At 38.9% G+C, this 144179-nt stretch overlaps 1 protein-coding gene across 1 annotated transcript; it reads left to right on the top strand.

The window, feature by feature from the left end:
* Positions 1 to 37848: 37848 nt before the first annotated feature.
* TDRD3 (tudor domain containing 3) lies at positions 37849 to 142778 on the top strand (the record flags this gene model as incomplete). The annotated part of the gene is made up of 14 exons (XM_080613211.1): positions 37849 to 37889; positions 86806 to 86890; positions 89617 to 89682; positions 97823 to 97983; positions 100109 to 100250; positions 105271 to 105342; positions 105893 to 106042; positions 106771 to 106911; positions 109202 to 109358; positions 109712 to 109837; positions 120022 to 120860; positions 122863 to 122988; positions 137601 to 137737; positions 142644 to 142778. 13 exons carry the CDS (start codon positions 37849 to 37851, stop codon positions 137718 to 137720), a joined length of 2226 nt encoding a protein of 741 aa, XP_080469337.1. The 3' UTR covers positions 137721 to 137737; positions 142644 to 142778.
* Positions 142779 to 144179: the final 1401 nt, after the last annotated feature.

Below are 144179 nucleotides of genomic sequence, written 5' to 3'. Positions count from 1 at the left end.
AAATTCTATATTCACATAGATGCAGCCTAAGCTTCCTCCTGGACTAAATAAAAGGCATCTGAAAAACAGAAGCGTTAAATCACTAAGCAGTAAATACTGCTTAGCTATGGTGATGGCAGCGCAGGGCAAGAACAAACCTCTAGAGTCATCTTCATGTCAAGCTGTATGAGAGCTCCTGAGTAGAAGCTTAGAATTTTAGGAGTGATGAAGGCTGTAAGTCAATAGAACAGATTCACCAATGGTAGCAAGGCACTAAAATGTCAGCCATAGTAAAGAAACAACCCCAGTGGAAATATAAATACTATGACTTGAGATCCACAACAATCTAAGCATAATTATACCCAAAGTACATTTCCCATCTTACTGATGACTGTAACGCCTGGCAGTGCAAGTGTATCCTGTCTAGAACTGCAAATATCTCTTCAAACTCAGCACTTCCTGTATTTTCCAATGTCGAGCTTGAGCAAAACCGAGGTGGAATGGCAGTGGAAGAGGCAGCTGCCTGAGCATAGAACCATAGACTGGTTAGAACTGGATGGCACCTTAAAGATTTCAACCCCCCCTGCAGCATCTTGCAGTATCTGCTAAGGATGATAGACAGTTACTTCTAAGGATGATATGTATCTACTTTTCATTCATGTGGGTCACTCTGGCAAAGATGGAAGGTTGTGGGGAAAAGGTGGAAGGCTGTGGGGGAACTCTGTGAACTAGCCTGTCTTGACAGCAGCTGAGGGCTGTGAGATAGAGATAGCAGGATGGTCTTTTTCTCAGCATACTGTAAATGGAGAGAACTTTGTCTAAAGCCAAGTGTTGCAAATTGCTCCATTGTTTTAAACCTTTCAGTAATAGTAAAATCAGCCATGAGGAATGGGGTTTGAACCATCTTATGCTATCATCCTGGCTTGGTTTCACCCTGAAAACCTGCTGCTTTCTTTGCAGAGCTTTTCTTACACATGCTAGGGGTATACTCTGATATTAGTTTGTTTCTATCTTCATGTCATTATCTGCTTTCAGTTTTTGTATCTTTGCTTTCTTTTACCTTGAATTAATTGTATAGATTTTCTGTTCTCCCTCCTCACCTGAAATTTTATGCTGCTTATGTATCTTTTATATTTATCTCTCAATATCTTTTTCAATTCTGTGTTTATTTGCTATGCTCTTTTTCTCCTTCTAGTGTACATATTGTTGGATAATATTCGTCACCCTTGGATATACAGTAATTGCTTTCTGAACAGTTCCTATTTCCTCTGTGTCCTTTCCTCCTCCCACTCCTCCCATGAGACGCTTAACCCACTGCTCCAGCACTTCCACATTCTTCTGTGTTCAAAGTCCTTGGGAGTTTTTTGTTTCTCTTGCAGGTACAGTCTGCAGTAAAGAATCCAACTGGATTGTGGTCATTAAGGACTCCTCTACCTCTGCTTCCTAACAGCTGCACTGTTGAAAGTCAGAACTTTTGTCTTCCTTGCCACCTTTTAATACATTGAAGATACAGTACGTGACTGTTGCTTGATTTATTTCTCTCATTGTGTCCCTGTTCCTGTGTGTTTGGGTAGCTGAGATCTCCTCTTACTAGTTTTGACATTTTGCTGTATCTCATAATCTCCTTGTTCTTTCTGATCCTATCTTTTCCGGTTTATATTCAGTCTATACTGCCACCTCGCTCCACAAAATTGTCTCAAATTTTGAGCCATGATGTTCCTTTACATCCAAAAAACTTTTGTCTTGTTAGAGTTTGGTCCTGTCAGAAAGGAAGAGTTTTGAACTAAGCCATTACAGCCTAAGCTGTGTCTGCTTAGCAGAATGCCTTCCTCCACCTGCGGCTCCCGCCCGCAGCATTCTCAGCACGCTGGCCCCAGATCAAGCAATTAAGTACACGCTTCAGTTCAATCATGTGAGGAGCACCGTTAACTCAACAGGACTACTTACACGCTTAAAAGTTGGCACAGGATTAACCGCTTTGCTAAATCAAAATATCGGAGCTGTGATTTTAATGCAGCTTGATTAATGAAGACTATACTTCCCCGTGACATGAAAGGTGTGCAGTAACTCATTCTGGTAGACAGTCGAGTGTGAAGACAGAGAATTCAATCCCACATCTAGGTCTTAATAGCTCGTGTGTCTGTGTGCATTTGCATACACACATCCAATTGCAGGGAGGACAGCACCATATTTGAGAATATCAAGCAGATAGTAAAAGCAAATGTAAAAAATCTGGGACTTATTCATTGCCTATAGATGCAATAAGAGATTCCCATTGACTTTAATAGCACAGTATGGGGACTGTCTAAGACAAATACTGCAACAGCGTTTATCAAACAGCTCCATACCATGGACACATTTCTTATTGCAGTTTAACTTTACCATGTCTTATGTACAAATTTTACAGAGAGCAGTAGGTTGAGTTAGCCTCCTTCTTCTGGATTGTGTTAATGCCTGAAAAAATATTGAATGAAGCATGTATAAATCATCTAATTTTCTTACCCTTTATCCTGGCTCATGATCAGAGTCTTTAAACGTTAGAGTGATAATCCTACTGAGCATTTAAGTAATTATGTGTCAACCCTTTCCATCATAGACGACTTAGCAAACAGTGGATTTGCCTATTGTATTTCAGTGCTAGGGTGAACATTGCCAAAATTAATATCCATATGAGACAAGGATATTTATTCTAATCTGGTCAAGTATTTTTCAATAATATTTTAAGGAAAATTAAATCACATCAGAAAACTGAATTCTCAGGGTGAAATTACATATCGTCATAGCCATGATATGTCACATTCATTTTGTTGCAAATGAATATATCAGCTTAGATTTATTTTAGCATGGCTTATGCTTCCCAAATTCAGGTTTTAAAGGTTCACTCTGACTAGCATTTCAGCAAAATGCATCTGGAGAGACAGTTGGATCTCATTTATAAGCATCTCTCACTTTCTGCCTTATGCTGTAATAAATGTTCCTGACTGTAAGATTTTAGATGAGATCCTGCTTATCCCCTTCTTTACCAGCAAATCTGAAAAAAAGACAATTTCTTTTTCACAGCCGTTACAGAAGGAGACTCACTTGACTCCATTTTTAAAGCAGACTACTTAATATTTTTGGAATTACTGCTTGAATTCCATCTGCAGGGTGGCATTTATTATAACAAGCAAATGAAGAGAACTGCTCACATCACAGCTTCTTTCTTTCACTGCCAAGAACTATTTGCCGTATCAAAGAAATTTGTCTCCAAAGTTTTCTTTTTTTAATATGTTCTATTTTTAATGGTTATCTTTGACAGGTGACTGTAAAAACTGGATTCCCAAAATGCATGTAAAGCTCTAGATCCAAAATACCCTTTTATAATCTTTGCAAACAGTCCTGGCTTGGGGAAAAATATTAAATCTTTGCCTTCAGATTAGATTGCTTAAAATATGTGCCATTCTTTTAAAAATGAAGTAATTTACGCCTCATGGCATAGTGAATAAGGAAATTGGGATGCAGACATTTGATGTTTGCCAGCTTTAGTTAAATTTGTAACAGAGGTAACCCACTCTAGTGGGTCTGTCTGGGATCGAGTTACCTTTCTTCATAGCAGCCCTTATGGCACTGTGCTTTGCATCTGTGGTTAAAACTGTGCTGATAACACACCAGTGTATTGGCTATTGCTGAGCGGTGCTCCCACAGAACCAAGCCTGACTCTTGTCTCTCACCTCTTTCCCATTCCCCCAAAGGCCAGTAGGTTTAGGGTGGGCAACAGGTTGGGAGGGGACACAGCTAGGACAGCTGACCCCAACAGACCAAACTGACCATAACAAAATGGAAAATAATGAAAGACCACTTTTTTCTGCAATGCTCATATAATCCCATGGAAACACATACAAGAGTTGTAATAAAATAAAATAATCTTTGAATGGAAGGTGGCAAAAGAGGCAGACAGAGATTCACAATGTCAGCTTTTTTATTTAGACACCAGTGCACAATATATATACTTTTCAACTTCCAATATTGCCACTACATGAAAATACTTATCGATAAAGTATGACATGATAGTAAAGTGAGAAAAGTGAGAGATTTTATGAATGACATCCAAAAATAAGTCTCCCAATGACCAAAAAGTGTTGATGCTTAGCATGTGATGCCATCACTGATAGATTGCACTTTTTAAATTAGAAGTCATATGCCAAGAGATATATAAATTAAACAATATATTTTCTAAAAGAAAACTGGGGGGGGGGGGGGCGATGACATGACACACACTATGACATGATGACAGGGTTAATTTTCACAGGCTGTCAGCAGAGTTTGAATTCTCCTCAGCCATCCTAGTGAGTATCCAAATTCCTGTTTGCCACATTCACCCCAGGAGGACTCTGCCTGAGCCAGTGAAGATCCAGTTTGCCATAAAAGAGGAAGGGATTTTGTCCAGCTCTGCCAAAGTGTTAGCTGAGAGGTAGCGTGCGGTGCCACTTGATGATGAATTGAAGGGTGACAGTTGCCAGCTGTCTAAGGAAAAGTCTGAGGTCTTGCCACACAACAAGCTTCCTCAGATACACAGACATACAATATAGCCATGTGAAGAGAGGACAATCAAGTTTCTTCATTCTTAGGTCAAAGCACTTTCCTTCTGCACATACATAAATAAGGAATCTCTCTCCTGCAGATGAGTACCGTAGTGGAAACACGTTTCACAGTATTTTGCCCTAACCAGATAAATCAGTAAAACAGACACCCCTGTCAGCTGAAATGTCTTCTTTATGCAAAATCAAATCTATTTCATGTTTCTGATCGTACTACAAAATTAATATAACTGCATGTCAGTGAGACTGAAAACATGAAATGACTCCCATCTAATAGAACCATAGTCACAGTTTTTAAGGAAGATTCAGCAGAAATAAATGTCATAAATGTAATGGTGGAGTCATAATAACCTCCAGCAGGTGGTCTAGAGAAGGAACTGCAGGGCATGGAGGAAGCTACTAAATTCCCATCCTTTCAAATGAGAAAAAAAACAGAAAGGAAATGGGGAAGAGGCATCTTGAAGGCAAGTATCTTTCTGTTGAAAAGTGCTGCCAGCATTTCTATTAAACTTGCTACCAGCAGCTGCAGTAAATGCAAGTGCTGGAGAGACCACGACGAATGGGGAGAAAGTTGTCTGTTACAGAAATACCTTACATTTAAGTGGAATTATTTGATGTTAAACAGAATTTAGTGTAAGAAAGCATAGAAGCAATTTCTGCTTAGATTAAAAATTACTGAGCAGATCATGGGAATACCCCTTGATAAGATCTTACAACATATTTCCCTAATTTTCCTTCTTGCAAGGGTATATGACCTGGCATCTGCTGGCAAAAAGACAAATGAGTGTAAGTGTAGGGTGTTCACGAGGCCATTAATAATTTTTAAAGAATTATTCAAATATGGCTTATTTGTTAAGAAAAGGTAGAAAGACTTTTGCCACCTCTTTGGCCTGGGATTTGCATGCAACCGAGATATTTAACCCCTGATAATTATGGGTGAGTATCCAGCCAGTGGGTACCTGGACAGAGAGAGAGGGGCACAGTAGCTGATTTTGTGCGGGTCTTGGTCAGATGGTTCAGGCACATCTTTGCAAAAGCACGACTGCACTGCTTTCAGGGTCAGCACTAGTAAGTCAAAAGCAGTTTTAGCTACTTCTCCACGGCCAACTGATCTATTAATGACTCCTACAAGCCTGAGCCTGCTCCTTACAGTGAACTGTGAGTCCTGGGGTGCATGTTTCAGAAGCAATTAACTGTCCCTCAGCTGAATCCACTGGGCTCATTTGCTCTGGCTCGGTCCCAGCACCCCACTGAGCACTGCAGAGCTGCACTCACAACTTCACATTATTCCTTGCAGGGCTGTGAATTCCGGGAGGTTTATTAACTTCCTCAGCAGCACTCTGGAAGCAGACAGAGCCAGCTCAGATCTGGGGCTGCGTGCCAGAAACTGTTGATCAGAGGGTGCTAGAGAGCACAGCAAGAAGACTAAATCTGTTCTCGGCTCCATCTCATGCTGAACGCTGGGTGACCCCTGTGGTGCTTCTTCAGTGTCTCTGCACTGTATTCCCTACAAAACATGCTCTGGGGGGATTGACATTAGTTTGGCTTTTTATATCCCAGATAATGGAGAATTTACCTGCAACATTTTCGGAGCTTACCTCACTGGCAGATGGAAGAGGGAATTTTCCCAAGAGTGGTTCCTGTGTGGCTTAGTGATGCCACAGTGATCTCAGCCCTAAAGTCTATCAACTGGGAAAGGACTGGATTATGTTAACTATATGTAGGACATGCAACCCAGTATTAAGGTTGAGATATTTAATCCGATATTTAAGAAGCCTAGCACTTTAATCAGACTGCATACAAGACATCACTTCCAGAGGTGATCAAAGGCACACATAACATGGATATGTAGCTTGTTAACTAAAACAGATAAAAGAAGTGTCACTCTCTCCTCTTGGATACTGTACCCTCTGCAAGAGGAGGTGAGAACTGGCTGACCTGGCTATGGCAGCTAGACAAATCTGCTGCTTTCTATTATCTGTTCACCTCCTTGTCGGTGAGAACAAGGTCCAGCATAGTCACTCTTCTCGTTGGCTCCTCTGTCACTTGGAGAAGGCATTTATCACCACTGCATTCTGGGAATCTCCTGGATTGCTCATGCCCTGCTGTGTTGTCCCTCCAACAGATATTGAGGTGGTTGAATCCCCCATGAGGACCAGGGCTTGTGAACATGAGGTGGCTCCTATCTGTCCATAGAGGGCCTTGTCCACTCAGCCTTCCTGGCCTGTAGCAGATCCCCGCTATAACCAGGCAGCTCCTCATGCATTCCCAGGCAGAGCTGCATGCCCTCCAGCTGGTTACTTGCAGAGGTGACACCCCTTCCTTGTCTCCCCTGCCTGTCCTTAATAAAGATGCACACAGGTGTCAAAAAATTTAAGCAAGCTCCTGTGTCAGCTATTCTTCTGCCAGTGCATGAAAGCACAAACAGTGGATTCATGCACTTCTGAAAATACACTTCTGATAATGCTTTCTGAAACCCTAACATCAGTTCCCAAATTGGTCTTTTATGCTAGTAAGTGCTGCCAAAGTTACAAAAGTGCTTTCTGGAGCAACTGTTGTGTGTAGAAACCTGTTGCAGTAAACACTCTTCTGTTTTATTTCTGTTGCCTAGTTTTCAAGTTGTTATGTGCAATAGAGAAGGTAATAAGAGCAGCAAAAGAATAGCTACTAGAAGAACTGTGACATATAAATAAAATGGAAAACAGCAGTGAAATTGTAGCTAAGAAAGCCTATTTGGTGTCTGTACTTCCTTGAGAATATCCAGTCTATGCATAACTGTGAAAGCAGTCATGACAGTTGAACCACTGTCAGAAAATCCCTATTGCTGTGGGAAAAAAAAGGAACAAAATAGTTGTATTAAACTGAGATACAACAACAATTTCTTTCACAATACAGGACTATAAAAAAACAGGTTTTTCTTCTCTCAGCCCCATAACTGGGCCTGACTCCTACTTGGATTAATTTGATAATCTAAATCAAACCACCATCTACTTCCTGATTTTATTCACAACAGTATTTTTAATTTGATTGTTGTAATATCTGAGATTTAGTTTAATAGGTTATGGTCTTTCAGTCTTAACTCCTCTGTTAAGTCTTTATATTTGGCATCTAAATTTCTTATAATGTGCAATAAGGAAAACTGTACAGACTAATTTGTTCTTTCAAACTGTACCTGTTTCAGCATGTCAAGAGTGAAAGTAATATCAGCTGTATTGTTTGTGTAGCAGTTATTTCTCATGCTTCTAAAGGAAAAGTTCAGAAAGAAAGGAACCGTCAGGAAGAAAACATCAGTCTGTTGAAGTTTCCAGTGAAAATGAAAAGATCATTAGACAAAAATAGTTAATAGCAATGGCTTTGGGGGAAATTCCCTCTCACGGAAAACAGCCAGTCTATTTGGGGCCGGTGAGATGACAGTACTTGATTTGCCATGGTGCAGAATGAAGATTGAATTCATCCCACAACCCTCATGTCTTAGTTTTGAAAACTTACTGCCCTTGTGGCTTCATTCTTCTGCTTCTGTGGAACCTGAAATATTGTTGTGAACAGTCAGCCTCTGATTGCTCTCCAGTAGTCAAGACTGTTAATGCCTTGTCCTACCCTCTTCCTCCTCCCCGTGATTCAGGAAGCAACATATACTGAACCTTTTCCTGAACAGCTGCTTTCCAGGCTACTGTGGTTTTATGCAAAGGAAGATTCTGACTAACCAGGTCTCAAAAGATGTACGAGAATCTGCTGGGTGTCAATGCTGTATGCAGTTAAGATATTTAAGCTGAGGTGCACTGAAAACAGAGAGGTAGAAAAGGACTTTTCCTCGTAGTTAGCATGAGTTTGTTATCATTAACTTAGGCAGTATTGATGACAGCTATTAACTGGCGGATAGCTCTGAGGAATGCACTTTTATTTATTGTTTGCAAAAGGTTACCTATGCACGATTCCTTGCAGCTAGTGCTAGTTGATCGTGGCTCTGCGCCTGCTGCTGCTGTCAGAAATTACATCTCATGTTCTGGATTATCAGCTGGGTTTTAGAGAATTGCCCCCAGGCTTTTCAGTGACTCTCCTTATTACTGACACAATTGAATCAGCTGTTAGCCAAGCTTTGCTAATATGGACCTATAATTGGTACCACAGTGCTGCTCACTGCTCAGTACTTACTGGCACCTCCTGCATTTCTGCTCTTGGTCATTTAGAGCCCTTGCATAAGTCATGGAAATGGTAGAAACATATTACTGAGCATAGCTGCCTTCAGCTCTCATGAGAAGGACTTCCCCTGAAGGTAACTTCAGTTTCCTTCAAATCTGCAGCATACAGTATTGGAGAGCATCAGACTTATTTAAAAATTGGATATTTGAGTGGGGTGAAGAAGGGTTTGAAAAGCCAAGGAGAGTAACTGAATGAAAGGAGAGGCAGGAGAAGGTTGTTTGAGAAACAGCCATAAGGAAACCTCTCTCCTTTTCTGAAGGTGTGTTTTGTAACCTGATTCTCTGAGTGAAGCTGAGGGGTTTTCTGCTTGTTTTCCCTCTCCTCTAGGCTAAAGGTCAATCATTTAATGATCTCTTCAGAAGCTTTGTCTGCCTTCACCTTCCTTTAAATCCAGACTATTGAAATGATTTGTCTGATAGTAGTTTCTTTGTATATAGAAATGACCAGGTCAGTTGCTATTATATACTGAAGAATTGTAATTAAAGTTAAACTGAAACAAAGGGAAAGCAGGAAGTTGAGTTGAGCTACATTAACCTGTCTCGTTAGCCCAGATCCAGAATGCAATCTTAAAAAGAAAAAAAAGCATTTGTCTGGCTGTAATGATATATGACTAATAGCAGAAATTTATTCCAGGTCTCATTCATTTTGGGTTATCCCTACTTGTAAGATAAGCAATTGAAAGGACCTTGATCAAGGAGTATATTTAAATTGTTCGCTGTTTAATGGAAGAGAGAACAGAGATCAAGAGATAAATTGTACCTAAGAGAAATGAAGCAGTTAAGGGAGTGCAATGATTAGTGAGATTTTTATCTCAGGAGAGCAGAGAAATCTAAACCTGCTCATTCAGATTACAGTCCACTTTACCTGTTCCACTTAGCTTCATTTAAAATTTGTATACAGGAGAAAATCTGCATTCATTTGGTGTGGGCCACATTTCCAGATGCAAACCCAAGGCTCTCTGTTGGGCAGCATGTTCACATCAGTCTTTAGCTGGAGACTTGGGAATGGCAGGGCTGATACATTCACAGAAGTAATAACCCCCTTGCAAGTGACAGCAGAAAAAAACCCTGAATACATACTACAGCCTTGCTGCTTATCCTGTCTTTAAGACTTATTCAAGATATTTTTCTGAACAAAGCCAGCTTGGAGGCAAAGTTAGTGAAAAGTTTTTCAATACATTTATATAGAAATATATATAAAGGTATAAGTTTATAGGCACACACACTTTCAATTTACATTTAAACACTTCTGTGATTACAAGAATAAATATGTCACATTCCTGCATTCTCCTCTTCCACCTCCTGACATTTCAACACAATTGGTTTTGTACATAACCTTTGCCACCTGCTAGAATTCACTCTGATAGCTGTAGTTGATTTTTTCCAATAAAGGCACTGTAGCAATTTAGAAGTAGTAGTAGAAGGTACAGCTGTAGAGTGGCTGTTGAAAAATGGGCCCCATTAGGAGTTCTACTTTTAGTACTCCAAATTTGAAATGAAGGTTTTTATCACAACGAAAAAAAAAGAGCCAACCAAACTCCCAATCTCTCAAACAGGCTCTGAGACCGGTGGTAAGTTCATTGTTAAATTTGAAGAAAATTAATGGAGTCAATGTGGCCTCACAGGCCAAACAGCGTGTTCCAAACAGTCTTACTTATTTGGGTATCTATAGCTTAAACATAAGTAAAAATTTGGGTTTCTAAGCCTTTGTTAATTGAACCAAATAATCAGCAGTAGCTAAGGTGCAGCTGGAACAGTGAAATGGGAGAAAAGATATTGTTTACTCTACTTCGAAACTGCAGTTTACTGACTCAGATTCCCAGGGTGAAGGAAAGGGAATATGTCATTAGATCCAAGTGTCATGGGTGACAGTATGTGACATATTCAGTTTACCTTATAGCCAAATGCTGTTGCCAAATCTATTCTCCAAACCCATCTCTTCTATGAGCTACATGGAGAAAGCTGAACTAAGGCAGTTACAGTAACACTATTCCACCTCAAGTCCGAATCCCGCCTAGATGCTTGATGTTGTGCTGTTGCATCATTGGTCGCCGAGACTGACCAGGAGTTGTCAGTCTTGTTCAGAATGTGTGGGTAAAGCCCTTTCCAAATCTTCGTTAGCGAAGACATGCCATCCTCATAGGAGAAGGAAAACTCCTATCTTCAAATCGGGGCTGACAGAGCTCGTCTAGCCTTGTAAGGTCTTCCATCTAAGAGAGGGACACTCCTACAAAACCTACGACCTGAGAACTTTGCTGTCACCATCCCAGCTATCTAGGCCATGGCAGATAAACCTCAGGTGTAAAGGGTGGGGCCAGTTCTGTGCACGCTGCGCCTCACCTAAAAAATCCATTGTGCAGGCTGGAAGGATTTACTCACACTTGCAAAGCCCTGTAGCGACAGGTGAGGGTCGAAACGGCAGGTGACAAGGTGCATTGGAAGCTGCAGGTCCAACCTCACCTGCGGGCGGTTCAGGACATTGGTCGCTAGACCTTGTTCCAGGAGATGACAGTCCTGTTCGGAATCTTCCTGAGTGCCTATGTGGCTTTTCTCCAAACAGATTTGCATATTCCACTTGCCCTTAGTCATTGTGCTTGTAGTAAGTGTGGGTAATGCCCCTCCCAAATATTCGTTTGTGAAGCCAAGCCATCATCATCATTCCACCTCAAAACCCCCTTGTGTTGAGTTAGGTCACTGCACTATTTTAGCATCTGGAGAGCAGCCCATGAGTGAATATCCTTCCTTACCATGCAAATAAATAGAAAGAAGAGTCTTGAAATACCACCACTTGCTTATTGCCTGGATCTGAGTTAGGATCTGTGTCAAGATGCATCTCACCCAAGGCTATTCATTTGACTCATCAGATATCCAGCTCACTCTAAATATGATTTAAAATTTCATTATCTCACCTTTTCTTTGTGTGGTAGAACATCCAAATCACCAACTTGTTAGTCAAGTTTCTTGTTTTCATTGATCCTCTGATAAAAAAAGCTATTTTTCTGCTATGCCCCACCCCAAATCTATGGTTTTCTGAAGGGTCACGAATATTACCCGATTTTCAATTAGTAGTCTATAAAAGTCTATAACAATATACCTTTAGGAGACATAGGCAAGAAAAAAGTTCTACCAGCTGAGCTGGCTAATCTAACTAAAAGTGCATAGTGGGGGAGTTCTCTGTTTTCTCTGTTGTTTATTATAAATTCCTGATTGGGACAGATTTACCCAATTATGTCTGAGCAAATGATCAATAAGTATGTTCCAATAAAAAGAGCAGAATATTCTCAGTCTTCCACCTGCATGTGCAGCTAGGTGGGCAGTTGGTACTTTTATCATGTGAGTGGTTGCCTTACAGGAACATCAAATGTTCAAATCTGCATTTTGACTTAACATGGCTTTGAGCCACTCACCTAGAGACAGAGCTCTGTATTCCCCTGAACAACTCTTGCATATATCTTTAATATCACCCCTCTCCAAAATATGCTTCCACTGTGTGTTATGTTTTATGAGTAAATCTTCCAGCCATGGGAATTTACAATTAAAATAACCTTCACATTGAGGACATTCCTGGTATTAGCTCTGTCCTTTATTATTCTGCTTCTGCTCATCCCCTTGGATGTGAAATTGAAATGGTTAGTTGTACATGGTAAAACAAGGAAACTCTATTTCCATTTTCAAAAGATGACGCTTTCCGGTGCATTGGCTGGGACTAAACTCGAGGGCGGTAAATTTTCAGTATGGTATGTAGGGAGTTAGCTACACGACTCATTAACGTTAATTCCCATCTGTAAATAATTTTGAAATACTTTAACTAGCAGGGGAGCTATTTCATCTTTTATACTTAGCTGATTGTAAAAATGTGTGCTGAAACCATCTGGCCTTAGTGTTTTGTTGGACTTCAGACTTTTAATAGCCAGTCTGATTTCCTTCACTGAATTGGGGTTTTCTAATCCCTAGCTCAATTCTCCTTCCAAACTAGATAATACCATGTTGCTATTTGCGTGTCAATCAATCCCGATCTTACCAATTGAGATGAATAACAGAGTTGCTATAAAAACTCAGGAAGGCTTTGGGCCTAATTCTCATTCATGCTGAAGTTGCTTTACACTACTCCAGTTGCTCATTTACTGGGTGTAAATGCAGTTTACTGCCTGGGCAATATAAAGCAACTGTAACATAAATGAGAAGCAGATCCCCTATGTTCAGAGCAGCTAACAACTTCAAATTGCCAAGTACTATTTTCCCACAGGAGCCAGTGTACTAGAGTTTCAGTGCATATAAAGAATGCAACAAGCCAATTAAAATGAAGATATTAAATGAGAAATTGAATGGTTATTTCTAAGGTCTGTTTAGAGCTGATTTTTCCTAACAATGGGGCTGATTAAGCCTGGCGGTTATGAACATGCCGGCTTCATCTAAAGTTCAACCCTGCGTGAAGGTTGGATATTTGCCACATTACATGGAAGGAACTCTCTATATTACTTGGAGAAGGAGAACTGTATTTCAGAGTGCACACAGGACTCCCTGACTTACCTGATGGCACTTTTTTCCCAGGAAATCACTGAGATTCAACAGTTATGAAGCAGTGCTGCACAACGGCATGTTTTGATAATGGGTGAGTGGGGGGATAATGGCAAAAGTAACATGAAACTGTAGTTACCACAAATGCCAAAGAAGACATTGATACCTAACGCCATTTCCCATTTCTGAAGTCACGTTTTTTATTGCCTAAAGACTTAAATAATAGTTTTCATTATAATGCCCCGTAGTGGCTGTGAAGACCTAACCTTGGTGTTCGGTACTAAGGAAAGCATTTCATAGCAAGTAGATTGTGGAATGGGCTATTCTAGTTTAGACAGAAGTCAGTCATCCCCATGTTTTTCTTACACCTCCATTATATCATCATGAATACCCACTTTGAAGTGAAGTCCACATTCCTCCCCCACTCCTCCTTCTCTTTTGGTCTGCTGAAGACACTTCAACAACCCACATGCTAATAAAGAATTGTTCTATTGTGGAAACCACAGACACAGGAAGACTGATTTGCTAATACATGAATCCTTGTATGCTGTAAGTAAATTGTCCTCTGTGCTCTGTTCACTACTTCAGGCCTATAAATCTTGTGCCTAGTCTTCTCTCACCGGCTCCTAGTCAGCTGATTTCAATCCTGCCTTCACCTTGCTGAAGAACATAGGTAGTGTAGTGTATATATCATCTTAAACAGAGATTAATAGCCTTCAGTGGTTGCTGAATAACAGCCTGGTTGTCTAACCTAGGGCTGCATTAAGTTATAGTCCAGATCCGCCATCTGCTATAGCAGCATTCTGAGACAGGGTGGTGCGTTTGCAGTATTCCTCAGGCTAACTAGCTCTTGAGGCTGGATTATGTAAAGAAAGTTTCCCTCCCAAGCAGTTTCCCTCCTGAAGGATCAGGAATGTTCCTTCTGCACAAAACCCAACCTATCAGCAAGCTTTGTGTCCACCTGAAAGTGACATTTGCACTGTCCTAAGGGAGACTTATGTTTACAATGACTTTGCTAATTTTTAAATGAAAGGTAAAAATAATCCTACTGCTCCTATGTAAGTACACAACAGGCTTTATGGGTGCTAATAAACAGAATCCTCTTCTTATTCTTTGGCATTGAACATTGTGATTTACACCAATGTAATTAAGAGCGGAACATTTTCCTTCTTCCTAATTCAGATAAATCACTGTAAGTAGTAAAATCTTTTTGAGATGTTGCTCCTGCTATCATAACTGTCTGTTTTGCTATGAGAAAAAATCTGTATCAATGTTTTAGAGCAGAGTTGATCATCATATATTTCTTAGGCACTTATGATTAGTTCTGCATATGTTACAACACTATAACATTATTTAATGTTGTGGTGAATGCAGGAATTACTAGTGCCATCTATTGTTGAAAAATGTTTCCCTGTAAACACTAATTTGCATATTCTGTGGTAAAGAAGCATTAAAAATTTAATATTTTACTGAGTTTTATTGCAAAATGAAATAGTTTATGTAATTGCGTGTTTGGAATATTTGCACTTTGCATTCTTTGAGATTTGTCTGTCTTCAGAAACAGTTCCCTGGGGGTTATTTTCATTACAATATTTCATCTGAAACAAAGCTGTATTTTAGTTTTGGACACTGAAAAAAAGCTTGTAGGCATTTACTGTAAAATATGAGAGAAACCACATTTTCACTTGCTGGACACAGCTAATTTTGGGTTGAAGTACCTTCAAAAGTGCACCACAACCCGAGCCTGGGTGTCATGCTCCAAGGCAGAGATTTGACTCAGAAGTCTCCATCACACTGACTGAGAAACTTACAGCCAGATTTAGACTGTTTCTTTTACATCTTCACTGTGCTTGAAAAGCAGAGGCCCAGCCTTTACTTACAGCAGAGAGCTGAGGTAGGCGAGATGTCTGTGCTTCTAATACAGGGAGGAAGTGAGTGGCTTCAAATAGACCTAAATGTGTTTCCTATCTTTCAGCACTGATGCAAAAGAAAACCTCTGATGGGCAAAGGTCATAAAGCAGAAATAAAGAGACACGGATTTTCTCAGTCTCAGCTTGCTTGGGAGCTGTTGCCTTGGGATTTGCAGTGGTAAATTTTTCCCTGAGGGAAAGGTAAGAGCTGTTTCCCTGCCACCAGAAGCAGCACAGAAGTATTGCTACAGCATATCCAGAACTCTGTGGTCTCCAGATGCCAAACCAGGTGACATTTGCCTTGGTGACATTTGAAACAATGAAGTCTCAGTATTATTTTTCTGTATTGTAACAGTACACTGTGGCTTCTGCATGGAAAAAGGGCAGTGATTGCCTACATCAACCAGTATATCTGAAGGACAATTACATAGAATCATAGAATAGTTAGGGTTCGAAAGGACCTTAAGATCATCTAGTTCCAACCCCTCTGCCATAGGCAGGGACACCTCACACTAAACCATGTCACCCAAGCCTTCTGTCCAACCCGACCTTGAACACTGCCAGGGATGGAGCATTCACAACTTCCTTGGGCAACCCATTCCAGTGCCTCACCACCCTTACAGTAAAGAACTTCTTCCTGCCAAATCTTTTTTAAATCAGGCTAAAACTCAGCTTCAGCACCCACAGCAATCCATTCCACCTTGGTCTAATCCTCTACGCAGTTAAATTTGTTAGTGGTGGGCCTGTCACTTCATGCTCCACTGCAATCCCCACATAGGCAGGCATTCCTTTGACTCAACCCAAATCCCCTAAATATACCCTGATTTTCAGACATGGTGAAGTCATGACTTATGCACCATTTTATAGATAGGAATACAAGGATCATGTGGAAGAACAGAGAAGCAAAGCCTAAATAAAGGTTTGTAGTTAAGGCAGTCACTCAAGAGGGAAGCGAACTCTGATTTCCAGACCAGGCTTCTCAAACATGTATGGTTTACATTAGACCATCTTTGATTAAAAATACTAGCAACCTTGAGAGCAAGGACCAAGGCTTCCCCCCCACCATATTCTAGCAGACTGCCCTGCACACTTCATACTCTATCTTTAGGAGCTTGGGTGGTTTGTGGTTTTCGTTTTTAACATGTTCATTTGTTAAGAAGGGAAACGTAACCTTTGAAGTTATTCTATTCCTTTATCTCTGACAGGATTAGTTTTAACGATTAAAAAATAATCATGTAAGAAGGAATAGCTGTATCATAGAAAAATCAAGATAACATTAAGTGAAAAATATTCTATTTCTGCATGGCAAAAATGGCTTCCTTATGACAAATCAGCTTTGCTGTTTTGCTTGGGGAAAATAAAAAAAAATTATAACATTTAAATACAGAACAATCTACTTTTCAGTTACAAACTGTATGTTTTGGCTTTAAATGAATGTGCAATAGCCCCTTACTACCCCACAAATACCTATATATTTTTTCCTTTACTTTGCAACACACAAACTATAACATTTTGGAAATCACACTTTGTTTTCTCTTACTGGTCTATAATAAGAAGAATAGCAAGACACAATTCTGTATAGGCATGGTTTGAGAAGTTACACAATTTGAGACTTTTCAGATTGTTTATTTTAACCCTGAAATTGATTTTGCAATCAGGTACATCTTTGCCATGATCTTGTTTACTTTGGAAAGATGTCCATGAAACCCTGTTTTCCTGAATATGGTGGAAAATAAGAAAAAGAAGACATAACTTTCACCGGATAACATTTAACTTCAAGTTCTCTGGTTTTGATTGCTCTCTGACTTATACAACCAATTCTCTTGCTGTTTTTGTGTTTTTCTTGTGATGGATACACATGCATACATAATAATTTCAACTCAAGTCATGTATTACCACTTAATCTTGGAACACTTTGAACGCAATTCCTACACGGAGCAGCTAAGGGCTTTGGGTTTGTCTAGCTCCTTGCTCTCTAAAGCTTCCTGAGGAAGGTAATTAGAGAAGGAGGTGCTGATCTCTTTTCCCTGCTATCCACTGACAGAGCACATGGGAATTGTTCAATGCCACATCAGAGGAGGAAGCATTTCTTTACCAAGAGGGCTGCCAAACACTGGAGCAGGCTTCCTAGAAAGATGGTTGATGCTCCAAGCCTATCAGTGCTCAAGAGGCATTTGTACAATAGCCGTAGTAGCATGCTTTAATGCTTGGTCAGCCTGAATTGTTCAGGCAGTTGGACTAGATGATCATTGTAGGTCTCTTCCAACTGAAATAGTCTATTCTAAGTTTCCATTGCTGTCTGCCATTAGTAAAACAATCAGAAATTTAACTGTTTCCTTGTTTGGCTTGAATGAAAACGTTGGCCTTGCAAACCACATCAGCTTTTGAAAATCTGTGACCTTATTTCAGGTAAAGACTAAACAGTTATAATCCATTCATCTTCCTGAATAATAGCTGAATTGTGAACAAAATATTTAATTTAAGCTTTTCAATTGAGGTATTTACCTCCTATGGTTTTATGGCACTTGGGGCAATGGAAAAGATAGAATCTTGAGTGTGTACAGATTAATAATAATATCATAGTTTTCATGCTGAGTTTCAGAAAGAAAAAACTATCGCAGGCAGAAATGAATTTTTAAACCTGAAATACAAAGACATGGGGAGTGCTCTAATTTAGAAATCAAACCCCTTTTTTTAAGGAACTTGGCTACAAGCGGTAACTTCATTTTTAGCATCATGTTGAACTTTTTAACTTTTTGGATTTGGTTCGTGTCAATAGACGAGCCACTACCATAAATACATACGAACTGCTTTTCAAAAAATCTTAGGAACAGCCGCAGGCAATTTCAAAAGTATAAACCCCAACTGTTTTAATAAACACATCTTGGCAGATTTTCAGGTGCCAGATTTGTTTAATGCTGTTCTGAGACTGGACAGAAGTTTGATGGAGCTGATCCTTCACTCAAGATAAAATTAAAATCTATTAAGCTGCTCTGTAGATCTGGTAGCTGAAATAATTAGGTGTCACTAGGCAAAACACAGGTCACATATAAGGTCAGTTAGGCACCTGAGTTTTTATGGCTCAGGTGTGTTCATAACGGCTACATGGGCATTCCACTTGACTGAACACCACATGTGTCTCAGATTCATTAGAAGCACTTCCAGATACTGTAAGTATTTTTGGAAGATTTAAAGATACTTAGGTTAGATGTTGTTGAAATGTCTAATACCACTTGCAGCATTCCTTGCATTATCTTATAGTGATATGGCTTGTATTGGCTCCAAAGTTTAAGCCATGTTACTTTAACATATTGATTCTTGAATCTAAGAGCCCTTTTTAAATTTATCACTGTCTGATGTCTTGAACTGTCAGAATGCCAGGTGGAGCCATGTATGTAATCATGCTCAATTGGAGGAAATAATGGCAGACAGCCTGAGCTGCAGGAAGCTACAGAAGACTGCCTTAGCTCTGCTTGGCAAGTGATGTGCCAGCAATATTTCAGAGACAAATGGACAGGATATTAATGTCATTGTGGTTACATATTCACATCTTGATAAATACTACCTTATGCATATATTTTATAAACTGAACAAAAACTGTTATTCAAAAGTGATTCAGAGTAATGGGATTAGTTTCCACCCCAGACCTGTAATGAAATATGAGAAATAAGGGAAACTACTGAGGATAACCTTTGAGAAATTGAAAAATCATAAGGCTTATAGATGTGTCTTTTGCTAGAGTCTTCAGTTTTACGCATAAAATGGCACTGAAATCTTTCATGGGACAATCCGAAGTTGCATGCACATATTTTTTATAATTGTGACTTTCTGAATGGATTATTTGACAGAGATAAAATTATGGATGATAAAGAGATGATACACTGGTGTGGTGGGTTAGCCATGGCTAACTGTGGAGACCCAGAAGGAAAGGCATTTCAGTCTGTGAGAAAAAGAAGTATGCTGGAAATTGCATAAGGAGATGATTATCAGCTGAAGGACTTGCATAAATGATTAAATAATTATTCATGGTCTTCAAAGATGGCCAGTCAGAGATTTGGAAGTGTACACTGTTCATTTAAAGATGTTTCTGCTAGATTAACACTGGCCACTTGTTCAGTGTGGGATGGCTGTGATTATGCTGTTGTCTATTGGCTTAAAACAAAATCAGTCTGGAAAATTATTTTAACCAGAAATGTGGTGGTGCATAAGTGCTGTAGAGTCAGAATCAGACTGAGGTTTGTTCTTCTGCCAGGAGAGATTTGTCTCTGCTGCTTGACCATTCATTTCTTTTCATAAGTGATGGTGCCTCACGAAATCCATGCAACAGCCCTTGTGGAATTATCAGTATTATCCTCCCTTTCCAGTATTTCAGAGTATGCAGCAACAACGTTGCCATCACTGAGGTACTGGCAACAGGTATCTGCTGTGGTTATATTCTATAGAACAGAAGATAAGATGATTTAAAATTTGTAAGCTATCTGTCAGGTTGCAGAACTTAATTTGCAAGACCAAGCTTCCGCAATATTGTGTTTATGTTGCAGTGTCATTTACTTTTTAATAGAGACATTCACAAAGCCCTAGTTCCATCTGTTATAAATAGTGAAGGCTGATAAACACTATGCAAACACAAGATGCAGCTTTCTGGCAAATTATGCTTAGTACAGCCCCCAACATAAAGCAAGATTTATAATACTTGCATCTCTTTTTTTTTTTTTCTTCCTTTTACTCTACAGTAATTACTTCAGAGCTTTGAGTTGATACATAAATAAAACTCAAAGTTTTACATTAAATTATTGTTTGAGAAGACAGGGACAAGTATATGCACACACACATGGATACATTTCACAGCTTCAGTGGTACTGCAGTTACAAATCTTGTTATGGCTGCAGAATCTTTGATTCAACTATTTGCACATACGTTTTTTTGTCAGACAGATACAGTGGAAAGGCAAGCCCACACACTATCATGCATTGTATGAACAAAACTCAGTTTTTGATTAAGAAAATGGAGGTGAACCAGACAAGTAGCAATAGACTCGCAAAGGGCTTTCAGATGAATAACCAAAGATGAAACCACTGCTGTTCCCTGCTCTCAGAAGAAAGAGAGGAATTGTGTAGCAGTAGGGTAAGTGAGTCAGTGAACAAGACTCAGAAGGTGTGGATGAGGTGTGGTAGCAAAAGAAGGTTCTTAGCAATGCTGTTTGGATGTGATCGCTTTATCATCTGCCAAGCCTGAAAAGCAAACTGCTCTACACAGTTAAAGAAAAACCTACTTGCAATCTGAAACACCTGAGACAGTCTGCAGAAACACCCAAAAAGACAAAGTTTAAGGAAGTTTATGTCTTTTGCTCAAGCCGGATGCTGGCAGGTGAATCACACTTCCACTCAAAAAGTGGAAGAAAGATTTTTTCGTTTGGTTTATTTTTGAAACCAATATATTTCAAAGGAATTATCTTGACAAACCTCACTGTAGTCACTGCTGATAATCTTTAAGGTTAGTAGATATTTCTTCCTCTGAAGAAAATACTTGTTTTTCCAGTTGAATTGCCTGACTGTGATTTAACCATACTCTTCCCAGGATATCGCTATAACACTTAAAACACCCTGGTTGTGTGAGCAGAACATATTATTATAGTCTCAACTTTTTGAAAGCTAAGCTAAAGCACTTGCTTTTGGAAAAAGAAGGTGTAAAATGAGTTTTGCACATCCATTTCCTCAAATATATTTGATCTTGGAGTAATTAGCAGAAGGAGGCATATTTAAGGCAAAAAGTATGACAGAAAACAATTGCTTCCCAGGCTGTCACCCCAGTGCAAGACACTTCTTCCATATCCACAGTCTTAGATGAGCAACCCGCAGTGCTCATACATGCCTGGTTTCATCTTCTGTTTTCCCCCATGTTTTTTGAGTATTGACTTCTGAAGTCTTCTCGTGTCAATACGGGGACATGACTTTGACATGAGCCTCAGATTGGAGAGGAAAATGAGGAGGAAGGTGTGTACACTTGCAACACACTGGCCAATGTAGCTGTAGTTTAATCCACTAACATGTTTATTTCTGATGTTTTGCTGCAACACAGTATGTTTGGTTTCTGCAATAAAAGTGCAGCATTTTAGGTATATCAAGTCAGAACATATAACCAAAAAGTTACCTTAACCTGAAATACAGCAAAGTGCCAAGTAAAAGAATTTTCATCAGAAAGACATAAACTTACAGAAAATGCAGGTCCTTTATCCCTGTGACCATTACTTCTTTATATTTTGGAATTTCAAATGTGCATTCTTTCCATTCTTTGTGACCTTTCTTGTAAGGACAGGCATTTTCTTATCTTTTTCTTCCCAGAGTCAAGTTAATTTAATTTACTGATCATATCAAAAGCATAATTCTTATGTACGTGCATTTCACTGGATTAGTTTAACTGGGTGTAAAAGAATGTTAAGATAATAGGATGATTCATTTGAACACAACAGGTACAAATTAGGTTGTTAACTGTATTATATACATTCCATTGCTTATCATGTCTGATAAGCAAGCTCAATAACATTTAGCTTTGGCACATCTTGTAGTTTTGTCAAGTACATAACTTTTTGTACCAATTTTTAGTTGCAACGAAAGCAAAAAAGGAGGCTCCAGACTGAGGAACTGGTTTTGCCTATGCTTTCTTTTCCTCTCATCCATCTGCCCTCCACTTGCTGTGGGGAGAAGCCAGTGTTTTATGCAGCAGCTACTACTACATTGCTGGAAATTACAGCATTGTCTTATATGAGGAATTGGTCTATTGTGAAGAACTGAAATTGATGCTAGCTTACCATAACAGCTTAGGGTGTAAAGTGAAGTAGTTTAGTTCATACAGGAGAAACAAAGAGGCCCAAGAGAAGTACAGTGAATAGATGAGAGGGCTATTCAGCTTTTGTCCCCAGAACAGCCTTTTGTTTGCACAAATCAGCGCCCTGAAAAAAATTCCTGTTCCTATCATGTAAGGTCTGCAGAGAAAGGTCTCCATTTCAAGCTTAAATTACAGCATCACTTCAGTTCCACCATTGAATAATAGCAGCAGAGCTAATTAATTAATCACAGAGTCGGCATCATTTAGGCTGAAAAGAACATCTCTCTGGAAGGAACCTGGTCTATCCACCATTCACAGTTGGTCTGGCAGGTTGCTCAGGTCGTCCAGTTGAGTTTTGAGTATTTCTAAGGATGGAGGTTCCTCGGCCTCCATGGGAACCTGTGGGTGCCTACCCTCAACAGGAGTTTGGTGGTTTTTTTGTCTTTATGTTTTATCTGAACTTTCTTTGTAGCAGTTTGCACTCACTCCATCTCAAGCTTTACTATACACCCTCAAGGAGAGTTTAGCTTCATCTTCCCTGTATCCCTCAATAGGCATTTGTATTCAACATCCTCCGCCCAAGCCATCGCAAGGCTAAACAAACTCTGTCTTTTTAAGCTTCTCCTCATAAGTCATGTACTTCAGGTCCTAATCACCCAGAGTAGATAAACAATTTATCTAAACTTGTACATTAAACACCATAGTGTTCAGCTCTTGAAATTCAAGTCCTAGACATATAGCAAACTTATCTTTGTGCTCAGGAGACAGAGGAGCCAAAACAAATTACAAGATTTATCCTAGATACATTTCAATTGGCAGGATAACCTAATATCTAAAGTGTATGAATTGATTGCTGATTCTTGGACAAATTAACAAGCAAACTGAAGGGTGCATTTGTGTGCTTATACAAGGCATTAATGCAGAGATGAGTAAGAGATGACATTATTTTCTTCTGTCTGGTTTTTAAAAATATAAAGCAAGTAGTTGCAGCTTTCTTCTGAATCTTTTTTAATTTGGTGAAGTTTGGAAATCATACTTTAAAGCCAGAAAATAGGTTAATGAGTTCTCATTTCATAAGTTTAGCCAACAGGAAAGTCAGTGGTTATTTGATCATAGTCTATCACTATGTACACTGGGATAAGACATATCAGAGAACTACGGAATCAGTAAGATAACATATACAAGTTCTGTAGCTGCAAGACAAACATATCAGTTTAAGCTAAAATAATGTACATCATTTTTGCATGATGGCAATTTACAATCAAAAGAGCTCACCTTGGGAATGAATTAATGTATCACTATCAGAAGACTTTAAAATAAGATTTTGTGTCTTTTTAAGAGATGTCCTCCAGCCCAGTCAGAAATTATAGATCAGGAATTACTGGGCAAGGTATCGTGACCTCTATTATGCAAAAGCTCATTGACTGCATAGTTATTTCAGTTTTTAACTCTGTGGATCTATAAAGTAGAACCAGAGTGATGTGCTACCATAAGTTAGATTGTATTCTTTTGATATTTAAGGTATCTTGGGTTGTATCTCCTATTGCAAATAACTTAATTTTTTTAGGGCAATTTCTGACCACTAAGCATAGTGAAAATGAAACCCATTAAATAATCTAGGTGGATTAATATCCCTAATAACATTTCACTTTCAGATCTTTTGAACTTACATTTTATATCTTGAATCTACTGCATATGAAATTCTATAAAACAAATAAACCAATGCATGTAACTTCAGAATAGAACAGAGAAGAGCATTCCAAACCTAAGAAATAAAGTTTCTCTCTCCTTTTGGCTACATGTGGAAGCAGAGGAACATTTAAATCACTCATGGAAAGCTATTAAAACAAGTATAGAATCATAGAATCATAGAATAGTTAGGGTTGGAAAGGACCTTAAGATCATCTAGTTCCAACCCCCCTGCCATGGGCAGGGACACCTCACACTAAACCATGTCACCCAAGCCTTCGTCCAACCTGGCCTTGAACACTGCCAGGGATGGAGCATTCACAACTTCCTTGAGCAACCCAGTCCAGTGCCTCACCACCCTCACACTAAAGAATTTCTTCCTTAGATCCAATCTAAACTTCCCCTGGTTAAGTTTGAACCCGTTACCCCTTGTCCTGTCACTACAGTCTCTGATGAATATCCATCCCCAGCATCCTTATAGGCCACCTTCAGATAATGGAAGGCTGCTATGAGGTCTCCACACAGCCTTCTCTTCTCCAGGATGAACAGCCCCAACTTCCTCAGCCTATCCTCATATATAAGAGGGGCTCCACTCCCCTGATCATCCTCGTGGCCCTCCTCTGGACTTCTTCCAACACTTCCATGTCCTTTTTCTGTTGAGGACACCAGAACTGCACACAATACTCCAAGTGAGGTCTCACGAGAGCAGAGTAGAGGGGCAGGATCACCTCCTTCGACCTGCTGGTCACGCTCCTCTTGATGCAGCCCAGGATACAGTTGGCTTTCTGGGCTGTGAGCGCACACGGCCAGCTCATGTTTATTTTCTCATCGACCAACACCCCCAAATCCTTCTCCATAGGCCTGCTCTGAATCTCTTCTCTTTAGCTCTATGACCTAAAATCTCTGCATGTCATTTTTCTGGGATGTTCCCAGTCAAAAAAGCATTAGGCTTCAATTTTCTGTGATTTCCTCTAGAAAGCCCTCTCTTCTTCCCTGGGACTTCTCCTGCTTTTCATGACTGGGCTCTTCATCCCTGGAGCTATTCCATCACTTCTGTAGTAGCATACTATGTGCATCCGTCAGCCTCCTTACTCAACAGATTGTAGTAAATCTTCAATTTAATACCCTAAAACCTTTTTTTATGAGGCATAGGAATAAGCTTTCTTTCAGTAAGTGCTACTTCCTCAGCTTTTCAAAAGCACAAACTAACTTGATAAACCTAAAATAAATTGTATGCGTGTTCTGTAGAAATCCTCTAAACAAATAAACCACAGACATTTTATAGCAGTAATAATTTCTAACTTGCAAGTGTTTCAAAAGACTCCCGCAGCAGCAGGTGTTAAGGAAGTATCCATCTGTTCTTGTTTCTCTGCACAGAAGTATATTGAACAGACAGAGTTTCTAAATGTTCAGGGTTGTCATTAAAATGGGTTAGCTGTGATCGTCACTTAAGGCATTCCTGATATGGAAATTAAAATGAAGACTATCTCTGGTTCTGTTGCAGTTTGAGAATGCAGTCAATGGTTCCCTGAAGAAACATCCTGTCAACTGAGTATTTTTTAAATTATCTTCTGAAAACTGCTTCAGTATTCCTGTGACTGAACTGGAAATGCTGTATCAGCAGCACTGCTGTTCTCTGAAAATTTGGATCAAAACTCAGCTGTTGCAGATATGTTAACTGATGAATAAGGTTAAGAGATCTGAACCCTTTATACTACACTTGAAACTTATGTTTGCATTTAAATATTGAAGGCTTTTCAGCTTTCCCCTCCACTGCAAAAAGTTATTTGAGTAGTTTCTAAGGAAGGCTTCAGAGTCTCTCAACTTGAGTTCTATGCTATAAAGACTGGAGGACTGGAACTTCATCAATGCAGCAGTGAAATCAGCGTGAGAAAGGAGAGATGCACACAAACTGAGAGACACGTAAGTGTTTTCAGAGGTGAAAGAGAAAATATGTTGGGCAACAGTATAAATGAATCTATGAAATATGTAGGAAACATCTACACAGTCCAGGGTGCTTTTATAACTTAAGTATTTATAATTAAGCTACTACATTGTTGCAATTTCACATCAGAAAACAAATCTTGGCAAACAGTGTGAAAGTGTTAAGAAGGAAAATTCCTTCTTTGCTCTTTAGCATTGTATCCCACTGAATAGGAAGGAACAAGGGTTTTGCATGTAGCACATGTAACAATTATAATATCTTTAGAATTAACGCTAGAATAATACCAACCAAAATATCCAGGTTTTGTATTAGTTTTGCATTAGTTGTGATTTACAATGACTGGTAGCTTCCCTCCAAAAAACTTCTAGCAGTACCTTGCTTAAATGCCAAAGTTTAATGTGGCCATTATGTTTTCCCTTTTATTTCCATATTCTTCCACTTCTTTGTCATTTTGCAAAGTCACATTGCTTTAAGTCCTATAGAACCTGTTGCAATTTGTATGTGAATGACATGGTCTGGATATCTAGTAGCAAAATATTGTCATACCATGATGGAGTGATTCTAGTATTGTCAATCACAACTGTTTACAGCGGAACCTATCTGCAAAGCTTCAGGATTTTAGCTTTGAAACCATCAGTTAAAAAATGATAACACATAATGCAACTTCCAAAAGATCGTCTCAAACAAGTAAAAGCTGGCCAGCCTCCAGCTGGTATGGGATCTTTCCAGATTTAAAGTCCAATCTTTAATGCAGTTGTAAATATAAGTGTTACATTGGCCTTTTGTGGTTTATGGAAGGCTTTTCTTTCCCCCTTCCCCCCTGGTTGTTGACTTTAATAAGATTTTTAGATCTAGAAAAATGTGAGTAGAGGTATTTTGTTAGCAATTTTGTAGTTGATAGGTGGCAAAATTTCAATAATAGCTTTATTTTTAATCCAGGAAAAAAAAAAAACAATCAAAAAAACCTCCTGCCCTACCACAATCTGGGCAACAGAGCATGCTATATAGTAATTTATTTGATGGAAAAGTATAGATTGTATGCTAGAATTGTTTCAGCACTAGGCATTTTGCTAAGCCACCTGCCAGGTTAAGCCACTCTAATAATGTAACCATGGTAATACTGCTGGCGTCAGTGAAAGAATGATTTGTGCAGCCAGTGAGGATTGGGCACCTTAATGCATTAACTGGAGCTGTCAGGAAATGTTTGGAAATAAATATGTAAAATAGGTATAAAAGGTTCTTTCAGAGTGTTCAGTGTTTTGCTTCGAGCAATATTTGTTAACAGCAGGCCACCCTGTTTACAGGGCTACGCGAATGTGGTTGCGAGCACTGAAACAGATAACAAACTGCCGGTAGATTCTGCTCTGCTGCTTTGCTTTCTGTGCTTTGATGAGAAACAACCGTTTCATTTTTAGCAGTAAAAGTGTGTTAGCCCATGCTTGTGTTCTGCTGATGAAAATCTGAGACTTACAGCAGTAATTGCAGAAAATCTGAAAATAGACAAACCCAACAGAACTCTATAAAAATGGCCAGCAAGTTGGTCAAGATGTTGCTACCACATTTTATTTCTTCCCTCCCCATCCTTCTGTTTTCCATGTGCTTTTTCCCCACACACATTTCCTCTTCCTCTCACATTTGCCTTTCATATGCCCCTCAGTCATGTGTTTTCCTCACACCTCTAATTTGCAGGTATGCTGCTCCACAAATAATGGATTTGTTTTTTTCCAGGGAGGCAATGATCTGATGATATACTGTCTCCAGCACCAGTGCTGACTTAATTAGTTTCTACCCCTATGTAAATACAAGTGGTGCAGGAGTGTAATGTGAATCAGATCAGAAAAGAGATCCACTTTAAAGTAAAGACCTCATCACCTCTTCTCTTAACTCCCCTTTTTTTCAGTTGGGCAGCTGGTTCACACAGTAGCCCCACAGCATAAGCATATGTAAATATAATTAAAGGAATGACTCAGTGAATTTTATAGAGGGTGGAACAGAGTACTGATTATCTCTGATTTCATGCCCAGATGAAGGAAAAATATAAACTTATATAAACTGCATTCACCCTCCATGCCAAAAAGCAATTTGTGTAAGAAGATAAAAGGGAGTCCTTAATGACCTCTCTGCACATTTTTATGTTGTGTCTACTTTGGTTGGCTTACTAGCAGCATTACTCGATGCATCATTGTTTCATGGTAAGAAATGATTTTCATTCATTGCATCTCATTTTGCTGCTCTGAATTCCAGTTGTCACAGGTAGCCAAAACTGTTGCTCTGAGCTGTGGACTAGTTGTTGCAAACTTTTCTTTACTCTTGCAATTTTTTACTGTTTTTCTCTAGAACTTTTTCTTCTTATCTCTTATTTCTTTTTCCTCCTTTTGCTCTTTTTTCATGGTGAGTGTCATTTGTCAATGGTCCTCTAATTTGCCAGACTGCACTGTGTTTTCTGGAGCATATTCATGTCCCCCAGGCTGTCAACTGCTGGATTCTGCATGGAGTACTTGCTGAATTACCATGTATATTTGCTTCTGAACTGAATCAGGAATGTTTTTCTTTCTGTTGGCTGTGTAAAAGTGAACCTGTGCTTCCATGCTCTATAAACGAATTGCAGCTTTTAAAACAATTGTGGCAACGGGAGCCTGCCTGAGGATTTAGGGCTATGCAGCTTTTTTGGTTTCTGGAAGTCTTCCCTTTGCTCTTATGGCCCACTGCTGTATGGATTCCATTTGAAATATTTTAGGCACTCAGAATAAATATCCAAGCCAAGGAAGTTCAAAATGTATACTTGTGAACAACCAGAAATTGCTCAGGGCTCTAGCATTTCTGCTTCTTTTCATTCTTCATCTTTGAGAACATCAGAATTTAACCTAAAAGTTAGCTGAAACATATAGTTGGAAAGAGAATGTTTTGCTTTTAATAACTTAAAATATGTAAGGCTGCTTTAAGGATGATTCTCTAATTCTGTAATTCCCTTCATAATTCTGTAGTTGATATATAGAGCCCAATTCTCTATCGAAACATTAAAAACCTACTATGAAGATCAAGATGATTCTTTCACATTCTTTTGGTTTCTTGTGTTTTGCTAGCAGCAGTAAACAAGGAGCACTGGGGACAGAATAACTTAAATCATCAGTCAGGAAAAATATATAAATAAAAGCAGAATCAGAAAAGAAAGAAACTGAATCATTCATAAGTGAAGGTCAGCAAGCAGCACGCCCAGTTATTGCACTTGATTGTCAGAAGTGTTGATTTTGCTGCTTATTGAAAGTTCTTAAAAAATTCATTTATTTTTCCCAACTGCACTGGTTTGGGCCTGCAGACTATGGGGGAAAAGCAGTAGCAGGCAAAAGCTGCCACATCTGAATAAGAAAGATGCATGACAGAGTGTATTTTCACTGCCAGGAAGTAACACAGAAACATTCTTGCCTGTTTAGTGTGTATTCAATCATGGATAGAAAGTCAACTGCTTAGCTGGAGCCTGGCATAGATTTCCAATAACTTGCTTTTCCTCAAGCACAAACATACAACAGCACTTGAGGAAAACCACAGAGTGAATCTTCTGTAATTCAAAAATAATCTTTTTAGATTTCCATGAGAAAACAATAGTTATTTATTTGATTTATTTTTCTCACACCTTGCAATTAAGTGCTGACACAGATTGCTGGATCATTTATGCCCCGAATTGTTCATATAGGGATGATGTCTTCTGGTATTTTGTATATGCAAAATTAAAACTTTATGGCTTTTAATAGTAATAGCAGCAAACTCAATATACAGAATTACTACACAGCCATGCATATTGCTGTATAATAGGTAGTCACTGTTTTTGTGCACAGCTGTGCTCTCCAATCTAATCCGTGTTTATAGTTAAGGTCATATTCTGTTTGTGTGTTATGCAGGTGTCTACACTGTATTGCTCTGACGGGTTGATCTACAAGCTTCCATCATCTGCAGTGTTTTGAGTGTTGCTGCCCTACCCCAGAGGAAAGGGCTTAGCTTTAACGTGGACATTCGTGGGGCTGGACAGGCAACTCTGAGGTGTTCCATCGATGCCCACACTGCAGGTACTTTATGTCAACCTCAGAGCTATCTGACGCTGTGTGAGGCGCAGTCTTGCACAGCACCTACTCCACAAGGTCTTTAGCACACCTGGGAAGGCCCTACCAGTGCTTTCCCTAACTCATCTCTCATCTTCTTATGCATATGCCACGATTTCACAATGCAGCCCTTCATGAGCAGTTCAGCCCAGCAATGTTCATTAGTATCACGGAGACAAACTAGCGACAAATTCAACTTGAAAGGCAGGGGAAGAATGAGGGAAGCAGAAGTCTGCAGAGAGGACCAGGCATTCCCTACCTGTTCTCCTTCTATATGAGGGCATTGTTGCTGTCTTGTACATTAAGTGACTGTATGGATAGCAGATAGCCTTCAGCAGTGTCTCCACTGTTACTGAGTTTTGTTCAGTTACATCATGTATATTGATTTCAGACATGAATTGGCTGCCAATGGGACACTAATTTCTTCTTGTAACAAACCACACTCATAGCTCTGGGGTAGGAGCTGTCAGAAAGTAGCAAGCCCTGACTGCCCTAAAACGGAAGGAAGCCAGGAGGGTCAGGGCAACAGCAAGGCAAGTAAGGCAATGATCCCACCCAGGCAGGCACAATCCCACAGTACCTGAGTGGGTACCATGCTGGTGAGCCAATATGCAAGATTACTAGACATATCTGCAGCAATGAAGCAGGTGCAAGGTCAAGCCTGCAAGTCACATCAGTGGTTCAGGCACAAGCATACCTCAGGCAAGTCTCGAGGGTGGAGGCCTGAGCTTCAACACAGCTCCCAAGCAAAGGACAGGAAATCTCCATGAGACTTCCAACAGCTGCTTCTCATATAGCTCTTTTCCCAGCAGCCTGATTGAAGACTGCAGCTGCACGATATCAGAGCTGGAATGGAGCATGGGCAGCCGAACCCCAAGGAGGGAGGAAGAGACTGCAGAGCCTCTTAGTGCACTCAGAGCCCTGACAACAGCATGCTTATTTCCATCCAGTCCAGAAGGTATCAGTCTCTTAAAAGTAATCTTGTTAGAGACAAGGCACAGCTGTTCAGGGCTGGGAAGTTTACTGCAGCCCAGTGGAAGTCTGCAAAGCCATATGCTGTTTGATCCTCTGCTCCCTGGCTATTTACAAATTCAGTGTTCAGAGGACCAGTAGGTTGAGCTGTGCCAGTATCACTGACAAACATAAGCCCTTCTGCTGGCCCTGGAGGGGCCCCCTCCAGCATCACAATTAAAAGGCATTACGTTCTGCTGTACTTAGCAATCCCTTGTACTTTAGTGATCATTGCAGTGGTTCATTCATGCTTTCAGAGCTGAACTGTTCACATTTTGATAAGCTGTCATGCACACACCTGGCATACATAAATGCCCCCATCCTGACAACCACAGTGCCTCAGTAATTGTCTTGACAGCAGTGATGCCATCTCTGTGACTGACATAATGCCAGCATGGATATCTTCGAGATTACCATGGCCTGCTATGCACTTAGTTATTTGCAGGAGAAAGTGGGAAGTGTGGTCAAACTGAAGGGTTCTAGAAGTGGACAGGCAGGTGAAAAAATCCAATCAGAGCAGCCTGCCAAAAATGTTAACCTTGGCCAGATTGGTACTAATACGGTGGTATTATGTGTAAGACTTCATTATTCTTAACAATTTCCAAGCTTCAAAATGTGCCTCCTTTTTGTCTCTTCCATTCATCCTGCTCTTTTCCAAGCCTCTCTCCTTCCTCTCCCCAAGTAAAAAATCACTACTTCTGTAATTTTCACTCCTTCACTTCACCCTATGAAAAGTCAATTCCTTCTCCAGTTGCCGTAATGGATGAGAGCCACTTGATTACATCAACTCAGAACAGGTCAGGCTTCATCCCGCATTCCCAGCAAATACCTTCCCAGTGTGAAATAACCAGCCATCTTTGCTCTTTGTCTACAATTTAGGGAAGTCCATAATAGAAGAAGAATAAGGAGGAAGAGTGCTGACTTCTGTCCTTCCCCTTCTGATAAAACATTCACAACATTTGGCTGAAGTGAGACAATACATGCAGCAAAGCTGATCTTTCTGACTGCAGCCAGATCAGATCAGGACCTGGTCCATCACAGAGTGCCAAGAGATAGACACTTTTGTAGAAATCACAGCACACTCCTACACATGCAATGACCAGAAGTCAAGGCCCAGTTTCTTTCTGTTACAGATCCAGGGTAAAGATAAATCTGCTTTTGCATTCAGTAAGAGGACCTGATATCTGTATTCAGATAATGCAATGAAGAAAGCATATTCTACTGAAATGAAAAAAAAAAAAATTGAGACCCAAGCAGTATTTTTGTCCCTGTGGGACCTGCCATTGAACCAATGGGAGTTTCTGCTCTTGCCCATTTATGGTAGGTGCCATGAAGTTTCAGCTCTCCAGTTCTGTGAGCCCACTGCTGAACTAAGATGATTGAGGCTGGAGTTAGCAGGAGACCAAGGCAACAAGGATGAATCAAGCCACAGGTGGAACCTGTAGGGCTGCTGCAAAAACTGGCTTTTGCTGTCTTGACCTATGAGTTAGTTCTGTCTGTTCACTGCCTCACCAGTGCCCTAACAAAGGTGCTCAAGTAGATCAAATATTTTAGGTACTTACAATTACAGAGCATTGTGGAAATAAACTTTCTGCCATAGACTGAGTTGTCCCAGATCACACTGGCTACAATCAAGGGAAACTGCTTTTCAGGCACAACTTTACATGCCTTGCATTACCTGGCACTCTAGAGGAGGGGCTACCTCCCTCAGTTTCTGGACAACGTGGTGTACACGTGGATTTTGTGAAGAAACCTAGTTCTTCTTTGCTAAAATAAACAACAGGAGCTAGTTGCTGCCTAAATTCAATTTCTCAGCCTCTTGCATTTGTAACAAATAAAGCAGAAAATACGGAATATGCAAGCAAAATGGTTAACTAGTAATACTTTAAATTTTTTTTGTTAATAATCTGAATGTAATAGAAAAACAAGTTGTACTGCATAATTAAATACAGCTTAGAAGCAGAGTACAGCACAGGGGTTCTTATTACTTACCTTGGTCTGAACTTACATTACTGGGCATTATTGTTGCATACTTGCAGTTAGCATTCATAGGATAACATATTAAGCAATTTTTCCCATTTACCCCCTCTACCTTTTCAAATAGCCATGTCATACATTGAACATATATATGATATCTGAACAGTAAATTTAATAGATCTAAAACTTAATGAAACAATCATAGAATCATAGAATAGTTAGGGTTGGAAAGGACCTTAAGATCATCTAGTTCCAACACCCCTGCCATGGGCAGGGACACCTCACACTAAACCATGTCACCCAAGGCCTCATCCAACCTGGCCTTGAACACTGCCAAGGATGGAGCATTCACAACCTCCCTGGGCAACCCATTCCAGTGCCTCACCACCCTCTCAGGAAAGAATTTCTTCCTTATATCCAATCTAAACTTCCCCTGTTTAAGTTTGAATCCGTTACCCCTTGTCCTGTCACTACAGTCCCTGATGAATAGTCCTTCCCCAGCATCCTTGTAGGCCCCCTTCAGATACTGAAAGACTGCTATGAGGTCTCCACGCAGCCTTCTCTTCTCCAGGCTGAACAGCCCCCACTTTCTCAGCCTGTCTTCTTATTAAACTGTAAATAGCTCCAAGCATAGCACTTTGAGGATATACAGTACTAGATACATTTTATTTCTTTGAAGAAGAACATCAATACAGATAATTCTCCAGTTTTCCTTGAAAGCTGAAATCCTTTGTAAAAGACCTTTCAGAGCAAGCTGTTAAGTCTCATGCCCTGGTTTTGGATGATTCAGATTATCATTAAGCCCCTTTCTGCTTAAAACACTCAGAAACCTATTTTCAGGGACAAATTGTTGATAAATGATTGTGTTGCTCATCAGACCTGCTCACACATAAATACAGCAATAGAACTGTCTTGTTCCCAGGGCCTGGAACACGTCCTCCTTCTAGCAGATTAGTTAGCTGCGCCAGTGAGTTTAGCTGGCCAAGTTCATGGTCAATTTTCTTGTCAGTGAGAGCTATTGTGAACAAGCTAAAAGTGAGATCCTGCCTCTCCTTTCCCATGGGAGCTACATTTAATCAGCGGCTGTAACACCAGCCCTCATCTGAGTTATAACATAGCCATGTCACAGCTATGTCTGTGCTTGGGCTTGTACCTTCTCCATCCTCACCTGGATTCAGACGTGGCTTTCTGGCTGAGCTTGGACTTGTTCTGTCTCACTGGCTGTGCTGGGTCATCACTGGGCTGTGTCTGACTCTGGCCGCTATCTCTGGCCCTGATCTTGACCTAGATATATGTCCTGGGTTCAGCAGTAGCAGTCAGTTTTTCTCCTTCTTAGTAGCTGTTGCAGCACTGTGTTTTTGACTTTCGGCCTGGGAACAAAGCTGATAACACCGATGTTTAGACTGACCAAGGACTTTGTGAATCTCATGCTCTGCCAGGGAGGAGGAGAAGCCGGGAGGAAGCAGGGACAGGACACCTGACCCAAATTAGCCAAAGAGGTATTCCATACCACAGCACATCATGTCGGGGGATGTAACTGGGAGCTACCCGGAAGGGCACGTCCTCTTTTCTGTCGGGCTCTTTTTCCGGCGGGCGGTATCGTATTCTCTTCCCTTGTTATTTCTCTTGTCGTTGTTATTATTGGTGGCAGCAGTAGTGATTTGTGTTATACCTTAGTTACTGGACTGTTTTTATCTCAACCCGTGGGAGTTACATTCTTTTGATTCTCCTCCCCATTCCTCTGGGGGGGTGGGGGGGGAAGTAGACTGCGTGGTTCTAATTTACAGCCGGGGCTTAAACCACGACAACATACCACCCCATATCCTGGCTCCTTATGGTAAGGTTACTGCTCCTGCCTGGCAGGTTGCTGCGCCCCACTCCTAGCTTGCCTTCCCCTGAGATGCAGCTGGCCCTCGCTGCTCCACGACACTTCTCTTGCATTTGTAGAATAAGTGGGTGAGGCATTTCTTAAAACTTAACATAGCTTATTCACACAAGCAGCATTTTTAAACAGGACTGTCAAAAAGTCATGCATGGAGGTGCCTTTGTGCAAACCATAACAACGACTAAAATGTTTATTTTTTAATTTTCTTTTTTAAGTTTTTTGGACCAGTATTGACATCTATCGAAGGTACTACAAAAAGTGATTTTGTATCACAAGTTATCCTGAAGCTATATATGAAACTTAGGAGTGCTAGTTCCTCACAGACCTTGTTTTTTAACCTCATACTTTTCTGCGGCTAACACTTTGAAACAGATGCATGGAAAGAGAAATAGGAATAAGCCTTTCAACTTCAGTGAAGTATATCAAATTAGACTATGATTAGTCCACATGAATTTTGTGAACAGGGATGCACTGTTTTATCCTGACTAACACGCATTTTTTCAGAGAAAGCTATGGAGGCACAGAGCCCCTTCAAAGCATGCTGGAGTCTAGGCTCAGCCCCTGCCTAGGCTCAGGTACTCTGATGCTCATTAGCATCAGCCATGTTGTTCATTCTAAAGGCAATGGAGATATACTCTAAGAATGTTTTATGATTACAGAGGTACAGAGGGTCTTATCCATCCAATCTGTGGTTTTCTGACTGCCTTGTAGGCATTGTATCATGTCCTGGTTTACAGTGGAACTAATTATTTAGCTCACTGCAGCACAGCTAACAGCAGCTAGAAACAGCAAAGATTGGGCTGTGCCCTCTGTGAGCAGAGAAACATGTATTAATAGGAACTTCTCATGTACAGAAGGATGTGGTGTGTGTGTAAATAGATATATCAGCTTGCATATATTGAATTTGTTAGAACAGATGCCTGCAGACCTTTAAAAAGGACAGCACTGAGTACTACATTTTCTTTATAGATGGTGCTTTGTGCCATGAGGTGCAACAGCTAGCTGGTGTAAATTGCTGGTATAATTCCCTGGTGATTTTGATGAAGATTTAAGTAAGCAAAAGCTTCCATGTCTTAAATTAATACGATGTACTGCATAAAGTCCATCATTTGCATTATCTTCTCCTAGGTCACACTCCATCCCTTGCTAATTGGTTCTATGGGCAGCCTCTTTCAAGTTACAATAATGTTTACAATCTTTTCTCGATCATCTAATGTGCAGTCAGGTCAGACTCCAAATGCAAGGTGTTTTTATTCCCATTTATTTTGCATAGTAAGTGTCTGAACAGGCACTACACTTCTACCTATCTGCTGATGCTTCTCCATGTCAGCAGCTGCTACCGTTGTTAAATGTGCGTCAAGAGCGGGACTTGACAACATTTCAGTGTGGCTCTTCTGCTTAACTTTATGGCATTCCTCAGCACTAATTTAAGAGTTTCTTTGGTACAAGACATTCAGTAGGTCTATTTCTGGGCTCTTTTGTTAGTTAGTTCTCCTTGATGTTATTCCTTCGGTAGCTTTTATTCATAGGGAGTCTTGTCATGATATGGGACTCCACAACCTTTGAAAATCCAAACAAGTGATATGGTCATTCAGTCCATAAACTGTATGGCTGGCTGGGTTGGCTCAGTTTTCTGAACTCTGTATAGATAGTTCTTGCAATTGCTTTTTATGAGCTTCCATAAAAAAATGCACTGCTGCACTTTCCCTATTAATAATGCTCCCTCTGCTATTTTTTATTTTTTAATAACCAGCAGAAGGATTAAATCCCCCTGAGTGGTAACTCATTGTGCATGTGTCCGTCTTCTGTTTTAAGTGGGAATTCATTATTGTAAGGCTAGAGTACATTCTTTCTGTTAAGATTCCATATCAGAAAATCTTCAAGGGTATGCGTAATGTTAGACACTGCTCAGATTAACCTGAACAATACAGTGTTTGTTTCCTTCTTCTCTCTTTTTATAAATTATTGCTTTAAAAAAAAAGATATGTACCTTCTTGAAAAGCAACAGCTACACAGGATACCACATGCACTGGTGACAAAGCCTTCCTTCTAGAGTATACAATCTGTAGATACAAAAGAGAATAGTGTTGATCAGCACAGCTTGTTGTGTGCAAGACTCCTGAGTGATTTCTACTCGGTATAGCAAATAGCAGTTTTTCAAGCAGGGGTCAAAAGAAACCCACCTCAAACCTGTACACTGTGACTTGACTATGCTGCACAGAAACTGACTCATGAAAAGTGCATCTCTAATAGACTAACATAGTACGTAGCTGGGTTTTAAAACCTCAGTGCAGTAAAACAGTTAACATCAGTGGGTTAAAGAAATAGCCAAATGTGACTCACTAAAGCGAATGGTGTCTTCTGGAAGGCAGCTGCCCTCACCTGCAGAACCTTGAGCACCAAGACTCAGGAAGGCATTTTCTTAACTCTTGACCTGCTCACAGTCACCTCCTGGCAGTTTTCCCAAACGCAGGAAGAAAGAGAAAACAGAGAGGAAAGCACTCTCACCCTACCCACTACCTGAACATGAGGTAACTGGACACTTAAAGAACCAGTAACTAAACAGTGCTATTCTGAATTGTATTAAAAAGGATTAAAAAGGTAGATCACAAACATTCACTTCACTGCCTTGCATTTTGGGGCAAAGCATTAAACAAAGAAAAGCCATTGAAGAGATACAGGAAGATTTTTACATCTCATCACTCTAAAGACTATAAACATCCTCCCACCCACAACGCCTATTTTGAGAGCACGGACATCATCAACAGTAATATCATATATAGACGAAACACCTTTAAAACAAACTCTTCCCGCTACTACAAGGATGCTAGCCGCCAGAGGCTTTTCCGAGGTCGGTATGAGGCGCTCCGCAGACAGACAGAGCAGTCCCAGCCTGAGGGAACACAGTCTGTGCTGCACCTCCCTTGCCCTCACTCCTTCCCTTTCCCGCCATGGCGCTACCAACTTCCCCGACCGCCTCCCCTGTTCCCGTAATAGCCGGTCGCGGGCTTTGTTCGTCTCTGACTGCGCCGCCTCCGCCCCTTCCTCCCTTCCCTCCCTCTCCCGTTCGCCGGATCTGTAGTCGGGCCGAGTGTCCAGAGAGGGCCTGAGGGACAGGGGAATCAACGGGTCCCGCTTCCCTCTTTCGAGCACCGGGGCTCCCTGCAGCGCCCAGCGTCCCCGCGCCCACCCGACCGCGCGTCCCCGAGCTGTGCGGGTGAGCGGCGGCGGGAGGCGCCATGGCCGACAAGGCGAGGGCGGCGCTCTGCGAGGCGGGCTGGTAAGTGCTGGCGTCCTCGGCTGCACCGCGGCCTGTCCTGCTCCGAGACTGTGCCGCCAGGCCCCGGGGAGCGGGCCACGGCCGGCCGCAAACGCATCTCTGCGGGTAATTCTCAGGGCGGTTCAGGGTTTCTGGGTTCTCTAGTTCCTGAAGTGTTCAGCGGTGAGGGAACATCCTCGTCCGAGTCCCAGCGTGCAGCCGGTCACGGTGCCTACGGGAGGGTGGTACCGCCCCCCGGCGCGCTTGAAGCGGGAGCGGCTTGTGCTCGTCGCTGAAGTCAGCTCTCGATCTCTCCTGACGGCCCTGTGGAGGGGGTGACCCCGGCTCCCCACCCGGGGCAGGCTGTCCACCGGCAGGGCTATGGGCCTCCCCAGGGCCTGCGGTCCTGAGAGGGCTGGCGGAGGCTGCGCTGCGGCCTGCCTGCTTGCCTTCCCTTCTTTCTGCTTCCCTCCCCTCCTGGCTGCCTTCTCCCGGGGGCTGCCTCGGCTAAGTGCCGGTGATAGCAGATGCTAGGAGGCCTGGTACGTGCTGATACTGTTACTACTTTTAATTGCACCGCACTCCCTTTCAGCAAGTGAGATAAAATGGAGAAAGTGGAGTTGAAGTAGGGTAAAGACACATGTGGGGCTTGAACCCAGGTATATGTGTTTTCGATACGGTACCAGTCGTTGGGCACAGCCTGTCTGTTTTGGAACGATGTGTTTCAGTAAGTTATGCTGTTCAGGTATGTAGGGCAATCTCTCATTTGTTAGCCTAGAGGTGTTTTGGCACTGTTGGAGGTTGATTTCTTTTTCTGTTATTGGCACTTGGGTAGTCATGTGTTATTTCTTTAACTACTTAGAAATTTTTCACCAAAACAATAGGTCAGTGCTAACTATTTAAACCCAAAAAGACTTACTTTGGCTGTAATTGAGGAAAAACTGCTCAAGTGACGAGAAGCTTCATTACTTCTAGTGGCATTTTGGGGATATTTCTGTTCTGCTGTTAAATTTAGTGGTTCTTCTGGACTGTGATTTGATGTATGTCTAAGTTGGAAAAGATGAGGACTGAAGTCACATGGTTTAGAGTTAGGATAGTTCATTTGGAAGGGACCTACAGTCATCATCAGTCCATCTGCCTGACCACTCCAGGGCCGACCAAAAAAGCTAAAAAAGAAAAAAAAAAAACACCCAAAAAAACAGAGCATGTTACTAAGGGCTTTTTCCAAATGACTCTTAAACACCAGCATGACACATTGACCACCTCCCTAGGAAGCCTGTTCCAGTATTTGATCACCCTCTTGGTAAAGAAATGGTTCCTAAAGTCCAGTCTGAACCTCCCCTGATGCAGCTCTGAACCATTCCCATGTGTCCTGTCCCTGAATCCCAGAGAGAAGGAAGAGATCTGCATCTCCCTCTCCATTTTCCTTCCTGAGACAGTTGTACAGAGCAATGAAATCGCCCCTTAGCCTTCTTTTCTCCAAGCTAGACGAACCCGAAGTCTTTAGCTGCTCCTCCATAGGATATGCCTTCCATCCCTTTCATCAGCTTTGTTGCCCTCCTCTGGACGCTTTTGAGTACCTTCATCCTGTGATTCTTGGCTGTTGCTGAATTGGAAGGATCATAATTTTGTGCTAATTTTCATAGCATCAGCTTATTTAAAGGGAACTTCTGCCTGTAACTTGAAATTCATCCACTTCCTCTTCCATGCTTACTCCTTTCTGAAAAAGAGAAACCTTTCCATAAAAGTGATTTTTATTTTCGTAGTTTTCTTCTCTTGCTTTCTATTGCATATCCAAAGTTTTATCACATGGTTTTCAATTCTTAGTTGTTTTACTTCTTTGTCAGTTGAACCAGTGCCGTTGGTAAATGACTTTCGGGTTTCAGCAGTAGAAATATGAGGCGCCTCTGAAATGATCTGTTATTCTGCAGTGTTTGCCTCTCTCCTTGGGGGCATATACTCTTAAATAGCTATAAACTTGTTATGCTTGCAGTACTGCAGGGTGTGAGCCAAAGACAGAGACTGAAAGATGATCGGCCAAGTAATGGGCTGATTATCAGGTCCCCTGGAATTTATGCCTTAACCTAGTTGCGTTGGGAAGGGTAGTGTGAAAGAAGGGGAGATGAATGCGTATACTTTTGAGTAATGTGAGGTGGAAAGAGATTTGTTTCAGAAATCTTGTTTAGGTGTTCGTGCACTTTGAAAAGAATAATAAACTAGACATCTATGCTTTTAACTTTTGCTGTTGGTCTTATGACTTTTCTCATATTATTATTAGATCTTAAAGTTATTTAATACGTGTATAAGTAAGCTTTCAGTGGTATTTAATGTAGTATATTTCTGACTATACTTGACTATGCTGGTGGTTAAATCATGTTCTGTACCAACTTGGTTGTCACTGTTGCTGTCACCTCATGTCAAAATGGTAAGTTTTCTAGTACAAAGATGAAGCTGAGTTTATATGTTAAAATCTGATCCTACTTAAACTGCAGAAGCACTGTTTGGCCTTTTAAACCAAGTAAGAAACCGTTTTTCTTCCATAGTAGCAAATCTGCAAGCTTGTAAGATACTGCTATACTGATTGAATTTTACTATAGCTTTCTTAAATCTTTAAAGATAAGAGACTTAATATATACACTCATTTATGTGAATTTCTGCAATTGTTTTTTTTTTACGATTCTGAATTCAAAACAAAGTTATTTTTCAAGTAAAGCAGTAACACAGTGTAGTTAATGTAGAATAGTAGTTAGATGCATATTTTTTTTTCCCAGCTAGATTTTGCGAGAGAGTCACCAGTTGTAAAATTGCCTGGAAGTTTATAATGTTTGCCTTTTAAGCTTGTTTCAGTATATCAATTACGTTTTTACCAGCTTTTGAAAGATGAAGTGGCCCTACTCAGTAAATGTAACAGTGATAGCTAAAGCTGAGAATGTGGGTTTTTATGAGTGGTGTTTCATGATATAAGGAAGAAATTCTTCACTGTAGAGGTGGTGAGACACTGGAACAGTTTGCCCAGAGAAGCTGTGGTCGCTCCATCCCTGGCAGTGTTCAAGGGCAGGTTGGACAAAACCTTGGGTGACATGGTCTAGTGGAAGGTGTCCCTGCCTGTGGCAGAGGGTCTGGGACTAGATGGGATTTAAGGTCCACTCCAACCCAGATAATTCTATGCTTCTATGTAAATGAGTAAAAGACTTGTGTAGTTTGTGTGCAGAACTGCAGTTTTTCTGAAGAGATGTCCTTGCACCTCTCTTTAAAAGTGTGCATTTTTTGGGCTTAGTTCTTTTTATTAAGCACTGCAGAGTACTTTGGAATTAGATTGACTTGAGATAAAATGTGTTTGTATTATACTGCAGTGAAAAAGATATTCTGTCTTGGAGCAGAAGTTCTCTATTAACTTCTTATTTAATTCCCAGATGCTCATGAGAAGGAAGGCTAAGGGGCAGACAGAGTTACCTTTTTGTGTTGTTATAGTTACTTTCATTAATTTTTGGAACCATTGTTCCCATTAAAATATAGACCTTAATAGAACCCGAGTTGTTGAATTGAGTTTTCTAACTAGAAGTGAAGTCCAGAAGGACTGCAGAATATATCCTCCTTGTGTAAACAGTGAGAATGGCACAACACTTCTCACTCATTTGCAGCAGAATTATTTGTTTGGTGTTTTGGAAGTCAAGTGGCATTTCATAAGAGAATATGACAAGCATGACCTCTTCAGTGTTCTAGGTCTTTGCTGAACTTGGGAATTACCTGGAAATGTCTATGTATTCTCAGAAGTTAACAACATACCATGTCCTACAGCAGGTTTAGCCTGTGGTCCTGCAGATCTTGGGTCTGGTTGATTTCTGAATGTAAGAAAGCACGATGTGCAAACTCGATAACTAAAAAACCTATTAGTACAACTAAATGTGCATGTGAGTTGTTTGCAAGTAGTACAGATTTTTTTTTTTTTTTTTTTTTTTACTGCAGTGTATAATGCCATGAAACAGTGTATAGCAAAAATATATATAGTCTTGTAAAAATTCACATATTTGGCAAATCATGTAAACAATGTTCCAGCTATGAAAACTTGTTCCCAGAGATGAGGAGGAATTGAAATTTGGCTTGTTGCTTGGAAACAGAAGAATACTGCTAGTGATCCATGAGAAAACTCTTAAATCTGTGCAATTTTGGTTTTATCTACTTTGTAAGTGAAAAATAGATGGCTGGTACATACCAAACTTTTAAACTGAACTTTTGGTGTTTCATCAAGTAATGTGCTGCATACTGGGTAACTTTAGATTGAAGATTGGTCTGTTCAGACTTGCTTTCTTGTAGGACTGAACATGTGATGTGATCCAAGCAAGAGCAGGTGCTTGCCTGGGAACACAAGGAAGTGCCCACAAGGGTGAATCTAACACCTCTAAGAGTGCATCAGGCATTTGGCAAAGTAGTCAGCTCCAGGATCCTGCAAGATGATCTACTTTTCCTACATATTCTTTTGCTGTTCCACTGAAATGTTTTTGGAAAACTCAGCTGAAATTGGTCCCTGAATGCGGAGCAAGCCCAGGCTGGATACAAGATGTTCCTTAGACACAGGGAAAACACAGTGATTCACAGGAGAGATGCATCTGTTTTGAGGTTCTTGATGCTCCTTTTCTGGTGGTTGTCATTTTGTGAAGTTTGGTTGGTACCCTGAAATCTCAAAGTGCCAGTACAAACCAAAATGTCACATTGTTGCATTTCTTGTTTATTAAGGTGTATCACTTACTGGCTGCTCTGATTGGTTTGCACTCTTGCTGGATCATCAATAATGGGTAGTTAGAACCTGAGTTCTTTATGTCATTTTTCACTCTGGAGAAGCAGAAAAGTTTCAGCATTTTACCTTTTGTTAAGAAAAACTGTTCCAAAAACCTAATACAGACACCATTTATTTATTTATTTATTTATTACGTTTAAGAAGGTGAAAGGTGTTAAAAATGACTGGTATCGGATGGAATTGTCTCAGCCCTTACAAGAAATAGATATAGGGCTACATTTTATAATTAAAAAGGTGCAAGGAAGGATAGCTAAAACAAGGTGATGAAAGGAGGTAGGGGGCTAACATGTTTGCAGAACAGAAAACTGAAGAGGGAGAACTTAGTGAGGTTTATGTAGTCTTCAGGCAGTACATAGGATGAAAGTAGAACTCTTACTCACCAAATCCTGCAAGATTATTGCTCACTGAATGCTACAACACTGAAATTGTACAGCACTTACCAAAGCTAGTAGCAGACTGGTTTGAAAATGGATGAAATATTTGACCAAGGACCAAACCCAAAGCTTATTTGCCAAGGACAAAAGGTTATCCTGTGGATTGGTACAGCTGATTAAAAGATGAGGAACTAGATAAATAAATGATTGTTTCATGATGGAAAAATGTTACCAGTAGATTTCTGCTGGGATCCAGGAGTTCATTGTGTTAAATAATACTCTTAAGAATGATAATGTTGTGGCACCATAGCAGTTTGTTGACACGGACCTGTTGCAGAGAGTCCAGAAGGGAGCCACAAAAATGATCAGAGGGATGGAACATCTCTCCTATAAGGAAAGGCTGAGAGAGTTGGGGTTATTCAGCCTGGAGAGGAGAAGACACCAGGGAAACATTATTGCTGCCTGTCAGTACTTAAAAGGGGCCTGTAAGAAAGATGGGGAAGGACTTTTTAGCAGGGTCTGCTGTGATAGTACAAGAGGTAGTGGTTTTAAACTAAAAGTGGGGAGATTCAGGCTGGATGTGAGGAAGCTGTTTCTTATAATGAGGGTTGTAAAACACTGGCACAGGTTGCTCACGGAGGTGGTGGGTGCACCATCCCTGCAGACATTCAAGGCAAGGTTCTGGGCAAGTTGATCTAGTTGAAGATGTCCCTGCTCCTTGCAGGGGAGTAGGACCAGATGATCTTTGAAGGTCCCTTCCAACCCAAACTATTCTATGCTTCTGTGATACGAGAATGGGTGAAATCTAAATTGATGGGTAGTTGCAGTAAAATTTTATGATAGTGTTGCCCAGTGATTTCACATGCAAATGTAATTCAGTTTTGGTGAATGTCAAATGATGGTCATGCAGGGGAAAATAATACTAACCTGTCTACACAGTGGTGAGGTCTAAATTTGCTAATGTTACTTACTTGGAGAAGGGATCAGAACGTTGGGGAAATGTTCACACAGAATAAAATAATTGCTAGGGAATTATGTGTATCAATGGTGCGTCCAAATCATTAACAGTGTACATTAATGTAACCACTCCAGCACAGCAAGGGTTTCATAATGAAAAAGTAGATGAGCAATGTGGAAGATTGTCTGTGTTGGGAAGATGAAGATCTTTAGTCTGGAAGACAGAACAATAGGAAGAGAGGTGATAGAGGTCTATAAAATCCATAGATCATACAGAAACGATGAATAGAAAGCAAGAGTAGCTATTTTTCTTAACACAGGAATTAGGCCACCCGGTGAATTAAACCTGCTACCTGATGAAAACTGAAGTAGCTTTACAAGCAATGTGTAATTAAATTGTGGAACTTAATTGTTGCATGATATTGTGGAGCAGAATAATGGGGTTAAAACTGCAATTAGGCGAAGTCAGGTAGGGATGGATGCACTGAATACTGAACTTTACAGTCAAGTTGCACTACCAGCTCTGAAATGGCTGAAGGCTAGGTATTATTCCAGACACTTCTGAATATTTGCTGTTTTACACTGTTGGCCTGAATCATCTGCTTCTAGCCACCTTGAAAGAAGGACATTGTGTCAAATAGACCTGGACAGCATAAGTAAAAGCACCATTTATGTTCTTATTTTTACATTAAGTAAGTATCTTCACACTGCAGTTCTGCTGAAGAAAGGATTTCTTCTCTTGATTAGAGGTGGGGGAAGAGGAAGTGGGAATTTGGAGAGAAATGAACAGGTCTATTGGAAACAGGTCAGAGAAAAGACAAGTGTGACAGTGCCCTATGTCCTCAGCCTCAGTTGTAATTTCCACTGCTTTACTGCAACTCAGCCTTCAGGTTTCCATTAGCAGCTGAGAGAGACTCTCCTCCTCTTGTTATGCTAATCTCAAATTGATTTATGGATCATCTTTGGGGAGACAGACTTCACCTGCTGGTTTCTCAGAATAATAGGGTAGGAAGCTGAAGAACTAGTACTGGTTGTCCTTGACTTATAGAATTGTTGCAACTTAGAGTGAAGATGTTGCTACTGTGAACCCTTTACTCAGCAACAGAAAGAAAAGAGGGAAGGAAAAAGGCTTAGTTTACTTGTAACACACCTAAAGGTGAAAGTCCTTTACAGATTTTTTTTTTTTAACAGTCACCCTTTCAGTGGCCTTACTTTTCTTGATATAATATGTCTTGTATTGATTCTCTCCAATCAATGAGTTCTGTAGGAGTGTGTAGGCTTTCCATAGCTACTCTCATTTGTTGAGTCCTTGGAAATTTGGATTGTATTGAGTCTTGTTTCAGAAGTTATTTACGTTTTGAGATGCAGATACTTATTAGGACAAGTGTCACTTAATGGGTTTGACTCAATGATGTAGTAGTTTTCCTCGTTCTTCCTCTTGTTCACGTGCTCTTTGACTCTCCTGCTCTTTGAGACACTGCACATTATCTTTGAGATGGAAATGTCTGCTGTATTTCAGAATATTTTCTATCAATTTGTCTATTGGAAAACTAACAGATGTAATTGCCTAAACAAAGTGATTGGGTAGAGTTTAGAACACTATTGTGACTGACTGTTTTGTGCTGATTTACTTCTTCCCTCCCACAAATTTTGCTTCTGAGTATAGTGTAAGCGGATCATATAAGAAAGTGATTTTGGTAGAGAATTGAGAGGATTTGGGCAGGATGGAATAGCAACATGCTTGATTATTATTTGCCTTTTCCAACAAACCCATATGAACTTCACAATGGAAGAGTGGGTTCATAAAAGCAACAGTGTGTTCAAGAAATCTATGATTTCCTGATGGTCAGTGTCTCTTACAATTTGAGCAAAAGTTAAAGGAGATGTCTTTTAAACTTGTGTGTTCTTTGAGATCTAAATTAGTAGTCAGAAAGACTGTACATTCTAGACAGTGGAAATCTGAGGCATTTGGAGTAGATGCTGGATATAGATGAATCAGCTTGCAGGAGAAAGCCCTTTGCAAAGATTCTGCATTTTGAAATCATGTTATGAGACTCTGAGATAGATTTTTATCCGAGACAGGGGTTTTTATTCTCTCTTGAAGTCTCTGTGTGCTCACACTCCCCAGACCCTCAATCACTGAGCAGCAAGCTGGTAGGAGGGTAGCTGGTGATTTTGAAGTGAGGTTTGTTTGTCATTCATACCTGTAACAAACTGATACTCACTAGGTTTTTATCTGTGCATATTTTACATAAGTGTTACTGTTGGATAAAGTACAGCTGAACGTAAACAATACATGTAGAAGCTGTCCTGAAGCTTCACCTTCAGCAGAAATACACTTAGAAACATTGAATTTTTAATATCCTATTCACTGGCTAATTTTTTATAGATTGCTTATTCTGTGATAGGCATAACAACATAATTAAAAGAATTTTAAGACTGATTCTCCAAGATGTGCATATTGTTTGTGTTTTCAGGAGAACATTTTCTACTTCTCTAGAGCAAAAAGAGGATATTTAATTCCAATAACAGTGAGTCTAATACAGCTGACAGAAAGAAGGAAAGGCTCTCTGGGGGATGAATGGATATGTGAATGTTTTTAATCACATTTTATGTACTTAATATAATGCATAGTTGTGAGGTGTCAGAATTTAAGAATACTGGACAACTCTAGGACTCATGCAACCTTTGAGCTGTTTCACACATTTAAGGAACTGGTTTAAGTAATTGAAGAACAATGGGAATTCTTGCATTGGCATAATTTTGAGCCCTTCACTTTGAGAAATGTGGAATAGGTATTAGAAATGGGAGCGTTGACATTAACTGACAGCAAGCGAAGGCTTACTCTTTAGTTAGAAAACAGACTGCCAAAGTCGCTGCTTTGTGAGAGAGCACTGCCTGGGAAGAGTGTTCAAGACAGGCTTTTTGTTTCCTGTTGCTTGTCTCATAGTGCTCCAGGAATGGCTAGAAGCTTCTTGTGCTGTGTCATGTCTGAAAAGGAGCCGTTGAGGAAAGCCAGAGGAAAAAAAGCCATGGTATGTTCAGACAGCTACAAGATACTCTCAGTGGCATGTAGCTGTGTCTTTGGCACGGCCCCAGCCTTACAATATTTGTTTTTGCTTTAACACTTTAGGGAGCCTGCCAATGTTTTCCTGGAGAAATGTGAGTGAGAAACAGTACTCACAGCCTGTATCTGAGTAAGAAGAATAATGAATTTCATTGGATGAAGAAAGAAAACTCTTAAAATACTTTTGTATTTCAAATTGCTGTGGCCTATTATATGTCATGGAGTAACAACTCTTCTCAAGGAGCAAAGCACGCAAGAGCTCTTGTCTGGTATTTTCTGACTGCAGGGGCTGTTTCTAGCATCTGCTGTATTAGAGCAGTGCTGCTTGCTGAAAGCTTATCTTATCAAAGCTTAGACTTAGTGAGGTTATCTTGAGCACATCTCTGTGTTACCTGGAAAAGTTTGACATTTTTGCATCACTGCTGTTACTGCTAGATAACACTGTGTGTACTTATCGCTAGATCTCTTCTATTAAGTAGTTGTAAAGACTCATGTTAACGTTTTGCAATCTGTTAAAGTTTCACTTTGTTTTGGTGTGGTGGTTTGTTTTTTTTTTTTATAATATAGTATACAGTATGTTACCTCAACATTTAAATACTTGTATAGATGAGGAGGGATTGCAGGAGCTGGGCCTGTTTAGTCTAGAGAAGACTGATAGTGGATCTCATTAATACATATAAATATCTCAAAGGTAGGTGCCAGACTCTTTTCAGTGGTGCCCAGTGACAGGACAAAGAGCAATGGCCATAAACTAAAACACAAGAAGTTTCACCTCAACCTGAGGAAGAACTTTCACTGAGGGTGACAGAGCACTGGATCAGGCTGCCCAGGGGGCTTGTGGAATCTCCCACTCTGGAGACATTCAAATAACTTTGAAAAAGTGTATGTTCTCGTAAGACATTGCTGCTATGGCTGCAAGCAGTGTAACAAAAAATACTACCAGTTAGGAAGAGTATGCTCCTGGTTCCACGTTCAAACTGCACTTACGGATACCTAGCTTGGTTTTGTGGTAGTTTGGCTGATCACATTCATGGTTTTCTTAGACCTATACTTGTATGTAGGTCAGTGGTTGAATCAGATTTCTATAGCTCATGTGCAGCTGATTGTCCTGATTTCAGCTGGGATAGAGTTAGTTTTCTTACCTAGTAGCTGTTATAGTGCTGTGGTTTGGATTTAGGATGAGAATAATGGTGATAACATGGATGTTTTACTAGTTGCTAAACAGTGTTTATACTAAGTCTAGGTCTTGGCAGCTTCTCACACCACCCCACCAGCGAGTAGGCAGTGAGGTGCAAGAAGCTAGGAGGACACAGGCAGGCAGCTGACCTCAACTGACTAAAGGGTTATTGCATGCCATATAGCATCATGCTCAGCATATAAACTAGGGGGAAGGCTGGCCCTGGACTGCTGTTCGGGAATTGGCTGGATGTTGATCAATGGGTAATGAGCAATTGCATTCTGCATCACTTGGTTTGTGTATTCTAATTCTTTAAGTATTACCATGTGGTTATCTTCTCTTCCTTTTTTGTTCTATTAAACTATCTTCTGTGGTTAAACTATATTCTGTGGAACTGATGGATAGGGGCAGAGCAGTTGACGTCATCTACCTGGACTCATGCAAAGCCTTCAACACTGTCCCACATGACATCCTTGTCTCTAAATTACAGAGACATCAATTTGATGGGTGGACCACTCAGTGGATAAAGAACTGGCTGGATGGCCACACGCAAAGAGTTGTGGTCAATGGCTCAATGTCCGGCTGGAGACCGGTAATGAGTGGTGTCCCTCAGGGATCGGTGTTGGGACCGATCTTGTTCAATATCTTTGTCAGTGACATGGACAGTGGGATTGAGTGCGCCCTCAGCACGTTTGCCGATGACACCAAGCTGTGTGGTTCGGTTGATATGCTGGAGGGAAGGGATGCCATCCAGAGGGACCTTGACACGCTTGTGAGGTGGGCTGATGCCAACCTTATGAAGCTTAACCTGCCAAGTGCAAGGTCCTACACCTGGGTGGAAGCAATCCCAGGCGCAGCTACAGGTTGGGCAAAGAAGAGATTCAGAGCAGCCCTGCGGAGAAGGACTTGGGGGTGTTGGTCAATGAAAAAATGAACATGAGCCGGCAGTGTGCGCTTGCAGCCCAGAAAGCCAACTGTATCCTGGGCTGCATCAAGAGGAGCGTGACCAGCAGGTCGAAGGAGGTGATCCTGCCCCTCTACTCTGCTCTCGTGAGACCTCACTTGGAGTATTGTGTGCAGTTCTGGTGTCCTCAACAGAAAAAGGACATGGAAGTGTTGGAACAAGTCCAGAGGAGGGCCACGAGGATGATCAGGGGAGTGGAGCCCCTCTTATATGAGGATAGGCTGAGGAAGTTGGGGCTGTTCATCCTGGAGAAGAGAAGGCTGTGTGGAGACCTCCTAGCAGCCTTCCATTATCTGAAGGTGGCCTATAAGGATGCTGGGGATGGATATTCATCAGAGACTGTAGTGACAGGACAAGGGGTAACGGGTTCAAACTTAACCAGGGGAAGTTTAGATTGGATCTAAGGAAGAAATTCTTTAGTGTGAGGGTGGTGAGGCACTGGACTGGGTTGCTCAAGGAAGTTGTGAATGCTCCATCCCTGGCAGTGTTCAAGGCCAGGTTGGACGAAGGCTTGGGTGACATGGTTTAGTGTGAGGTGTCCCTGCCCATGGCAGGGGTGTTGGAACTAGATGATCTTAAGGTCCTTTCCAACCCTAACTATTCTATGATTCTATGATCTTAAGCTACATTTTTTATTCTCTTCTCGCCCATCCCACTGGGAAGGGAGGTTATGAGGGAGCAAGCGAGTGAGTGGCTGTTGTGCTACCTGCTGGGTTAAACCATGATGGACCTTTTTGGCCCAACATGGGGCATGAAGGGTTGACATAACAGATATGACCAGAGTGAGTTAAACCAAATTTATTATAAACATTCATTATATTAGTAGTTTAATAGTTGCTAATCACAATGTTGATTTATTTGCTCTCAGAGTTGTTGTGCTTGTCCTTAGGGTTGTAGCACCTAACTTGCTGTTTATGTTCCCTGTTGTGTTGTTTATTGCCTCTGAGGGCTGGATTAATTTTTTCGTACTTTGTAACACTGGTTTATGATAAAATTGCTGATCTTGAGACTAGTCTGGTATTTGTGCTCTGCGTTGCAGTCATCTCCGTACTTCGGGAGCCATCTACCGGGAACTAGTAATAATTACACCTTTTACTTTTTTTCCCATGAGAAACAAGCAATGGGGCAGATGTCTTCCTACATCTTCCCCCTCTCCTCCAGGTTAATTACAATTGCTCCTGATTATTTTCAATATCCTTGGGAAGTTGAAACCAACGTGTTCCTATTACTATGTCTCCTGAATGCATTTCAAGTCTTGCTTAGGGTTAAGTAATCATTTAAGAATACTATCCAGTAATCTACCCTTAAGCTGGATAGTTATAAGTGGCAGGATGTGTGGGATAGTATGGGCAAATGCCTAGGACAGCTGGCACCTCCAGTGATTTGGAGCTTCATCCCTGAACAAATGCATAATCTGGAAAAACTAGTTAAATATTTGGAAAAAGCATGCTGTTGTCCTGGCAGTTTGAGGACACAAGTCACTGCGATGTGCTGGGGCCTGGCTCATGCTCAACATTACTCAGTACCCTCAAGGAGAAGAGAAGGTCTCTCGATCTGACGACAAAACTACGGCTATTCCCACCCCAGCAACAGGTATTGCATCTGAACTAAAGAACTAACCCAAGCCATTATCAGTCACCCCTATGCACAAGAAGATATATTGGAAACTCATTTAGTAAGGAATGAAGGAGCATCTAAGAGCAGGAGGAAGAAACGGAAGAAGCAGACTACTACTAGGAATAGAAGCAGTTGCTGACTGGGAAAGAGGAAGAATTCCTAAATGAGGTGGTAACCAGCTGATACCTATCCCTGACTGAGCTGCAAGATATGCAAAAAAGATTTTGCCATCATCCACGTGAGCACATTGTCACTTCCCTGTGCCAGTGTTGGGAGAATGGAGCCAGTAGCCTGAAATTAGAGGGTAGGGAAGCCAAGTTGATGGGATCCCTTTTTAGGGAAGGGGGCATTGACAAGGTGATTGGAAAAGGGGTACAAGCCCTCAGCCATTGGAGGCGACTCCTGTCAGGCATGAAGGGAAAGTATCGCTTTCAAGGAAGATGTTGTATGCCACCTGGGCAGGTGGACTACCTACCTCCAGCCAGGTGGAGGAGAGGGACAACTGGAGTTACTGAACTGTATGGATTAGATGGCCTGGCACGTCACTGCCACGGGAGCATAAGGCTCTAGTAGACACCAGTGCACAGTGTACCCTGATGCCATTAAGCTATCAAGGGGCAGAACCCATTTGTATTTCTGGAGTGACAGGAGTATCCCACAGCTGTAGAGCTTTTCAAATTAATTGTAAACATGTCGTAGTTTACTGTATGTTCTTTTATGTGGCAAGGGTATGCATGCTTTCATGCTGCTTGTATTGAGTGCTTTTTTGTAAATATGCTATAAATCTAGTTTTAAAGGTTTGTAGAAATGGCTGTTTCTTAGCATAAGATAGAATAAAAAGATGCCTGCCACTTCTGCAGGGTTGAAAATAACTTTTCTAAATGGAAAAATATGCTGTGCTATGTTACAATTATGCTATAATAGTAATAGGGACATGTGTATTAAGCACAGTTTAGTATTTTGATCACAGCTATTAAAAAAATATTTTCTGCTTGTAATTTTCAGTTACGCATATTTTTTTTTTTCAGTAGCAAGTAGTCATCTCTCATGCTTATCTTCTGAGCAGGTTGTAACTTCTTTTCTTTGTTTTTGTCAATTTTGGTATGTAGGAGGTAAGTATGTTCATGGGGTGTCTTCAAAAGTTGGTATTATTTTAGCTGAAACACTCGAACCAATTCTGTAAGAGCAGTGCTTACCAGCTATTCTTGGCAACTTTGTGTTGGTGATAAAATCCTGCTTTAAATATTTCAAGTAAAGCTGAAGGCATTTACTTAACATCGTGCTTTGTGAGTCAGCAAGCACTGGGGATGTTAAGTTTCTCTTATTTCTGAAATTAATACGAAGTGTCTTGAAGCAGTAGTGGTGCAGCTTTTTGACACTGATATGGAAGACATGCTTTAATAACAAAACACAGTTAATAATGTTTCGAAGTTTCATTTTGTAGTTTTATGGTTCAGTGCTGTTTCCGTGTGGTAAGAAAGTGAGATTTTACAGCTTGAATTGAGAAATACTGAGAAATAGTCTCCTTCATGAGTACAGCTGATAAGCTAAATAAGGTGATTAAAAATTGTCAGATTATACTTGATCTACTAAAGATACCATCATTTATTACTTATATGTGTGAATATTACATATTACATTTTCCAGTCTCAATAAGCTGACTTTTAAGTATCTGTACTGGAAAAAGATGCACATAATGTTCCTTTGAGAACGTGTTTTTAGGAATTAATTCTTACAAAGATGCCAGGGTTTGCTTTGGTTTTGAGATACTCAAGATATAAGTAAAGAAAAAAATGTTTTCCTGGACAGCTTCTGGAGGGGCCATCCTAGTCCCAGCCCTTGCTCAAAGCAGGGCTGACTTTGAAGTTAGGAGGCCTTGCCTAGTTGAGCTTTGAGGCTCAAACCACTGAGGCGGCCTGCTCTGGTGCTTAGCCATTCTTTGTTAACTTTTCCTCTCCCTTATGTGCAGTTGAGATTTCCCACATTTCAGCCTGTGTCTCTTGCACTTATTGTTTTACTCCATGCCTCTCAGAATTGGCTTTGTCTTCTTAAAGCACCTTCAGATAGTGGGGACAAGTGGAGGGGAATGAGTTCCCCCTTTGGCCTTCTCTTCTTCAGGCTGAACAAACTTGACGGACAAAATGATGCTCTCAGTGTCTCCTGTGATATGGGCTCCTGCTCCCAAAGCATCTTAGTAGCCTGTCTTCAGTTTGTGGGTCTTCTTCCATAAAATAGACCCCTGAAACCGGACATGATATTTTAGACATGTCTTTGTGCTGGGAGGAGAGGAATAACTACATCTTCTGATTTGCTGGCTATAGTCTTGCTGATGCAGCCTAGCGTGTTGTTACTCTTTGCACCCTGTTCTTTGCCATGAACCCGAGAAGCTGCTTTCTGTCCAGCCGCTTCCCAACCTCAGTGATTACAAGGGGTATGAATCAGTGCTTATCTTTGAGCTTTGTGATGCTCCTTTTGGCCAAGGAACTGCTATGGTGGTGCTTCTTACCTAGATCAGTACTTACTAGCATGTCATCTCCTATACCCTCCTTCCCCAAAAGAAAAATCGAAAATAAGTTCTATTTTCCATTATGAAAAGTTGTGCATCTCTTTTAAACTGTAAACTAGTTACGTTAATACAATTTTGATGTGCTTATGCTAGCACAAGCTACGCTGATGTGTGGTGAAAAAACTATAAGGTACTACTTGGTTATAGAAAATGTGATATATAGGAAGTACTTAATAAGAACCATTACCAGAATGCCTTTTTTAGTCTAGCAGCTACTTAAACTTCTGATTTCTCAAATTTATGAACTGGAGACTAACATGAATGATGAAAGATCTTTTCATTTTATGTGGAAGTGGTATTTTGAGTTAGCTTTCTATACATCCAAGAAACTTAAATTGTTCTGTTCGCCAGCCACATCTTTCCTTGTTCATTCTCTACAGTGAATGATCTTGTGCTTTCCTTTGCTATGTTGATCAAAGTTTCTGTCCCAGTACTGTGCCTTTAATCAAGTCCAATAACTGATGTCTGTAGAGAAGCCAGAGAGTGTGACAATAAGCAGAGGTGATGTTTCAGAGTGTTTCCCCAGATTTTAAATATTGAGTTATTGGGGTTTTTTTTTAGTTGTGTTTTTTATTTATCCCTCCCCCACCATTTTCTCAGCTGGATGTTTTCCTTTAGTTTCTGGATCTATGCAATATTATTTTGAACCTATGTAAAATTTTAGCAGCCACAGAGCACTGAATGACAACTTTATATGAAGCACCCTTTTCCTAAGTTTGCTGAGATTCCCACTTGCTAATTTTCAGACAGTGAATAACCAATCCCTTCTTATGTCTATAATGTCACTTGCAACCATTAGATACGTTATATTCCTTCTTCAATCTTTGTCACATTGAAGAAGCCTGTTCTGTGTAGTTAATCTTCAGAAGAAAGGCGTTCCATATGCTTGCTCAGCTTTGTTACTGTCAAAAAAAGAGGGGCAGACAGAAGGCAGAGGGAGGGATTGTTTAGGAAAAGAAGTGATCTGATGAGGACAAACAAAAAAGAGAACAATGAAGAGAGATACCTTGTAGGTATGTATCATTCCGTCTCTGTCATTACTCAGTACCAAATGACTGAGAAAAGGTGACGTAATGCAGATGTGGTATTATTGAACTTTCCCCTCTGCAAGTTATCAGATTATTAGGCTAAATATAATGCATGATAAATTACGTGCAAGTTTAAGAGTGTGAACAGTCTTTTGCAGTTACAAGAGGTACAGCTTGGCTTGCATGGGCTTCTGTGAGACTTGGTGACTGTGTGTGGGTATGTTCCTATGTTGTTAAGCATGAAAAATAAAAAAGTTTAGCTTGGTGATATACCTGGTCTACTACTTGTAACTGATGACACTCTTCATCTGACTACTCAGCTGAGAGGTGGTTATTTCTTGAGATGTCTTACTTCAGGGGGTTCTTGTCCGCCTGCATCCATTGGAGTCCTGACCCTATCACATACTGTGAATGCTTTTTTTTTCTGCATAATGAAGATGTCTATTTCAGTGTGTATTTTTCTAGCTTAATATTATTCTTAAATGTTGTGACACACACTTGATTTCACTATTACTTAATGAGAATATCATGACATAAACTTGCATTAAAGTAGCTTGCATTAAAGAAAGTGTGGTTTTCAGTCATAGCATTGAATGGTTACGTGACTCTGACGAAATGAAAAATGGTCCCAAAATAAGCTTTTGATAGCTATGGAAATATGAAAATGTGGCTGTCTTCAAGCTTGTGCCCTCAGCTCCTAAAGTGAACTCATCCTAAATTTTCTGCTTTGACTCCTGTGACCACCTGTTGCAGTGCCCGTGGTGCTCTCTAATGCCTGTGTACTATCATGCCTTCATTCCCTTCTTGTGGTCTGTCCTACCGCAGAACACATTTGGCTTCTCTTCACATCTCTCTCCATTTGGCAAGCACCAGCGTGTGTTATGGCTGGTTTGGAGCTAGGCGAGTGCCTTGATAGACCAGTTTATTGCTGCTGCTCAAAATGGATGAGAGCCAAGTTCTGTTTCCCTTTTCCACAATGCAACTGCTAATTTGTATGTCTTGCTTCTAGCCAGCAGCCCATTTCTGTGAAACTTAGTAGAACTCAGTGTCTTTGAGACCTCTGTTTCTCTGTCAAATTTGGCTGAAATTGGCCTGCATGATTAAAATTCATTGGTGTGACAGGGCTGCCAGACAGACTGCATAATGTATAATCACTGCTTTCTAAGGGTAATTGAATTCAACTGCATTTAAGAAACTTTTGGTTTTGTCTGCTGAAACAAAAAGGAAGAAATCAGACTTTGTATGAAATGATTTATTTAACCTGTGAAGTGTTTGCTTTTTCCAAGTATTGAATACAAACAGGAGGCAGGAGAAAGATGGCAAAAGTGCCTGTCTTCTCTTTCTTACGTTTATTAGCTCAGCAGCAAGATTGTTTCAGCATAGGTGAAATGGATACCAGCTTAGGCCCTGGGGACTTGAACCATGCATTCTGCCTCCTCTGTGAGAGTGCTTTGTCTGTAAATCCCTAATATACACATGGTGAAAGTCTTTCTTCTTTGATGTCATTCCATGTTTTATAAATAACCAAACTTCCTTTAGAGTTGCCTCATCATCTTGGGCAAATTGCTTCTTAGGCTCAGTGAGTCAGTCAGTCTAGTTTGGTGGTGGTTTTTTTTCTTTCCTTTGTGTGTATTTTAACATTTGGAAAAACTTCAACAGGAGGAGTTGACAAAGGCTCAGATACCTAGCACTGAAACTGCGGAGAGATGCTAATGTTCATGCAGTGCTGTGATTTGAATTCTTATTTTTGTACATGATGTTATTTGTTGTACAATTACCCACTGCAGTTATTCTTTGCTAGGAAAATGTGCAGCTGCAGTAAAGTGCTTTTAATCCCTTCATGTCTTTAGAAGCAGAAACTAAGCTCATAATTCCACTTCAGGTTGGAAGTGACCATTTCTTGAAAGTCTTGTGAGGTAGATAAAATTTCAGCAGGTGCAGAAAGGATTTTATCAGAAGTTGTCCAAAACAAAAAGGGCTGAGGGGGATGTTCTTCTCTTACGATTTAATTTATAGGGTTTTTAATTAGTTATTGATGGATGGTTATCCGTCAAAGCGTAAGAGAATAATTTTTGAAGGACATTAACTTCATAGAAAATTGAAGTTTTCAGCACATCTTATCTTGATTTGAAGCGATGTCTTCAAAATAAGGAAGATGATGGTCCTCAGCATTGCTTTGCAGATTTCACTTTTTCATCACATTATGAGGCACCATGACTTGTCCTAACTTGAGTTAGTCATGTGGTTCTCTTCTCCCTGGGAATCGGAACGCAGAACTTAACTTCTCTGTTTATCCTGATGCATTAGTTTTGTTCACTACCACCTCCTCCCTTAACCTGTCAGAGATCAAGAGCAAGTGCCTGTCATCTTCTAGGCCATTTCTGTGCCCTTCCTCTGGACTTGCTCCAGCTGGTCTATGTTTTTCCTGAACTGAGGACTTCAGAGCTGAATGCAGTACTACTGCAGGTACTCACCAGAGCAGAGGGGCAGAATCGCTTCCCTTGACCTGATGATCACGCTCCTTTTGATGCAGCCCAGTGTACAGTTGGCTTTCTGGGCTGAGAGCGCACACTTCTGGGTCATGTCCAATTTTTCATCCACCAGTAGCACCAAGTCCTTTTCCATCTGGCTGCCTTCAATCCCTTCAGTCCCTCACCTGTACTGATAAGGGGGTTGCCCTGACCTGTGTGCAGGACCTTGCATGAGGTTCACACTGGCCCACTCGTCCAGGCGCCTCCTGATGACATCCCTTCCCTTAGGTGTGTCAACCGCACCACTCAGCTTCGTATTACTAGAATAAAAAAAATGGCAAGCCAAATGTCAGTTGCTTTGTCTGAGCATACTTAGAGCAGTACTCTTTACCTGCCTCCCCATAGATGTTATTGAGTCTTTATGTAACACTTTGGTGACGATCTCCTTATTTCTGGACAGTGATTGAGAGAGGACTGCTTTGCATCATATGCAGAAGGCTGAGAAGTGAAAGGGTAGGAGGAAAAGCTGTATGAGGAGAGCTGGAGCTGGGATTTTTCAGAAGTGTGGAGCTTATGACTATTGCACATTCACTGCTTACTTCTAAATTTGTATGAAAATGCTAATTACTCAGACAAAAAAAAAAGTGTGATTGCCTCAAGGAGGGCATTCAAAGGTAATGCTTGTCCATGTGATACTTTTAACCAAAATCTAACTGTACTTAATTCATACTGTAAAAGGAAGGTAATGTCATTTCATCTTACTAAAGCCTTTGAAAGCAGTCTGAGGTATTTCATATTGTTCACTTGGATTCTCTGGTGACAATATCCTGACAATAATAACCACCAAAAAATCTTAAGGGTAGCATAATTTTGTATTTATTGTGGACTGCAAATACTTGTTATTGAAAATGAATGTGCATGTTATGGTGTTGCCTGTGTCTGAAGTTTAGTGTATAAATACACATAAAAAGACTGTTTATGAAACCTCAGTCTAACTTCTAATGTTTTCTCTCTCTCTTCTAGTATTGTTTTTGAAACCTTCGTGTGTCTTTAATATAATTTTTGTGTAGTAATATCTAGGTTTTGAAAGAAACCTGCAGATTTTCAATATAGCCCTTTGGATATGTTATTGAGAGCTTTATTTTTCTATTCCTGAATTATATGAAAGTACAGTTGTAAAATCAACTGGAGAAAGAGGAATTTTCTTGTGGCGCACATAGGATGAAGCAGTGTAGCGATTGTCAGATTTTGCATTATCACTACTGTTAACTGGCTGCATACTGCTTATGGCAGATTTGAGTTACACAAAGTAGAAATTTAGGTTGGTGCCTCGTAGTGAAATAATAGCTTTTTATTTTTTTTTTTTTCTGACAAGACACTTGCATTACCGGGCATTCAGAGATACTATGGTTATGTGCATTATTTGCTTGTCATAGGTTTCTTTAATGTTGAGGCAGTCATTTACATTCTGGTGGTAAAATATTCACGACTGGAGTATGCAAGCAGTTTATGTCCGTAGCTGTCCTGCTGGCTAAGATTTGGGGAGCTCTGTGTGCTTGGAGATGGTGATTTCCAGAAGAGATGTCATTCAGTCATCTCGACTTTAACTGTCTCCCTTCTGCATGCTTCTGGAAATCTATTGCAGCTGTCAGTGCTGTAGGTGTAAAAGTAACATAGAGTTTGAAATAGCAGTTTCCATGAAATCATCCAGATCAGTCTGGATTATTTTTGTGAGCCAACAAGTTCAGTCACTGGTGGAGGATGGTAAAATGATTCTTTAGCTTCTTGGGCAAGTCTTCTACGAGTCTGACTGTCTAGTAGCTGCTTCTGTCTTTTTATTGGAAAAAAGAGTAGGAAGCACATGTATAGTTGCTTCTAAGATGGACTTGTCCTTGTATATTCAGGAAATGGGAGAATTTCTTGGGATTCTCAGAAGACTTTGATTTTATGTACACACACGCACTTCTAATTGTTATTTCTCAGGAAAGAATTTTCCCTAGCATTATGATTCTGCGTATTTTGCAGAGACTTTATCTCTTCTGGGATACTTAAAGCCTATTTTAGAGTTGCATTTGATGTTGGGTAAACGTTAGCCTGTGCTTCAGAAAGTAGAGCTCTTGTCTTGATGCCTGTTGTCAAGAATTTGTAATCCAGGAGTTATGCTCCAACAGTAGACACAAGTTTAATTCTCTGTCCAAATTTAGTTGTCTGAAATGTAGATGCTTCTGTTGAGCTGATTGTTGTTAAGTCTCCATTAAATTTACAGAAATAATCAGTTCCAGAAGGCCATTCATCTCTTTCTAAGCTAGGAGCCCAAGATAAGAAACACTTATTCACTGTGGTGAATTCACTGTGGTGAATGCAAATGGAGCAGAGTGACTCCTTCAGATTCAAATACACAAATACCTTTGCAGTGAGGGTCACTGAATCTAGTAAGAACTGTTTGGATGGCACCTGTTCAGTTGTAGATTGCTTTTACCTGTGTCTAGTTGTGTAGATTTTGCATATCTATATATATTAAAAAATACATACGTGCGCACACACACACATATGCTGGGGCATGTCCAAAGAAAAGCAGCGAAACTGGTGAAGGGTCCAGAGCACAAGTCTTATGAGGAGTAGCTGAGGAACTGGGGTTGTTTAGTCTGTTGAAAAGGAGGCTCAGGGGAGACCTTACCACTCTCTACAACTACCTGAAAGGAGGCTGTAGTGAGGTGGGTGTTGGCCTCTTTTCCCACCTAACAAACAATAGGACAGCAGATAATGGTCTCAGGTTGTTCCAGGAGAGGTTTAGATTGGATACTAGGAAAAATTTCTTCATCAAAAGGGTTGACAAGCTCTGGAAAAGGCTGCACAGGACAGTGCTAGAGTGACCATCCTTGGAGGTATTTAAAAGAATGTGTAGATGTGTCACTTAGAAGCATGGTTTAGTGGTGGACTTGGCAGTGTTAGGTTGATGGCTGGACTTGGTCTTAAAGGTCTTTTCCAACCTAAATGTTTACATATAAATGCTTCCTTTTTAATTTAAGGCGGCCGTTATTGTGTGCCTTTGAGGCTCTGGAGGTTTGGATGAGTTAGTGGTGTGTGCTTCATCTTTTGGTTCTGGAGTCCCAGTTCAGGGAGTCTGTGATGATTCATAAAATGTCCCTCTACACCTGAGTCTTTTTAAAGGAGTATTCGTTTTCTGGGTTATTTACCCATAGTTAAGATGGATGTGTAATACAGTCCAGTGTTTTTTATATTTTTACTTTTTTTAACCATGGTAGACAATATTAGTTGGTTTTGCTTTTTAATTATGTTTCTAATTATAGCAACAGATGTAATAAATCACTTTATATAGAATAAATCTGCTTTTTCATGTGCTTTTTTTCATGTGCTTTTTCCGTGGACATAGAGGAAGATAACAGAGGAAGGGGCGTGGTTTTGTGTGTGTGGTCTTTGCAGTATTTCTGAATATGAGGTATAACAACTGTGTTGCTTAATGTTTAATTGTTGATTAAAAGACTCCAAATTTGCTCATGAAAATGTCCACTTTTTGTCTCTGAATGCATCCTACCACAAATTCAATTTTCCCTTCAGTGCTTTTGTGAGGTAGAGGAATGTTGTTATCGCTCTTCTATGGATGGCAGCTGTGGCAGAGGCTTTGCTTTCTCGTTGTAAGTGAAGAGGGCAGTGTGCCCATGTGAGCTGAGTGCCAAGTCCTGTAGGCAGGAGGGCTCAGTTATGTTACCTGACAGGCAGGTGTCTAAAGCTGGCTGAGCCTAAGGGCTGGCAGGTAGGACACACAATGTACAGGAGTCTGATCTGCATCTGAGCTGGAATCTGATGGTGTCTCAGTACTACTAGGTACCTTAATAGACACCTCTTTAAATTAACCACATGGAGATTTCAAGATCTGTGTTACTGCAGTACCTTAATTTTTGGCATATTCTTGTAATGTTTTGATGCTACAGTTGCCTGGGGAATATAAAATCTTCAGTCTGAAATATTTTACATGGATTCTTCATACCATCAGCTGGTAAATAAATTTATTTTCAGCATAGGCTTTTTAATTTGGTAAAAACCATGCAGCATGCCCTGTTGAAATTCTTGTTTGTTTGACTTAAAGTATGACAACTTGTGTATTGGTTCTCCATGCCAAGGTTTTGGTGGTTGGCAGGCTACAGAGGTGGCTTCTGTGAAATGGTGCCAGAAGCTTCTCCTGTGTCTGAATAGAGCCAATGCCAGATGGCTCCAAGGCGGGCCTGCTGCTGGCCAACGCTGAGCCCATCAGCGATGGTTGTAACACCTGTGGAATAACATAGTTAAGAAAAGGGGAAAAACACTACACAATGGCAACTCAACTGCAGCTTGAGAGAGGAATAACATGAGATAGAAACAACTCTACAGACATCAAGGTGAGTGAAGGAAAAGATGTTCCATGCACAGGAGCAGAGATTCCCCTGCAGCCTGTGGCGCAGACCATGCTGAGGCAGGCTGTGCCTGCAGCCCATGGAGGTCCATGGTGGAGCAGGTCTCCACCTGCAGCCCACAGAGAGCCCCATGCCAGTGCAGGGAGATGCCTGGAAGAGGTTGTGGCCCCGAGGGAAGCCTGTGCTGGAGCAGGCTCCTGACAGGACCTGTGGCCCTGTGGAGAGAGGAGCCCACGTTGAAGCAGGTTTGTGCAGAACTTGTGACCCCGTGGGGGACTCTAGCTGGAGCAGTCTGTTCCTGAAGGACTGCACCCCGTGGAAGGGGACACAGGCTGGCACAGTTTGTGAAGAACTGCAGCCTGTGACCAAGATTCACTGAAAAAATTCATGGAGGACTGTCTCCCGTGGGAGGGACCCCACACTGGAACAGGGGAAGAGTGTGAGGAGTTCTCCCCCTGAGGAGGAAGGAGTGGCAAAGACAGTGTGTGATGAACCCACCACAGCCTCTGTTCCCTGTCTTCCTGCACTGCTGGGGTGGGGAGGAGGTAAAGAATTTGGGAGTAAAATTAATCCCAGGAAGAAGGGAGAGGTGGGGAAAGGTGTTTTAACATTTCATTTATATTTTCTCATTGTCCTACTCTTATTTGATTGGTAATAAATTAAACTGATTTCTCCCAAGTCCAAGTCTGGTTTACCCGTGGTGGTAACTGGTGAGTGATCTCTCCCTGTCTTTATCTCAACCCACAAGCATTTTGTTATGTTTTGTTTCCACTGTCCAGCTGAGGCAGGCAGTGATAAAGCAGCTTTGGTGGCACCCACCACAGCTTAGTGCCAAATTTTTTTGTAGCTCACTGAGTTGTCTGGATTTTGCTCACTATGCTGTGAGTTGTCATGAGTGATGTTACACTGTTAATGTAGTAGCAGATATGTAGGAATATTTAATGGGAAATTAAATGCATACTTATGTTTGTGTATTGCAGTTCATTCTTACTGATTAGATTTTGATAATTTTTTATTTCTCTCCTGTAGTTAGAAAAAATAATATAAGGCTAAACTAAATATGAAAATTTCAGTCCTAATTAAGCAGCCATAATTGTAGTGGTAAACCTTCTGGGTGTTTACACTGTCAAAGTTCGTAGAGAAAAGGTGTGCTGTGTTTGTGACTACCTTAGAATATACTAATGATGCTAGGAATAATGCTACAAATCTTTAAATTCACAATTCCTGAGAAATTATAGGCCGTCTGAATTATATTGTGGCAGATACTTTGAAGGTGTAGTTCCTATTTTAACCTCTATATAGGGAAATCTAAAACTCAGGGTTTTGTACCTGAATTAGGGTTGTGACAGGTGGAAGCAGGGTCACAACAGTGAGCAAAAATCTTTTTTTGTTAATTCTGTAATAGCTTTCAACCAGTGCTCTGAATTATCTCAGCTGTAATTATGTAAAATTAATTGGATTTCATACTGAATGCTGGATGTGATGCTGAAAGTTCAGTTAGCAGTATCAAAATGTCAGAGGAGCATTAAAGCTGAGAAACGTAGTTGTTCTGAGCTTCTGAAAGCTGCTCTGGTGCTGGGACACCCATTTGTGTCTCTTCTCTGTACCGCAGAATATTTGCAGGGGAGCTCAGGTGAAAATACGTGTTGACTTAAAACTTTTTGTTTCTCACTAAAAGATATCTAATGTTTTACAGTCTCTGCATTTTGAGGCATCAAATTTGGCGTACGCTGTACATCCCTTCCTCCAGAGGGGATTGTTTTTTACGTACTGTCACTGAAAACTCTTCTTCCTGGCTGGCAATAACAGTAAGGGCCTTTTGCTGTCTGATAGTTTCTCCTGGTTTTGGATCCATCCCAGGGTAAGTTCTGAGTAGAAAGGAGCTATGTTTGTTTTTCGTTCATCCTGTATGATTTTTACTTTATTCTCTGAAACCTTATTTTGTTATCTGATAGTTTCTCCTGGTTTTGGATCCATCCCAGGGTAAGTTCTGAGTAGAAAGGAGCTATGTTTGTTTTTCGTTCATCCTGTATGATTTTTACTTTATTCTCTGAAACCTTATTTTGTTATCATCCATATATATATATGTATGCATATATATATAATTTTTTTTTTTTTTAACCTGTATTAATTTTAGTCATCACAGATATGTTTTCACATCAGGAGAGATAAGTGTCTTCAACAGCAGCTACAGTAACCTGTAAGTGGTTGGAGGGAATAATGGAATATAGGAATTAAAGGAAGAGGTAATGAACTTGGAAAAAGTGAAAAAACTTCTAGGCTCAGAATCTTTTCAGTTTTTAACAATAAGCAAAATGTAAGGTAAACACAGACCAATACAGTTTTTCTGGTTCAGCAGCTAAGCTTGTGTACTTCGTATCTCTTTGGTGGAGGGAAAGGGAATTTAGCACCAAGTATATTAAGAGAGGAAAAGGTGGCAGCAGGGGCACTCTTTCCTTGAAGATTGTGCCTGAGACTTAAGGGTGTGTTACTTGATTTGTGAAAAAAGGAGGTGAATGAGAGTTTTGTTTATTGATTATTTGAATTGCTTCTGTGGTAGAGTAGCTTACTTGTTTGGGGAGTTTTTCTCTGTATGTTGAGCCTCTCAAATGTGAGTACTCCTATGCTTAGCGTGTCCTGGCCTTAGGAATCTGATAAATCTTCATGAATGCTACATCTGTGTTTAAAATTGAGAAATTATGATCTGAAATGTTTTGCCATGGCATTATATTGTCTTGTACTTAGCAGAGGGAGGTAAGCATCAGTATACAGGTGCATATCCAGCAATGCAAAGCTGTTGCAGTATGCTGAAAATTAACTTGCTTTTAGTTTATTGCATTCTAGTTTTAGTAGGATGAGAATAGGAATAGTCCTTTGCTCTTACGTAACTTGGTCTAACAAGTCAGCATTTTTCTTTGTGGGCTGTAAGAGGGGAGGTTAAAACCAGCATATTTCATACATCTTGATTAAAAAGCTTGACAAATGTACCTTAAGAAGGTTGTCAAACCCCTATACTTCGCGTGAAAGCCAGTTGCCTCCTGGGAACTTGTAGGAACTGGGATTGGGGAAATGTGCTGATTTGCTGAACAAGCTTAAAGAGTGTTTTTACAAGCTAATGTATTTTATAGTGCAAATATAGCACTTTGTTAAATGAAGGAAGGGAGTGGATTTACCTTTTGTAGTTAAAGGTGGTTGTAGGTGGTTGAACTACCTGCAAGCTGCTCTTTTGATGGCAAAGCACACTGCATCTCCATATAAAGGATTTGGATTGCCTCTGAGAGGTTCCAGATAATCTGTGTCCTGAATTTCACTACTGTGGATAGGCATCGTTTCATTTCCCCCCTTCTCCTGCCCCCTGGGAAAGATGTATTTGTTCTTCCTTATTGTACTGGCACAGCCATCTGCATTTGTCATAGCAACAATTTTGCTGTAAGGTGCTGCCAGCAACCACTTGGCTGACATCCCACAACAAGAATAGCCTGCATGCAAGTTCTGATGCCAACTCGTGCGTAGGTTAACCTTTGTAACCCATCTCAAACCAGTGTATGTTGTCTCTGGGGAACAAATCTGGCCTATTTATAGGAATACTCTGCCTGTATTAGGTGGCTTGCATGCAAACTACACAATTAATGCCTCCAGCAGTTGTTGCTGAGAAGTTTCCCTGCTGTGAGGCTATGTCTGTGAGAAACTACCCTTGTAGAAAGTAAATCCCTTTTACCACCTTAAGATTCCGCATGACTGAGTCATTGAATATGGAAGTACCAGTAAGATGTCTATCACTGAAATAGTGTCATGTGCAAGAACAAGTTACAGTTCATGTTCACTTTCATCTGACATATGACATGAGTGGTACTAGCAACATTTAAATGAAAGATGTTGTGACCTGTGATCCAGGATGTCATGTGAGGACTGTAAATACTGCAAGACATTCTGTAAGCTGACATCAGTTACATTTCAGATGCCATACTTGAATGCTAGCACTTAACACAGTATGGTGGACCAGCCACTAGCAATTAGCACAGAGGAAAGTTTAGATGACCAGGTGTTCTCCAAAATTTGAACAGTGGGACAAATCTTTAGAGACAAAAGGTGGTTTTGTGGTTGTTTTTTCTTTTTCATTCCCTTCCTTTGCCTCCCCTCCAAGTCACTTTAATTATGTGAAAATAGGCTTTTCTTCCCAGAAGAAGAAAGTTCTTTGTCTCCCCTTATAATAACTAAGTGTACAAGGAACAGGTTAAGGTATTATTGAATGAATTACTCTTCCTTTCTCACTTTGTCTTAGATCTATTCATCTGGATTGTCTCCATCCATGATTAGGTAAAAATTGTTGGCCTATAGTTGGCTAACAAGATGACCTTCAAAATGTCTGCTTTTACATATATGTAAAATTGCATGATTCACACTTCTGTAAAGGGGCAGTAGAAAAACACTGGTTGAAAGGATTCATGAGCTTTAGCCATTGTTACTGCTTGCTTAGATACTTTCTTTCCTGCAAAAATGAGAATCTTAAAACACTCAGGCTAGCATTGTGCTCTGTAAACAGTTTAATAGTTTTCCAGTGTTTTTTTTTTTTTTTTTTAAGCAAATGTAATAGGATGGCAAGGTACCACAAGCAAATTTAAGAAACTAGGCATGACAAGTTTAGACAAGGAAAGAGCAGTACTGTCTTATATCTTTAATGAAGCTTTTCGGGTTTTTAGGTACTTAAGAGAAAATGTAGTTTATATACAGCAGGCACAGTTGCTTGTAAAATAGAGGATTACTTAAAGTGTGAGACAATATCTAACTTGAAGGGTTGCAAGTGCTTCAGCAAGTTTTCAGAATTTAAAATGAACTTGGAAAAAAGGTGTGGAATGGAAGGAAACAGAAGTAATGTATTTCAGTTGATTTAACACAGATTATTTTGTGAGTGTAGGTAGGACTAGTGACCTGCTTATCACAGGGTTCGTAAGAAGCAGTTCTGCAGAAAAGTACTTTGAGCTTTTTCTCTGTTTTGTTACACACCATTCAGAGTATGATGCAGTATCATGCTGTTGATTGGGGTATAGAAAGCATCTATTCGGTCATTAATTAAGCGTAGTATTTGTAAGATACCTGATCTTTCACTTTGGTCAGCATCTTAAGGTATTAGCTGGAGTCAGTGTGAAGTCTTGGTGCAGCATGATATAAAGGTGTATGGGTAGGGAGGTTGGAAGAGAGGAAAAGAAGACTAAGTAAAGAACTAGAACAAAAAAAGACAAACCAAAAAGACGATGAGGGCTGGAAGCGAGTTCCAGTTCGGAACCGTGGGCAACCTTCCTCCCTTCCTGCCCTGCTTCCCCAGGTGCCCCTCAGTAATAGGTTTGAGGCCCTGGATCTTGATGGAGAGGTAAGTGAGGATGTGGTGCAAGGCCAGACTACAAGGTCACATAGGAAAAGGCGGTCGACTTCGCACCTCAAGACTGCCTCTGACAAGAAAGAAAGAAAAGTCATTGTCGTAGGCGATTCCCTTCTGAGAGGAACAGAGGGCCCGATATGCAGAATTGACCCTCATCATAGGGAAGTGTGTAGTTTGCCTGGAGCCCGGATCAGGGATATCACCAGGGCGCTCCCCAGCCTGGTGCACCCGACAGACTACTACCCGCTGCTGGTCTTCCAGACAGGTGGGGGGGAAGCTGCTTCCCGCAGTCTGAGGGGGATGAAGAAAGACTACAGGGCCTTGGGGCGGATGGTGAAAGAGTCTGGGGCTCAAGTGATCTTCTCCTCAGTTCTTCCATCTTCCGGTGATGATGTGGGATTGAATGGGAAAATTCAGTCCGTAAACAATTGGCTACGAGACTGGTGCTTTAGGCAGGGCTTTGGGTTCTTTGATAACAGCTGGTTTTATAAGGCTCCAGTCCGGATGATGGCACGTGGGAAAGGTTTAACTCACAGAGGCAAAAGGATGCTGGGGCATGAATTAGCAGGGCTCATTTGGAGAGCTTTAAACTAGATTCGAAGGGGGATGGGGTTGTAACTGGGCTTGCCCCAGTGGGGCAGCACTCTAGGATTGATGAAGACTGGGAGGCCTCCTATAATCGTAGGGTGAAATTGGTGAGCTCAGCTCCCTCCTTGAAATGCCTGTACACCAATGCGTGCAGCATGGGAAATAAGCAGGAGGAGTTGGAGACCTGTGTTAAGTCAGGAGATTATGATCTGGTGGCAATTACAGAGACGTGGTGGGACAGCTCGCATGACTGGAATATAGTCATGGAGGGCTATGTCCTTTTCAGGAAAGACAGGCCAGCCAGGCGGGGTGGTGGGGTTGCTCTTTATGTGCGAGAGCAGCTGCAATGTACTGAGCTCTGTCCAGGGACAGGGGACGAGCGAGTTGAGAGTCTGTGGGTGAGAATTAAGGGGCAGGCTGGCAGGGGTGATACTGTTGTGGGTGTCTGTTACAGGCCACCAGATCAGGGTGAGGAAGTTGACGAGGCCTTCTACAAGCAGCTGAGAGCGGCCTCACAGTCACAGGACATGGTCGTCGTGGGGGATTTTAACTTCCCTGATGTTTGCTGGAAGGACTACTCAGCAACCCAGCCACAGTCCAGGAGGTTCCTCCAGTGTATGGATGATAACTTCCTCATCCAAATGGTGGATCAGCCAACCAGGAGAGGAGCACTGCTGGATCTCATCCTCACTAACAAGGAGGGTCTGGTCGAAGCAGTAAAGGTTGAGGGCTGCCTTGGTTGCAGCGACCACAAGATGGTGGAATTCAGGATCTTGTGTGGTAGGACCAGTGGAATAGCAAGTAGAATTGCAACCCTGGACTTTAGCAGGGCAAACTTTGGCCTTTTCAAGCAATTGCTAGGGGAAATCCCATGGGCAAGGCTGCTTGAAGGTAAAGGGGCCCAAGATAGTTGGTTGGCATTCAAGGATTGCTTATTCCAAGCTCAAGAGCTGAGCATCCCGACACGTAGGAAGTCAAGGAAGAGGGCCAGGAGACCTGCGTGGCTGAATAAGGAACTGCTGGGTATGCTCAAGTGGAAGAGCAGAGTTTATAGGTCATGGAAGGAGGGGCTGGCCACTCGGGAGGAATATAAGGCTGCTGCTAGAGGATGTAGGAAGGCAGCTAGGATGGCTAAGGCCTCCTTAGAATTAAATCTGGCAAGAGGGGTCAAGGACAACAGAAAGAGCTTTTTCAAATACATAGCTGATAAAACTAACACCAGAGGCAAGGTTGGCCCACTGATGAATGGGATGGGTGCCCTGGTGACAGAAGATACTGAGATGGCAGAGTTATTGAATGCCTTCTTTGTCTCAGTCTACTCTGCCGGAGGCAGTCCTGAAGAGCACTGTACTCCTGAGACCTCAGATGAAGTCAGGTCACTGGAGCAGTTTGCCTTAGTCCATGAGGAATGGGTTAGGGACCAGTTGAGCAATCTGGACATCCATAAATCCATGGGTCCAGATGGGATGCACCCGCGGGTGCTGAGGGAACTGGCGGAAGTCATTGCTAGACCACTCTCCATCATCTTTACCAAGTCTTGGGAAACGGGAGAGGTGCCTGAGGACTGGAGGAAAGCAAATGTCATTCCAGTCTTCAAAAAGGGCAAGAAGGAGGACCCGGGTAACTATAGACCGGTCAGCCTCACCTCCATCCCTGGGAAAGTGATGGAACACCTTATCCTTGATGCCATCTTAAGGCATGTCAAGGATAAGAGGGTTATGAGAGGCAGTCAACATGGCTTTACCAAGGGGAAGTCATGCTTGACCAACCTCCTAGCCTTTTATGAGGAAATAACATTGTGGATGGATGATGGCAGGGCGGTGGATGTGGTCTACCTTGACTTCAGCAAAGCATTTGACACAGTCTCCCACAGCATCCTCGTAGCTAAATTGAGGAAGTGTGGCCTGGATGATCAGGTAGTGAGATGGACTGCGAACTGGCTGAAGGACAGAAGCCAGAGAGTTGTAGTCTATGGGGCAGAGTCTAGTTGGAGGCCTGTATCTAGTGGAGTGCCTCAAGGGTCAGTACTGGGACCAGTATTATTTAATATATTCATCAATGATTTAGATGAGGGAATTGAGTGTACTGTCAGCAAGTTTGCTGATGACACTAAGCTGGGAGGAGTGGCTGACACGCCAGAAGGCTGTGCTGCCATCCAGCAGGACCTGGACAGGCTGGAGAGTTGGGCAGGGAGAAACTTGATGAAATATAACAAGGGAAAGTGCAGAGTCCTGCATCTGGGCAGGAACAACCCCAGGTTCCAGTATAGGTTGGGGAACGACCTGTTAGAGAGTAGTGTAGGGGAGAGGGACCTGGGGGTCCTAGTGGATGGCAGGATGACCATGAGCCAACACTGTGCCCTTGTGGCCAAGAAGGCCAATGGCATCCTGGGGTGTATTAGAAGGGGGGTGGTCAGTAGGTCGAGAGAGGTCCTCCTTCCCCTCTACTCTGCCCTGATGAGACCGCACCTGGAATATTGTGTCCAGTTCTGGGCCCCTCAGTTCAAGAAGGACAGGGACCTGCTGGAGAGAGTCCAGCGCAGGGCGACAAAGATGATTAAGGGAGTGGAGCATCTCCCTTATGAGGAAAGGCTGAGGGAGCTGGGTCTCTATAGTTTGGAGAAGAGGAGACTGCGGGGGGACCTTATTAGTGTATATAAATATATAAAGGGGGAGTATCATGAGGATGGAGCCAGGCTCTTCTCAATGGCAAACAATGATAAGACAAGGGGTAATGGGTATAAACTGGAACACAAGAGGTTCCACTTAAACTTGAGAAGAAACTTCTTCTCAGTGAGGGTGACAGAACACTGGAACAGGCTGCCCAGGGAGGTTGTGGAGTCTCCTTCTCTGGAGACATTCAAAACCCGCCTGGACACATTCCTGTGTAACCTTATCTAGGTGTTCCTGCTCTGGCAGGGGGATTGGACTAGATGATCTTTTGAGGTCCCTTCCAATCTCTAACATACTGTGATACTGTGATACTGTGATACAACATGACCTTTTAGGGAAGAGCTAAAAGAGTTGGGGTAGTTTAGTTTAAAATGAGAAGCCTGGTAAAGTCAAACCTTTAAAGATTTAAAAACCATGCTTCTCTTCTTCTCATAAGTTGTCTGTAATACTTTAAGGACAGTAATGGTCAAGGTGTGGTCAAGGAATGTACACCTGACTGGTACAGCTACTTCTGGACCTACCTCTGTGAAGTTATGTTTGAGTAAATTTATTTTGCTTGTAGGATTAATGTGTGGCCAATACTGAAAAGAAAAAGGGTGTTCAGTAGATAAATTACTATAGGATTTATAGTCTAGCACGTAAATCCTGTATATAAGAGTGTAATAATAGTGCAGTAACATGGAGAATGGTGTACTTTCAAGGAAGTGTTTTTGTATCATGGATTTTTTCTTTTCTCTGAGAATATTGTGAACTGGCCATCTGAAAGCTGGCTTGTCATATCTCAGTCATAAAGCCCTGGTATCTTATATGCCACCTTGTATATCGTTACATGAGATCAGCTTGCATATTTTATGCAGTCCTTCAGTTTGAGAGTAAGAACTGTTTAGATCCATGGGGAGAAGGAAGATAGGGAAGGACAAGAAGTAGAAATGAACCCTTTTGCTGTTAAAAGTGCTATGCATGCTGTCCTGGGTTCAGCAGCAGCAGTCAGTTTTTCTCCTTCTTAGTAGCTGGTGCAGCGCTATGTTTTGACTTTTGGCCTGGGAATAATACTGATAAAGCCAATGTTTTCAGTTGCTGGTCAGAATGTTTACCCTGACCAAGGACTTTGTGAGTCTTATGCTCTGCCAGGGAGGAGGAGAAGCCGGGAGGAAGCAGGGACAGGACACCTGACCCAAACTAGCCAAAGAGGTATTCCATACCACAGCACATCATGCCCGGGGATGTAACTGGAAGTTTCCCATAAGGGCACGTCCTCTTCTCTGTCGGGCTCATTTCCGGTGGGTGGTATCGTATTCTCTTCCCTTGTTATTTCTCTTATCATTATTATTATTGGTGGCAGCAGTAGTGATTTGTGTTATACCTTAGTTACTGGACTGTTTTTATCTCAACCCGTGGGAGTTACATTCTTTCCATTCTCCTCCCCATCCCTCGAAGGGAGGGGGAGTAGAAACTGTGTGGCTGACTTGCCGACTGGCTTAAACCACGACACATGCTTATCTTATGGCTTTAGTTATTTTAGATAAATGAGGAAACATTTCACCCCAGTGGGTTAATTAATGTCGACAAATAGTGGCTATACCTACAATGTCACTATTTGAAGACAAAATGAACGAAAAGCAGGCAGGATAGAAAGGAGAATATTTACAGAGATCCTTGCCTTTGGTAAGGTGAAATCTCAAAGCATATAGTAAGGTTTTGCAGAAATTTTTAGCCGGTGTTAGTGATAAACTCAGTTACTTTCCCAGTATTAGCTTTGAAGTTCAGAAGACTGAAAGAAAAAAGTTGATTTTGGTGATTAGGAAGTATATCTAAAAACAGGTCATGGACTTCAGCAGGAACAAATACTTCAGTGATTATTTTATGAGGTTAAAAATTGGTGATTAACTCATGTTTGTGTTGTTGTTGGAGCTGTTTTTTCTTTGTCTGAATTTTGGTATGGTTAATGCAATATACTTTTTGTTGCCATGCTTAGTGCTTCAAGCTTTTAAATATTTCCTTTTTTTTGGCAGAGAACTAGTTGTTTGATGGTAGACTTGGCTTTTCTATGCACTGGAATGCCAGAGGCATCACAGCCTCACTTTGTACCTTGCAATAATAATTTAACATAAACACTATAATTACTATATTTACCTTCATTTTACAAGCTAGAAAAACATAGTTATAAATTACATGAATTTAGAAGGCAGTAACATCAGCCTGAGTGCGGGAGGAATAGAGAAACAGTACTAAATTGATTTAAAAATGAAATAATCAAGGTGGTTCTGGATCTACATATTGACAAATATATGCTTATGAAAATGCAACCCAAAATTTGTCAGCAAGATAATGACTTAAAATTTATGCTGTTTTACACCCAATCAAGGTGGGTTTTTTTTTTTTTTTTTTTTTTTTTTTTTTTTGTCATTTTTATGTCATCAGATTACTGCTGGTAATTCTTAATTACTTGATAGCCTTATTGTTGTTTTTCTCTACATCCTAGTTTTAATTCTTTTGTGCCTCTCTTGAATGAGAGAATAGTTTCTGTGGCTGAAGGGCTTGTGTCTGGTCAAGTTTTACAGTGCTGAAGTCCAATTAGAGCCATCAAAGATGGTGTTTTAGGGGTGCTGTTTGTTATCAAACTGCAGACTTCTATCATTTAGTCAACTAAGTGGTGGTGGTATCTTAACTTTGGGGTGACTGGTGGTGTAGGTAGATTGGAATGAATTGCTGTATTCCCACCAGGTATTGAGCAAAGTGTCCTTAAAAAAAAAATCCAGACAAAGAAAATCTCTAAATACCAATTGCAAAACTGCATTCACATGCTTAAAAGTGGCTATATAACACTTAGAACTTGTAGTTGTGACTGTTTGGGGGGGGACAACAAATCAATAAGTAACATGAAGATTCAGTTGCCTGCATTTATCTATGTGGTAGTTTCTTACAGATCTGTTTCAGCATAGGGGGCATTATTGATTCTCAACTCCTTCTCAAGTCATCAGCTGATGAAAATACATCCTGAGTTCCTGTACAATAAATTACTACTTCATTAGTTGTGTTGTACATTCTCAGAGCTGGTCTTGGTTAATTCTTATCTGGCTTTTTATAAAGCTGAGCTCTGTAATCTGTCATGTAATCAGCTTGATTACTCAGAGGCCACATATGCATCAACTGTTTAGTGCACATCTTACAAATTTTAGTAAATTATGGTATTAAATTATAAAAGAATTTTAACATTTGAAGACATATTTCTTGAACCTGTGCTGATGTAGCAGTACAAACTGCAAGAGTTCATACTCTCAGAAAGGTGGAAAACCTACCACATACAGTATTAGATGTATTCTGAACTGGGATTTGGTAACTTTTATCTCTTTTTACCAGTATTAGCAACTGACCTGAAATTTCTCTTGTACTTAAGTGTAAAATGTATGTATTAATTATTTACTAAAGGATAACAAAATCAGTTTATAGAAGCTAAATAGTTTTTGCTCCATGGTATGAAAGGAAGCAAACAGAACGCTCACCTGGAGGGCCAACAGCAACATCTGTGAATTTGTGCTGTAGTTCCAGTTAAGAATTTAAAGCCATGGAAGTAAAAGTATATATTTATATGTATATAAGCACAACATGGAAGTACAAGTAAAATACATTACCTGAAGGAAGCATAACTTTAGGTTATTCAAAATTAAGTCTGTAAGTTTGCATTTTAAAATGTCACGTTCAGGTACAGTTGCAAATTATATTGAGTTCTTGAAATAACAGAAAGGTTGATTGAAAGAATCTTAATTAAAGCTTTTGCTCCAAAAAGGACCTTAGAATCATAGAATAGTTAGGGTTGGAAAGGACCTTAAGATCATCTAGTTCCAACACCCCTGCCATGGGCAGGGACACCCCACACTAAACCATGCCACCCAAGGCCTCATCCAAGCTGGCCTTGAACACCGCCAACGATGGAGCATTCACAACCTCCCTGGGCAACCCATTCCAGTGCCTCACCACCCTCACAGTAAAGAATTTCTTCCTTATATCCAATCTAAACTTCCCCTGTTTAAGTTTGAACCTGTTACCCCTTGTCCTGTCACTACAGTCCCTGATGAATAGTCCCTCCCCAGCATCCTTGTAGGCCCCCTTCAGATACTGGAAGACTTCTATGAGGTCTCCACGCAGCCTTAGATCAGGTCAGCTGTAGCTTTGCCTAGCTGTATCTTGAAGAATTCCAAGGACTTCTCCAACCACTCTGGGGAACCTGTTTCTATGCCTCACTGCATGATCTGTGGTAGAAGTCTGCATTAAAAATTAAACAACTCATGATTTTCAGCTTTTTTAACCAAAACTTATGTACAGCAGCACTGTTGCTTAGTAAGTCTGATTTAATTTGCATTGTTCTATAATGTTGTGTCTTATATTGTTTAGAAAATGGATCTTAGTATTCTTTGTGTATTTTGGACTACTACTGAGCCATGAGTTAGTGTCCAGAAAGTAACCATGTAACTGCATACTTTTCATAAAGGGCAACTGAGCTAAAGCTCAGTTGTTTTTCTTGAGCAGTAGTTTGTGTTTGTTAATGCTGAAATTCACCTGATGTCTTATCCTATGGTCACAGAGGGCAGTGATTTTTGGTGTCATCTAGAACCATGGATAATCATCACCAGTTGCCACCTTGCTATCCAGGCTTTTGTCTTAATGTTTGGTGTATGGAATGCAAACCAGTGGGATAATCACTGTTAACTAGTCCTCTAGAAGAGGAACCACTGTATTAATATTCCTTCTTACTGTGTCTTAATATGGGAGAAAAAGGATTCTTTCTTTTTGTGCCTTAACAATTCAGTTTCTTTAAGAACCTTTCGTGAAGGATCTTACCAGAACTATTTCAACACCATTATTTCCACCCCCTACTCCCTGCCTCCTTCCCTCTTTCACACACTTTTCTTCATCTTTCAGAGAAGTATAATAGCTGTGGGTGGGACATTTTCTTTCTGCCAGAAGTATCATCTTCACCTGCAAGCTCACAGGGTTCTCACAAGCCTACAGATTCTAGTCTCTCTTATAATCTCTCTCATACAATTTTTTTCAAATGGGTCTACAAAGCTCTTAGGATTTCATGTAATTGCTCCTTTTAAAATATTGTGTGTTGTTTTACTGTTTTCCATTCTTCTGGAAGAAATGTTTATTTAGAGCATGTCAGCAGTTTTGTATTTTGGCTTTTCTAGAGCTCTTGGGTGAATACTCACTGTTCCCAGTGGGTTTTGTTGTTATTGTTGTATTTATTCTAAGACCTTTTATATTGTACAATCAGCTTGAGAACCTTGCTTAGATGGGGGGAATAACTTCAACAATAACTGTAGTTTGGAAACTTTCCAATCTCTGTTGTAGATATTTAATTTTTTAGAAATAAATGTAAAAAAAAAAAAGGCTTGCATATACAGCTTTTTCTTTATCAATTCTTTTGCATCTTGGTCATTCATCAGCCTTGTCATATGTGAGGTTTCTTGCATATGCTTTGAAATGTCTTAATTATTAGCTTTTATCAAATTAATCCTTCAGAATACTTTTGCTCAGTCTTTCTTTTAATTTTTTTTTGTTTGGTCAGCATAATTAACCTAATTTTTCATTTGAAGCATGTCCATAAATTTTTGGCTTTTAGATATAAAGTTTGGCACCCCTTTACCGTTTTGTGTAGGTCATCAGTAATAATGGCTTTGTGACTTCCCAGGAACTTTATTCCAAAGTCAAGAAACATGGGGTTTTATAATCATTAAATAATAATTCCTCACAGTTTAAAAAAAAAATAAATTTTATAGTATCTTAAATGTCTAATTTTTCCTGAGCTTTGGGCTGTTTTCTTGAACTTGGTAGCAACTCATTCTTCTCTCTCTGTAAGATTCTCTGTATGTAACTATCTAAATGGTGAATGAAAGCTGTATAGAATTTTAATCTCCGCAATAAAAAGATGGTATGTGGCCACTGAAGTGGAGTTCTCTGCTTGGCTTGGTCACTCTTGGTCTCTCACACATGGTGGTGAAATAAGGGATTCCTGTGTCTGCATTTTAATGGGATTGATGATTACCTCTGGGTTGTGGAACTTGGTTGGTTACTTCCAGACGAGAAAGTTACCCTCTGTCTCCTGTGTTCATACAGGGATAGAAAATACACTCATAGGTGAGATGGGCAGAACTTCCTTACAGGCTGATGTTAAGCAGCTGGTGATTATGGTCTTTTATTTGGTGAAAATTCTGTTTTCTATCATTCTTTCAATCCATTTCGTTCCGTACTTCCTAATAGGTACTTCAGATTCTGACATCTTTCATGTGAAAAATTTATACGTTGTTCAATAATTTTTGAATGTAAACCACCTTGTCAAAGTATTTATCAGTAGCTTTTGGGATTATTTTAAAGTTGAAGATATATAAGCCTTGCAGGTAGTTATCTTTGCATATGGCTGCTAATGCAGTTTAAAAGTATATCACAAACAGTACGCTGAAAGTGCAGCTGTATAATTTATTAAAGCCTGCCACATGCACATCTGACAACTTAATTTGCAGCTTTTATCCTGTCCTTCAGTGATTTCTTACCTTGTTTACAGATGCTGGTGAAGAGAGATGAGCATTACAGCATTCAATGAAGGCCATCTAATTTGAGCTTTTTGAAAGCATAAGAAAGTAAATAGAACAGATGCACAGCCCTTTCAGAGAGTACCCTGCTTAGTAGGTTCTTGTCTATTCAAGTGAGGCTTCTCCACATGCATTTCTGCCTTTTGCAGTCTCTTGCTTGGAGAAGAACAGTGGGTGTCCTGAAACCAGCTTCTTGGAGACCTGTGTGATGAGACAGTCTTGATTTATAGGATTTCTGACTCTGGGCCTGGGTTTTACAAATGATTATTTTTTCTTCTGTTGACAACTTAGATTAACAAATGACGTTTATTCTGGCTTTTAGTATTATTTCCATAATTTTGGTATAGTATTTGGTGAGTGAAATATATTACATTTAGGAAAGAGCATAGAGTCTGAGATTTTTTGATGGTTGCATTATTGGAGAAGGATAATGTGGCTGTAGAGGTGTTACAAGTTTTATGTTTGCTTCCAGCACAAAGTTTATCTTAATTTTTTTGTTGTGAAATGCTTGTGAAAGATATGCTGAGAGTCTCATGATACAGTTTCAAACCTTTTTGTGTTAAAAGAAGCCCAAAGAATTGCATTCCCAGCAGTAGGAATTTTTTAGAAGGAAACAGACTTGGCAAAAAACTGTGTCACACTACATATCACACTATGGGAGGTACTACTATAAACACCTCCCTAACAAAAGTGTTAAAATATCTTAAAATGCATGTTCTCTGTGTAAGAACTTGATGAAGAATATGCTGAAAACTTGCTTTTGATGCTTAATTTTTGGAACAGAGTAATTTCAGGGAGGCTGGAGGGGGGAAAAAAAGAAAAAAGCAATACATTGTGCCAGTAATGAAAAAAGAGTGGTGTGTGGGTCTAGGGAGGTGTGAGAGAGAATGATGGACTGTCAGGCTCACCTAATAATAGACTTATACTTCTGTTTGCATGTCAAACGTGTTAAAGAATAATTCTAAAACTATCACTGGTTACTCAAGCTTTTGTATAAAAGCGGTTCTTGTCTTGTGAAAATGGATAAGAAGCTGGGTTAGTAAAGGTGACTGGAGAATCATGACAGTAAAAAAGACTTTAAAGCAATTGAAGTACTGCAGGGAGTGCTGGGGTGCCCTATCCCTCTAACCCCTAGCAGAAGTCTTCTCACCACCAGATCCTGACTTGGGACCCTACTGACCCAGCTATAAGGCAGGTCTCCTCTTCTGTATTATTGCAGGAGAGGGGAAAACTACTACTTATTGGGAAAGGAGTTATTTCCAGATTCTTCATCTCTCCAGTGTTGGTAGAAGGGGGAAGGACTTGGCTCTGCGGCAAGGTGAGGTGGGCTGAGTGCAGAGTAGGAGGTCCTGAAGGGGAAGCGCAGTGGGTGTTTATGTTGGGCCTCACTATCAGATGCTGAAATAGTATTGCTTACATAATAAAATAATTTTTGTAGTGTCTGGTGTTGCATATGCTTAGGACTGTAATGCTGCTAAGTTACTGGTCTTTATCCCATTCCTACTGAAGGTTTCAGGTAGAAGTAACCTAGGAAGAAGCTAAGGTTTTGTTGAAACCACCACATTTATATTTTTCTTCTCTTCCCCTTGACTGAGTGTTTACTGTGCTTTCTTTCCTTAGGTCATGATTTCACCGACAAAATAGGTTTTACTGCTAGATAATTAACTTCCCCGCATTTAAAAAAGGGAGGAGGGGCACTAATGACAGACTTTCTGCTTTTACTGTTTAATGTGCAACCCTACTGTTTCTGTTTGTTCTAAAATACATTGGCTTTCTTAGCTGGTGTTTCTAATGAAAGTCAAGTGTCATTAGGCATCTTAGAGACACTTAGGCCTTAGATTTTGTCATCTAAACATGTGAGAATATGAGCTTGGGAATGTACATTTTATGAATTCCTTTCTGGGGTTTCAGCTTGACCTGGGTTGGAGATTGCATTTAAGGAAGTGGTGTATCCCCAGCAGTGAAAGTTTAGGTAGCTGGGATGCAAGTTTAGCTGCGTAGTTAACTGAGGTGCTGTAGTGGCTGTGCACCAGTTTTGGGAATGTCAGTAACACTTTAAAGATAAAGTGCCTTCATGTCTGTTCATCTAGATGCTTAACTAGTTGCAACCAAAATTCTGTAATTCTCAATGTGTTTTCTGAATGGTGCAAATAGGTTTTTGCCAGCATAACGTTCCAGGATTTAAAGGATAGCTACAAAGAAGATGGAGACTTCCTTTTACAAGGAGACGTGGAAAAGAAAGGAGGGGAGGGGTAATGGTTACAAGTTAATCCTGGTAAGATTCCGATTGAACACTAGAGAAGAATTTTTTACAATGAGAACAGTCAGCCCTAAAGGGGATCTGCAAGAAAGCTGAAGAGGCATTTGTTACAAGGGCATGTAGTGATAGGACAAGGGGGAATGGCTTTAATCTGAAAGAAGGGAGATTTAGATTAGATATTGGAAGAAGTTCTTTACTGTGAGGGTGGTTAGACACTGGCTCAGGTTGCCCACAGAAGTTATGGCTACCCCCTCCCTGGTGGTGTTCAAGGCCAGGCTGGATGGGGCTTTGAGCAACCTGGTCTAGTGGAAGGTGTCCCCGCCCATAACATAGGGGTTGGAACTGGATGATCATAAGGTCCTTTCCAACCCAAACCATTCTATGATTTATTGGAATAATCTTCTCAGGGAAGTGGTGGATTCCCCAGTTTTGGACACTTAGCTGGACAGGGTGCTGGGACAACTAGTCTAGGTCATGCCTTGCCCAGAAAAGTTGGACCAGATGATCCTTAAGGTCCCTTCTAACCTGGTGTTCTATGATAATTCCATTTCAAACATAGTGAGTTTTGAATAGCGACACAATACAGTTCATTCTCTTCATTTAACATTTTGGTTTTGCATATTCAAGGGTTGAAATACTGAAAAAGTTTAGATTAAGTTCATGTGAGCAATTATGAAACTGGTTTGACTGCACTAGGAAGAATGACTACGAATGGTTCACTGTCAAAATCTGAGGCTGTGTGAAGGCATCTTCTAGGTCCAGTTTTACTTGATGCTGTCATTAAACACCTGAGTGATGGAGCCTGAAGTACCCAGCTGAAACACAAGACAAAGCTCCTTAGGAATGCAAAGCTAGAGTGCTCAGGGTCAGAGTTCAAAGTGTTCTTAGCAAGATGGAAAAGTGATAGGAGAACAAGAATACATTTGGATAGCAATAATCATTGGTATTAAGCACAAGACACAGAGGAAGATACACCAAATGTACAAGATACAGAGCAAGACATGCAAGATGTAGGAATTAAGTCTTTAAATGTGCTTGTAAAAAGGAAAGGCTTGGTCTCATCTCAATGGATGTGCAGAAAACAAGAGGTAAGAGGAGGCAATGCAGTGAGGTTGGATGTTAAGGAAAACATCACTTTTCTGGGTGTGAGAATATTAATAGTAAAATTGCCAAGAATGTCACTGAATCTACATTTATAATTTCTTACAGACAGTTGCATTGTGGATAAAGGAACAGTTGGCCCTAATTTTGGCAGGGCTCTTGAATCTATCTAAAATCTTCTCTATTCTTTTTCACCCTTAAGATCCATCCATATTTTATTTTGTCTGGTAGTCTGTATAATACTGCATTATTCTTTAATCTTAGAATTCATTGTTAGGATGAACAATGTCAGTTGCCTTCCCAGTATTGTTATGCCGTTTATAGAGTATGAAGAAACCTTCTTAAAAATCTGATTTTCATGTTTATCATCATGTTTTAAAATGTGGGGTCTTTCTTGGTTGGTTGGTTTTTTGTGGTTTTTTTTTTTTTTAACTGCTTTAATGATAGCCCTTCAGTAACGTTTGTAACATTGCAGTGTAATTCCTTTATACAACTGAAAATCAGTGGAACATTTTGGAACCCTAGTTAAGAGAACTCCCGAGTTTTTAAAATAGCTAACATAGAAGATAGAGTGTTTCTGCTATGGAACAATACTGACATCCAGTGGTGGTCTCGTACTGGTGCTTTCTTTGAAGTTGCACTTTGCTTTATTTTTAAAATTGTTCTCTCTTCTTTTGTGGAGTTACCAAGTATGATAAATTTGAAAGCTCTTTGCGATTTCCTGCACCCCTTCCATTTTGTATGGCATGATTGCATAAATGTGCTTTCTTAGCGAAGTAATAGAAGGAACATTCTGATTTCTACGTACACACAATGAAAAATATATAAAGTCTACTGTAAGATGTAGGCTGGCACTGAATTACAAGAAGTACTGTTAGTGCAGTTTGTGTTTTCTGCTAGTATCACTGATTCTGTGAAGAGCTGTGAATCTGAAATGTGTAAACTTCACAGAGCATGCTTATTAATATTTATTTCTTTTATTCTTTCCTTAAATAAAGCTTCTCCTTAATAAAATGTGAATTGTAGAGATGATAGGAGAAAATTACAGAGGACTGCTAGAAAAATGTAAGATGAGATAATAAAAGGCTAGAAGATTGAACATTTCTGTTGGTGCATGAACTGTTAATTACAGCTAGAGGAAAACATGCTTGTGACAAATAAACATTATTAGGAAAGTTTTTTGCATGGTGGATTTAATTCTAGAGTAAAGCTCTTATTTTAAGCCTATTAAAGTGTATGTGTGTGTGTACATGTACCTGTTTGTCTGCAGATCAAGTATTTGATCCAGCAGTATAGAGTAGAGAAGAAAAAAATGTATGTGCTCTTAATATCACTGATTTTCTTCAGTGTTTCAGACATAGGTGGTAATGGTGTAGTAGTACAGAAATCTGTCTGTACAGATTTAGGCCATGTCAGGTATAGTCTGTTCTTGATGAAGTAAAGCAGAAGATAAAATGAGGTAAGTAGAAGCGCAGCTGAGATTGGTAGTACAGAATTACAGCCCTTAGCAATGGAAAATACAGAAAAGGAGAATGTGCACACCTATAATGTGCAAAAATGGGTTATTAAATTGATATCATACTTTATCTGAAGGAGCAGTGGGAAAACAGCTCTGCCTGTCACTGATGCAATATGTGTATTACAAAGGAAAAATTACTGAAATCTGTTTCTCACAGAAGCTTATTAAGAACATTTTGACAGAAAAATTGCAGATTTGGTTTTTTATGTGAATGGTTCCCATAGAAAATGCTGATTCACTACTAATGGCTTTGTTTTAATGTTTCATTTGAAGGTAAGGTAAGAATCTAGGTACTTTGTAGGAGATGTTCTTCTGACAAAAGCTGTTGCTAAGAGGATTGTACTGCTACATGTCTCAGATGAGCAGAGCTACAGGGAGGGAGGAATAGGTGAGATATCCCTCCAGGTTTCAGCAAACATAATGTGGAAGAACTGCAGTAGAAGCATTTATTTTTCTCTCCCTACCAGTCTCTCTCCAGAGGATGCATCACAAATAACCATCTCAGCCATTTGCGGCAGCTTTCTGCCCATTTGGTTGTAAACTGATTCTGTTTATCTTTTTTAAAAAAATTTGTATTAATATGCTAAGGCCACAAATTCTCTATGTGACTCATGCAGCATTACTTGCTGTAATTCCTTAAAAATCAATAGAATTATCTACATTACTTTGATTTATAGCTTTTGAGATTGTTTTAAAACCTGTGCAAGAAACAAGTCTAGTGAATTCTTTTTTCCTTGGAAACCAAAGGTGCTTGCAATGCATGTTATTCTAGTTACCAGTCCTCCTAGAAAGAAGTGCCATGTCAGTTTGTGTGTGTGGTGGTTCAGTTTTTGTGTTTTGTTGGGGTTTTTTAGGGTTTTTTTTTTTGTTTTTTTTGGTTTGTGGAGTTTTGTTTGTATGCTTGGTTGGTTGGTTTTGATTGGTTTTATTTTGGTGAATAAACAAAAAACTAAATGGCCAGTTGGAACACAGCTGCCTCCTTTTAAGTCTGTCAGGTTTGTGTTCCAGGGTAGTAATATATGCATTGTATGTTAAGGAAATAATTTTTTGTCGCTGTCAGTGTAAGATGTCAGTGGTCACCTACTGGCTAGCCTTTGACTTCTAAGCTTTGTGGAGCTTGGCTGCTTCTCACCCATTTATTTTACCATTTATTTATTGGCTACTTCATCTTAAGCAAAAGTGTGTCATTCTGAATTGCTTGTTTATGGGAAGGGCAAAGGGAAATTTGAGGGTTTTGGCCTCAGCATTTGTATTTCAGGTTATTTCCCATGGCCCTGGCTTTTAGAGAGAAGGTGAGGACAGCTTGGGTTGGAGGCCTGGAGAGCAAGAATTGATGAGGACACTGCTTGTACAGCACTGCCTGGTAGCTTGTGGTGATGGGGAGCTTGTGAGCTGCTTCCAGCAGTGTGGTCTGGTTCATAGGTGGTTTAGGATTGCTTCCTGCCTCTTGGCAGTAGGAAATATATTGGATTAACATACTAGAATCATATTGTAGTTCACCTTTCATTATCTGAGGTTGTGATATTTTTCAAAATGGGCAGAATGGGTAATGTAGATGTTGTTAGGCACTCACATGAATAGAACAGACACATCGCTGTAGGGCTGTTCTCTTTGACTAGAGAGGAGGTTTTTGCTGTCTTCTGTTTTTTTTCAGGATCAGATTTTTTTCTCTCCTTCATCTAATATAGAGAACATAAAGATTGAGTGGCTTTATGCTGTAAAATTCCTATCTTCAGCGTACCATATACTGTAATTAAAAGTGGATGAATAAGGGGCCTCTGTTACCTTCAGAGCCTGGAAAAAGAATTTCAGATTTAATCTGTGTGGTGTGGGGGAAAGGATTATGTCATCTGAAGAGTTAATTTTTGCCTGTTGCAACTCCCTTTTCATACTTGAGAGATATAGATGTTTGGGTCTGGATTTTTTTTTTTTTCCCTATATAAATGCATCTATTTAAAAAAACCCTGTTTTGTTTTGGTGGTTTTGTTTGGTTTGTGGGTTGGTTTGGGTTTTTTTATGTGTGTGAGTTTTCCTCTTCAAATATGTGAGACTGTAGCAAGAAATACACAAAACTAAAGCTTAGGTAGTTCTAATAAGAGACTGTACAGACAATGGGAGGGGAAAAAAGAACTTCCTGTAAGGTTGTAAAGAAAATCTAAACATGTATTTGGAGTACTTGTTGCTGTATAAAATAGTATAAGACAGTTATTAGGGAAAAATGGAAAGAGGGACTGGATATACATTACTTCCAAGCTTCTTTTAAAGAAGGAGAAATCTGTGCTTTGGCTAATTCTGGTGTACAGTGTTTCTTGGTTGCAGTTTTTTCTATTATCAATTTCTGACCATTTCTGATGAAATCTGCACTTTTACATCCTATTGCACCAAAAGTAACACCTGATGTATTGCTGGAAAGCTCTGATAGTTTTGCTTTTTTAACTTCTGTTGAGGTTGTTTAGCATAGTTTTGCTGACACAGTTGTTGATTTGATCTTTTTTCTTGAAAGTAATTTTGATCCGGCTCTTATGCATTTAAGTAATTTATGCTTTCATGTAATAAATATCTATAAAAACCAAACCAACCAACTCCAAGCTATAAAATATCCCTCCCACTTTGTTCACAGATTTTGTTTTTTTGAAGACTGTTTTAACAACCATGTTAATCAGTCTTCTGCTGAAAAGCTTTAGTGTTTGCTTAAATCAAAGTAATAGATGTCCCCAGTGGCATTTCATGATTGGTGCCTCTGTTACATTGGCAGAGATCTCAGTCAGCAATGTTTTTGCTAAGTGCTGTTGCTTATATTAGCACAAGTCAAAAATAAATAGTCCTTTCCAGTGGGTTTCTCTTTATTCTTCTGTCTCAAAAAAAATTCCAAAGTAGTGAGACAAACTACAATGAAAATTTATGTATAAATTTATACATATAAAGTTATAAACTGTTTTTGTTTTTGTTTTTGTTTTTTTTTGTACTAAAGCAGAGTGGAATTTTGACAGCTGTGACTGCATCTTCACTTTGCAGTAATAAAGTAAAACATTACTCTGGTCTAGTGGAAGGTGTCCCTGCCTATGGCAGAGGGTTTGGAACTAGGTGATCTTTATTGTCCATTCCAGCCCAAACCATTCTATGATTCTGTGACTCAGCAGTGAATTTTGAGGTAGCAGAATTAGTATTATCCTGTATAAGAGGAATTTAATTCTGGGGCAGATTGTTGATTTTTTTCAGTCTTTAAAAACATTTTTTTTTCTTGCTGGAAAATGGTAGTGCTTATATCTAAATATAGTAACTGTATAGCTGAGTAACTGTAGGAGAGCTGCAGTCCTGTTCGCTTCAGCAGAGTTGAAGAATGACTTCATTTACATTAGGAGCAGAAGAGGGGGAATCTTCCCATGACTTGCCTGACAGTCTTTAAACTCAGCTTATGGATTTCTGTAGTGCCCCAACCCCTGCTGTTGAACTTATGTTCAGGTTGACGCTGAAGATGGCAGAAGGGAAACCTGTAGAGTTTACGGTATTGCTCTTTCTAGGAAGTCTTCTGGCATAATTAAACCACAGTTGAAGCCTTGAGAGCAGGATAGTACCTGTGGGATGTATCTGTTCTAGTTTCCTCTGGTACAGAGTGGGAATGCTGTCCTACTTTACCTTCTGACTCCAGCTAAGAAGATCTGCTAATTTACAGTAGTTACCTGAATTGTCATAGTACTTGAGCTCAGAGCCACTCAGCTGGGAAATCCTGCACTCCCATACAAGCAGCCAAATCTTACCACCTTATTCTTCTCAAGCATCTGCCTTTTATATAAAAGATAGCATTGTTTCTTCTTATGTCTTTATATATGCATTTTTTTCCCATTCAGTGCATCGGGGGTTTGGGTTGTTTTGGGTTTGGTTTTCTGGTTTGTTTGGGTTGGTTGTTTTGGTGGTTTTTTTTGTTTGGTGTGTTTTGTTTTTTTGTTTTTTTTCCTTTTTTTTTTTTTTTTGTGTGATGGTGGTCTGTTCCCTCAGGATTTCGTAGATGTCAGTGTTTGACTTGAACAGTTATATCTCATCAAGTATCAGTTTAGAGCACAACTGGGATTGTTTATTAGTCTGGGAACCCTGGCAGGGCTGGAGAGGGTGAGGTTTGGCATCAAAAAGACCTATTAAGTGTGCTTTCCTTCAAATCGATTGCCTTGTTTGTATGTTACATTGTAGATGTTACTTTCTTTAATAAGAAGTATTTCTTGACTCACTCAGGAATATTTGATTTTAATATTCATTAATGTATATTAAGCTTTCTTAAATCATTCTTCTATTTGCTGGGGAATGGTGATTTCTTGGTAGGTAGTCATTTAAATGTTATTTGGGCAAGTACTGTGTTTCAGACTGAATATTTAGCCAACAACAATTATTTAATGATTGCTGTCATGTAATTAAGTAAAATAAAGAGCTGTGCAGAGAAGGCAGATTGCCAGCTATGTAAAAATTAAAACTTGGGTTTCAAATAGAAAATATTAGTCAAAATGAATAACAAGTACCACAATTTCTGAGCACTTAAGTTAAAATTCTTACTATTTTTAAAAATGGTTTTGGAGGTTAGAATACATCGACCCTTTGGAATTGATTAGCTGAATCCATTTAAAGCTAACACTGTTTAGAGGAACAAATTTATTTTATTCTCAGAACTTACTTCTGAACAGAATCTTTGCAAAAATAAACTGTTCCCAGGCTACCACCATGAGGGTCACAAATGCCATTTCCAAATGTGGCTGTGGAGGAGATTTTCTATTCTTATTTAAACTTTCACCATGTTTGAAGGTTGATGCTCTGTAATAGGCTTGAATTTTTATCACATTCTTTGTAGCCCAGGCAAGCAAGAATACGTTCTATAGGATGTATTCTTTTTAAGGAATACATTATACAGGGTGACAGTGTTATATGTTATGTGCCCCAGCCCTTTAAAGCTTAACCATACATCCTTGCTCTTTAGAAACAGATGTTTTCTGTGTTGTGTGTGGGATGGGTGTTTTTTAGTTTGGTTTGGTTTGGTTTGTTTTTTTGCTTGCAGGTGAAATGAATGAAAGTATGCCACTTAAATCAAGTAAAGGTTGATTTTGAAACCAGGTTCCCTTAATTCCAGGGTGTGGGCATGAGAAGTGTAGTTCAAAATAATTGGTATGATAGGGGATTGTTGGTTTTTAAGTAGAGGTTTGGTTTGGGTTTTTTTGGCTAGAAATTAGGGAAGAAGAAATCTTAATCTTATCTCAGTGTAAGGAAACTGATTACATGAAGCCATTTCCCATGTATTTTTAAATCTATGCTTCACCAGCACAAAAGATACAAAGTAAAGACAATAATCATGTATACAGGAAAAATGTTTGCCTAATAGATACATCATATGATATTCTAATACTGTATTTTGTCTTTAACAGGTATCTTTCAGATGAAGGAATTGAAGCTTGCCTAAGTTCCTCTGAAAAAGTTAATACAAATGACTTTATCCTGGTTGCCCTTAATGTAAGTTATGATTGTGAAAACTTTTTTCCTGACAAATCATGCTAAAAATGTTATACTTAATGGCTGAAGTGTAGGTTTGTGTGGCTAATTAAGTGTACAGTTATCTGTGTGACTAACATATAGCACAGTACTTATTTCTCACCTTGCATATATGGTTGTGAATTTTTTTTGGAAATAGCACCTATTCTGAACTGTGAAACCTGGAGGAGGAAAAAATGAACATAATTTGCTGTAGGAAAATATTTTCATGCTTATGAAATGTAAATCTAAAGTCAAAAGTACAAGCAGTAATAAAATCAGTACTGACATCATTAGTAAACATTAGTAAGCCTGTTCCTTTTCAGTAAGAATGAAACAAGGGCAGCAACTTAATCTGTGTATTTGTTCTTTTAAAAAAAATTATTCTATCACGAGGGAGAGTTTTGAGAATTTTACGTTTTGTTTCAAACCTCTCAGTCATCCATACTCAGAAGTTTTAAAGCTTATGCACTGTATATAGATTTATATGAACTTCATCCTTTGTACTAACTATATGTAGTTCCAATGGGAAAAGCAATGTATAGATTACTTAAGAGAAAAGTATTCTTTCTTAATGAAATTGTGAATGAGAATTCTTAAGGGACTGTTTTGTCCATCTTTAAGATTCAACCGTTTTTGGCTTAAAAGGATACTCTGGAACGAGTATCCTCTCTCCTCCTTTCATTATTCTTTAAAGCATGTGTCTGATCACTCATATGTATGCATGCACCAGTTCATGTAATGAATTTGAAAAGAAGAAAAGCAAAAGTATAATGCAGAAATGCAAAGAATGTAATACACGACATGCCAGAGGGTAAGCATTTGTTTCTAGGCTGTAGCAGCATGTTTATATGTATCTGAGAATGCATTACTGTTTTAGAAAAATAACCCCAAACAAACAAAACCAAATAATTCCGACTCATTGGGTATTACCCTCTGTGTAATTAAATGCTGGAACAAGTACTAACATGGTCATTTGTGCATGCGATTGCTTGGTAGATAATAAAATAACTCCAAAGCCAGTTTTAATTACTTATCAATGTTTTTGTCGTTAAGTCAGTTGTTCTGATGCCCAGAAGATTAAGTTGCCTGTTGGGTGAATAGAGAATTGCAGTGTGGCTTGAACAGCAGGATAACAGAGAATTTAGATTCCACTTCTTATAAACTCACAAATTCTCTACTTGACTGCTAGAGACATGTTTTAGACAGAAGAAACCAAGAAGTCAATTGACCTTTTCTCTGTGTGTGAATTGCATAAATAAGTATGAAACAGACATAAATGTACCTTCAGTCCTTCAAATGTTTTCATTTGGGTAAGATCTTGCAAAAAGTTTGTAAAAGTTGTGTCTCCTTGTTGCTGCTATGATTCCAAACCACTTTGCTGGAGACTCATCAATTATATGGATATGGAATATGTGGGAACAGTTTATAGGAGCTTGTGTGCTATTCAGAGATAAATAACTGACCGATCAGTTCCCTCAGGTGGGCTTAGATTGAAAACTGAATGTGCTTTCTTATCACTATCTATGGCTATCTTGAAAGTGGGTTGAGTGCTTATCCACTCTATATGTGATTGGAGTAAATACACTAAAAGAGCATCCCTACAATTAGTTTTCTGTTTGTAGGATACCAATGTTTCTTGCTAAAAACAGAACAAACTACTTGTTTACAATGTTTTGCAGACTAAAATATAGAGCTGCTCAGTTCTGGATTAGGGTGCCAGAGCAATAGTCCATTGGCATGTATTAATGGCGAGTTAGTGTACAAGTTCCAGTAGTAATTACATTTAGCCCTTCTATTGGAAGTGTTTATGATCATAATAAATAAGGAGGGTTTTCAGCTTCAGTACAGTAATCCGCCCCAGCATGTTCTATTTAAAACCAATAGGCTTATTTCAAACAGTACAGTTTAGAACGCATAGCTGTTTTAGGCTGCACTGCTGTGCTGATTTTGTTCACATGTGTAAATGCACTAAAACCCTAATATGAGAAGTTTAATTAGTTTTAATTCCACTTCCTATGTTCCCATGCTGCACCTTCTAGCCATCCAGTGCATCCTGTTGTCACACATCACCCTGATTGATATACTTGTCCAAACAGTGTTAGGCGAGGAAGGTGCTTTTGTGGACATTTTTTCCTTTGATCGTACAATTTCTTTAGTTTAATGTTGTCAGTGGCCATGTTGCACAGTTGCTGAATAATGTCATGCAGCTGTCTACCTCACTTCCAAAAGCAGTGATTGGGTATTTATGTTAAAAAGCATTTAATAAAAATAAAAGGTAAGCTTTTACTCTAGGTATAATTGCAAAAATCATCTCAGCCTTTCGTGAAGGATTTGTGCATGTAAGAACAGACAAACTAAAAACTCTTTTCTCTGAAGTGCCAGATGGAGAGTGAAGAAAGATGTTTACCTCTGTTAAATCTCAGAGTTAGTAATTTTGTCTCATCTATTTAAAGCGTTTTAATCATCTTTGAAAATGTGCTTAAAACAAGAATATAATTTTAAAAACCCAAAGGATTTCTTCTGTGAACACTTAGTTGTTAATTTTTTTTTCATCATATGCAGTTAGTGGGTTGTTTTTCTTAGTCTGTATATAGTGTAAGAAACATTATAGAAGAAACACCCTTCTTTTTCCTATTCTAAAATGATTATTTTTTTAAACAGGATGTTTTAGATTAATATTCTGTTGCCTTCTGTATTAATTTCAGACAGATTTAAGAACGATTGGCAAGAAATTCCTTCCCAGTGACATCAATGGTGGAAAGGTGGAAAAGGTAGACAATATTTTTATTTCACTACTTCTGTGTGATGACAGCCTTTTGTTGTGCATTAGTCTGATTTTGTCATTATTTCACATACAAAAGAACCCAATATTTGAGCATATTGCAGGATAAATATATGAACATCTCAGTTTGCCCACTAGGCTTCATAAAGAGGACTCTTTCTTTTTTTATTTCTCAACTTTGAAATGCTTAAGTAAATGTGGACAATCCTGATAACTTCATTTCTCACTCAAAAGTCATTTACCCTGTTTGGTCTTGACACAGTTTCAGAAGTTATTTTTTTTCCCCACCTTTATTCTTGTGAGAACAGCAAAGCAGGCTTTAGGGGTAAAGCAAAGCAGCTGTATGATTATGATATATAGTGATACATGTTGATGCTGTATTACTCACTAATATGCATCATTATAGCTAGCCAATGTAATTTTCCTGTGACTGTGTATCCTACAGATTATGTGGATAAACCATGTTAGATAGTAGTTTATATGCTGCAGAATAGTATTATACTTGAAACTTGGATGTGCTAGGTTTTTAACATATGTTGTATGTTCAGATAAAAATTGAGTTTGGCCCCTTCTGTGCACCCTTCCTGCTTTCTTCCTTACGTGCAGTTAAGAGAGGGGATAAACAAAGGAATTTTATTTTAAACTTACTAGTAGTTCTCAGTTCAAAACATTATCCTTAACTTTCAAATATTGACTGTCTATCACTGATGTGAAAGTTCTGGGGAAGCAGACTTCATTACTGTAGAAATTCAAACAGTGATAAATCAAGATGAGTTTGGCTTCTTCTAAGAAAGCAAGATTGATGAGAGAGGCTGTTAAGAGCTGTTGGGATTTGTTTTTTCTGCTGATGCTATTGTCTAAATGGAATTGTGACTGCTGTAAACACTGGCTTCTCCAGGAACAACAGCCTGAACATTATTGTCAGGTATGAAAAGAACACTTGAGAGATAGTGTATTGCAAGATCATAGTTTTTAGCCAGGCAGCAGTCTGTGCATGCAGCATATTACTGATTAACTTTCTGGGTAAAGTTTTATTAACTTTATTTCTTATTATGTGGACCTATGTTTTTTTGCAGATAAATAAAAAAGGTGGTATTTTATGACAGTGATTGTTTACCTCTTTAGGTTTCTGGATACAATGCTGTTCAACATTCTACAGTGCTTAAATAATTTTTTACCACCTAAAAAATTTAACTGTTTCTAGTATCTGTGATTTTAATATTTTTCTTCTTCTTCAGTATGCAGTTTTTGAAATACAGAAAACAAGCAAAATAATTGCTTTTTATGACATCTGGATTTGAACTGTTCATTTCTTAGTTGCTTAATTGGAGTATTACTGAATTTTGCATTTCAGATCATGTAATATTAACAAGGTCCAAATGTATTTGGTTAAATGGAATTCTCCAGAGTGTTGAGGTTTTATGTGCAGCCTTATTTTGCTGTTTGAACATGTTTTCAGTTCAAAGTGATTTGAATAGTACTGTGGTTTTTTTTCAGTTTTCGTAGTAGGATTTCTTTAGAGGTAGATGTTCAGTTTTCAGTCATAACTTGAGAATATACCTAGAAACATTTCCATTTCCTTTAGAAGTAATGTTTCCTATAGTTGTTACTTTGTAGTTCAAGTGGTCAATTAAAGGTGAAAGTGTCATTAATTTCCTCAGAGCTTTGATGGACATTATATATGAGAATCTACTTACATTCTTTAAAAAGTTTGCTTCTAGTTTAGCTGCTTGAGTCATGTTTTTCGTGTTTCTCAGCTCAAACTAGAGAAGGTGCATTTGGGCCATTTGTTTCCACAAAGTACAAAACCTCTGCACAAAAACAAGGGATGTGTGCTTGAGAGCTGTGGTGGTTAGTGCTTTGAAATACCTGGGAGATAGCAGCTACCTTTTCATGGGAAAAGCCTTCTGCACCTGTTCACACACAAATACTACATCTATATTTTGTAAAACTGAACATCTCAGAAAATGAAAAGGTGAGAAAAATGTAGTTCTAGTTTAATTTTCAAGGATCCCCATTTAACCTGTTGCTCTCCACTCAGTGTATGTTCTGCTTTGTGTTACTGTTGTGTCCTTTTGAGGATTCTCAGGTTTGTTACTGGCAGTACAAAACAGTAGAGTCCGAAGTAAAAACAAAGGAACTGTTAATTGAATGGAGCTTGGTAAATTTCTGCATGGGGCTGTCTTACAGTCGGAGGTGGGTGACTGGATAATAAAATCAAATGCTGCAGGAATCCAGTCCAGTCCAAATTTTCTTTCTGAAAGTTTGTTTGATTCAAGCTATTTCTATTTCTGAGACTGTCACGTAGCTGAGAGAGATCAGAGTTTACAGAATTCTGCCAGTTTTAATGATGAAAGAGTGAAAATAGAGAGGAACAGAGTAATTTTTTTTTTTTTTCTCTTGGATAATGACTGCTTGAAAACACCAGAAGGAATTTCGAGAGGCTGGAGGAAACAGGCTGGACAGAAGAAAACTATCGCCCTTAATGGCCTTTGATAAAGGCAAATACTTGTTTAATAAATGGTACTTGTTAAATCCTAGGGACTTTGTTCTGTCAGTATTGTTAAGGAGCCAGATTTTTTGCATGTGAACTTTTAGGAAAATTTAATTTGGTCTTACTTTAATCAGCTGTCTTTATTTGGATCATAGACCTTGGAAAATTATTCTAAAACACAACCAACCAACCAACCAAACCCCAAACAAACCAAAACCAAACACGTGCTGATCACTTGCTGGGAGATGATAATCTTTTGGGTTTTGAAAGGAAGTAATGCTTGCAGAAAAAGTCTGTTTGGGAATGACCCCTAATTATGGTTTTTAGCCTAGAGTAGTAGTGTACTGAATCTTTGCTTAACTGTATTATTTACTTTTTTTTGAGTAACATAAAGGAAATCTGACTACTTAGTAAATGCTCCTACTTAGCTTGCAATGTATAAAAATACTTTATGATACAGAAGTACGTGTTTACAAAAAAGTGTATTTGCTTTAGGCAAGTAAAGAATACAGTTGGGACAGGAGAGACTTCTTAACAATCTGTTAGTAGAAAGTAGTCATTTATGGTTCAGAAATGCTTCAGGAAACAGAGATTGTATGCCACTATTGTTCCTCTCATCCAAGACTAGGATCAGTATTATTTATATGTATCTTGAGAACCTATGATGTATTTCCATCTTCCATAAAAATAACTTTATTTTGTAGTGTAAGTGAAATAGGCAAGTATTTGCATAAAATTTGCATCTGCATTCTCCAGAGGGACCTTGACACACTTGTGAGGTGGGCTGATGCCAGCCTTATGAAGCTTAACCATGCCAAGTGCAAGGTCCTACACCTGGGTGGGAGGAATCCCAGGCACAGCTACAGGTTGGGCAGAGAAGAGATTCAGAGCAGGCCTGCAGAGAAGGACTTGGGAGTGTTGGTCAATAAGAAAATGAATGTGAGCCAAGCTTCAGTGTGCACTCCCAGCCCAGAAAGCCAACCGTATCCTGGGCTGCATCAAGAGGAGCATGACCAGCAGGTCGAAGGAGGTGATCCTGCCCCTCTACTCTGCTCTCGTGAGACCTCACTTGGAGTATTGTGTGCAATTCTGGTGTCCTCAACAGAAAAAGGACATGGAACTGTTGGAACAAGTCCAGAGGAGGGCCACGAGGATGATCAGGGAACTGGAGCACCTCCTGTATGAAGACAGGCTGAGAAAGTTGGAGCTGTTCATCCTGGAGAAGAGAAGGCTGCGTGGAGACCTCATAGCAGCCTTCTAGTATCTGAAGAGGCCTATAAGGATGCTGGGGAGGGACTCTTCATTAGGGACTGTAGTGATAGGACAAGGGGTAACGGGTTCCAACTTAGACAGGGGAAGTTTAGATTGGCTGTAAGGAGGAAGTTTTTTACTGAGAGGGTGGTGAGGCACTGGACTGGGTTGCCCAGGGAGGTTGTGAATGCTCCATCCCTGGTGGTGTTCAAGGCCAGGTTGGACAGAGCTTTGGGTGGCATGGTTTAGTGTGAGGTGTCCCTGCCCATGGCAGGGGTGTTGGAACTAGATGATCTTAAGGTCCTTTCCAACCCTAACTACTCCATGATTCTAAAAGCTGGTGTAGTGACCCTGTGTGACACAATATGGGTATTTAACCATTATAGGTGGTTATCAGCTTCAATCATTAGTACACAGAAATGTTTAATTAACTCCTTTAGAGCTGTGTTTTCTGCTGATTTAAGAAAAAATAATACTACCAGCATTAACCACAAGATGGCCACATTTGCATAGAAACTGAAGAAGCTCCACTTTCTAGTTTTCATCTAGATGACTATATACCAGAAATATATGTTAAGTATTAATATAATAAAAATGAAAGGAATATAAAGTTACAAGGTGTAATTCAGTAATGTTGTTATGCTTAAGGCGTAACTGGTTTTCTTTTGAGTATTTATGTTCCATTACAATGGAAACATGCATTCCCAAAAAAACATTAAGACAGGATTTCATTTCTGAGCTCAGACAGATGCTTTCTGAGTACCATCAGATTGATGGCAAGCTGTTAAAATATAATTTGCCAGCGATTCCAGTTCCTGTTTAAGGTTACTCATATGCTTCCCACTTTCTCTTTCATTACTGTAGCGTAACTAACTGTGCTTTGTTGCCTTTATTGTCTCTTTGTGGATTTTGATGTCCTACAGGTTTTTTTGGTGATGGAGTTTTTGTTTGTTTGTAAAAGAACAAAGTATACGAAAAAGTATATGTTAGATATAATAAACTAAACCTTCATATTGAAGTAGCTTATAAACTTAACTAGACATGAGTTAATGATATCTTCATTACTTTAAGCCTAGAAACAAGCTACAGCTGTACTATTTAGAACTTAAGAATGAAGGCATTACTTAAATAATAATAATAGGATTGTATGCAAGAAAACAGTCACAGAATCACAGAGTGGTTGATGTTGGAAGGGACCTGATAAGGTCATTTGATCCAACACTGCTGCTCAAGGGCCACCTAGAGGCATTTGCCCAGGGTGAGGTCCAGACAGCTGGAGCCTCCGGTGTTTCACTTTGTGCCCATTGTCATTCTCCAGTTCTCTCACAGCAGAGATTCTTCAGTCTCTTAAATCATCTCTGTGGCCTTTCTGTGTCCAGCCTTTGTGTCCATGCTGTAGTAAGCTTGGTCTTTGCCACCAGATGCACAGAAATGTTAGACTTGATGGGCCATTGAGTTACACTACAATGGACCATCATTCAGTGTTCAAAGAAGTCTGGTGTCCATGACAGGCCGTTAAGGTTTCTGTATCTGTGTATTTAATTTATTACTTTTTCAGTGTTGTCTGGTATGCTGAATAGCCATTAACCTTTACAAAACACTGTAAAATGTGCAAACCTTTACAAAGCCATTTATCTTTACAAATCACATATCCCTTCATTCCAGGTGTTATTACAGTGCTGTCAAATTGCAGTCCCTTTTTTTAAAGGCTACGTGTTCTAGAAATGTTGAAAGAACGAGCTTGCTTTAATCACAAACCAAACATTGTCCATTTTTTAGAAATAATTAAATTTATCTTGCTGATGTCTTGAAATGTTTTCTCTTTCTTCCTTTTCCTAGGTGATGCAGGTATTATCTGATATATTATTCAACATTATTCTTGGAAGTCTTCAAAGTGTTAGTAAGGGAACTGAAGGCTGCATTTTTATATTGGAAGGCGACTCCATTATAAGGCGACAACGTTATAGTTGGGATATAACCAGCCTTGCTACTTAGGGTACTTGATAATTTACTAGAAAGTTCTGTTGGATAAACAAAACTTTTCTCACCTTTTTATATGTAACATTCAGCACCTGAGTGCTGAAGATGTTTCAGCTTGGCTGACTCTTGGATTGAATGTGTAAGTGTACCTGTTGACTGTAACTGATTTTGGTTTTGTTTATTTACTATAATGATTTTTTCCTGTCTTTGTTCTCACAATGACACTTTAAAAATAGCCCACACAAAAAGTACTGGCATAGGTCTTCTGGATTCACCTGGAACCTAGGGATGGTTGTCCTTGTTCTGTAAGACTGACTTTTTTAACTCCTGTTACCATGTGCTTATTTTATGTGATGAGAGGGAAAATGAGCTGAGCTGAGGGTGGGAGGTGTAGATACTTAAGGTCCTGATTAAGTCCATTAAAATAATTGTGTTTTTAATGTGTGTATTTAAGGATAGTGCATACTTCCATTCTTGGTTTGCACTGGTTTTTTGAAGTGACATGTAATTTCCTTTGTTAAAGAAGCAGACATTGTTGTCCAACAAGGGTGCAGCTCTGTTTTATTGTAGTGTATGCTTGACACACTACACATTGTAGTGTATGTAGACACAAATCCCTGAACATATTGGCATGTATATTCAGTTACCTTAGCCCTTGTTTCTTCGTACCCCTGATTTTATAAGGGATCTACCAAACAGTTGTTTAAAACCAAAAGCAAGTATTTAGAACTACAATTTGCTTGATATTTGTGATGAAAAATGCCACTGTAGGAAAGTTAATATTCTGCCAAGTGACAAACCTAGTTTCTGTTAACTAGAAATGCTTCTCATTTGCTTAGTGCTTCTTCATCTTTGAAAACATTGTATAATGTTAAAACTCCTAGCATTAACTTATGACAAGGGTAGGCTTCTATTGAAGCAACCCATGAATGTGGCACTGTGGTTCATTTAGTGCTATAGAAAGCATCATTCTTAAAGAATCTGGAAGAGAATTACTGAGGGTCTCTTTTACAAGGGAGAACGTGTTTTCATGCTATACATTAGATTATCTAGGTTTGCTTTTGTTGAAATAAAGGGGGGGGGATTTTCATTCATATGATAGAATAGGTCTTTTAATTATTTATTATCACTGAAAGAAATAAGGTTCACTCAGTATTTGCTAAGAGTACTGTTGTTCTTATGCTCTTTTCTTCAAACATTCAATATTGAAGGAAAAAGACAAGAAAGCTTAAAGTTTCACTAGATTCCAAAGAAACAAATCTTCAGCTGTTGAGAAATCCTCCATCCAGAATACTGTATCTTCCATGATTTGTTTTGAAGTCATAAACAATGCAGATGCTGTCCAATTTTGGATTTATCTGAAAGTGTCAAGAATAGGAAAATACCGTAGAAATTTTAGTTTATATTACTGCTTACTGTCTCAAGATCACAAAACTGTTTAAGAAGTGAACTCTGTAGAGTGCTGCTTTTGCTCCTTTTAGTGACTGTTTTCTTCCTCCTATTAGTACAATTTCATGCTTTGTTGGTATTCCAAAATACTTTGGAATTTCTTCCTCACAACTTTCCTTTCTCTTTTGTTCTCATCCTAGATAAAGTTCCCTTTTCTGCATCCTGTAATTTATCTGATTTCACCTGCCTGTTATCTGCTGTTATTTTGTGTTCTTCTGGGCTACTTATTCTGTTTCTCAAAGGGAAGTGGCACTACTTCTTTATTGTTGTTTCTTAGGTACTAGAGATCAGTTTTACTTCTCAGGGGAAAGGAATGACTCTGTACTAAGCTGTATCTGAAATGTGATTAACTGGTTTGGTGGGGTTTGGGGTTTGTTTGGGGTTTTTTTGTAGCATAAACTGTGGTGTTTATATAGGAGTATGTGCTGCATTTTTAGGTAACCAATAGATAGCAAGGTCTCTTGAGATTGTTAGATTCTGACTGCACCACTGTTTGAAGAAGTGGTATTTCTAGTTAGTGTTTACATAGGGTTTGTACTTGAAATGTACTTTGATACAACCAGATAGTCTTCAAAGATGTTTTTTTATTTCTTTGAACACTTTGTCAATGAGACCCTGCAGTACAGCGTGTGAAGTCTTATCTGGACTCCATAGGATGTTGGAAGTGACAGTATCTGTGGTTTTGTTTGCTTGTGTGCTCCCCCAACTCTTTTCATTCCCTTCTTTTCCATATTCAGTATTACAGAGATGTATGAAGCATCACAACTGTTTCTCTGAAAAAGCCATTTTTATGATGCTTTAGAACATACAGTACATGAGTGATAGAAATTGAACATGACTGCTTGATCAAGTTACACTTTCCTTTGCCTGAGGGCATCTGTCAGTGTGTCTAGCTGTTACAGTTAGTTTGTTTAATGTTGTTAACAGTTTTGTCTTTTCTGTTTTGCATATATAGCTGGAAGGGCCATGTGTTCTGCAAATACAGAAAATACGTAATGTTGCTGCACCAAAGGACAATGAAGAATCTCAGGCTGCTCCCAGAATGTTACGTTTACAGATGACTGATGGACACACAAGCTGCACAGCTATAGAATACAGTAGCATGTCAAAAATAAGGTGAACAGCTTTGAAAAGAAAGTTTTACTTTGATGCTTGAATGTCCTTAAAATAATGAAAGTGTCCTTAGTAATATATGGAAAAATTGCTTGACATAACAGGCTTCCTTCTCAATTCCTTATATGAAGGAGAAACTTAAATTCAGTGTGTGAAGGTGTATATGAATGTACTTTACTGTTTATGCTGACATAAAGGAAGAAAGTACTTAAAGAAAGAAAGGATTTTTGCAGCCATCTGCTGAGTCCAAGGTGATGTGGCATACAGCATTTTGGATGTGTGCAAACTTGAGCTAAATTCCTAATTTTTAGTAGTAGCAGATTTTGCTAACTTTGGTAGTAGGAGTGTCACAGGCCTGACACACCTAAGTTAATGAAACTAGTGCTGCTTTGCCATGGGCAAGACATCAACTTGGGTTGGATTAGTAAATACTTGTTCAGTTAAAAATGAAGGGTAGGAGAGCTAATTCCTGTTGAACTTGGGATTTTTTCTTTTTGTTTGGTTATGAAGATGTTGAAAATTATCTCCAGTATCTAGTCTCTGGAGTCATGGTGTGCTTTGCTTTTCACTTCAGTTCAGTTTACTTCGATTTAAAGAAAAATCTTCTCTTTATCTGCAGCTGCAGCAGTTAGATATAAATACATATTTCATTTCTGAATATCATCTTTTACTGTTAAACTTTTCCTTCTAAGCAGGAGCCAGCTTGCAGTTTAGAGTGGTGCTGTCTTAAAAGGTAGAGCACTTCATGATATTTTAATTTTAGCTTGAGCAAGCAGAACTTATAAATATCGTATTCCAGTGTGAAGAGAACGGAAAAGGAAGGCAAACAGGCTCCTGTGTAAGTAGATTTCTAGATCACAAAATCCTTAAAATGCCAAGCAGAAGATACAATTTGAAAGCTTTTAGGTAAAAGCTTAAAGATGCCAAAGAGCTCATCACTTTAGTAATGTCATGAGCTCTTCTTTTCAAGTGACATGGTATGAAAATCTAATTTGTGTTGCATGTGGTTGTTTCAGGTTTGAAGATGAGCTCTTAACCTGAAATAATATGCTGTTTCAGTACATAATATTGAATTCAGTACATAAAAATCAGTTTTCCTTAAAATTAAGTTCTTAATTACTAGTGTTTCGCCCTCCCACTCTTTGCATAATGTTAAATATTTTTTTCTCTGTTTTTCTTTCTTGTCTGTTCTTTCTGATCTCATTTTCTTTTATCAGAATAATACCAAAAATCCAGTAATATTGGTAAGGTTAATGCCACTAGTGCTGAAATCAACTAACTCCCCTGTGAATGTTCCTCACCATGTGGTATGGTCCTGTGATTGCAGCAATAACTTTAGTGTATTACGAAGAGGTTATTGTGTCTCAATTGAATGGTTATAACTGACTGTGTCCCATTTGTCACAAGAAAAATCAGTTTCCAGATTGTGCTGCTTTGTCATATATTTTAATTACGGCTTGGAGATGTGAGATTCTTTTATGCATCTGCTGCTGTTGTTTTTCAGAGTAGATTCGCATGGAAAAATAGTAAGGTAACTCCTCATGGGAGCTGACCGCAGAAAACATCCATATGTTTTCAGATGATAGAGTAATGAGAGAAGCAACACTTTAAGATGCATGGTTTTTATATTTATTCTGGTACAGTCCTGGCTGCTAGTAGTGTATAGGAAGCTTCTTTTTGAGCAGTTCTTTGTTTTCTCTGAAGTGTCTAACATTACATGATTAACCATCTAGAGATCCTCCATTAACGATAAACACATCCTAGGATGAGGAACTTGGACAACTGACTTTGAGATACTTTCTTTTAGTCTAAACAAATCACATTCTTAGTTTGGTATTGTTAAATTGGATTTTAACCAGACAATTTGCAGACATTCATCTCTGTTACATGAATTTGTAGTGTGGCATTTTCATCTAATGGATGGGAAGTGTTCTCATAAAACTATTAGAATATATTGTGCATACTGCAGGAAATATTGCAAAGCGTTTTGATGCTGATTTTTTTTATTATGAAATACGACAATTTTAGAAGTATAGTAGAATTAAGAGTTTTATATGGTTTGGTAGCAGAATATCAATAAATGTATTTATGAAATAGATGAAGTATTTGTCTTTGTTTCTATTTTTAGCCTGAACACTCCACCTGGAACGAAAATTAAGCTTTCAGGAATTGTTGAAGTAAGAAATGGATTCTTGCTGTTGGATGACAATAACACAGCAGTTCTTGGAGGTGAAGTGGAGCATCTTATAGAGAAGTGGGAATTACAAAGGGTGAGGTAACACCACTGGAAATGCCTGTCTTTCAGCATGTGTATTACGTTTAATGACATCAAGCCTAATTTGTTGACTGTGAACTTTCATATGATAGGCTTTTAGATCTATACTGTCCTAATATTTTTAGGAATGCAGCCAAATATATGTGAATAGGTCTTATGTGTAATGTTGCAAATGAAGAAATTGTAAAGTGATCTTTATACAGGAACTGATTCCTTTCATATTCTCCAGGGACTGAAAACGTCAATTAAATGTACTAAATTTATTTTAGTGCAGTCATGGGTTGTTGCTTTCCTAAACAGTGTGCTTGATGCCAAAATATTATAAAACTATACCTTTTACAGTTACCATCTGCAAACTGTATATTTTGAGGAAAAAATATTGTAAGTGTATGCAAAGCATTGAAGTTGGTAATCTTAAGTATGAATTCTGCATTGCAGATATCATGAGTTCTTTGGGTAAATTTCTGATTAGAAAGACAAAATTGGAGATTTTTAAATCTTTCAATAAGCCATAAATATTTATAAGACCCTTTACTCCATTTTACCCTGGTTCCTGTCCCAATAGAACAGAAGTTGCTGCAGGAAGACGTCTTCATATGTTTTCTCCCAAATGAGTGGAAATTCCTAGGGCAGGAAGGTTGTTACCCTGCTACCTTCAGTCCCAAATACTTGTCAGATAAGCTATCACTATTACTACCATGCACCTCTCTTATACAGTTTTACATCACTGTCACTATAGCAGAGCTGCTGCTTATGAGCAGCCATCCAAACGAACCTCGACACGCTTGTGAGGTGGGCTGATGCCAACCTTCTGAAGTTTAACCATGCCAAGTGCAAGGTCCTACACCTGGGTGGGAGCAATCCCAGGCACAGCTACAGGTTGGGCAAAGAAGAGATTCAGAGCAGGCCTGCGGAGAAGGACTTGGGAGTGTTGGTCAATGAGAAACTGAACATGAGCCGGCTTCAGTGTGTGCTCGCAGCCCAGAAAGGCAACCGTATCCTGGGCTGCATCAAGAGGAGCGTGACCAACAGGTCGAAGGAGGTGATCCTGCCCCTCTACTTTGCTCTTGTGAGACCTCACTTGGAGTATTGTGTGCAATTCTGGTGTCCTCAACAGAAAAAGGACATGGAACTGTTGGAACAAGTCCAGAGGAGGGCCACGAGGATGATCAGGGGACTGGAGCCCCTCTTATATGAAGATAGGCTGAGAAAGTTGGAGCTGTTCATCCTGGAGAAGAGAAGGCTGCCTGGAGACCTCATAGCAGCCTTCCATTATCTGAAGGTGGCCTATAAGGATGCTGGGGAGGGACTGTTCATTAGGGACTGTAGTGATAGGACAAGGGGTAACGGGTTCCAACTTAGACAGGGGAAGTTTAGATTGGCTGTAAGGAGGAAGTTTTTTACTGAGAGGGTGGTGAGGCACTGGACTGGGTTGCCCAGGGAGGTTGTGAATGCTCCATCCTTGGCGGTGTTCAAGGCCAGGTTGGATGAGGCCTTGGGAGGCATGGTTTAGTGTGAGGTGTCCCTGCCCATGGCAGGGGTGTTGGAACTAGATGATCTTAAGGTCCTTTCCAACCCTAACTATTCTATGATTCTTTGAATACAGTGGTCATTTCTGTGTAAAGTACTACTTTTGTTGATGCTAAAGCTAATTTTGGAACAGTTGTTTGGTTGTGTTTTATAGATTTGAGCAAACTGAGCCAAAACTTATTTGAATATGAGTTTCACAGAGTCCCTTCTATTAGATTCTGTTTGGCATTTTTTTTGTGCTTTCATATTTGAAAGTGTTTTGTAAAAATCCAAAACAAAACCAAAACCTACTAAACAAACAAAAAAATACAACCCCAAACCAAGCATTCCTGGTTTTAAATGGTTATCTGTTTCATTAAAAAGAAGGTTCTGGGGCAGACAGCAGAAACATCCCCTTTTATTGTTTTGATTCATATTTAGCATAAAGCCCTGTGAGTTCTCTCTCCAGTTAAAAGGCACTCAGTTTTAAGATTGATGGGATGGAAGTGAGACATATAGGACTAATGCATTCTCAAAAATGCCATCTAATTCATAAGATAAGGGTCAGTAGAGTTTGTTAGCTTTCTTAGTGATATTTTTGACAGTGTTTTCATGTTTCTTCTATCTGACCTTTGACAAATAAATGTGGCTTTATAAATATTAATTTTTTTTTGAGGTCAGTGTCAAGAAATAACTCAGACATGTTCTGTTTACAAGAAGGAAACCATTTAATAACCATTGGCGTGCTGCTGACTGCAACAACTTTCAGCACTTTTTGGCAAGTTCTGTTGGCTTTATGCAATATGGTTAAAAGAGAGGTAACTAAGTTTTCACTGATTCACTCTGGTAAGGTAATATTCAGAAAGTTAACTATTGCCTATTGCTGTCCCTTCAATTCTTTAGTTCCATGTTGCAGTTTGCCAGAGTATTGTTTTTCTCATTGACCAGCTCACAGAGCATGATTAGGTTCCTGGCATGAATGTGCTCATGTCAGAAAAGCTGTGGGTGATGAGAGATCAGTTTGTACAAGTGAAGCATGACCACTGGAAATCGTACTTTCAGTTCTATATCTGGACTGACAGCTAGACAGATAGGGCTCAAAAAGGTATATAGAAGCCAGATGCTACTTTGATAGCAGCTTCTTCGTGAACTTGATGTTTCTGTCCTGTTCAGAAAGCTTTACAGAAGAGAATGGTTGACAAATAAGATGATTGTCAACTCTCAAAGATATTTGAGTGAGGACATGTTTTGGTCGTGACTGGTGTTTCAATCAGTGAGGATCAGTCTCTGTGAGATATTGCTGGTACCCTTCTTATTAAGGAAGAGTACTTGGTAAATATCGGACAATATGTGAAGTGAAAGCTGAAGCTCATTGTAAATGATAGCTACTGCTGTGCTATAAGCAAATTTAATTATAAGTTTAATTGTTGCCAGTTTGCTTTTATTTTGTAGAAAGTGAAATTTAATTTCCAGAGCAGTTGTACTCACTTCTTGGAACACTGTACTACCTGAGCAGAGATGGTGCCACCGTTGTTGTTTACTATTAGGCATAGGTCTTCTATTCTGGATAAGAATTTCATGCAATAAATAGTTAACGATTCAAAATCCATGTAGCTAAATGCTAGTAAATACGCAGTTTTGAAGTGTTTTTTGCTATTTGCCCGAATACGTGTTTGAACAGTAGCTTTTCTTGTATGTGTTCCCTTGATTCTGATTTGGGAAAGAAAAAACAAAAGATGACCTTAAACTTAACCATGTTCTTCCTGATTAGGGGGCATGCAGAATTAACTATGATCAAATGCTTAAGTTCTTAGGCTATGGTATAAATATTTTTATTATAATTTGATTCAGTGCTGGAGTTCATTCCAGAATTGCTTACATTTCCCTAGATTCAAAAAAAGGTGTAGGGTTTATTAGACCTAGAGTGTGTATATACCCTGGGGAGCAAAGCAGGTTGGGCAAGAGATTACTGTTGTACTCTGCTGCTTCACTTAATAGATATTGGAAGGTATGATGAGCATGCTGCAGTGGTCAGCCCTTGATTAGGTCATAATTCTAAGGCAGCATTTTTAAGTGAACTGATTAAAACTAAAGTTGAAAATTTTTATGACTCCTGCACTTCTAAGTGCTTTGTTTTTAATAATTTATAGAATTACTTTATTAGTGTTTTTTTCTCCAAGGCATGAGGAAAAGGAATTTCAATTTTTTAAATCACCCTTGAAAGGAATTAATAACCATAAGTTATTAGGAAATGGTCTGTGGTTCCTGAATAAAAGTAGCTAACTTGAAAAAAGTGGACCAGAAGTTTTTGATTTGATAATCAAATGAATCTCTGGCTAATTTTAAGAAATTCTCTGATAGTGTAATGGCTTAAAGCATATTAACATTTATACTGTATCTCACATGATGGAATTAAATCAATTTTACATCAGGATAATAGATATATAAGTGAATGTCATATATAGCCTTAAGTAATTAAAACTTTCTCTGCCAGTGAAGAGCAGTAAATGATGTATGTAATCATGCATGACTCTCCAGTGGGAGAAGAAGGACAGTAAGAAATGAAAATGATAAACCAGATTCATTTTAGGAAATGCAATTTTTAAGCATTTTAACAGCATTAAGGACCTGTTCTTCTTTTTTCAGCTTCTGAAACCAAATACTGCTGTGTAATGCGAAATAATTAACATATAACCAAATGTCAATTTTTTCAGTGAATTTCATTCTCTTGCAGGTTGCTACTGTTGTCCCAATTCATAAAGAAAGAGAAAAACTGTATCAACTATGACCAGATATCTTAATGCAGTGTTTTACAAATTCATCTTTTTACTGTTGTTGGTGACTAGTAACCTGTATGATTTGAGGATGCTTTGTTTTCAGACCTAGGTCACTGATTGACTGACTGTGGCTGACAGTTTAGAGCACTTCTGTTTTATAGATACTGTGTATCAGTAATCATTAGTCTCACTGTTATGGTCTTTGCGATACAAAGATCTGCTGATCAATTTAGCATATGTACCATGCTTTTCATGAGGCCATATGGGAAATTTCCTACTGACACAGTGTTTTGTTTCCAGCAGTGGCAAAAAGAGATGTTTTTTAGGGAGAGCCTACACACAGCCTGCACACAGCCTTCATATCCAGAATTGCTGTATTCTATTTTATCCTTTCAATATTTGCATACGCATGGGTTCATGAGTTTCACAGAACGGCTGAGGTTGGAAGGGACCTCTGGAAGTCATCTGGCCCAACATCTCCACCTAAACAAGGCCACCTCCCCAGGCAACCTGTGCCAGTGCTTAATTTTGCAAATTTTCACAATTTTTTTTGTCTTGCTGCCCCTCATCCAACCTTTTCTTAAGTGCCTCAGGATTTTAAGTATTATCATTGGGTTTTAATACTTAAAATGTTCATCTCGCAAGTTTCGTATGCATCCTGAAATAGAGACTTTGTCATACAATCTGTTTTCTGCTTACAATTTATTAATCATCAATTTTCTTCTACAGAGTTTAGCAAAACACAATAGGAGTAACATTGGAACAGAAGGTGGCCCTCCCCCCTTTGTACCTTTTGGGCAGGTACAGTATGCTGCTCTTCATTATTTCATAAAAACACCCTGTATCATGATATCTAGGGGGCCTGGTTACAGTTAGATAAAGGCTATGAAAACACCTTAGATCACAATGGCTTGGATCTAAAAAAAGTCCTTTTGCCATGCTAACTTATATTTAATGTTTTCCCTCACAATTTCAAACTAAAATTAGTATTTAATATGTGGAGCCTTTAATTCTTCCTTTCAGACCTTCCAGGTGCTAACATAGTCCTTTCTTAAATGCCAAAGGTACTTACAAGAATCATAATAGCTGCATCTTGAACTAATCTTAAAAAATGTAAAAGTCATTCTTTTCAGCCTTTTTAGTGGACCAGACGAATGTGTTTTCAGCAAAGACATCTAGATGTAAGACATACTGGTGTATGTCATACACACAGTGTAAGACAAAAATGTCTTACATTTTTTCAGTCATCTTCTGAATGTAAAATTGTGCTACTCTAACAGAATAGTACTTTACTTTTTTTCAGATGAGACTAGGCAGAAGAGTTAATTAAAACTTTCTTTTGCATTTTCAGAAATGTGCATCTCATGTGCAAGTGGACAGCAGAGACCTCGATCGCAGAAAGACTCTGCAGATGACAAACACAGTGAAAACTATTGCAGACAATGATGAATTTGAAAAGCAGAGAACAGCTGCTATTGCAGAAGTAGCAAAGAGCAAGGAGGTTAGAAAGCATGTGTATGGCATTTTACTTACTGTGAATTATGATAATTCCATGATGATAATTCCACATGTCTTTTGTGTTATTTTAAGTATTTCTCTCTTAAATGGCAAATGCTTTCTGATGTTTGCCTGCTTATAGTTCTACTGAGATATCTTTAAAAAGAGAAATCAGAAATTTGTCCTTTTGGCTTGATGGGTACATTCTTTCTAAAGCAAATAATTAAACATATCATAATGTTTTATTGTAGATACGATTTTGATTTGATACCACTATTTAAAATATGATTTTACAATTTAATAAGATTTAAGTAATAAATAAATGTTATCAATTTTTATCTGCTTTTTGCAATTCTCAAACCCCCATAATTCCCTTTATGCAATCTGAAAGAATAGCCAGGAAGTTTAATTCTATTGTGTCAGAGTTTTTATATCCTCTCTCAGTTTTCCATTTAGTTTATTTTTCAGATTTGCTTGGTAAGTTATAAAAATCTAGAATTATGTTCTCTTTTAACAGCCTCATTTGGGCATAGGGGAAAAAATGCTTATGTAATAAATGCGTGTGTGTAAATTAATGCTTTATTTGTTGATGCAAAGTGTAATCATGAAAAATACTGCTTCATCAAATTTACTGTGCTTTTTCTACTAGGCAAACATTAAGCCTTATTTTCCTCAGTTCTGTTTACTGAAATGTGGTTTGTTTTTTGTTTTTTTTTTTGTGCTTACCTGAAGACGAAGACATTTGGAGGAGGTGGTGGTAGTAGCAGAAGTAATCTCAGTGTGAGTGCTGGAGGGAATCGAAACAGGGAACTGTTCCAGAAAGAGAAGATAACAAAACCTGAGGGAAAGAATGAAGGTGTCTACCGAGAACTGGTAAGGTAGAAGACTTAAAAGGGACTTTAAACATGTAATATTAAAAACCAAATTAACAAAAATAAAGCCAAAAGACTCTGAGGAATAATGGCTTTCCTTTAAATTTATTTTGAAGTCTGTTTAGAATACTTAAAATGCTTTCATACATTACTGAGATAGTTGAGTATCAGTGTTAATTTTTTGATTTTATAGACCCTGCATTATTCCATCCAGTAAAATTTAAAACTAAGTCCTCACAAAAGAAAAGTAGCGGTATATGTGGTATAGGACATTACAGTGCAGTTTTATTTTCTTGTTTAAATAAGCTTAATAGTTTTTGCATGTTAACATTAATTCATTTTGGGCAGAATGACTTTAATCCTTCAATTTCAACACATCAAATAATATTTTAATATAACTTATTCTGAATTAATATTTAAGAGTTTGTTTTAAACCATTTCTTTAACATTGAGAAAACTAAGTGTACTCTGACATTTAAAATACAAAATAAAAATACTTTTGTCGTGACATGGGAATGTCATGCTCACATTGCCACAATAATGTTTTCTTTTGAGTAAGACGGGTTACCCTTGGACAGTCTGAACTGTGATCCTTACTACATCACCTTCCACTGTATTTCATCACTTTATACTTAATAAGAAGTGTTCGTTAGGATTGCTGCATTGAATTAAGTAGGTATAAGATGAGCAGTCATTGATGCTTCAGGTTTGATTACTTCAGTAATCTAGAAGTTTATGATGGAGGAAGTATTTGCTGTAAAAAAACAACTCAGGAGAAGAATTTCCAAGTATGCAAAAACAATGATTCTGATTTGAGGAATAAAAGCAGACTGAAAGAGGCATTGTAACAGTGTAGTAACTCAGTAAACCAATATTAAAATATTGATTATAATTTCTAGTTGAATATTTTCCACCTATCTTTTACCAAAGGTTGAACAATGAGAAGAAAGTAGATTTAGGAACAGTAACTGCTTGTTATATTTCGTTTGTGTAGTGTATTGTCTCTCAGCAAGGAGAGCCTCCAGCAGCACAGTCTTCAACACTGTGCTCAGAAATGTCAATACAGAATTGTAGAAGCACAGGCTGAAAGGACCTCAAGAGGTCATTTAGTCATCTCTCTGCCCAGTGTAGAACCAGTGGTACACCTTGTCATTCTTGACAAGTGTGCTTTTACCTAAATAGACTTAACCCCCCACAAACCAGACCAATAGCACCACTTCCTCCCATCTCCCAAAAAAGAACCCCAAAACCTACACTTGTTTAAAGTATATTGTTTTCTGACTTTTTTTATGAACTGCAAGAAATTTGTCTTCACTGCACTGTAAAATGGCACTACTTCCAACTTACCAAAACTTAGTATTATGTCATTTTCCATATGTAGGTGCTGTTCAGAAGAAGGAAATATGAACTCACTAAGCATATATAGAAAGCCTTCTTCAGTTATAAGTAAAGATTTTAAGATCCTAAAGCAATAGATAATGAATGTTCATGGACTCCAGTGAAGCATGTATTTGGTCACAGCTGTTGCAGTACATGATTAGCTGGCATCATTTGTTTGGGTGTGGGATAAGAAAGGACGGAGGGCCTAGTCCCATTTCATGTTTAGTGCATGTAGGACTATCTGCACTAGAAGAGGCAGTTCTCAGTTGAGTGCTTTAACGCACAGTGTAGATGTAAGGTTATTTTCTGTAATTAATGCTCTGTGATTCCTGCTTTACCTTTTTGTCATCACACTCTATGATGTTTAGAATAAGAAGGCCTGTATTTCTGTGGAAGTAGATTGTTTGTATTTCTTCGCTTGCTTCTATAGAACCACTAGTGATTATATTTTCTCCATGTTTAAAAAAGTGTATAACTGGGTTTTGTATTGTCTGTAAAATTTGTAAAAGGATTCAAGCAGGAACAAATTACTAGTTTTTATGCTAGTATTACTTTGAGAGTTTCCTTTTGGTTTTCATCTCAGAGATTGTGTATTACAACCTGTCATGCTATTCCAGTGTGCCGTGAAGGAAAAGGTAGGCTAGGGCAATTTGTGCCTGAAACCTGCATAATACAGGAACTGAAAACTGTTGAATTAAAAATTATCATAAGAATAATGTTAAAAAAACTCCCTCTACCACCCTAAGAGAGATTATATGCGAAGATCTTAACTTATAACTGAAATAGTTACCATCAGTGAAATATGAAGTAGAGTTTCAGTTAAAAATTAATGAAAATGAAGTCAAATCTGATGGGTTTATGGAGTCTTTGTTGCATCTTACGATTAGTTCTGTGTGTACTGTTTATTTCAGGTTGACGAAAAGGCTCTAAAACACATAACAGAGATGGGTTTCAGCAAAGAAGCAGCAAGACAGGCACTTATGGATAACAGTAATAACCTAGAGGTGGCATTAAATTTTCTTCTGAACAACAATAAACAGAAACCCATTCAGGGACCACCACCTAGAGGTAAAACATTCAAAGAGAGCTTTAAAACACTGTTTACAAGCAAAGGAATTGTATATGGTGGATCAGTAATGTAGTTATAGGAGGGTGTATCTGCGTGGTTTTTTTCCTGCAAGTTAGAGTGCATCGCAAATGTAAAGCTAATACTTAGAAAAGGCCTCCAGGTATTGTATTTTTATAAAAATTTTTGAATTTAGAGTCACAGATTTGAATCTCCTTAAATGGAAAATGTCAGTATCTCTTTTGTCTATGCATTTTCTTCATTAATAGAAAATAAAAGCATTTTCTAAATCAAAAGTTGTGTACACTTCTTGTTAACTTATTTCCCACTCACAAATAACTTCTGATGTTTACAGGTAAAGGGAAGGGCCGAGGTCGAATAAGACCTGAAGATGAAGAAGAGGTAGGAAATGCCAGACCATCTGCACCAAGCACACTGTTTGATTTCTTGGAATCCAAAATGGGTACTCTAACAGTAGAGGGTAAGTATTTAAATTAATGTATCTAGAACCAGTTGGAATGTGTTAGCAGATTTCTTGTTCCTAACTTTGTCATCTAAAAGATGGTTCCTAGAGCTTCCTCCACAGTCAGCCGTATAAAATCAAGGAGTGCTAGAGAGCAACTCCTGTCCTTGAAGAAAGCTCAGATAAATCAAACTGTGGTGGTTTGTTCATCCATCTCATATATGGAAGAACTTAGGGTGTTTGTTTCAGGCTTAGATGTCTAAAAGTCAGTAATTTTGACATAAATCCCAGTGTTTTAATCTAATTTGATAAAGGCTTTCACAACTTTTATTTATGAACAACATGAAAGTCCATTAAATAAAAAAGGTGATAACCTTGGTCCTCTTTCCTCAGTTTGTGATAAGTTTAATTGCTTTTGTATTGCCTCTCTTGGGTGGGGGAGGGGGGAGAAGGGGAAGGGGAAGGGGGAAACCAAAACCGAACGACACATTTTTGACTGCTCTAAAATACTACACAGCTATTTTCACCTGGTTTTCTTGTTTAATAACTGTAAGGACAGAGGGAAAGGTAGGATTTTAGAAAGAGGGAAGCCAAATAGTCCCTTGGGTCTAATCCAGAAGACCTGGGATTTTTGTCCTTTTTTACTTTTCTTTCTTAAGAAGCCATACAAAAATGTAGTCTATGCACCAGGATGTCTGGTTTAGGTCTAAATCAGGCAGTACTTCAGAAACAGGTGCATTAAAAGAAAAAAGAGGAAACTCCATACACCCTGAGGTCTCTAGAGGCTGCTGTAATATTAAAGTAAAACTCCTGGTAAACTGAGTAATAAATGAAGATAATTTTTTTTTCTTCTGGGTATGGCCTTGGAGGTGTTTCAGTGGCCAACATGAAATGAAAATACCTGCTTCCATTACTTAACATGAAAGTTTTGTGATAAAGTTGTAATTTTTTTTCTCCCTATGAAAGGAGACTTTTCGTAGAGGATGAAGGAAAGGTAATAGTAGTTTATACAAACTGTGTGATATTTTTGAGCTTTCTAAGGAGTGAATGCATTTAAGGAATGACTGCATTTATATGTAATTATTTTTTTTTAACTTAAGTTCCAAAACAGTCATAATTGACTGTTAATAATGAATTCTTGCTTTGTGTATTTTCACTGGATTTCGGATTTAAAAGAAAAAAAAAAGGTAACATGGAAAAAGTGGAAAACAGGCTTATAGTAAATGAAAGTGAACAGGTTGCCCTGTTTGGAAAGGTATGAATGGCTGTAATGTCAGTAGGCACCTGCATCCGAAATACAGGTAGAAAGAACATCCCCATCTCTAGTTAGTCTAATGAGAGATTGTTTTGTTAAATGTATGATTTTTGTTTGTACTTTATATGTTTAAAAAAAGTGTAAATATTTGCCCTGTTTTTCTGTAGCAGTGAATTTAAGCTTAGTTGTGTCTGAGAGTCATTATTGAATTAGAAATGAAAATATGAAGCCATGTAGACTCTGTTAGTGCATCAAACCCCGGTTTTCTGTGACAATTATTAGGACTGTCCACTTGCCATTGAATACATGGCGTATTTCTTTACGTCTGTTGGAGCGATGGTACGGCCCAGCAGAGGCAATCCAGGAGGTTTCTTGATTGTGTGGAAGACAACTTCCTTCTGCAAGTAGTAGAGGAGCCGACAAGGAGAGGTGCCATGCTTGACCTCGTGCTCACCAACAGAGAAGGGCTGGTTGGAAATGTGACGCTCCAGGGCAGCCTTGGTTGCAGTGACCATGAGATGGTCGAATTCGAGATCCTCAGGACAGTGAGAAGAGCGTGCAGCAAGCTCACTGCCCTGGACTTCAAGAGAGCAGACTTTGGCCTCTTCAGGAACCTGCTTAGTAAGGTTCCATGGGACACAGCCCTAGAGGGCAGGGGGGCCCAAGACTGTTGGTTGATATTCAAGGATCACCTGCTCCAAGCTCAGGAGTGTTGCATCCCAACTAGAAGGAAGTGCAGCAGGAGGGCCAGGAGACCTCCTCGGATGGATAAGGAGCTGCTCGGGAAAATTCAAAGGGAAAAAGAGGCTTATAAAAGGTGGAAGCAGGGACAGGCAGCCTGGGAAGAATACAGGGGTGTTGTCCTGGAAGCTAGTGACCAGGTTAGGAAAGCTAAGGCCCAGTTAGAACTGAACTTGGCTAGGGATGTGAAAGATAACAAGAAGGGATTCTACAGGTACGTAGGGAATAAAAGACAGGCTAGGGAGGCCCCCTCCAGAAGCTATCGGGAGAACTGGCTATGCTGGATTTGGAGAAGGCTGAGGTTCTTAATGACCTCTTTGCCTCGGTCTTCACTGGCAAAGGCTCTGACCACACCACCCAAGTTTTGGAAGGCAGACGCAGGGACTGTGAGAATGAAGACCCTAGGCCCACTGTAGGAGAGGGTCTGGTTCGAGACCATCTTAAAAACCTAAACGTACACAAGTCCATGGGACCTGAAGAAATCCATCCGCGGGTCCTGAAGGAGCTGGCGAATGCATTTGCTAAGCCACTGGCCATCATATTTGAAAAATCATGGCAGTCAGGTGAAGTTCCCGATGACTGGAAAAAGGGAAATATAACCCCCATTTTTAAGAAGGGGAAAATGGATGACCCGAGGGAATTACAGACCAGTCAGTCTCACCTCTCTGCGTGGCAAAATCTTGGAGCAGATTCTCCTGGAAGGCATACTAAGGCACATGAAAAACAAGGAGGTGGTTGGTGACAGCCAGCATGGCTTCACTAAGGGGAAATCCTGCCTGACCAATTTGGTGGCCTTCTATGATGGGGCTATGAAACTGATGGACAGGGGCAGAGCAGCTGATGTCATCTACCTGGACTTGTGCAAAGTGTTCAGCACTGTCCTGCATGACATCCTTGTCTCTAAATTGGAGAGACATCAATTTGATGGGTGGACCACTCAGTGGATAAAGAACTGGCTGGATGGCTGCAGGCAAAGAGTTGTGGCCAATGACTGGATGTCCGGCTGGAGACCGGTAACGAGTGGTGTCCCTCAGGGATCGGTGTTGGGACCGGTCTTGTTCAACATCTTTGTCGGTGACATGGACAGTGGGATTGAGTGCGCCCTCAGCAAGCTTGCTGATGACACCAAGCTGTGTGATTCGGTTGATATGCCGGAGGGAAGGGATGCCATCCAGAGGGACCTTGACACGCTTGTGAGGTGGGCAGATGCCAACCTTATGAAGTTTAACCATGCCAAGTGCAAGGTCCTACACCTGGGTGGGAGCAATCCCAGGTACAGCTACATGTTGGGCAGAGAAGAGATTCAGAGCAGCCCTGAGGAGAAGGACTTGGGAGTGTTGGCCAATGAGAAACTGAACATGAGCTGGCTTCAGTGTGCGCTCGCAGCCCAGAAAGCCAACCGTATCCTGGGCTGCATGAAGAGGAGCATGACCAGCAGGTTGAAGGAGGTGATCCTGCCCCACTACTCTGCTCTCGTGAGACCTCACTTGGAGTATTGTGTGCAGTTCTGGTGTCCTCAACATAAGAAGGGCATGGAACTGTTGGAACAAGTCCAGGGGAGGGCCACGAGGATGATCAGGGGACTGGAGCCCCTCCAATATGAGGATAGGCTGAGGAAGTTGGGGCTGTTCAGCCTGGAGAAGAGAAGGCTGCGTGGAGACCTCATAGCAGCCTTCCAGTATCTGAAGAGGCCTATAGGGATGCTGGGGAGGGACTCTTCATTAGGGACTGTAGTGACAGGACAAGGGGTAACGGGTTCAAACTTAAACAGGGGAAGTTTAGATTGGATCTAAGGAAGAAATTCTTTAGTGTGAGGGTGGTTAGGCACTGGAATGCCCAGGGAGATTATGAAAGCTCCATCCTTGGTGATGTTCAAGGCCAGGTTGGACGAAGGCTTGGGTGACATGGTTTAGTGTGAGGTGTCCCTGCCCATGGCAGGGGGATTGGAACTAGATGATCTTAAGGTCCTTTCCAACCCTAACTATTCTGTGATTCTATGATTCTATTATTCTCTGATTCTATTATCCTTTTTATCTTTCGAAGTTTTGAAGCTGCACACTCACAGTTGCTACTCGCATAAGCATTTTGCATTAGTGTGAATATTTTTTTGCAGCCTGTAGCAACTAAAAGGTCAACATATTCAGGTGGAAGGTGACATAGGAGTCTAGAAATTCAGTTCTTGGAGCTGTACTGAGGGTGGTTTTGTCCAAAAATGAGGAAGGAACAGCAAAGAAAACGGACACAAGCTTTGTCAGAAAACTTGCCTCAACAGATGGGCTCGGGAGTTAATGAGCATGCTGGTAAACCTCAGTGTCTCTTGCTGTTGCTAGCAGAATTAGATGCACTGTGAGCCGTTTTAGAGTTCACTAAACATTTTTATGATGTGATAAGGTTTAAGTATGAATAGAAAGGCATTTGCTTATAAATCTGATAGCTGACAGTTCTTTTGATTGCATGTACTATATTGTTGCTGTACCTAGGTTGAGTTTCATTGCAACAGTTTATTTTTGCCTGCAAAATAAGTGATTTTATAGCTAAATATTTTTTTATATTTGAGTTGCATCTAGGTCTCACTGAAACACTTTGTAGAAAGTGAACAAAAAAGTTACAAGAGTTCCTTTTCTTATGCATGTTATTTATAATTTGTTTATGGTGTGTAGCCACAAGTTTATAGCTTTCTGAATGAAATGCAGCTAGTTGTAGATCAGACGTATGTATCATGAGTCTTCACTGTATTTATCAGAAATTTAAAATATTTAGAGAAAATACCTTTTAAATAACAGACATTCTGCATTAGCAGATACAATTTTGTAAACTGTTTAGGTAATAAATACAATCTTATTTTCAAAAGCATATGTAGGGAATTATGCTTGAGAGATATCTTTTGGTGACTCTTTTTGCTTACCAAATGTGAGTTACGATTTTTACAGTGAACAGAAATGAAAAGAGTGGTAGTGTGTTTCTCTTGCATTAGAAACATTGGGTTTTCTTTGGTTAAGATTTGTGCTTATATCGACAGATTAGAGAAGGCTTTTATGTGTAACTGAAAGACATTTAAAGGAAAAATAATAGAAATAGTCCCCATGGGATATATGCTTTTCATATTGTCAGTAATTTTATAGTAAGTAAGTAATAGAAAATTTACCAAGAACTGTGAAATCAGTGACTTGCTTCTTTTAAAATGGTATTACTGGTTGATAATGTTTGCTTAGGCAGACTTTTATGATCATTTGGGTTTAGTACATGTATGCAGCTAACATTCTGTAGTGTAATAAAGCATAGTATTATGTGAGTTTAAAAAAAAAGGGTATATTAGCATACTGTGTTTGAAAGATAAATATGCTTTGCTTTTGTGTATTTTTCCCTCAAATAAAAATAAAAAGAACCATAAATGCCATGAGAAGAAAAACGTAATCTGTGACAACTTTGCAAAGGCTTTGTACTCCTTCAGTTGCCAACGGTTCTGGCATAGTTCCTAGTGTGACATACAGGGTTCTTGGGTTTGTGGGGTTTTTAACAGTATGTTGGGTTTTTAGCATTATGTGAATGATCAATGTGCAATCTGGTGTACTATTCCTGAGTCATGCTTCTCTGGAAAAAGCAGTTGTTAGCATTTTGAAGATTTTTACAAAGTAATCAAATTATTTTTTGAAAACCTTGAAGTATTTCTGTATTTTTTCCTCCTGAAGAAATAATAATGCATGCGCTCTTACTGTCTGGTGTTCCGAAATCAATTGGCTTTAAAGTGCTTGCTCAGTTTCATTTTGTTAGTTTGTTTTCTTAATGCGTCCAGCCTGTAGGATTGTGCCTCTCTTTCTGTGCCAGGTTTTATTTTTAACTTGCAGAGTCTGCTTCAGGTGGATTTTTCAAGAAGTACATAGGCATTTGCTGAATTGCAGGCTTCTGGTCTCTTTTGAGAAGTGCTTTTTTTCTTTGCCAAGTTTGAGAAAACCTCTGCAGTCTGATGAATGCAAACACATCTTTAAAATAATTTAATGCAAAATGCTATTTTTCTGGCGTTTTTATGCCTCTGTGGTTGAAAATAATCTCATTTAAATTCTTAATTATTAGTTGCCTGAAGTTCCATGTGAACTGGGATGACACAAGTGTTAACAGTGCTTGCGGAGTGCTTATGTATCTGCAGTGATTATGCTTACAACTGTGAACTCTTAAGTCTTGAAGCCTGCATCCAGATGTCTGCAGAAGACAAGCTGTATATTACTAGCTGCTTTTTTTATTTCATTTGATCCTCCTGTTAGTTGTTAGCAGTAGAGACATGTAGTTTTCTCTTAGTATTAGAAAAGCAGTGGTCAGAAATGAAAGGCAATTCAGGGAAACTGCTAGAAACAACTCAAACACGTAATGTTACATAGCCAAGTATAAGGTCTATTCATTGATTTTTCTGCACAGTAACTGTACTAAGAGGGCCCAGGCAGGCAGGTTTTTCTGCATTTATATGTAGCATAGTAGAGCCTCCACTCAATATAAACTGAGATTGATTGTTCTGCAGTATTTCTGACCCATATTCCTCTCCCATATCATCTCTAAAATTCCAGGGATTTTTTAAGCTATTCAGAGAGCTGACCTTTGTGTAGGGATAGTGGTTTTGAATAAATGAGCACACCCCTACTATTACATTGATGGATATCATTACCTGGAATGGCCGTATTTATCACAAGCGTTAGGCTTCTATACACTTCAGGCAGACTGCAGTTTCTTCTAAAGGTCTGAGAGTCTCTGCAGAAGCAAAAACAAAAGGCAGTTTTGCTGAACTGAAATAAATATTTTTTTAGTTCTGTGTCATGCCCCATTTTCTTCAAGATTTACTGACGTGGTCTGGGGAGAAAGTGTCAGAAAAGGAAAGAACAGGTTTTTTTTCTTCTCAAGTACACAAAGGATTGATTTGCTTTTCTCTTTGCCTCACTTCCTGGTGTTCTCATCTAGTGTTTCTAATTGCACCTGAAGCCTCAGTGCTGTTGAGAATTTGTAAATTCACTTCTGGATTTGCAGTAACCAGGGCAGATGGTTCTGTTTGTGAACAGGAACCCAGAACAGTTGTTCAACTTGTTAGCTCTGATTTGGTACCTTTTTGTGGTTGGATTTAGACCAAGTAGAAAAAACATGTATGAATTTAAATACCTTTTGTGTTTTGTTCGGGAGGTACTTCTGTTCCTTTTTTAGAGACAAGACAGCATGCTAAACTTTTGGGGATTTTTTTTTAATGTTTGTTTATGTATTTATTAGTTTCAAGAAGTACAAATCAGCTATTAGAAAGCAAGTTGTTTCATCTCCTTTTTTCACAGCTGATGAAATATTAAGTAATTCTAGCTGTCAAAAGCATTAAATAACCATCTCCCATAATCCACTAGTTCTTTGATTGTAAAACATGGCATATACTCACCATACTCGGTTTAAATGAAATGCAAAGAACTAACACAAACTCATACTTTTATACTTATTTCTAACTGTGAGTGGCTGGTGACACATGTGAAAATATTTCTGTGAAATTAGGTAGTTTGAGGTTTTGGTTGGCAAAAAAAAACCTGCTGGCAGTGAGAGATAACAGACGTAGTAAGCAAAATTGCTGTCAACTGTCTGCCTTTGCCTGCACTTGGATTATTCCTGCTACTGAACACAAAAGATTTTTCCATTAATCATCTTCTTATTTTTCTTTTGTTATGAGGAACGGTTCATCCATTCTTGCCAGCTTGAATAAGTAGACACAAGGATTATCAGGGAGAAGAAAACAGTGCCAAGAGCTCTGACTATAGAATTAAGAAATAATGGACAAAATGCTGAGAACCAGGCGTGTTCCAGACACTTCCTCTCTCTTCAGTTCTTTGGAACTGAGAACAGGCTGGTGTTTCCATCTACTCAGGAGCCAAAGCCACAAAAGCTCTTGTCAGGCATCTACACCTTTGAAAGATTCAAGCAAAGATCAGATTGTTAATCATTACTTATGTATTTGTTATTACATGGGGTAGGCTGTGAGAAACAAAACAATGTTTTTGGTTAGAGCATTGACCCAGAGCTTTTCAAGCTGCTCATCAAAGACTTTTCCCAGGCTGCTTTTTCTCTTTTCTCAGCCAACTTGTTTGTCAGTTTTCTTCTTCAAATATGCAGCCTATAACTACAGTCCATACTCTTGTGGTGGTTTGAGTGATGCTGTGTAATGTCAGTATCACATGGACTCTTGGCCTCTACACACTCTTTATCTGAGCTTCTCACCTAATTTAGTAGCAGTTACCCTTATAATTCTCTATTGCCAGTGTTATCTGCAGGAGATAAATGGCAACCAGAGGTGTACTGACTGTGTAGGAGGGTTTGCAAACAATTGCCTTTGGCAGAGGTTTTTGTACTGTCCATTAAATCTTCATGCAGATGTCCTTCAGAAGAACAGGGCTTCAGTGGAAAGGGAGCATTTATTGCAAGTAGAAGGATACACTCCCAAACTCTTAGGGACCCAGCCCCAGAGATCCCCAAAGGGACAGGATATTTCTGTGCTTTCAGATTTGAATTTCTGTCCTCCAACTTAACAGTTAATGCTTGAGGTAAACCAGTCATATCACCAGTGTGATCTGTGAGCTTTGTTTTCTATTTTGTTTTGGTTTTGCACAGTAACATCGTAGAATCAGAGCAGTTTGAGTTGGAAGGGAACTTAAAGATCAGTGGTGAGGCGCTGGAACAGGATGCTCCAAGCAGTTGTGGATGCCCTGTCCCTTGTGGAAGTGTTCAAGGAAAGGTTGGATAGGGCTTTGAGAAACCTGGTCCAATGGAAGGTGTCCCTGCCAATGCAGGGGGATTGGAACTAGATGAGCTTTAAGGTCCTTTCCAACCCAAACCATTCTATGATATAAACATGAATCCCTCTAATAGGTTTATGCTTTCCTTTTCAATCAGGTTGTAAGTCTGCTAGCAGATCTGATACCCAGCCACCCACATGAACATACATGGGTCTCTCATGGCCCCTATTTACCTCTGGTACCCACCTCAGACACCTTTTGTTCATTGTGCTGGCTAACCTGAAAATTTGCAGCAGGATTACATAAGCATATTTACATAGGTCTGCCCAGTATCTGAGCCCACTCCTGTGGTCTCTCTCAGGTAGTTGGCCTTCAGACCCACGGTCTTTCCAGTATTCAACTGCCAGGTCTTTTTTGGACCACTTAGCAGCTATCCACTTAGCAGCTATCCTGTCTCGAGTTCACCAGCCCATTTAAAACATGTCCCCTCACACACAATAGATAACTTAATCACAGAGAAGATATTTAGAAACAGAATTTAATAAGGAGAAAAGACAAGAGTACAGTGATCACATGCTGGTGTTGGCCTGGCAAGTGTATTGACCAGGGGTTTGCTTACTTGCAACTGTCTTGTTTAATCCTCCTTTATTTCCTCATGCTTATTCCTCTTGGATTCATCTTGCTCTTTCCCTTCCTTTGGCTCTTCACCTAGACATTGCATTAAAAATTCCATGTTTGCCTAAAAATCCCCAAAGAATTCCATAAAAAGTTTCACATACCCCCACAATTCCCCTCTTCCTAGCATCCCTTAGCAAGTTTGCTTTCCTATGAAATCCGTGATAATCTTGTTTTTCTTCTCATCAGCTAGAGTTCTGGTTGAATATCTTGAAGGTAATGCTTGAATAGTTCATGTTACAGCTCATTCATCTGGGTCTCTTGAGGTCTGGTCTTACTATTCCTGTTATCTATGTTTTGTCAGCTGTGTTTATTTTACCACTTTTATTTCTTGCCTTTATCTTTTATGCTGAATAGCTTTTAACAAGTTATTTTTACAGAAAGTTTCAGTGCAGATATTCCTTTTTTCTCCTCATTTTCCTCCCTCTTCCTTTCACCATGTTGCAATTATATTTTTCTGTCTTAAAAGGCTTTTATTCAAGTGAGCTATCGATGTCCATAGGGAGAAATAAGTAACTTCCTGGAAATGTATGCGCAGCTTTTCTCATATTGGTAGGTGGTTCTGTTCTAAGTACAGCCCAGAGTAGTGTCTGTTTTCCAGTAACTAGGAATTACAGTTCAAATGTCTCTGCTAAATTTTCCATGTACCATTCCATTTCTGTGTCACAAAGGTAAATACTTCATACTTTTTCTAAATAATACTGTTGCTTTATCACTTAGGATCTGAAACACTATTTCCAAAATATGTTTGTGTCAAAGATGTTAATAATTAATTTTTTTCTTTGTAGAACCAAAATTGCCGTTTCAGGCACCACATCAAGTTCAGCACAAAGTTATGAACACAGAACAGAATGGCATCAAAGAGAATCATTCAAGACACATTTCTCGCAATGACATGAGGCAGCCAAGGAATGAGAAACCCCCTCGTTTTCAAAGGGATGTTCAAAATTCAAGGCAGGCTTTGGAAAGTGGTGGGTTACCAAGAAACAGAGGTCCTGAAAGACACAGCTCTTTAGAACATTGGACAGATGAAAGAAACAAAAGTGACAGACATTATCCTAGAAATGATAGGCCTAAGGATTTGAGTTATCCCATAGCTACTCACCAGAGTGATACTACATTCAAAAAAAGGGATAACAATATGCAAAACAGAGTACGAAAAGGGGTGTCTTTCACAGAATTCAAGGAGAACTCTGCTGCTCAAGATACTACAGACAACAATAACCAGAAACGGGGCAAAAGGGAAAACCAAATACACAATTCAGAAAATTTTTGTGATAGGAAGGCACGAACAATAAGTAGCGAAGCCTTTATGGTAAGAAGTGAGCAACATTTTGGTGTTAATAATGATTACCAAAATCCTGGTAGAACTGATAATTTTAATGCTGTACCAAATGGAGATACTGAGCATCATCAGAAAGGTAGACGAGTAGGACCTATCAAGTCATCAGGACCCACTACAATCCCATCTTTTGATGATAAAATGTTGTATTACAACACTGGTCCCAAAAGGAGATCTGGGCCTATCAAACCAGAGAGAATATTAGAACCATCGATTCATGTGGAGTATGGGAAAAGCTGGAGACCAGGGGACGAATGTTTGGCTCTTTATTGGGAAGACAACAAGGTATGCCTTTGCAAAATGAGAAGTACCTCAAATTGCGCTCTTACATACATGCGAATATTTAGAATGCTAGCACAAAGGCATGGGCTTTGTTCATAGGTGTGTAGTGTGCTTTTTTGCTAGTTTCTTGTTCTATTTTTAAATTCTATTTAGGAGATTTGTAACATTCATTGCATGAAACTGTAAGTGCATAAATTAAGTCATCTTGAAGGTCATTGTTTCTTTCATTCAGGTGGAATTTAGGGTGACTAAGTTTCTAACGGGAGCATTTGACTTAAGGAATGAAAATCTGGGGGAATGAGTACGGATCTAGGTGCCCATATTCATTCCCAGGGAACAATGAACAAGTTTCTGTGCCATCTAGAGTAGTCTGTAATGGTAGATGTGCAATGCCTTTTTCTAGAATAAGTTAGTGTGCAATCTGTACTAGTGCAAGGCAAGACCAGAGTCTGCAGCAAAGGGCTTGTTAAAAAAACAAACAAAAAACCCCCCTCTTATTTCAATCATTACACAAAAGAAACAGCAACAGGCTTATTTTTTGTTATCATTAGTGGACTGTGATAATAAATGTATTAAATAGCTGAAGGATTTCTGGAACAAATGAGTTATGCTGCATGGTAGCTTTGTTTTCCTGATTTTTAAAAGTTTAAATACTTCCTCTTCAGCTGTTTTTCCTGTTAATAAGATGTCTTTTGCAGCAAGACCCATTTTCTTTCATCTTTTCCTTTGCTGAAAAAGTTTGATGTTATTTTTCCTTTGGTTTGTTATCTGTTCAGGATAATCTGTTCTCTTCTTGGGTAGTTTCTTCAGTTTTTGACCCTTTCTGATAACCTGAGAACTCTTAAATGCTATTGTTCTTTAAATAGGCTTTATTCACACCATTTTCTGTCTTTTTGGTTATTTATTTAATGTTTTGGGGGAAGGTTGTCCATTTTATAGGGAGTAGACAGTGTTAGCTCAGCAGCAGGACTTTATGTGTCTTTTGTCTGTGTGACTAAAGGAAATGATAAGACAAGCAGAATTTTTGTTAGTGGCAATATACAGTGTATTGGTTCTCTAAAATAGGAATATGTAGCTTGGGTGGATGGATTAGTGTGAAATATAATGGCATATTGTGGAATTGTTTCCTATTTTCAGAAGTACATTTGCATTACTATGAGATGAGGTTTGGAAATGCTGGAAAACATGAATATATAAGTATAGATATAAGGTAATGCCGGACTGTTACCTGAAAAGTACTCATCACATTCGAAGAGGGGGCTTTTAAGGGTTATCATTTTTTTGGTAGTTATAATAAATGCTGCTGCTCCTATCTAGGACAACTTTGAAATATGATGATGAAGTACAGTACTGAACTTAACCTTATTAGGAGGCAGTGATTTCTTTGTGTTCAGTAGCATAAAAGTGATTGAATATCGTCAAGAAAGCTGATCTGTGTTTGTATAAATATCAAAAAAATCAAGTTTTGTGTTTAGAAAAAGGACTCTGAAGGGGCAGTTTTTTATTTTTATCCTATTTCATTATGTGTTAAAATAGGTGTATGTTAGCATGCACAGTTTATATGGCTGATAGACACTTGGTGATGAGTGTATTTTTAAGAAAAAGTCTTACAGTAACACTTCCCTGTGTGCAGTAGCATTTGTTAGTGATGAATTTGTTCTGCTTTCAGAGAAATGAAAGCAGGGCTTTTAACTGTTCAGTCTACTTTGATAAATTGCATATTTTCTCAATAAGTATTCTAAATATATTCTATGATGTCCGTGCAGTCTGCCATGTCAAAATTTAATAACTAGTACTAGTTTAATAACTAGTACAAATATTACTCAAAATATAATACTAAGACTAAATATATGTACATATTTTATACATATGTGTATATATATATGTGTGTGTGTATACATATACACACACACACAAACATATGTATGTATTAAAAGGCAGTTGTTAAGCTGTTTGTGGTATTCCAGGTAGTATTTTATGACCTTTGAAAATTTCTCTTTTTAAGTTCTACCGGGCAGAAATTGAAGCTCTCCATTCTTCTGGGACAACTGCAGTTGTTAAATTCTGTGATTATGGAAATTATGAAGAGGTGCTTCTCAGCAACATCAGGCCTGTTCATGCAGACACATGGGTATGTGATAACAAATTGTATTAAAAGATACAAACTACGCAGTCTGTACAAAATATGTAACCCTGCAGAACTAATGCCTACTCATGCAAGGAGTGCCAATTGCATGTGTGGAAAACAGTTAAGTAAATAGACAGAATCTCAACTTTTAGTTGTCTATATGGAACTTCATAAAATGTGCTATCATGTGGTATTCTTTTTGTAAAATACATTTCAAGTGTATTGAGTAATTGACCTGTCAGCCAAACAGTTCTATACATATTTGCTCTCTAAATTGTGTTACTTTTAACACAGTTTTCTGTTTTATTTCATGTATATTGTATGTTGTTCTGTAAGTGTAAGGAAACAGTGTTTTAAAATATATTCTGTGACAGTTTTTGCTACATATGTGCATATGGCTAAAAGCAGATGTCCATATCAATTTATTTTGTATCATGATTTTATTTTTATTTCTGTGATTTCTTTGTTGCCAGATGCTGTGTTGGAGGTGTGTGCCTCAGTCTATTTTATGAGATTCAGAATGTATTAGCCTTATGGAAGTTGGAAATTTCAGAAGGCTTTATTTTTGAATGTCATGGAAATAGAGGTGCATTTTGATTTAAAAAAAATATATCAGGAGTGCACAATTCTTTGCTGTTCACTCTTGCCATAAACAGCTGCACAAAAAGTATTTGTATAATATTGATCCCTTAATGGTGGGTTTACTGTGCTTATTTTAATTTCTCACTTCTGGGTCGTATGGCCATATTACTACTGTTGCAGAGGCTGAACAGTCAACTACTGCCAGTGGTCTTTTAACCTGCCTTGTTGCCTGTAGCTCTCAGATGTCGTTATGGCCTCTGAGACGTCTTTTTTGTACTTAAAAAGATATTTGAAAGCTCTTCCCAACTGGTCCATTGCTGTGTCTTATCAAAATTTGCAGGGGTTTTTTTTTGGTTTTTTTTTTTTTTGAGCTGTAGGGTGCTAGTTTCTTACTGTATGATTGTACTTATTTTGATCCTTTTTCTGGGTTAATAATCAGCCTTTTCTTCGTGCTTTGGATTACAATCTTGAGGAGTGGCTTTTATTTTACTTCAGCCCTCTGAAACTTGGTTCTCATGGTATTAAGAACTTGGCTGGGTGTTAATAAGAAGTTGATCTAGTACTGAGGTGCTAGCCTGAAGCAGTGGCCATTCTTCCTGTCTCTTTGGTCTATCTCTGACCACATTGTCTTCCTCTTCCCTCTCCTCCCATGCTGGATTGTCAGTCATGTAGACACAGCATCAGTCAAATGAGAGGGACCAGTTTTTATTTCCCCCAGGCTGGTTTGGTTTCTTTTCAGAGCTAGTTTGTTAAAGATGACGTAACATGGTGGAACAATGTATGGATAGGGGATTCTGCTGCTGAAGTAGCATAGTTCTAACATTGTGCTGCATCCTGACCTAGTCATTGAGGCTTCCTCAGTTGTTACTGGGCAGACATAAGGACTTTGCAAGGACCTTTCAGTCCATTCAGAAATAAAGGATACCTTTCTCAGGGGAGCCTAGGTGAATAGTGTAAACCCAAACATCTGAATTTAGATCACTATATAGGAAGAACCAACATCTTCACAGTAAACAGCATTTTTATGTTTTCTTTCCAAGGTTTTACTGTTTTGTTGCTAAAAGATTCTTGCAGCTGTAGGAATTTTGCAGGAGAAAGTTGATCAGGACCTTAGTCTTCACTTCTCTGTATTTGAATGGTAATCCTCATCCTTATTACGCATTTGCAGTTCTTAATTGCCCACTGGAGTCGTGCTCTGATGCTCGGGTTTGTCTTTTAAGCTGAGCACTGCTGGTCACTTTTCTTTGTCTCAGTGTTCATATTAGTATGTAAATCTAGATAGCACACGCAAATACAAAATGAAGTTCTCATGCTGCTTAATACTTAATCCTTTGTTGTAAGATTTAAGCAACTTTGTGATATTTCTTCTTCAAGAGAGCTAAACAGATTTTAAACTGACTGCAGTAATTACTTTTCTTTCACTGTTCAATGTTATCAGCATCGATGACCTTGTTTTATTAGAAGTGTTATATTAAGTTTAATTTCAGACCTTCCAGGTAACTTCCAGATAGTCTTTCTTACCTGTCTGTACTGAAGACCTGTTACTAATGTAGATATATACTGTATATGAGTTCTGATGTCCAAATACTGCCAGTTTTTCAGACTCCTTTTTGAAAGAGTTGTTGATATTAAGGAAAGATTTAGTGAATTGACTTAAAGGCATAAATTTAATCTATGTGTTAGAATTGATGATTCCTTACTGTTTTCTCCAACACACTTTTCGGTACTCATGTGGAATTATTTTTTTATTTTTCCTGCCAACAAATATAAACTGGTGAAAATCTACACTGGGAGGAAGAAAAAAGAAAAAGAAAGTTTCTTACCTAGTAATTTGAAAAAGAAGACAAAATATCACAGTGACTTTATTTTGATGACACGACCAATTGTTTAAGCACCTGAGCTTCTGGTCTACTTTTGGCAACCTTTATAATTCTCAAAAATAATTATCATTAATTTACTATTTACATTGTTAGTAGGTTTATTATAATTTACTTTTTTCTTCACCCCTGCTAGTTAACATTCTGTTCTCTGTTCCTCCTGTCTCTCTAATAATCAACTGCGCTACATTGGTACAAGTTTTGTGGGTTTGGTTGTGGTTTTGTTGGTTTTGTTTTGTTTTGTTTTCATAGAATCATAAAATGGATAGGGTTGGAAAGGACCTTAAGATCATCCAGTTCTCACTCCTACCGTGGACAGGGACACCACACACTAGACCATGTTGCCCAAGGCTCTGTCCAATCTGGCGTTGAACACTGCCAGGGATGAAGCATTTACCACTTCTTTGAGCATCCTGTTCCAGGACCTCACCACCCTCACAGTAAAGAACTTCTTCCTTGTATCTAACATAAACATCCTCTGTTTAAGTTTAAACCCATTCCCCCTTGTCCTGTCACTACAGTCTCTAATGAAGTGTCCCTTTCCAGCATCGTTGTAGGCCCCCTTCAGATACTGAAAGGCTGCTACGAGGTCTCCACGCAGCCTTCTCTTCTCCAGGCTGAACAGCCCCAACTTTCTCAGTCTCTCTTCATATGGGAGGTGCTCCAGTCCCCTGATCATCCTCGTGGCTCTCCTCTGGACTTTTGACTGTAGATTGAATTTTCTGGATGTTCTCAGGATACATTGTGCTTTCCACTTTAATGGAAAAATTGTTACTAGGTGATCTTAAGCCTTCTTGATAATTGACTGTATACTGTCCATCACTATACAGTCAATATACAGTGACTCAGATGCCTGAGTCAGTCCTTGTAAGTTTTCAGTTACTCTGACACCTAGGATGCTGCTATTTATTTCTTTGATGACTGCAAGTATAGAAGATAATGCTGTGTTTTACATAAGTAGATCAACAAGCTAGTGGCGAGGGTTTTTTTCAATAATCACATACAATACCCATATAAATATATGAAATAACACTAAAATTGTTGTTTGGGCTTTTTTTTTTTTTTTTCTTAGTGCTTGCAAACTGTGTTTTAGGTATGTAGTTGATAAATATTTTTAGTAATAAAATTACATTTGTTTTCCACTGTTTTAGGGTTCTTCTAAGAATCTTGTATGTAACACTACAATACTGTATCTTTCTGTTTTTGTCTGTGTAGCAGGGGACACTTAATGAAAACATTTTAATGCCAGTGGAAAATCACTGAAAAGTCATTGTAGATACAAAAACTGCTTAGTTTTTCTTGTAAAATATGTAAGATTACACTAGTGTAATGTAAGGAAATGGTGAAGCTTTTCCACCTGTGCGTGTTATGGCCTTATTCTGCTTGCTTTCAAAACAAGCTAGATCTTTAATTTATTTAAAAATACTAATATGAAGTTTTTATTTCAGGTTAGTTTCCTCTTCCTATGTCTTGTACTGTTTTTTATGCCTAAAGAGGCAAGAAGGCAAAAATTATTATTAAGGTGTAAGTATTATACGTAATCATAGTGTTTCTATAATTTATTCTGTGGAGACTGCATATCCACTCTGCAGCTTTCCTCAGCTCATTCCTCCATTCAGAAATGAGCTGACACAAGAAAATAGCAAAGGGTTTTGGATTACAGTTAATTCATACCAGCAGACAGTTGAGAGATCAAACTTGGTAAAGTTTTGTCTTGTACCTCACAGTGCTTTAAGAGCTTTTACAGGTGTTGAGTTATCTTAAATTGAACTATAATTCAGGGTTTTCTTATATGCCTGTCCCGTTTCAGGTACATGAAGAAGTAAACTCCCATGAGTTTTCTGAAGGTGTTTGAAATTCTCTCCAGCAATGTAAAGAGCACTAATGAAAACCAGTAAATGTAAAGGATTACAGCTGTCTCTTTAAGCTAGAGAAGACTTCTGCCTGACTGTTTTATGAATGTTTTGAACCCATTCCAGTGTCTTGATTTACCACAGGCAAATACTTACTTGAAGTAAGCCATTTCTTTTTGGCTGTTCGACCTGGATGGCCTTAGCATCATACTATGGTCTTTCATATCAAGCAAGAAGTCTTTCCTATTGAATAATTAAGTAGGTGCAGTAGATCAGTGTGTCTTGGTTGGATCTCTTATGTAGCTTCTGTCTTCATTGACTATACTGAAAACAAGAGTGTTAAGAGAACTGTATGGTGTACTTGAGCAGTTCTGAGATTGCTGTAGAAAACAAGTCCCTAAAGAGTTGCATCAGGCAAGAATTTGATGTCTTCAGTTCTGTTGCTTCTGTACTGTTAGGAAAATTTATAGAATAATTTTACAGTTCATAATTACTCACTGATTAAATTAACTAAATGAAGGCTGAGTATTTTGGACTAACCTCCTTCCTGAGTGGTGGTGCATATTTATTAATTAATTTTAACCTCAAAAGTTACTAGTGTAGATCAAGTTTCCACAAAAGGCTATCTTCCTGCTTTAGTAAAACACTGTAGATTTTGTGCCTCATTTTTCATCTCACCAATACGTGGTGATTTCAGTTGCCTCTGTCCTGCCAGGCCGAAAAATTACTTTTCATAGTCTATCCTAAACTTTTTAAATTTCTCACTAAAGAGAGCTATTTACTTACTGGAAACATTCCCTTTAAATTCCATCACATCTTTCGCAGAGCACTGTCGTATGTGCCTTTATACAGAATTAATATTCAGGTTCTGTAAGGGTAATTCTTTGTATGATTCATTTGTTTTCCCAGCCTTTTTTGTTAGAGGCAGGATTTAGAGACAAGCATTGTGGAAAGCATTTATCTGGTAAACTACTACTAGGTATTTTTCTTTAGCAACTCCGTCCTCTGAGAAACTACATAGTTTTTCAGACCTTAGCTTGGGGTGTCCATCTTGGAATGTAGACAGATGATGACAACTTAAATGTTCTATGAAAGTTACTGGCCCTTAGCTGAAATGTAGTAACTGGCACTTAAGGGTGATTAAAGGAACTGCATTTTACTTTTTAATAAACTGAAAGCAGGCAACTCTCAGTTGAGAGGAGGTACTTTATACTAAGTGGGCATAAAACAATGGTTTTCGATTATTTGTCTGTATCGTTAAGCATCACAGAATATGTTTCAGTCTTCCACTTGAGCATTTCCTCAGACTATGAAATACCATTGCAAATGGTTGCCAGCTGTACCAATCAGATTAAGGACACATTCTTCCTGGAGCTTGTAGTTATTGAAACAAGTTGTGACAGTTAAAGCAGGCTACTTAGAGCATTGCACTGTTCTCCTTCTTCCCACCCCCTTGTTATTAAATGTAGTTGCATACAATGGTAATCCATTATTTGGAGACTGCATATGGGCTCCTTAGGTTGTTTATTTTGAGTGAGACTGTATTAGAGGTGCAGCCTCACCAGTGCTGAGTAGAGGAAGGCAATCACTTTCCTGGCCTTGCTGGCCATACTATTTCTGATACAGGCCAGGATGCTGTTGGTCTTTTTGGCTGCCTAGGCACAAGCTGGCTCATTTTCCGTGGCCATCAATCAGCACCCCCAGGTCCTTTTCCACTGAGCAGCTTTCCAGCCACTCTGCCCTAAGCCTATAGCATTGCATAGGGTTGTCGTGACCCAGGTGCAGGACCCAGCACTTTGTCTTGCTGAACCTCTTACCATTGACCTTGGCTGATTGACCTTTTGCATGTTTTTTACTTTCTAGTTCTATTTTGAGCAGTTGGTCATTCACAAGTGAAATCACACAGGCATTTGTTTACTGGATGTACACTTGTGTGTGACTTTGGGGATTTGTATGGCAAACTTTGTCATGAGTTGAGTGTGTGCGCAGTGCATTCTGTTTCACCTAACATCACTCGGTACTTCCCTGTTTATGTTTTGGTAGTGGTTCCATGCCCTAACAGCAAGCATTAGATAATTTATCGTAATATCACTTAGTGTTTTATTTCTGAAGGTTTTGTTGGCAGAGTTTTCTGATTACATCCAAGAAGTCCAGCAATGCAGCAAACACTTCCCCATGGCCCCCCATATGTAACTGTATGGTTTTGCTTATGAGTGCACCAAGTGCACAGAAACTAAATACTGAATTATTTTTTATTTCCTAAGTCTGTGGACATCTTCCTTCAACCTGAGGTTCTGAAAAACTGGATGAATATTTTATCAATTAAAAAACAACAAAAAAGGAAATGTTTGGGAGAGGGAAGGGCTGACAGTTGTATGTGGGAGAGGCGATGGAGATGGACCCTTAACATTGTGGCTTTTTCTGAAAACTGGCACAATTACTCCTCATAGTAACATTATTCCTTATGGTACATAACTCCTTACAGTGGTTACTGTTAACTGATTTCATGTTGTTAACTTTGCTTTGTTGAAAACATTTCCACTTTTAGTTTGTGGCTTTCTTCTTGCTGAATTGAGAAAACTCAATGTGTTCTGTGGCTGCATGTTATTTATATAGCAGATCTCACTTCTTTTCTTTTAGAAACTATTGGAAAGAAACCTTGAAATATTTGTAGTTTGATACTGATACTACTCAGTTTGAATAAGCTTTTACTGACAGAAGGAATGTGGTGTGAATGGCTTAAGTATTTCTAAGGAACTTTTGAAATTGAGTATTTTTTCTGTATTGACAATATAGTGACAACTTGCAGGAGACTATGATTGTTTCAAGCACAAACCTCACAAGAAGGGTTGCATATTTATATTAGTATGTGCCACAGGGAATGACTGTATCAATAACCTGTGCAATACCCTTAAGGGGAATAAATAAGCTAGCAAAATGTCTGTGGGATAATCATGCCCCAGGCTTAACATTATCCTAGTTTCATGGAAATGTAATTGTGAATGTGGTCTATTTAGAAAACAAAAGAATACTGTTTTCAGAGCTGAAGAATAGCAATGAAGTACAAAAATGTCTGATTCCAAGTTAACTGTTGTGCTGGTTGTAATGGTCTCAGATTTAAGTATGTAATTCTTTTCTTAGTCCATCCATCTATTTTCATTTCATGCTTCTTTTTTTTCTGAAGAATCTACAAATTTTCTGTCACTTGGTATCTAATGTTTATTGCTTCACTCAAAACTCAGGATGTATATTGTCTTAACGATTTAAAAATTGGCTGTTTCTGAAGCTCATCAGCTGTTGTCATAACTTACATTTTTAGCAGAGGGAAAAGTGAGCTAAATCTAATTCATAGAATCACAGAATGGTTTGGGTTGGAAGGAACTGTTAAGATGTTCTAGTTCTAACTCCGCTGCCATGAACAGGGACACCTTCCGCTAGATCAAATTGCTCAAGGCCCCGTCCAACCTGGCCTTAAGCACTTCCAGAGATGGAGCATGCACAACTTCTCTGGGCACCCTGTTCCAGTGCCTGATCACCCTCACAGTGAAGAATTTTTCCCTGATACCTAATCTAAATCTACCCTTTCTCAGTTTAAAGCCATTCCCTTGTAAAGAGTCCTTTTCCATATTTCTTGCAGGCCCCCTTCAGGGACTGGAAGGCTGATCTAAGGTGCCTCCTGAGCCTTCTCTTCTCCAGGCTGAACAAGCCCAACTCTCTCAGCCTGGCTCCATAGGAGAGGTTCTTCAGCCCATCATATCTGTGGCCCTCCTCTGGACTTGCTCCAACAGGTCCATGTCCTGGCCAAGAAAATGTAAAATTATTTGACCTCTGATGTTTGGTTATTGAAAGTCAACATAAAAGAGATTATTATTTTATTTCTGATGCTAAAGAAAACTGCCTAGGGAAGGCTTATCTTGACATTTTTATTTTGAGAATGAAAAAACAACAGATATTATGGTGTAGCTCCATGCCACCTAGTTTTACATACTATAGTTAAGAATATACTTATTTGCGGCCGATGTGTGCTTGGTAGAGACAGACATACCCTCATAAGAATCAGTTCCTTTTTCTAAGTATAAGTAAAGGAAAAATATTGCTTGTGTATGTTTGGGGGGGGTTGTTGTTTGGGGTGTTTTTTTAGGGGGTTTATGATATTATAGCAAGTTTGTTTCAATGAATTATCAGAAGTAGCTTGTAAATTTAATTTGTCATATAGCTGATTCCTTAGTTACAAAAAACATAATTGTAGGGTGCAGATACACTGCAAAAGATCTAGGCAAGAGTTAAGTAACAGTAATAATTATGTATCTAAATATACCATTCTAAATGGTATATTAAAAGATTAATTAAAACCCCCTCACCTTTATCATATAATTACTACCTGACAGCATTTATTTAAAGGAACATTTTTGATTGATATATTTATAATTAGTTACATGTATTTTTAGTCATCAGTGATAACTACTGCAGTGTCTTACATGACATGTGTGAGCATCCTAAAAGTATATTTTCCTAAAAATTTAATGCTACCCTCACTCCCTTATCAGACAGTTGATATTAAGTATCTGAGAGCAGTGAGGAGTCAGCTCCCTGCAGGTCTAGCGTATAATCTTGGATCCCACTTGTCCTTCTCACCCATAATTTAACTCAGAAATTGGTATGGCCATAGGCTCAGTTTAATATATATGTGTTATGTGCTGTGACAAAAACCTGTGAGCATCCTCAGGCTCACAAAGACTACTCTCTGAGAAGATTACTCTGTGAGTGGAACTGATATTTTAAGTAACAAGCATAATTTGCAAAGAAAATTGGTCAAGAGCAAATATGCTGAATGGTTCTGTAACAGGCACTTCAAAAATGCTTTTGTCACTAAGTCAGTACTTGGTTAAGTTCCTTAAAAAATCTGCATTAGTGGTAATTCCTATTTTACTTGGAATTTTCACACCTTATTTAATAGCAGGTTTTGAAAATATGCCCTAAAGCCACTCCAAGAACATATAACTTAAAAATGTGTACTTTTATTTAATGAAAACACCACTGTTCACAAAATACTGTGTTCACTGTTAGTTATTATAGTGTTTTAAGAGTATTTAGGTGTTCAGATAAAGTAAAAAATGAAGGGACTACTGTAGGCAATTCAGCCAGTGATTTTTTTTTTATATAAATATGGATATGTAATAAATTGCAATATAAATTTTAAGTTTAGCTTTTCATAGGAAACACGAATTTTTCAGTATGTTTGTAGTACAGTTGGGGCTTCTGTTTGGTTTCTTGTTTTTTTGATACTTCTGGAAAATCTTACAGTCCATTTTTGATTGACACAAGCACAGGTAAGTAGAAACTGCAAAAAACCCCAAAGATTAAAGTACTCAAGGAGATCAACACTGGGGGATTAGGCAAAAGAAGTAAATTTTGAGAAAGAAATTTAACCAGGAAAACAAGAGGTCGCTTGATTTGTGAACAACAGGAGACAGCTGTTGCCAGCATACTGGGCAACACAAAGAGGCATTAAATCTGGACTGGGAAATGGGAGTTGAAATGCATATGAAAGAAAAGTTCATTTTGCAAGGAAGCAAGTGCTCTTTGTACTGAGTCCAGCAATTTTTCCATGCATTGAGTATGTGGCTGTAGTTAAAACTGCAGCTTAAACTGAAACAGTGGTTTGACACTACTGAAATGGAAAATGCCTTCTTTCTTTGTGTTCTGTCTCTTCTTTGTCCCATGGTCCCTGGCCCCACGTTACTCTTTTATGCGTTTTTGTGCAGACTCTGGTGCTCATCCCCTAATGGCTCACAGAGAGCCGTAACTAAAAAGCCTTAGCAGAAGGGCCTGGTGAATAGAGCAGGATTTTCTGTTTACAGGCAGGAACAGACAGATGTAACTAGTTTGTAGGTGGCAAACTCGGAGCTGCTCAGCTGTGACTTGCAGCTGCATCCTAAATATGAGCAGAACATTGAGTAAAACATTTGGGTAACGTGTATCTTATGTCTTGCTTTTTACTGTCATCCACCTATTCAGTATTCTCAGAAGTGATACAAAAAGTATTCACTTCAAGGGCTGCATTTAAAAAAACCCAACTAATTTCTAAATGGTTATTTTGAATGCACTGAATGAATTTCAATTGCAAGACTTCTATGAGAAAGCTTTTAATGAAATTTACTCTGCTCTAATATTGTTAATTTTAAGAGTAAATTGGTTGTTAAAGTATTTTAACAGAGCTTTATTCTGCAGCTATGAAATCCATTGATTTTTGTTTTTTTAATGTAAAAGTGTGTTGGTAGTCACTTGGCTGGACTGAAGTTCACTAAGCTCAGCTGGTAAAGTATGGTGGTGGTACAGGCTGTTTGAAATATATGGGTTCAGAATAAAAGCACTGAGTGTACGTACATTCCCATTTTCCATTTGTTCAGTTCTTGTCTGTCTTGTGTAATAGAATGAAAATAGCAAAAGTCACAGCAGCTTTTTATGGCAAAATTTTGAAGAGAAGCTGAAATTCCCAATGATTGCTGCTTCCCTGTTTACAATCTTTTTTTAAATACCAAAGGAAGGCTGACATCCTCCACCCTCTCTCTTGTGTCATTCCAACCTGTTACTGCAATAGTTTCTTTGTGCTTTTCATTGTTTGCTTTGTAAACCTTCCCTATGGATCTGCCAGGTTTTGTTATCTTTTGTAGTTGTGCTTAGTGGCATCATTTCATCTTGGGATACGCAGCCCTAGAGTAGGCATTGTGCAAGTACTAGAAAACTCAGTCCTGGATCCTGGAATATTAGATAAATAATGAATAATAAGCTCTGAAGGATGGAGATAATAAAATATATACATTTTTGGAGTAGTGTACTGATATAAAACCTCTACTGGTAATAGAAGGAGAATGAAAATGCACTGAGAGATTTGTGGCCACCTTTGCTTTATAAAATGTAATGTAGATCTTACATGGATAAGGAAGTAGGAAATGGAACAATTTGCAGTGAGTCACAAGCAAGTGATAAATCGAAAGCAAACAGCAGGGAAGAATGGAAAAATAGAGTTGGTGGCAAGATGCGTGACCTAATTGACTACAGAGTTATAATGAATGAAATAGGGGGAGTTCAAGTTTTTACATTGAAGAAGTGGAAGAAAAATAAAGGAAGTGAACATTTTAAGTTTTGTCTATGAAGGGTGGATGCTATTCCAGAAGAGGGATGGCAGCTTTGAGCGTGGGATGGAGAGATTTTAATGTATATTGAGATAAAGATGAACCCAAGAAAAAATCAGCAAAAAAAACCACAATAGAAATAGAATGAAAGATGAGCTGTGGTGAATGGGTTGAGGGTCAGTGGCCAAGAACTGGTGGAGGAAAAGAAATGCATTTACTTGAAAACAAGAAACAAATTTAATAAAGACGCAGCTTGGCAAATTGTTATTTTGCAGAATGTTAGATCCAATTAGGATGAAATGTGAATAGGTAAGGCCCAAAAAACAAATGACGATCTGTCATCTAATGTAAAGATGGCAGCCCTCAACAAGACTGGGAGGGGTGTCGCTGTGCAGAGGGAGGAATGAGTGAACAGTTGAAAGGTGTCTGTTGCTCATTCATTCTTATTATCATTTGCTGCATTGCTCACCTTCATTTCATTCCAAGCCTCAAGAAATTATTTCACATTTCGCTCTTGCTTATTGTAATAAAAATACTTGAATTGGAAAGGCATGCATCTGAAGCTTTTCAATTCTATGTGTAAAGACAACGGCATGAAAATAGATATGTGTAAGACAAATTCTAGTTTTAATTTGATTTTACTGAATTCAAAGGATCAACATTAACATTGAGATTTAATGAAGATTTGCTGCTCTAGAAACTTACTGTGATATACTTATCCTCAGAGGATGGCTATTATGGGTGAGATGGGATGCACTAAACTAATTAATTTGTGTTTTTGTGACTACCAAGTTTACAAAGAAAAGTTTCATGTCGAATTTGCTACAGTCTCGTATGCATTGCTGTATTTTCAGTCGTGTATATGCCATGAAAGTTCATCAATTTATTCTTGAAGAGTGAACTCTTTTATGTTAGAGTGAAGCTTTGGCAAAGAATTTTAAGAACACTTGCAATTGCATCTTTACTTTTTTGGCAAATAATATGGAACTGTTTTCAGCTGTTCATGTTTCCTGCAGTATACTGAAAGAGCTGGAGGTATTTAGATCACTTCAGTCACCTAGCTTACTTTTTAGTATTTTCTTGCCAGTACAGCTTGTGTTGTCAGTGATGGGATTTTACTTCATATATGAAGTTGAGGCTTTGTACTAGGACTAGTGGTATTGCAAACGGTGTGGGGTTTTTTTTTAGTTAGACATAGAATCATAGAATCAACTAGGTTGGAAAAGGGTTTTAACATCATCAAGTCCAGCTGTTACCCCAGGACTGCCAAGACCACCACTAAACCATGTCACTGAGGGCCTCATCTACATGGGTTTTGTACACTCCCAGGGATGGTGATTCCACCACTTCCCTGGGAAGCCTGTTCCAATGCCTTTTGGTAAAGAATTTGTTCCTAATATCCAATGTAAACCTCTCCTGGTGCAGCTTGAAGCTGCTACCTCTTGTCCTGTTACTTGAGAGAAGGGATCAGCCTTTTCTATTTTTGTTTCTTCCTTTTGGGTAATCAATGTCTCTGAACTTTTTTATATGAGGGAATTGATAGTGCCGCGAGCAGTAAATGAGATACAGTGAGAAAATAAGTTTCATGGCAGGACTCCATGGTTCTCAGCCTTTGGCTACAGTGAAACTAAAAGATAAAAGTCAATTAAGCTGTAGTAAATTGTGTTGAAAATATGTTTTCTTCTACAGCTATTGCAGACTTTCTGTAGTGGGGCTTAATCTGTTGTTCTGGAAATACAGTTATGACCACAGACATGCCTAAATAGAAGACCTTACTATAAGGAATGTGGTTGTCTGTAACTGTTATTTTTAAAACTGTATGTTTATTGATACTCAATCTAATTCAGAAAGATATGTTTCTTGAGTGAGAGCTGACTTTTTACAACAGAAAGTTAGGCTGTAGATTTCCTTTCGTGTCTCTTACAGTGATATATTTTATTGCTGTGATTTGCTTACTCTTTGTTATATGTGTGCTGTGCTCTAAAACAGTTCCTGAGTATTGAAATTTTTGATAAACTTTTAATGAATCATTCAACATTCTTGGTTTGTGTTCATGTATGTTCCTATTTTGTGAATGAAAGGGAATTAAGAGTTATATACTCAGTACTTTTTCGTAAAGAGGATTTCTCACAGCATGTTCCCTCTAGACCTGGTGTCTGCTACAGTGCAGTGTTAGAATATTAAGAGAAATGAAATTATAACTGTTTCCCTGAGACACCATTTGACAGTCATACTCAGGTTCACAAACTTCTTTTATTTTTTCAGCCTATAATTTTATCTTCTATTTCTCTTCATTATCAACTCTAATGCTCTTCAAGTTGTTCTTCTTTAATGTGTACCACACTCGAATGTTCCATCAGATGAATGTTTTTCCTTTCAGTATTTCTTGACCAATGTAAATATGTAGCTATTTTAATCTCTTGATGATTTTTGTTGTTGCTTTTTTCCTCTGAATTCCGTATAATTTGTCAATACCTTTCTGGTGTTGAAATGCCTAGGAGTGAAGGCACTATTGCATATATGTAATTATGTCTCCCCTCATCATTCAGAGGTTATATTTATTATTGCTTCACATAGCAAATTCATATTTAAATTCCTGTCCACTATACTTGGAGGCTTTTTTCCTTATTACTGCAGCACAGATTTTTATCCACTGTTTCAGATCTGTGTTTTTAGCCTGCATATTGTCAGATGCTTTTCCTTGTATTTCCATTTCCCAATTCTTATATTTCATTCCACGCACATTTCTAAACTCCCAAAAGCTGATGTTTCTCTTGCTCTGGCAGGTTATCAAGGTTATCTCGCTTCTTGAGCTTGTTACCTGTATGACTTTTGGAAAATAATTTTGCTTTAATATATATGCTTTTGGGTTTTTTTCTGCAAATACTTAATAACTTCTGCTGCTGCCCTGGGGATTGAGTTTTGAGATTCTCTATCTTGTTTTTGTTAGCTTTCCTCAGTTAGAAAAACCCTCTCCCATTATTGCTGTTATTTTGTTGAGTGGTCATCTGCATAGAAGCCGCAGTTGCTATGCATGCGTGAATTCATTGATACAAATTCATTGATACATGTATATGTGTGTGTCTGTGTTGTGTGTATGTATATGCCTACTTATGTATAATGTGTTTTCCTACTCATCCATTTAAAACAATGCTGTATACCTGCAGGAGGATGAAGAAGAAACATATGAGCAAACTCTAGAATTCCGCAGAGGAGGTGACGGTCAGCCAAGACGGTCCGCACGACCTACTCAACAATTTTATCAACCTCCAAGAGCTAGAAACTGATTAATAAGAAATAAAAGGTAAATACGATATTGCTATTTTATTTACGAGTTTGAATTTCAAGAAAAGTAGATATGGATTGTTCTGTACTAAAGTGTCCTTCAGTCTTTGTGAAGTTTGTGAGAGAACTTTCTACAACTTTGCCAGTAGTTGGTTGTATAAGAACCATCAGTATTGGGTTGCAAGTGATAAGTATTTTTAAGAAATAAATTACTGTAATCACTGTTCTACAAGCAAATAGACAACTTAAAATTCTTAGAAACACCTTGTTCATCACTTTAAAAAAAGTATTAAGAAACAGCACATGTATGACCTACTTTGTTTTAATAGTGGAAATCTGTTTATATGGAGCTACACCTACGAAGAACTATAGATATTAAGTCAGTGTCTTACCATTTAAGTGAAAGTTTTATGGTTCTATCTTTTTAGTTTAAAAAAACACTTACTGCAGTCACCTACATGAAAGATACGTTTGGCATATTGCTTCTAAATTTTTTTAGGGATATTGGTTTACTTACAAGTTGGATATCTGTATTTCTCGGGATGTTGTGGCTGTAGGAAGAGGCTTGATATAGCTGTGGGGAGAGGGAAGGCAGTAGAAACACTTCATTAAATAGCTTTTAAACTTTGCTTTATGTAAGGACTGAAGTCATCTGAGCAAGCTTTTTACTTGATACTTTTTCACCTGAGAGCAGTAGCATCTCATTCACTTACATTAGATCAGCTTTTTCTCTGAAATAAGTGTCTGCAGTCCCTACTGAACTTAGTACTGTCTGTCCAAGGTCCCATACTCTGCTTTTTATGAACCATTTATGTGAGTAAATATTCTTTCTATTTTTTCACTTAGGGAGGGAAGGAGAATGAGCAACACTAAAACCTATTATCTGTGAGCTCGTCACTGAATGGGGAGGTACAAGGCCTAAGAATATTTGCTGTGCTCTGAGTCTTAAGGGTATATCTGCACCTATGCTCTTTTAATTAGCAGAAATTAAGGGATTATATATCATCCTCAAAAAATACACCACACTTGCACATTCAGAAATGTAAAAAGGCCAGCCAGATAAAACAGTTGTAATTCTTTTACTAAAGAAATCAAATATGCTGTCCTGCTTTCATTTTACTTGGGGATCTTCTAAATCCTTAATTTTCAATCCTGAATTAAGTGAGCTTTGTAAAGCCACATGCTATTTGATGTACATTGACACTGTGGCTTTGTCTTGAATCTGACTTTTTTCTACTAGCCAGTTTATTTTCTAGGAAGCTCTTTTTAGTTCCTTTCCTTGCTCCAGTCCTCCATGGTCAGTAGGTTTAATAGGTGCTGCTGATCTCTGCAGCTTTGGTATTTCTGAGGTACAATAATGTATGATTTTACTTTCTGATCGTGCGAAAATACCTTTTTCATTCGGGAGAGTACTGGCAACCTATGAGCAAAATTTATTCTTGGCTCTAGCCAAGGTGATAATTATGCTATTTTTGCCTGTATCATTCAATTTTCTATTTTAAGTATGTGTATCAATCACTATCAATAAACATGTCATCTGGTAATTTATGCAGAAATAATTCTGGCATATGCCCTGAGCTGAGTTCTAAACCAGCTCAGCTGGCTCAGAGGAGTGTCAGTGTGATCAGCCGAATGAAATGTGCTCAGTGCACTGAGAGAGGGTATTTTTTGTCTTTAGATAATATTTTTGGCATTTCTCTTAATTTTACAGTATAAATCTGGAAAATTATATTTAGCTTTGGTCAGATGATGGGGAGGGGGAAGCAGACATCCAGAGAGAGCAATGGTAACTACTGTATCTCAAGAAGAGTGAATAAATTGTTGGCAAGTAAGGATCAACCTTTCTAAGGCTTAGGTGGTTGTTCCTTGCAGGTGTTTTTATACCTTGCTTTGAAGATTCTAACAGCATCCTTGGTATCAAAACAGTAAAAAAAATACATAGTTACAGCCCTTCCCTTGCCCCAGTTCAAATACTTCTGTGTTCTCCAAGTAAAGGGGTGGGGAAAGAAGATATATGTTGCAAAATGTGTCATGCAGCTAAATATATTTTTTCGGCAACTACTTTGCTTTAAAAAGTACATCTTTTATGTAAAGTCCTTCCAGATATATCTTTTTTTTTTTTTTTCCATCATGATTTAAAAGTCTTTGCCTCAGTTGATGAAACAAGGTATTTTCTCTGTCCTCTTTTGGCCCAGGACTGTTTGATTTAACATCTGCTCAATTTAGATAGTGCCAATTTGTCATCCAAATCTGAATTTATTAACCCAGGTCAGTGTACAATCAGTGGCAGCTTAACCCTAGTAAATTTTGGTTACTTTTGTAAGCCTAACTGTTAGAATATTATGTACATAATTTCTACAATACAAATAGCAAATATTGTAAGAGTTATACATACCTTAAATAGATGTCACTATAAACACTTATAAACATTATAAGAAGATACAAGTTACTGCTTGACAGGAAGACTCATCCCTCTACATCAAAACATTCACTGCCATCTTCTTTGGCTGCTATAACTGATTTGTCTTGAACTTTAATTAAGTGGAGTTAGTATCTCTAACTGGCTAAAATGTAGTAGATTAGAACATTTGCATATTTGATATTAACATGATTTGCTAAATCTAGCTGTTTTAATTAACTGCTTTATCAGGTTTAGGTTTGTATTTGGAAGATTTCCAGTATTAAACTCAGCTACATTTCACCATAAAATAATGTAACAGCTATTTGATGTAAGCACCAAAAAGAAGTTATCAAGATACTCAGTTGGTCTTAGATTCTTGAAACACTGGGATCACTTAGGTAGAAAAAGAAAATAAAGAGGCAAGATGTATCTTCTACATAAAGGTTGGATGATGCTACTTAAGCTGTATTAGTTCAGTCGAAACAACCCTTTGTTTTTTCTAGAATTCATAATAGGGATTTTTTTCCTCTGCCACTGTGTTCTAGTGAACATTTGGAAAATGGAACAGCTTGTTCTTTTCTACTCAGGAGTGTGGCATCTGCAGTTATCTCTGGACAGTGTCAAAAATTCTTCCTGTTTGAGAACAATCTCTTGCAAGTCTTCTTGGAGATAAAAATATTGTAGAGAACAACTTTTTCTGTGTTGTACAGACAGGCTTTCACCTGCTAGATTTGCTTCTTGAAGCTCATGTAGAGTCCAGTGTAGCTGACATTATTTGCTTTGTTTGATAGCAAAGTGATGTGAGGAGGTGGCAATTGTGATACTGTGGTGGATGTATGTATCTCCCCATAGTATATCTCATTCTACTATGTATCTTATACTTCAGTTGCATTTTGAAATGCATTACACTTGACCTAATAAGGTACTGGATGAAGACAGTGGAATTAGAGAGAAACCAGTAATGAAAATCTATTGAGCTTTTCCAAAAATAAGTGGTGAATGTAACTGATTCTTCTCTGATTTTAAACTTAGGCAGAAAATCAGTCATATTCCTTTTCTAAATTGCTTTCAGCTTGCACAGACTTGTACAACAGTGTAGCTTTAATGTCTTGACATGTAAAAGTTCAGGAATAATGAATGGCAGTTCCTAGAAGTGGGTTTCTATGGTTTTTTCCTCCTTTTTATTCCTTAGAGCTCTTGAGAGCATGGTATATTCTTCTTATTTAAAGGTTTTGATATCATGTTAGAAAAAAACATGATTTATTAGGGGAACTATTAGGGGATCCACTGACACAAAATTTTGCCACAGAAGGATGCTTTACCTCTTTACCAGATGGTTAATGACAGCCTTTATTCCTGAGGGGGAGTACCTCTGTATTATGTAAAGTAATTTTTTTTTTTCCCTAAAGAGACAGAGAGCCCTTGATGGTTATTTTATATTATAAATCGACACATTCTGGAGGGTTTTAATATTGTGGTAGATGCCTCATCCCTGGAAACATTTAAAGTCAGGTTGGACGAGGCTCTGAGAAACCTGATATAGTTGAAGATGTCTCTGCTCATTGCTACCAGAAAGAAAATTCACTCTATCCCAGATAAAACCAGGACGAAGAGGTTGGAGTAGAGGACCTTTAAAGGTCCCTTCCAAACCAAACCTTCTGAAGACCTTCTTGCTGCACTGTTCTATGCTTCGGGTATTAAGAACAATTGCTACAGACTTGCAGGAAGTCTTGAATTGGTGTTTATTTTGAAGACAGGGCAATAGAGTAGTCATGTTAATGTGAAGTAACAGAAGTATGGGGTAATTAGCACCTCACTGTGGTTGCAGTTGATCTAGAAATGATCTTTTATGAATATCTAGCAGTGTGAGGTAGAAAACACTAACTCAGAATTTTATCAGACCACTGCATTCAGAGCCTTTGAACCCACTGTCCGTTGTTTAGGGTATGAGTCAAATACAAGCTTTAACAGGTCTGTAAAATAAGATACTTCTAGAGAATCAGGAGACAAGAATTTAGAATCTAACAATAATAAAAATACATCCTGAACTTACACTTCCTGTATAGAATGTCATGAAAAGAAGGAGAACAAGTAATCAGAAATCAGTGTTTTGAAGGATCATAGCTTTTGGAAGGGCCTGAAAGAACCTAAGAGTGTGAACTCATGAGTACTTGGTTATTATCTGTTTCTTGGGTCTTCCTTTGCTCCATGACAGAATTAATCTACACCTTGTCACACTTGCTATAAAGTCTGTATTGAAGTCCTTCCTTAGCAATGGAGAAACTGCATTTCTGTGAGAAGTCATTGCCAGAAAGTGTTCTTTCCTTGTATAAAACCAATCATACTTATTGTATTGAAGTGCAGCCTTCTGATTTATTCTTTGCAAGACTTCTATCTCTGTAAGTGCTGAAAAGCAGATATCTGCTCTTTTGGAGGAAGAAAATGAAATAACAGTAAAGTGTATGTTGCACAAAAAGCAGAGAGGTTTTATGCTTATCTACTGTATTTTATTTTTCTCATTTAGAAACCTTCTTGGGGTGAGGGGAAATTCACTGGCAGCTCCAACTTGCTGAAGACTTCTAGAAGAAAGTCTGGCTTTTTCCAAGCAACAGGATAGAACAAGGAGAGCTCATGTGAGCAGAAGGAATTTGGACCTGACAACACAAGAGACTTTTTTAAAGTTCTTAGTTATATGAAGCTGAATACTTTTTACATATGAAAGAGGCAAATTGTCATTGCTGCCATCAATAAAACCACAGTGCACTATTCTATTCTTTGCCTTGTATTCTTTTTACTGAGCCTTCATTGTTAGTTAACATAATACTAATGTATCATGATTTTTATTAATTTTTACTTGATTTTGGTTCTAATATTGTTTCGAGTTAAGTAAAATTAAAACTCATATTTTCTCAAAAGTAGACAGGATTGGGCCTTTCATTTATATTTCAGGCTAGCATTAGCGAACCATGTTAAAAATTAACAACTAATTATTGTACAGAGAAATTCTGAATAGGTTTTGACTGTCTTCTGTGCTTATTTTCCAAAGTTGCTGAAGGCCAAATTACAGATTTGCCTATTATGCTTTTCATGATCTGTGACTAAAAGGTCGAAGGGGAGGAGAAAAAAATCATGAACTATAGTAGTAATTTTCTAAATTATTTTAAGTAGATATTTTCTTTTTAGGAATATTTATATTACAGAAATAGAAACATTTCTAGGAAGTACAGGAAAGTAGTTTAAACAAGAAGTGCCAAAAGATGCATAGGAGTATTTTAAACGTAAATATGCGTATACATGCACGCATGTGCAACCTGTTGAATAATAGGTTATTTCTTGTAGCTTGAAACTTTGCTTTTATTGATTCATGTTATTAGATTTTTTTTTCAATTAGCATTGGTGCTTGAAAGAATCTTTATGTCAAAGTACTTCTTATTCTAAGCTGTATCTTTGAATCTTACGTGATTATGACAAATATCTGAAATTTCCCTATTTCTTTAACTCAGAAGTACTCAAGATCTTTGTACCATGCAAATGCCTTCTAAGCTTTATTCTGATCATATAAGTAACATTGAAATAGCATGTGTGTTTCGAGGTAGTTCTGTAAAGGCAGAATTTTACCTGAGATATGTATTAATAAGTTGTAAAATTCTACTGGATTTCTCTCTGAGGGCTCATACAGTACTCTGTTTGGATAGAACCTGGTTTATCTGGGTGAAAAGAAGTTTTATAATGAGGATGTAATTGAATGTATTTGCAGTACATAATATGGATTACTGTATGAATGCAGTCAAAACATTACAAATATTTGCAGAATAGTAAGGAACCAAATGTTTTGCTCCCTTAATGAATCCTAAGCAGCTTGTTAAGAATTATTAATGCAACCTACTAATAATTCTAAAATTTGGAAACTTAAAACATGAGCTGTCCAATTTTGAAGCTCTTCCCTATCAACTGCCACAAAACAAATTTTATGAAGTTTGTTAGATTTTGGTTAGAAATCACTTTCCAAATACTATGAATCATCCTGGTCAGATCTGCAAAATTGTACTAGTAAATAAAT

This window comes from Psittacula echo, assembly GCF_963264785.1.
Source record: "Psittacula echo genome assembly, chromosome: 3".
Lineage (NCBI taxonomy): Eukaryota > Metazoa > Chordata > Aves > Psittaciformes > Psittacidae > Psittacula > Psittacula echo.
This window is presented reverse-complemented; position numbering and strand designations above follow the sequence as displayed.